The 144,179-nt window shown below is 38.7% G+C and overlaps 3 pseudogenes; 1 reads left to right on the top strand and 2 right to left on the bottom strand.

The window, feature by feature from the left end:
• Positions 1 to 58,912: 58,912 nt before the first annotated feature.
• LOC119524268 lies at positions 58,913 to 59,822 on the top strand (annotated as a pseudogene).
• Positions 59,823 to 75,542: 15,720 nt separating this feature from the next.
• LOC119523995 lies at positions 75,543 to 123,232 on the bottom strand (annotated as a pseudogene).
• An 8,509-nt stretch (positions 123,233 to 131,741) lies between these two features.
• LOC119523994 lies at positions 131,742 to 132,945 on the bottom strand (annotated as a pseudogene).
• Between the last annotated feature and the right edge of the window lie 11,234 nt (positions 132,946 to 144,179).

Genomic DNA, 144,179 nt, shown 5'->3' with positions numbered 1-144,179 from the left:
TCTTTGTTGCTCCAATGTGGCCCTCTCTCTCTAGCTAAGCCAATTTGAAAGGTGAAATTACTGCCCTCACCCCTAAATGGGATCTGACACCCAGGGGTGTAAATCTCCCCGGCAATGCAGGATATGACTCCTAGGGAAGAATCTAGACCTGGCATCATGGGATGGAGAACATCTTCTTGACCAAAAGGGGGATGTGAAAGGAAATGAAAGAAGTTTCAGTGGCTGAGAGATTCCAAAAGGAGCCAAGAGGTCACTCTGGTGGGCACTCTTGTGCACAATATAGATAACCCTTTTTAGGTTCTAATGAATTGGAATAGCTAGCAGGAAATACCTGAAACTATCAAACTACAACCCAGAACCCATGAACCTTGAAGACAATTGTATAAAAATGTAGCTTATGAGGGGTGACAATGTGATTGGGAAAGCCATGTGGATCACATTCCCCTTTGTCCAGTGTATGGATGGATGAATAGAAAAACAGGGGCAAAAAAAAGAAGGAAAAAAACTAAATGGGAGAGGCTAGGCCTCCCTATGGTTGTGCCTAAGAGCCTCCTCCCGAATGCCTCTTTGTTGCTCAGATGTGGCCCTGTCTCTCTAGCTAAGCCAACTTGAAAGGTGAAATCACTGCCCTCCCCCCTACGTGGGATCAGACACCCAGGGGAGTGAATCTCCCTGGCAACGTGGAATATGACTCCCGGGGAGGAATGTAGACCTGGCATCGTGGGACGGAGAACATCTTCTTGACCAAAAGGGGGATGTGAAAGGAAATGAAATAAGCTTCAGTGGCAGAGAGATTCCAAAAGGAGCCGAGAGGTCACTCTGGTGGGCACTCTTATGCACACTTTAGACAACCCTTTTTAGGTTCTAAAGAATTGGGTAGCTGGTGGTGGATACCTGAAACTATCAAACTACAACCCAGAACCCATGAATCTCGAAGACAGTTGTATAAAAATGTAGCTTATGAGGGGTGACAATGGGATTGGGAAAGCCATAAGGACCACACTCCACTTTGTCTAGTTTATGGATGGATGAGTAGAAAAATAGGGGAAGGAAACAAACAGACAAAGGTACCCAGTGTTCTTTTTTACTTCAACTGCTCTTTTTCACTTTAATTATTATTCTTGTTATTTTTGTGTGTGTGCTAATGAAGGTGTCAGGGATTGATTTGGGTGATGAATGTACCACTAAGTAATGGTACTGTAAACAATCGAAAGTACGATTTGTTTTGTATGACTGCATGGTATGTGAATATATCTCAATAAAATGAAGATTTAAAAAAAAAAAAAGAAGGGAAAGTTAAAAAAAAAAAAAGAAGAAGAACAAGGAAAAAAAGATGTAGTGCCCCCTTGAGGAGCCTGTGGAGAATGCAGGGGTATTGGCCTACCCCACCTCGATGGTTGCTAACACGACCACAGACATAGGGGACTGGTGGTTTGATGGGTTGAACCCTCTACCATAGGTTTTACCCTTGGGAAGACGATTGCTGCAAAAGAGAGGCTAGGCCTCCCTATGGTTGTGCCTAAGAGCCTCCTCCAAAATGCCTCTTTGTTGCTCAGATGTGGCCCTCTCTCTCTGGCTAAGCCAACTTGAAAGGTGAAATCACTGCCCTCCCCACTACGTGGGATCAGACACCCAGGGGAGTGAATCTCCCTGGCAACATGGAATATGACTCCCAGAGAGGAATGCAGACCTGGCATCGTGGGACGGAGAACATCTTCTTGACCAAAAGGGGGATGTGAAAGGAAATGAAATAAACTTCAGTAGCAGAGAGATTCCAAAAGGAGCCGAGAGGTCACTCTGGTGCGCACTCTTATGCACACTTTAGACAACACTTTTTAGGTTCTAAAGAATTGGGGTAGCTGGTGGTGGATACCTGTAACTATCAAACTACAACCCAGAACCCATGAATCTCGAAGACATTGTATAAAAATGTAGCTTATGAGGGGTGACAAGGGGATTGGGAAAGCCATAAGGACCACACTCCAGTTTGTCTAGTTTATGGATGGATGAGTAGAAAAATAGGGGAAGGAAACAAACAGACAAAGGTACCCAGTGTTCTTTTTTACTTCGATTGCTCTTTTTCACTCTAATTATTATTCTTGTTATTTTTGTGTGTGTGCTAATGAAGGTGTCAGGGATTGATTTTGGTGATGAATGTGCAACTATGTAATGGTACTGTGAACAATCGAAAGTACGATTTGTTTTGTATGACTGCGTGGTATGTGAATATATCTGAATAAAATGAAGATTAAAAAAAAAACTAAATGAAGAATGGGGGAGCAATTTGGGTGATCTGTTTTTACTCTTATTTTTTTCATTTTTGCTTTCACTTTTTCTGGTACAAGGAAAATGTTAAAAAAATAGATTGAGTTGATGAATGAACAACTGTATGATGGTAATGTGATCAATATATTATATACTTTGGATGATTGTATGATATGTGAATATATCTTAATAAAAAATTTTAAAAAAGAATACAGGAGTGATGTCATCAACATGACAGCATAAATGGCCACTGAAAACTTCTCTCCAGAGATTCAATGAGTAAAGGAAAATTCTGAATTGTTTGAAGCTCTGGAGGAGGATATAGACTGGGAAGGACACTGCAAATATCAATTTGAAGAAAGAGAAGTAATACCAGGTTGGAAGCTTTTGTCCCAGATGAGTCTGTCCTCTCTCCTCTCAGTCACTTGGTCTCAGTATGGGAAAGGCACAGGATCAGCAGATGGGACCTCTCCCACCAGGGTCACAGACTATAAAATCTCTCACAGAAGTGAGATATACTCCCACCATTTGAAGACCTAGGGAACAGGGGAGAACAGTTCAATGCCCAGGTCAGTGAGGAACAAAGAGACTGAGAAAACATGGACAGAGGCTGTGTTTCCAGTCCTGGGTCTGAAAGTCCATTCCCCACCCTTGAGGGAAGCAGTAGCAGGTGGCTGCTTCCTTGCTGAGGGGTGGCTGGAATAGTGGGTCACGTGAGGGAGCCTTCTGTCACAGGCAGAGCCCCACATTGAGCCAGGTTTTGGCTGGCAAAGTGAGGGCATAGGAATTCTGCAGTTCCAGCTCAACTCTGAAGACACAGCCTGTGCTCAGATGCAAAGTAGCCTTTGAGGATGATTAAATTAATGAAAAATACCATCTGCTGGACAGTCAGAAAGATGCAATATGCTCCAGAACATTTCTTAGGACCACAGGAGGTAGCCTACCTGAATCTGCATGGAAACCCGGCCCTGTTTTGGCTGAGAAATGGATGACCCAACTGTTAAGGTAGGGCTCTAAAACAAACCCAGATCTTGCTGGCTGGAACAAAACAGAGCACCACTGGAAGACAGCATATTTGTTTGACCACCCACAGTGAACTTGGTGGGGTGCCCATTTCTACCTTCCATCCCTGTGGCAGGCCATTGTAGTCACCTGATTTTGTGGAGGGGAGGCTGGGGGTCAGAGCCAATCTGACAAATGGCCAGTGAGAAAAACAAAGAACAGATAGAGATCAAAGGCAATCAACAAGAAAACTCTAGGCAAAAGAGAGAAAATGACTTCCAGAATAAACTGTTCAAGAAAATCAGATGCCTATACAGAAAAAATCATGAGTCACACCAGGAAACATGAAGATATGGTCCAGTGAAAGGAACAAACTAACAGATTCACAAGTTGAAACAACTAATTAAAGATATTAAAACAAACTGAGTTGAAAGAAAATGTGACAAAAGAGATGAAGGCTATAAAGAAGACACTGGATGACCACAGGGAAGAATTTGTAAGCTTGAAAAAAACAAATGGCCGAATGTATGGGAATGAAAGATACAATAGAAGAGATTTAAAAAAAATAAGAGACATACAACAGCAGACTTGAAGAGGCAGAAGAAAGGATTAGTGAACTAGAGTGTAAAACACCTTAAATCCTTTGCACAAAAGAAAAGATAGGGAAAAGAATGGAAAAATATGAGCAGGGGCTCAGGCAACTGAATGACAACATGAAGCACACAAATATACATGTTATAGGTGTCCCAGAAGGAGAAGAGAAGGGAAAAGGGGCAGAAAGAATAACATAAGAAGTCAATGAAAATTTCCCAACTCTTAGGAAAGACATAAAATTACAGGTCCAAGAAGTGCAAATCACCTCAAACAGAATTGATCCAAATAGACCTACTCCAAGTCTTACTAATCAGATTGTCAAATGTCAAAGACAAAGACAGAAATCTAAAAGCAGCAAAAGAAAAATGATCAATCCATCACTTACAGGGGAAGCTCAATAAGACTAAGTGTGGATCTCTCAGCAGAAACCATGGAGGCAAGAAGGAAGTGGTGTGATATATTCAAGATATTGAAAGAGAAAAACTGCCAACCAAGAATCCTATATCCAGCAAAACTGTCCTTCAAAAATTAGGGAGAGTTTAAAATATTTACAGGTAAACAGACACTGAGAAAGTTCATGAACAGGAGCCCTACTCTACAGGAAATACTAAAGGGAGTGCTACAGACAGATAGGAAAAGAAAGGAGAGAGAGGTTTGGAGAAGAGTGTAGGAATGAAGATTAGCAGTAAGGGTAACCAAAAAGATCAAAAGAAAGAAAAAGTAGACATGTCATATAAAATACAAAAGGAAAAATTGGCTGAAGAAAGTAATGGCTTTATAGTAATCATATTAAATGTTGATGGATTGAACACCCCAATCAAAAGACACAGATTGGAAGAGTAGATAAAAAACAGGATCCACCTATATGCTATCCACAAGAGACTCACTTAGGATCCAAGGGCAAAAACGGGTTGAAAGTGGAAAGCTGGGAAAAGATATTTCATGCAAATAACAACCAGAAAAGAGTGGAGTTAGCTATATTAATATCAGAAAAATTAGGCTTCAAAGGTAAAACAATTAAAAAAGACAAAGATGGGCAGTATGTATTAATAAAATGGACAATCCATAAAGAAGACATAACAATCATAAATAGCTATGCACTGAGCCAGAATGCCCCAAAATACATGAGGCAAACACTGACAAAACTGAAGGGAGAAGTAGACACTTCTATAATAGTAGTTGGAGAATTCAATACACCACCCTCATTAATGGACAGAACATCTAGATGGAAAATCAGTAAGGAAACAGAGATATTGAATAAAATGGTAAATGAACTAGACTTAACAGATCTTTATAGAACACTACACCCCACAACAGTGAGATACACATTTTTCTCAAGTGCTAATGGATCATTCTTCAGGATACAACACATATTGGGTCACAAAACAAGTCCCAAAAAGTTTAAAAATGTTGATATTATACAAAACACTTTCTCAGATCATAATGGAATGAAGTTCAAAATCAATAACAGGCAGAAGGCTGGAGAATTCATAGAGAGATGGAGGCTAAAAAGCACACTTGTTGAAATTCATTTTATTGAGATATATTCACATACCATGAAGTCATACAAAACAAATTGTACATTTGATTGTTCACAGTACCATTACACAGTTGTACATTCATCACCAAAATCAATCCCTGACACCTTCATTACCACACACACAAAAATAACAAGAATAATAATTAAAGTGAAAAAGACCAATTAAAGTAAAAAAGAACACTGGGTGCCTTTGTATGTTTTTTTGTTTGTTTCCTTCCCCCATTTTTCTACTCATCCATCCATAAACTAGACAAAGGGGAGTGTGGTCCTTATGGTTTGCCAATACCATTGTCACCCCTCATAAGCTACATTTTTATACAATTGTCTTCAAGATTCATGGGTTCTGGGTTGTAGTTTGATAGTTTCAGGTATTTACTGCTAGCTATTCATTAGAACCTAAAAAGGGTTGTCTATATTGTGCATAAGAGTGCCCACCAGAGTGACCTCTCGGCTCCTTTTGGAATCTCTCTGCCACTGAAGGTTATTTCATTTCCTTTCACATCCCCCTTTTGGTCAAGAAGATGTTCTCCATCCCACAATGCTGGGTCTAGATTCCTCCCCGGGAGTCATATTCCACATTGCCAGGGAAATACACTCCCCTGGGTGTCTGATCCCATGTAGAGGGGGCAGTGATTTCACCTTTCAAATTGGTTTAGCTAGAGAGAGAGGGCCACATCTGAGCAACAAAGGGGCATTTGGGAGGAGGCTCTTAGGCACAATCATAGGGAGGTCTAGCCTCTCCTTTGCAGCAACAGTCTTCCCAAGGGCAAGTCCCATGGTAGAGGGCTCAACCCAGCAAACCACCAGTCCCCTATGTCTGCGAGCACATTAGCAAACATCGAGGTGGGGCAGGGCAATACCCCTGCATTCTCCACCAGCTCCTCAAGGGGGCTCTGCCTATTTTTTTTCCTTGTTTTTTTTTTTTTTTAACTTTTTTTTTAAATCAACTGTATAAAAAAATTAAAAAAATTAAAAAAACAAACATACAATAAAAGAACATTTCAAAGTGACCATAACAAGGGAGTAAGAAAAAGACAACTAACCTAAGATAACCACTTTACTTCCAACATGTTCCTACTCTACCCCAAGAAAGTAACTTAATATAGCAACATTTCTGTGAATTTGTTCCTACTATACCTATCAGAAATAAATGTATGAGAGTCATTCCTGGGCTTTCCCAGAGTGTTAAATTTACCCACGATAGCTTACGTGTTCTTACTGGATTATCATTCCCCCTTCCTTAATTGCTCTCTATCACTAGTTCTACGTCCTACATTATAAACCATTTGTTTTACAGTTTTCAAAGTTCACATTACTGGTAACATATAATATTTCTCTTTTTGTGCCTGGCTTATTTCGCTCAGCATTATGTCTTCAGGGTTCATCCATGTTGTCATATGTTTCACGACATCATTCCTTCTTACTGCCACGTAGTATTCTATCGTGTGTATATACCACATTTTATTTATCCACTCATCTGTTGAACGACATTTGGGTTGTTTCCATCTCTTGGCAATTGTGAATAATGCTGCTATGAACATTGGCGAAAAAGCACACTCTTAAATGACCAGTGGGTCAAGGAAGAAATTACAAGAGAAATTAGTAAATATCTTGAGGCAAATGAAAATGAAAACACAGCATATCAAAACTTATGGGATGCAGCAAAGGTGGTGCTGAGAGGGAAATTTATTGCCCTAAATACCTACATTAAAAAAGAAGAAAGAGCAAAAATCAAGTAATCAACTGTTTACTTGGAGGAACTAGAGAAAGAATAGCAAACTAACCCCAAATTAAACAGAAAGAAAGAAATATCAAGGATTAGAGCAGAAGTAAATGAAATAGAGAATATGAAAACAATAGAGACTTGAAAAAACCAGAAGTTGGTTCTTTGAGAAAATCAATAAAATTGATGGACCCTTAGCTGGGCTGACAAAAAAGGAGGGGGGTGGGATGCAAATAAATAAAGTCAGAAATGGGAAAGGGGCATAACTATTGACCCTGCAGAAATAAAGGAGATAATGAGAGGATACTATGAACAACTATATGCTAATAAACTAGACAACTCAGAGGAAATATATAACTTCCTAGAAAAGCATAAACAACCAACAATGACTCAAGAAGAAAGAGATGATCTCAACAAACCAATCACAAATAAAGAGATCAAATCAGTCACAAAAAGCTCCCAAAAAAGAAAATCCCAGGACCAGTTGGCTTCACATGTGAATTCTACCAAGCATTCAAGAAAGAATTAGAACCCATCCTGCTCAAACTCTTCAAAAGAATTGAAAAGGAGGGAAGGCTACCTAACTCATTCTGTGAAGCCAACATCACCCAAATTCCAAAGCCAGAGAAAGATATTACGAGAAAAGAAAATTATAGACCAATACCTTTAATGAATATAAATGCAAAAATTCTCAACAAAATACTCACAAATTGAATCCAGCAGCACCTTAAAAGAATTATGCACCATGACCAAGTGAGATTTACTCCAGGTATGCAGGGCTGGATCAACACAAGAAAATCAATTAATGTAATACATCACATCAATAAATGAAAGTGGAATAACTACATGGTCAACTAAATTGATGCAGAGAAGGCATTTGACAAAATTCAACATCCTTTCTTGATGAGAACACTCAAAAGGATAGAAATAGAAGGAACCTTCCTCAACATGGTAAAGAAAACATATGAAAACCCACATCTAACATCATACTCAATGCAGAAAGACTGAAAGCTTTCCCTCTAAGATCAGGAACAAGACAAGGATGCCCACTGTCTGCAATATTATTCAACATTGTGCTAGAGGTTCTAACTAGAGCAATTATGCAAGAAAAAGAAATAGAAGGCATCCAAATTGGAGAGAAAGAAGTAAAACTTTCATTGTTTGCAGATGACATGATAAAAATCCTGAAAAATCTACAGCAAAGCTACTAGAGCTAATAAATGAATACAACAAAGTAGCAGGGTACAAGATCAACATGCAAAAATTAGTAGTGTTCCTATACACTAGCAATGAGCAACATGAGGAGGAAATCAAGAAAAAAATACCATTTCCCATAGCATTCAAAAGAATCAAATATTTAGGAATAAACTTAACCAAGGCCACAAAAGAACTATACATAGAAAAAACTACAAGAAATTGCTAAAAGAAATCATGAAGGACATAAATAAATGGAAGGACACACCATGTTCATAGATTGGAAGACTAAATATAGTTAAGAAGTCAATTATACCTAAATATTGATTTGTAGATTTAATGCAATACCAATTAAAATTTCAACAACTTACTTTGCAGAAATAGAAAAATCAATAACCAAATTTATTTGGAAGAGAAGGTGCACCAAATAGCCAAAAATACATTGAGAAAGAGGAATGAAGTGGGACGTCTCACACTACCTGACTTTATAGAATATCACAAAGCTTCAGTGAGCCAACAGCATGATACTGGCATAAAGAGAGATATACTGACCAATGGAATCAAATTGAATGTTCAGAAATAGACCCTCACATCTACGGCCAATTGATTTTTGACTAGGCTGCCAAGTCCACTCAACTGGGACAGAACAAGTTCTTCAACAAATGGTCCTGGGAGAACTGAATATCCATATCAAAAAGAATGAAAGTGGACCACTATCTCACACTTTATATAAAAATTTATTCAAAATGGATCAAAGACCTAAATAAAAGAGCCAAGATCATGAAACTCCTAGAAGAAAATGTAGAGGAGCATCTTCAAGATCTTGTGGGTGGTTTCATAGACTTAACACACAAAACACAAGCATGGAAAAAAATAGATAAATGGGACATCCTCAAAATTGAATACTTTAATGCTTTAAAGGACATTCTCAAGAAAGTGAAAAGCAGCCTACTCAATGGGAGAAAATATTTGGAAACCATATATCTGATAAGGGTTTAATATCCAGAATATATAAATAAATCCTCCAACTCAACAATAAAATGCGAACAACCCAATTTAAAATGGGCAAAAGAAAAGGCATTTTTCCAAAGAGGAAACACAAATGCCTAAAAAGCACATAAAAATTCTCAACATCACTATTAGGGGAATGCAATCAAACCCACAATGAGCTACCATTTCACATCTTCTAGAATGGCCACTGTTAAAAAAACCAGAAAACTACAAGTGTTGGAGAGGATGTGGAGAAACAGGAACACTTATTCACTGCTGGTGGGAATGTAGAATGGTGCAGCCACTGGGGAAGACAGTTTGGTGGTTCGCCGGGAAGCTAAGCATAGAATTGCCATATGATCCAGCAATCCCACTACTAGGTTATACTCGGAAGAACTGAAAACAGGGATGCAAACAGACATTTGCACATTGATGTTCATAGTGGTGTTATTCACAATTGCCAAAAGATGGAAACAATCGTGTCCATCAACTGAGGAATGTATAAACAAAATGTGGTTTATACATACAATGCAATATTATTCAGCATTAAAAAGTAAAGAAGTTCTGATTCAGGTGACTACATGGATGAACCTTGAAGATCTCATGCTGACTGAAATAAGCCAGCTGCAAAAGGACAAATATTGCATGTCCCCACTAATATGAACTAATTATAATAAGCTAACTCATGGAGTTAATATCTAGAATATAAGTTACCAGGAGATAGAATGAGGGTAGAAAAGGGGGAGCTAATGCTAAATTTGTGCAAAACTTTTAATAAGGTTGATTCTAAATGTTTGGAAATGGATAGAGGTGATGGTAGAACACTATAGTGCATGTAATTAGTACTGAATTGTGAGTGTGATTGTGGTTGAAAGGGGAAGTTTAGGGTTATGTATGTCAGTAGAAGGAAAGCTAGAAGATGAAACACAGGACTGTGTAACATAGTGAACACTGTTGTGGATGATAACAGTGGTTAATAGTACCAACATTAAGAATGTTCTTCCATCAACTAGAACAAATGTATGTCAGTATTACAAGGTGCTAATAATAGGGTGGTATCTGTGAAAAACATAACTAATGTAAACTATGGGCTATAGTAAATAGCAATATTTTAATATTCTTTCACAATAGTAACAAATGTAGCAGAACCAAGATTGTATCAAAAATAGTGGAGTATAAGGTGTAAGGAGTTTTTCTTTTTGAAGCAATGAAAATGTTCTAAAGTTGATTGGGGTGATGAATACGCAACTCTGTGATTATAATGAGAGTATGGTGTGTGACTGAAACTGCTTTAAAAATGTAGCACATATTAAGAGGAACTTCTAGAATGGTGGATAAAGAACTGAAATTCCACTCCTCCATAAAAGCGATGAGAACACTGGCAAATATTGTCAAAATAAACTGTTTTCAGAACCGTGGAAACTCACCAAAGGTTTGTAATAATCCAGAAGTGTTTTTTCAAGAAAAATGGCTAAATAAGAGCAGCAAGCTTAGTGATGTTTTAATCTGCCCTATTCTCATTCTCCTCTCCTTAGCTTTATGGTAGCCTTGAAATAACAGTCTTACAAGCACAGTATTTCTGACAACCTATCAGCCACTGGAAGAGGGCATAGCAAGTTTGTGTTATAAAAACTCCATCTCTAGAGAATTGTCACTATTGGAGGTGCCTGGCAGCCCTCTGGAAAACACCATTTTCAGGGATTTTCCTGATTTAAACTCTCTCAAAGCTCACTCTGTGTAAACTTCCCTACCCCTTGTCTTAAGGTGCAAGCCAAGAATTTCTATAATGCATAATTGAATAGAAGTGAGGATAGTGTGCATATTTGTCTCATTCTTGATTTTCCAAGGAATGCTTCTACTGTTTCTCCAATAAGAATAATGTAAGCTGTAGTTTTCTGGTAGGAAGAATTTTTTTTTTAAAAAAAAAGGCTTTTAAGCTTTTACTCATGAACTGTGGCCACATTCTATCACAGGGGTTTTCTGCATTGATTAGTATGAGCATACATTCCTTCTTTAATCTGTTCATGTAGTGTGCTGGTTATCAATTTATTGCCTGTCAGCTCCAAATCCAACCTTTTGGCCTAGTGTGTGAAAATGGTTCTGGGTCCTTTAAATATTTTTATCCTATGGCAGTTATCAGTGAAGTTTCCTGTAGAGGGCACCATACCAACATTTCAGGGGAAGTTTTGCTTCCTGGTTCAGGTGTGCTGGCACAGCAGGCTTCTGCAGGATACAGGGTTTTTCCAGCACCAGGCTTTGTCTCCACACACCTCTAGCGTCCAGGGGGCATAAGGTATTCCATGGCCATCAATTTCCCTTTCAATCCCCTTGTACTGTAATATATCAGAGTGTCTCTGGTGAGACACTTCCTGGTCGACAAACTTCCCAGAATCCCCAGCAACTCCCGGAGGCCATATTTCCAGAAAGTTCTATCAGTGTGGTACCACAACAACTTTACTACCATTCTGTGAGTTACTTCTTGGCTCCTCCAACAAGGTCAGAATTTCAACACTGGCTGTGAGAATCACTTTTCCTCCAGTTCTCTTTCTTGTCTCAGGAAGGGGGTCCTTCCATGGGTGTTCTTAGTCCAGAGGGTAGTACTTTTACTTGGGCTGTCTCTCTCAGCATGGCATTAGAGTCTCTTACTTGAGTGCTTCTCTCAGCACTGGGGGAACATTTTCTTGGATGCTCTCTTTCTCTGTTATGTTGAGAGGACTTTCTTTGTGTGCTTTATATCAAACCCTGTCCTTGGATGTGCTACCTCAGTTCTATTTGGGAATTCTCTTTCTTGGATTCTGTATATTGGCCCTGGGATGTAGAGAGTATTTCTTGGGTGATCTATCTCAGCCTTGTGGCATGCTTTTCCTGAGACACAGCACTTCAGTACTGGATAGGGAATTTTCTTGGATACTTTATATCAGCCTTGCAGTGGGTGTCATTTCTTTGGATGCTCAATCTCAGCATTGGGTTGGAGACTGTTCATTAGATTCTGTCTCATTCTCGTGAGGAGGAAATATTCCTTGAGTGCTGAATACCAGCCCTGGGGTATGAACTTTTATTTGCATACTTTATATCAGCACTGTTGTTTTGGTCTCTTCCTCAAAAGCTCCACCTCAGCTGTGGGAATGTGGGGCTTTTACTTGAGTGCTCTACCTCAGCCCTGTGGGGGGAACACTTCTTAGGACTCTCTCTCAGCCATGTTAGGAGAGGCACTTTTCTTGTGTAGTCTATTTCAGCCCTGGGCAAAGGGATTCTTCCTTGTTTGCTACATTTCTATTTCCAAGGGATGGTTTTACATGTGACGCCACAACGAAGTCTCTGTCATATTTTGAATCGCAAATGGACCTCTCCAATAAGATGTGGTCTTCAACATTGCAGGGAGGGGGAGCTGTAGTGGTATTTTTCTTGTATGCTCTGTCCAAACCCTGAGGAGGACATTTCATTAGGTATTCTAACTCAGCTCTGGTGCAGGACTCTTCTTTGGGTGTTACGTCAGCAATGGAGGAGGAATTATTGTTGGGCACTCTTTCTCAGCTATGTAATGGGTGGCAGGGTTCCTTGAGTGTTGTATCTCAGCCCTGGTGGGGACTCTTCCTTGGATGCTCTATCTAGTCCATGAAGGGCGGTTCTTCCTTGGGACTTTAACTCAGCTCTGGGGTGGTGGAGGACTTTGGATATATTCAGAACTGTGTAGAGACTCTTCACTTTGTGTACTCTATCTCAGGCCTGAGGTAGGGATCTTCCTCAGGTGCTCTATTTCTTCACTGGGTTGAGAGGGAATGCTTTCCCTAATATCTGCTATATTAGCACCTGTTGGTGTGAAGAATTCTTCTCGGGGCTCTGTCTCAACCCTGAGGGAGGGAGAATCTTCCTTGTTAACTCTATATCATATTTAATATGACAGATTTCCCACAGTTTCTGCTAGTGTGACATTACAATGCCTTCTCTGCCATGCAGACCCACCCAACAATGTTGGGAATTCAACATTGAGTTTGGTGGTACTCTTCCTCAGATGGTCTATTTCATCCCTGGGATGGGGTTAATTCCCTTGGATGCTTTTCCTCATTCCTTGCAAGGACTCTTTCTTTGGAGATTTAACGTAACCCAGAGGAAGTTGTTCCTCTTGGTACACTATCCCAACCTTTCAAGGGGAGTTTTCTTGAGGTACTCTATCTCAACACTGGAAGGTTGTACTCTTACTAGGGTGCTGTATCTCAGGCCTGTAGGAGAAGCCTATTTGTGGCCTTTAACTGACCCCTGGAAAGAGGCTCTTTCTTGGATGGAGTATATCAGTTATGGAATGTGGTCTCTTCCTTGGTTGCTTTATTTCACCATCTGGGAGTACTCTACTTTGGGGCCTTTATCTCAATCCTGGGGGCAATTTTCCATGACTGCTCTATCTCAGCCATGAAAAAGGATGATTACTTGTGTGTTCTAACATAGCTTTTGGGGTCTCTGGCCTTGGTGTGTGTAGAGCTCTTTTTTTTTTTAAGAAAGGCTTGCTTTATTTAAAGATACAGTATGACACATTTAAACATAACATTTAACCCTGTATCTTAGCTTTGGGATACATCAGTGGTTCCCAAGTGGAGCTCTTTGTTGTATGTTCAATATCAACACTGTGTCTGTGTGTGTGTGTGGGGGGGGGGGTTGTTCTTCCTTGAATACTGTATCTAAGACCTGGGGAGGAGGCATCTTTTCCTTGGATGCTTCAAATCAGCACTGGAGTGGGGAATTATTTCTTTGAGGGGTCTGTCTAAGCCCTGGAGCACAGTTTTTAAGGGCTGTCACTCAGCAATGGAAAAGGAGTACTATTTGTGGGTGCTAACTAACGCTGGGTGAGAGCTCTTCCTTAGAGGGCTCTAGCTGATTGTGTGTGGAGATATTCCCTAGGTGCTTTATCTCAGCCATGAGGTATGGAATTTCTTTGGATGCTCTGTTTCATCCCTGGGATGGCATTGTATCTGCACTCATGCAGATCCTTGGTATTAAGGCACAGAACATGCAACAATATTCTCTGTAACAAAAGTAGACTTCAATGCATTCTACCTCATCCCAATCCTCAATTAACTGTAATTTTCCTTAATCTTTCTGTGGCTTGATTTCCTCATTTGTAACAATGGGGATAATGATCTCACTAACTCACAAGGCTCTGCAAAGGCTTCAATGAGTTAATACATGTAAATCATTTAGAAGACTATCTGGCAGGTAGTAAATGCTCAATGAAAATGTTTTTCTTTGTTAATGGGAAATTTAAAAGGTTCAGGAAAGTTGTTCATCCTGTTCAAGTAATGGTGAAGCATATTCTTGGGTTAACCTTGGATGACAACAGCTTTAAACTAGATTCTATACACTGGAAACTATCTAAAACCAACATTCAAAAGCCACCCACCCACTGTGAACAATTGAATGTATGCTTTATATGACTGCATGGTATGTGAATATATCTCAATAAAGTTGAATTAAAAAAAAAACACCCACCCGTTGTGCATGGTTCTACCATGTTTGGCTTTGGACAACACGTTTTATGCTACCATCCTCCTTGTTTAACCTCGATGGGTTAAAATTCAGTTGCACTTCTGAGAATAGAGTGTTTGCTGGAGAACCGTAAGTCTTTGGAATGTAATTAAAACATATTAACCATGAAAATGAATAATTGTATATGCATATGAAGACTGTTTGCAATTTTGGATGGCTGCATTTTTGTCATTAATGGAAAATATTCATTAATGATTCTCAGGAATGATGATGGATGAAGTAGATGGGTTTGCTGTGGAAACTGAAAACAAAGTGAAACGTCCTGGAGAAGCCAGTAGTCCTACATCATCAAAGAGAAGGCGGAGTTTGGCCCTGCTATTATGAAACAAGAAGGAGGAGAATCCTATCTTCAGGGCCCAGCCGGGTCAAAGGAAAATGGTAGTTTTGTCTTTGAGGGTTGGAGAGATTGAACATGTATGCAAATGGCAGGGAGGGGCTCTAATTAGTTGCACTATTAGGAGTGGCTGCAAGAGTTAGAAGCATAAAACAGGTTGCTGAGACAGTAGGAGAAGACACACTTAACAAGAGGATGGGTTTGCACTCACTCTCTTCCTGTCCTCACCTCTTGTTCATGCTCTAACTGAAGTAAGTCTAGTACCTGCCTCCTCCACTCCACTGAAATGGTCCTTGTCAATGTTACCACAGTCTGCCCCATGTTGCTATTAAATTACAGCAGCATTTGACACAGTTGTTCATTGTCTCCTCCATGGAAACCTTCTTGGGTTCCCATAAGACTGACTCTTCAGGATTTCTTCCCTACTGATGACTCCTATTCATTCTCCTTTTCTGGAGTTTCCTTTTCTTTCCCAACTATAAATACTTGGGGGCCGCAAACACCTTCCTGGTCTTTGTATTCTTTACTACACTATGTCCTTAGATGATCTCATGCAGTCTTGGGGCTTTAATATGATTTATATCTCTAGACTACAACTTGCTCCTGAACTGCAGACTCCAATTCAACTGCTTACCTGGCATCTTCAATCAGTTTTCATTAGACAACACTTAACAAGTTACATGTGTTTAAGTTGAGCTCCTGAACTTATCCTCCCCAAACTTCTCTGTTTACAGCCTTCACCAAGTCAGTTAATCCAGCAGTGTGCTGGTAGCAGTGAAACAACTAGCTGTCTATGGGAATGGGGGTTGAAAGGGTAGAGAAGTCCCAGTTTGTAATATTTGCAGATAGCCTTAGTGTAAATTCTGCCACCAAGGTTAATATTAAGCTTCCAATGTACAGTCACTGAATGCACAGTCAGGAAGAGTTAGGCCATCTACTATTCTGATCTGATGCCTGCTGCCTCTTGCACACACCTGGCATTAACATTTACCTGGTGGTGCAGGCCAAGAAACTTAGATTCACCTATGATTTCCTCTTTATTCTTTTCTCACTTTGATCCATCAGCAAGTGCAGGCAACTTGACATTCGAGATAAATCCTACATCCCGCTGTTTCTCTCTGTCCCTCTAGTCCACACTGCCATGGCTTTCACCAAGCTAATACAGTAGCTCCTCTTCCAATCTACCTGTTTCCTTTTCTTTTCTCCAACTAACGTTTTCTCTGTGTTGCAGTCAAAATGATCATGACAGCAAGAAAATTGTATCATTCCAAGCCTCTCTTGAAGAATCCTTATGAAAACTTCTCAGCATTCAGAACAGAATCCAAACTCCTAACCTTATACAAGCTTTGCATGACCTAGTCCCTGCCATCCTCTCCTAAAACCTCTCCTATCAGTTTCCTGTGTTCTTTCTGTGCTCTCTGTTACTCCTTTGCACCAGGATTGTTACTCTATGTGGCCTGTGAACTTGTCCTTACTACTGCCTGGAACTCACCTTCTAGATCTTCTAATGACCAACTATTTCTCATTCTCCAAAGCTCTGCCTAAAGACAGCTCCTCAGAACGACCTTGACTAAATACCCTGTCCTCTCCCACTCTCTATCGCATCCCCTACTTACTTCTTTCTTAACACAAATTCAAACTGTAATTATTTTGTTTGCATATTCTGTGCTTACTATCTGACTTCCCCAAGAGAATGTAAGTTCCATAAAGGAATGTTTCTTTTATTTTTAAATCATATTTGTTGAGATGTATTTATACACCACACAGTCTGTCCGAAGTGTACAGTCAATGACTTTTAGTATAGTCACAGAATTTTGTACTCAACACCACAATAAATTTTAGAACATTTTCATTATTCCAAGAAAACCCCAATACCCCTTAGTGGTCTCTTCTCAATCCCTCTATCTTTCCCCATCCCTACATAACCACTAACCTATTTCTGCCCGTATAGATTTTTTTTTGCATTTACATTGTACATGAATGGAATCATACAATATGTAATACTTTGTGTCTGGTTTTTTTCTCTTAGCATAATGTTTTTAAAATTATTATTATTATTATTTTAATTAGAGCAGTTGTAGGTTTATAGAAATGTCATGGTTAAAATTACAATTTTCCCAAATACCCCCCTATTGTTGACACTTTACATTAGTGGGGTATGTTTGTACAATTGATGAAAGAATATTAAAATAGTACTTTTAACTGTACTCCATAGTTTACATTAAGTGTATTATTTCCCCACATATCACCTCATTATTACATTTGTACATTTGTTATACATTTGTACATTTGTTATAATTCTTATACTTGTATTGTTAATCCCAGTCCATTGTCCACAACATGGTCACTGTATTATACAGTTCCATGTTGTATCTTCTAACTTTCATTCTAGAAACATACATGACCCAAAATCTTGCCTTTGAACCTCACTCACATATATAATTCAGTGCTGTTATTTGCACTCACAATAATGTGCTACCATTTCCAAACCTTTACAACCAACCTAAATAGAAGTTCTGTACATATTAAGCATCAGCTCCCCATTACCTAACTCAATGCTTCCCCTAGTCACCGATAATCTAGATTTTAATTCTTTGAGTTTGCATATTATAATTAGTTCATATCAGTGAGATCATACAATTAATGTCTTCAAGGACCATCCATTTGTCACATGCATCAGGACTTCATTACATTTTATAGATGAATCATATTCTATTCTAAGTATATACCACATATTTTTTATCCATTCGGTGGTTGATGGACACTTGGCGATGCTTCTGTCTTTTGGCAGTTGTGAATAATGCTGCTATGAATATAGGTGTGAAAATATCTGTTTGAGTCCCTGTTCTCAATTTTTCTGGGCATATACCTAATAGTGGGATTGCCACGTCACATGGTAATTCTATACTTAGCTTCCTGAAGAACTGCCAAACTCTCTTTCATAGCAGCTGCACCATTTTGCATTCCCACCAGCAATGAATGAGTGTTCCTATTTCTCCATATCCTCTCCAACACTTGTAATTTTCTGTTTTTTTTAAAAGTAGTCAATGTAGTGGGTGTGAAATGATATCGCATTGTGGTTTTGATTTGCATTTCCCTAATAGTGATGCTGAGTATCTTTTCATGTGCTTTTTAGTCATATATATATCCTCTGTTGCAGCAATGCCCATTCAAGTCTTTTGCCCATTTTAAAATTGGGTTCTTGGTCTTTTTACTGTTGAGTTGTAGGATTTCTTTATATATTTTGGATATTAAACCTTTATTGGATATATGGTTTCTAAATAATTTTTCCCATTCAGTAGTTTGTCTTCTCACTTTCATGAATAGTCCTTTGATGCATAAAGGTTTTTAATATTAGGAAGATCCCATTAAGGAGGAACCTAAGATGGCGGCTAGGTGAAACAGAGAAAAAAACACCTCCGTGGAAAACACTAGATAAAAACCAGAAAGTTACCCAGAACACCACTTCCAGAGTAGCACCAGTCAGACAAGTTCTGCTAAAGCCACAGGGAATGTGGGTTTGGTGAAACCAGGAGTCTGCATTCTGAAACGAGTGAGTGAGTCAGCTGAATCCCTCGGCCATGCTGCGGTGTGGGGAGACAGTGGGTTGGCATTTTTTTTTTTTTTTAAAAAAAGAAGCCTGGGAACAGCTGCAGATAAGATGGGAGCGGTCTGGACTAACGCCTCAGTGCCTGGGGTGGAGGATACCCCTTCCCACACCCACTGCTGATTGTCCAAGGTCCAGGGAAGCAAAGGGGAGACACACGACTTGCAGCCGTCTCCCCAGCATGCGGGGCTATTCCTGCCCGGGGCCAAGCACACAGCACAGAGGTGAGCCAAGAAACCCAGCCTGACAGGGAGTCTTTCCCGCAGCATCGCTCACACAACACAATATCGGCTGTGGAAAGTGGCCTTGAATACACCCACGGCTGATTCTCCCGGAGCTGGAAGAGCGGAGCTGTGCGGAAAGGGGGAAGTTAGCGCGTCCCATTCAACCATCTTTGAAGCGGGCTGGGAATGCCCCTACACAGCCCCATGGCCCAGGGCTTCCCTGGAGGCTGGGGCTCACTTGTGACATGGCACAGCCCTCCCCCCTTCAGCAGAGGTCCTGGAAAAGCACAGCAGGGAGGGGGGAACCGCTCAGAAATCCCAGGGAACCTATGCCAATACCAAGGACTTTTGTGTCAGCAGCAGAGAACAGCCTTAAATCTCCGGGAACACCTGGGAGATTTGATTCTTAAACCTGCCCTTCCTCCCTAACCACTCAGACACACGCCCCTCATTGAGGGCAGGCAGCACTGACAACACACCCAAATTAAGTGCACCAATTGGACCCCAAAAGAATCAGATCCCCACACACCACAAATTTGGGAAGAACTGACTTGAGGGGAATAAGTGACTCACAGACGCCATCTGCTGGTTAGTTAGAGAAAGTGTATGTCACCAAGCTGCAATTCTAACAAATTAAAGATCAAGTAAGGCAAATGCCAAGAGGCCAAAAACAACAGAAAATCTTAAAGCATATGATAAAACCAGATGACATGAAGAACCCGAACCCAAACACTCAAATCAAAAGATCCGAAGACACACAGTTCCTGGCAGAATTAATCAAAGAACTACAGACAGGCAATGAGAGCATGGCATGGGATATAAAAGACTTGAAGAAGAGCATGGCACAGAATATAAAAGACATAAAGAAGACCCTAGAAGAGCATAAAGAAGATATTGCAAGAGTAAATAAAAACATAGAAGATCTTATGGAAATTAAAGAAACTGTAGGACAAATTAAAAAGACTCTGGATACTCATAATACAAGATTAGAGGAAGTTGAACAACAACTCAGCCTCCTCAAGGAGCACAGAACAGAAAATGAAAGAACAAAAGAAAGAATGGGGAAAAAATTGAAAAAATTGAAATGGATCTCAGGGATATGATAGATAAAATAAAACAGCCAAATTTAAGACTCATTGGTGTCCCGGAAGGGGAAGAGTAGGGTAAAGGTATCGAAAGAGGATTCAAAGAAATTGTTGGGGAAAACTTCCCAAACCTTCTACACAATATAAATACACAAAGCATAAATGCCCAGCAAACTCCAAATAGAATAAATTCAAACAAACCCACTCCAAGACATATTCTGATCAGACTGTCAAATACTGAAGAGAAGGAGCAAGTTCTGAAAGCAGCAAGAGAAAAGCAATTCACCACATACAAAGGAAACAACATAAGACGAAGTAATGACTACTCAGCGGCCACCATGGAGGCAAGAAGGCAGTGGCATGACATATTTAAAATTCTGAGAGAGAAAAATTTCCAACCAAGAATACTTTATTGAGCAAAGCTCTCCTTCAAATTTGAGGGAGAGCTTAAATTTTTCACAGACAAACAAATGCTGAGAGAGTTTACTAATAAAAGACCTGCCCTACTTCAGATACTAAAGCAAGCCCTACTGACAGAAAAACAAAGAAATGAGAGACAGATGAAGAGACTTTTAACAGACATATATAGAATATTACATCCTAGGTCACTGGGACACACGTTCTTCACTAGTGATCACGGATCTTTCTCCAGAATGGACTGTATGTGGGGACATAAAAACAAGCCTCAATAAAATAAAAAATAAAATTGAATTTGTTCAAAGCACATTCTCTGACCACAATGGAATACAAATAGAAGTCAATAACCATCAGAGACTTGGAGAATTCACAAACACCTGAAGGATAAAAATGAGGGGGAGATGAAAACATTTCCAGATAATCAAAAGCTGAGGAATTTCATCACCAGTAGATCAGTCCTAAGCAGGCTGAAAGGAAGGGACACTAAACAATTGACTGAAACCACATGAAGAAATAAAGATTTCCAGTAAAGATCACATTGTAAATATAAAGACCAATACTTCTGTATTGTTGATTTATAACTCCACTATTTACTTCCTACAGGATCTAAAATACATAAACTGTAATGATAAATTGGTGGTTTGGACTCAATGTAAAATATATAATCTTGACAAGAACTACATAAAGGTGGGGGAATGGAGGAGTATAGGAACACAGTTTACATGTCCTATTGAAGTTAAGTTGGTATGAAAGAAAAACAAGATTGTTATAGATTTAAGAGGTTAAATTTAAGCCCCATAGTAAACACAAAGAAAGTATCAGAGAATATGACAAAAGAGATGAAAAGTAGAGTAGGGGTTCCAAGAAGTGGGGGGGAGGGACAATGGGGAATTAAGAACTGAGAGTAGGGGTTTTGTTTGGGGTGAAGGGAAACTTCTAGAAATAGATGGTCAGAAGGTGATAGCATTGCAACATGCTATATGTGATTAATCCCACTAATGGAATGCTAGGGAGGGGTGGAATAGGAAGATTTAGGCTATATATATCTCTCCACAATTGAAAGGGAAAAAAAATAAGACAGTCTAAACAGACAACAATTAAATGCCAAGGATGATCCTGGATGGGACCTGAGGTTGGAGGAGAGGAGGCTCAGAGGGACACAGATGGGACACAAGAAAAAAAAAGGAAATACAGAATGTAAGCTTTATATCAGTGTTGAATTTCTTGAAGGCTATATATATCTTTCCACAGTTGAAAAAAAAATAAGACAGTCTAAATAGATGGCAATTGAATGCCAAGGATGATCCTGGATGGGATCTGAGGATGGAGGAGAGGAGGCTCAAAGGGACACAGATGGGACACAAGGAAAAAAAAGGAAATATAGAATGTAAGCTTTATATCAATGTTGAATTTCTTGAACTTCTTAGCTGCATTTAATGAGATTGCATAAAATAATGTTCTTGTCCATGGGAAAGGTATATATGAATTATATTGTTCGTTCAAAGATATGTGCATCTTGCTCTCATATGTTCAGAGGACAGAGCAATAGATGATGGGTGTTAGGGAGGGAGGGAGGGAAGGAAAGAAAGAGACAGTGGTATGACAGGATCTTAAAGGTGGTTGATCGGGGGAGGGGGGTCGGGGTATGATGGAGTTCTATGTAGGGGTTTGTACTGTTTTTACAACTGTTCCTGTAGGATTGAACTTATTTCAAAATAAAATTTATTATAAAAAAAAGAAGATCCCATTATTTTTTCTTTCATTGCTTGTGCTTTGGATGTAAAGTCTAAGAAACCATTGCCTAACACAACATCCTGAAGATGCTTCCCTACATTTTCTTCTAGGAGTTTTATAATCTTGTCTCTTATATTTAGGTCTTTGACCCCATTTTGATTTAATTTTTGCATATGATGTAAGATAGGAGCTCTCTTTCACTCTTTTAGATAGGGATATCCAGGTCTCCCAGCACCATTTGTTGAAGAGACTATACTTTCCAATAGAATGGACTTGGCAGCCTTTCCAAAAATCAATTGGCCTTAGGTGTGAGGATATATTTCTGAACTCTCAACTTGATTCCATTGGTGGATATACCTATCCTTGTGCCAGTATCATGCTGTTTTGACCACTGCAGCTTTGTAATATGCTTTATTTTATTTTATTTTTTTATTAAATTAAGTTTTATTGAAATACATTCACACACCACACAATCATCCATGGTATACAATCCACTGTCCACAGTATGATAACATAGTTATGCGTTCATCACCACAATCTATCTCTGAACATTTTCCTTACATCAGAAAGAACCAGAACAAGAACAAAAAATAAAAGTGAAAAAAGAACACCCAAATCATCCCCCCATCCCACCCCATTTGTCCCTTAGTTTTTATCCCCATTTTTCTACTCATCCACACACTAGATAAAGGGGGTGTGATCCACAAGGTCTTCACAATCACACTGTCACCCCCTGTAATCTACATTATTATATAATTGTCTTCAGGAGTCCAGACTGCTGGGTTGGAGTTTGGTAGTTTCAGGTATTTACTTCTAGCTATTCCAATACATTAAAACCTAAGAGGTGTTATGTATATAGTGCATAAGATTGTCCACCAGAGTGACCTCTCGACTCCATTTGAAATCTCTCAGCCACTGAAATTATTTCATCTCATTCTGCATCCCCCTTTTGGTCAAAAAGATACTCTCAGTCCCACGACGCCGGGTTCACATTCATCCCCAGGAGTCATATTCTGCATGTAATATGCTTTAAAGATAGGAAGTGTGAATCCTCCAACTTTATTCTTTTTCAAGATGTTTTTGGCTATTTGGGGCCCCTTACCCTTCCAAATAAATTTGATTATTGACTTTCCAGTTCTGCAAAGTGGGCTGTTGGAATTTTTATTGGGATTGCATTGAATCGGTTAATCATTCTGGGTAGAATTGACATCTTAATGATATTTAGTATTCCAATCCATGAACACAGAATGTCCTTCCATCTATTTAGGTCCTCTTTGATTTCTTTCAGCAAAGTTTTGCAGTTTTCTACAAAATTTTTAGTTAACTACATACATTCTTCGTTAAATTTATTCCTAGACATTTGATTATTTTACTTGTTATTGTAAATGGAATTTTTTCTTGATTTCCTTCTCTGAGTGCTCAGTACTACTTTTTAGGAACAATACTGATTTTGCATGTGATTCATATACCCTACCACCTTGTTGAATTCATTTATTAGCCCTAATAACTTTGTTGTCAAATTTTCAAAACTTGCTATGTACAGGATCATGTCATCTGCAAATAGGGGCAGTTTTACTTCTTCCTCTCCAATTTGAATGCCTATTATTTTCTTTTTTGTGCCTAATTGTTCTGGCTAGAACTTCTAGTACAATATTGAATATCAGTGGTGATACTGGGCATCCTTGTCTTGTTCCAGATCTTAGAGAGAAAGTTTTCAGGCTTTCACCACTGAGCATGATGTTAGCTGTGAGTTTTTCATATATGTCTTTTACCATGATGAGGAAATTTCCTTCTATTCCTATTTTTCTAGGTGTTTTTATCAAGAAAGGATGCTGAAATTTGTCAAAAGCCTTTTTTGCATCAATTGAGATGATCATGTGTTTTTTCCCTTCATTCTCTGATGCGATATATATACATTAATTGATTTTCTTATGTTTAACCAGCCTTGCCTACCTGGGATAAACCCACTTGATCATGGTGTGTAATTCTTTTAATGTGCTGTTTTATTTGATTTGCTATTATTTTATGGAGGATTTTTATATATATATTCATACAAGAAATTGGTCTGCAGTTTTCTTTCCTTGTAGTATATCAGGCTTGGTATTAGGGTGATGTTGGCTTCATAGAATGAGTTGAGTAGTGGTCCCTCCTCTTCAATATTTTGGAAGCGTTTCAGGAGGATTGGTATTAATTCTTGGAATGATTGGTAAAATTCACCTGTGAAGTTATCTTGTCTTCGGCCTTTCTTTGTTGGGTTGTTTTTGATGATTGATTCATTCTCTTTGCTTTCAATCGGTTTGTTAAGCTCTTCTATTCTAGAGTCAGTGTAAGTTGTTCGTGTGTTTCTAGGAATTTGTCCATTTCATCTAGTTTATCTTATTTGTTGGTGTACAGTTGTTCATAGTATCCTCTTATGATCCTTTTTATTTCTGTGGGGCCAGTATTAATGTTCCCCCTCTCATCTCTGAAAATTTGCATCTTTTCTCTTTTTTTCTTTGTCAGTCTAGCTGAGGATTTGTCAATTTTATTGACCTTTTCAAGGAACAAAATATTGGTTTTGCCAATTCTCTATTGTTTTTTTAATTCTCAATTTCATTTATTTCTGCTCTAATATTTGTTATTTCTTTCCATCTGCTTGCTTTGCAGTTAGTTTGCTGTTCTATTTGTAGTTCCTCCAAGTGTTCAGTTAGGTTTTTTATTTCAGCTCTTCCTTCTTTTTTTTTTATCTTCATTTTATTGAGATATATTCACATACCACGCAGTCATACAAAACAAATCATACTTTCGATTGTTTACAGTAACATTACATAGTGGTACATTCATCACCCAAATCAATCCCTGACACCTTCATTAGCACACACACAAGAATAACAAGAATAATAATTAGAGTGAAAAAGAGCAATTGAAGTAAAAAAGAACAATGGGTAACTTTGTCTGTTTGTTTCCTTCCCCTATTTTTCTACTCATCCATCCATAAACTAGACAAACTGGAGTGTGGTTCTTATGGCTTTCCCAATCCCCTTGTCACCCCTCATAAGCTACATTTTTATACAACTGTCTTCGAGATTCATGGGTTCTGGGTTGTAGTTTGATAGTTTCAGGTATCCACCACCAGCTACCCCAATTCTTTAGAACCTAAAAAGGGTTGTCTAAAGTGTGCGTAAGAGTGCCCACCAGAGTGACCTCTCGGCTACTTTTGGATTCTCTCTGCCACTGAAGCTTATTTCATTTCCTTTCACCTCCCCCTTTTGGTCAAGAAGATGTTCTCCGTCCCACGATGCCAGGTCTACATTCCTCTCTGGGAGTTGTATTTCACGTTGCCAGGGAGATTCACTCCCCTGGGTGTCTGATCCCACGTAGGGGGGAGGGCAGTGATTTCACCTTTCAAGTTGGCTTAGCTAGAGAGACAGGGCCACATCTGAGCAACAAAGAGGCATTCGGGAGGAGGCTCTTAGGCACAACCATAGGGAGGCCTAGCCTCTCCTTTGCAGCAACCGTCTTCCCAAGGGTAAAACCTGTGGTAGAGGGCTCAACTCATCAAACCACCAGTCCCCTATGTCTGTGGTCATGTTAGCAACCATGGAGATGGGGTAGGCGAATACCCCTGCATTCTCCACAGGCTCCTCAAGGGGGCACTACATCTTTTTTTTTCCTTGTTTCCCTTTTTTTTTTTAACTTTCCCTTCTTTTTTAAATCAACTGTATGAAAAAAAAAGTTAAAAAGAAAACAAACATACAATAAAAGAACATTTCAAAGAGACCATAACAAGGGAGTAAAAAAAAAGACAACTAACCTAAGATAACTGCTTACCTTCCAACATGTTCCTACTTTACCCCAAGAAAGTTACCTAATATAGCAACATTTCTGTGAACTTGCTCCTACTGTATCCATCAGAAATTAACAGACCATAGTCATTCCTGGGCATCCCCAGAACGTTAAATAGCTTATCTGTTCTTCTTGGATTATTGTTCCCCCTTCCTTAATTGCTCTCTATTGCTAGTTCCCCTACATTCTACAATATAAATCATTTGTTTTACATTTTTCAAAGTTCACATTAGTGGTAGCATATAATATTTCTCTTTTTGTGCCTGGCTTATTTCGCTCAGCATTATGTCTTCAAGGTTCATCCATGTTGTCATATGTTTCACGAGATCATTCCTTCTTACTGCCACGTAGTATTTCATCGTGTGTATATACCACATTTTATTTATCCACTCATCTGTTGAAGGACATTTGGGTTGTTTCCATCTCTTGGCAATTGTGAATAATGCTGCTATGAACATTGGCGTGCAGATATCTGTTCGTGTCACTGCTTTCCGATCTTCCGGGTATATACCGAGAAGTGCAATCGCTGGGTCGAATGGTAACTCTATATCTAGTTTTCTAAGGAACTGCCAGACTGACTTCCAGAGTGGCTGAACCATTATACAGTCCCACCAACAGTGAATAAGGGTTCCAATTTCTCCACATCCCCTCTAGCATCTGTAGTTTCCTGTTTGTTTAATGGCAGCCATTCTAACCGCTGTTAGATGGTATCTCATTGTGGTCTTAATTTGCATCTCTCTAATACCTAGTGAAGCTGAACATTTTTTCATGTGTTTCTTGGCCATTTGTATTTCCTCTTCAGAGAACTGTCTTTTCATATCTTTTGCCCACTTTATAATTGGGCCGACTGTACTACTGTCATTGAGTTGTAGGATTTCTTTATATATGCAAGATATCAGTCTTTTGTCAGATACATGGTTTCCAAAAATTTTTTCCCATTGAGTTGGCTGCCTCTTTACCTTTTTGAGAAATTCCTTTGAGGTGCAGAAACTTCTAAGCTTGAGGAGTTCCCATTTATCTATTTTCTCTTTTGTTGCTTGTGCTTTGGGTGTAAAGTCTAGGAAGTGGCCGCCTAATACAAGGTCTTGAAGATGTTTTCCTACATTATCTTCTAGGAGTTTTATGGTACTTTCTTTTATATTGAGATCTTTGGTCCATTTTGAGTTAATTTTTGTGTAGGGGGTGAGGTAGGGGTCCTCTTTCATTCTTTTGGATATGGATATCCAACTCTCCCAGCCCCATTTGTTGAATAGACCATTATGACTCAGTTCAGTGACTTTGGGGGCCTTATCAAAGATCAGTCGGCCATAGATCTGAGGGTCTATCTCCGAATTCTCAGTTCGATTCCATTGATCTATACGTCTATCTTTGTGCCAGTACCATGCTGTTTTGGCAACTGTGGCTTTATAATAAGCTTCAAAGTCAGGGAGTGTAAGTCCTTCCACTCCGTTTTTCTTTTTTAGAGTGTCTTTAGCAATTCGAGGCATCTTCCCTTTCCAAATAAATTTGATAACTAGCTTTTCCAAGTCTGCAAAGTAGGTTGTTGGAATTTTGATTGGGATCGCATTGAATCTGTAGATGAGTTTGGGTAGAATTGACATCTTAATGACATTTAGTCTTCCTATCCATGAACATGGAATATTTTTCCATGTTTTAAGGTCCCCTTCTATTTCTTTTAGTAGAGTTATGTAGTTTTCTTTGTATAGGTCTTTTACATCTTTGGTTAAGTTGATTCCTAGGTACTTGAATTTTTAGTTGCTATTGAAAATGGTATCTTTTTCGTGAGTGTCTCTTCAGTTTGTTCATTTCTAGCATATAGAAACATTACTGACTTATGTGCATTAACCTTGTATCCTGCTACTTTGCTAAATTTGTTTATTAGCTGTAGTAGCTGTATCGTCGATTTCTCAGGGTTTTCTAGATATAAGATCATATCATCTGCAAACAATGACAGTTTTACTTCTTCTTTTCCAATTTGGATGCCTTTTATTTCTTTGTCTTGCCGGATTGCCCTGGCTAGCACTTCCAGCACAATGTTGAATAACAGTGGTGATAGCGGGCATCCTTGTCTTGTTCCTGATCTTAGAGGGAAGGCTTTCAGTCTCTCACCATTGAGTACTATGCTGGCTGTGGGTTTTTCATATATGCTCTTTATCATGTTGAGGAAGTTTCCTTCAATTCCTACCTTTTGAAGTGTTTTTATCAAAAACGGATGTTGGATTTTGTCAAGTGCTTTTTCAGCATGTATTGAGATGATCAATTGATTTTTCCCTTTTGACTTGTTAATGTGTTGTAATACATTGATTGATTTTCTTATGTTGAACCATCCTTGCATGCCTGGAATAAACCCCACTTGGTCATGATGTATGATTTTTTTAATGTGTCTTTGGATTCGATTTGCAAGTATTTTGTTGAGGATTTTTGCATCTATATTCATTAGGGAGATTGGCCGGTAGTTTTCCTTATTTGTAACATCTTTGCCTGGTTTTGCTATTAGATTGATGTTAGCTCATAAAATGAGTTAGGTAGTGTTCCATTTTCTTCAATGTTTTGAAAGAGTTTGAGTAAGATTGGTGTCAGTTCTTTCTGGAAAGTTTGGTAGAATTCCCCGTGAAGCCATGTGGCCCTTGGCATTTATTTGTGGGAAGATTTTTGATGACTGATTGGATCTCTTTGCTTGTGATGGGTTGGTTGAGGTCTTCTATTTCTTCTCTGGTCAGTCTAGGTTGTTCATATGTTTCCAGGAAATTGTCCATTTCCTCTACATTATCCAGTTTGTTGCCATACAGTTGTTCATAGTATCCTCTTATAATTTTTTTAATTTCTTCAGGATCTGCAGTTATGTCACCTTTTTCATTCATTATTTTGTTTATATGTGTCTTCTCTCTTTTTGATTTTGTCAGTCTAGCTAGGGGCTTGTCAATCTTGTTGATCTTCTCAAAGAACCAACTTTTGGTGATATTTATCCTCTCTATTGTTTTTTTGTTCTCTCTGTCATTTATTTCTGCTTTAATCCTTGTTATTTCTTTTCTTCTACTTGGTTTAGGATTGGTTTGCTGTTCATTTTCTAGCTTCTTCAGTTGATCCATTAGTTCTTTGATTTTGGCTCTTTCTTCCTTTTTAATATATGCGTTTAGTGCTATAAATTTCCCCCTTAGCACTGCTTTTGCTGCATCCCATAGGTTTTGGTATGTTGTGTTCTCATTTTCATTCGTCTCTATATATTTAGCAATTTCTCTTGCTATTTCTTCTTTACCCCATTGATTGTTTAGGAGTGTGTTGTTTAACCTCCAGGTATTTGTGAATTTTCTAAGTCTCTGATGGTTATTGACTTCTAATTGTATTCCATTGTGGTCAGAGAATGTGCTTTGAATAATTTCAATCTTTTTAAATTTATTGAGGCTTGTTTTATGTCCCAGCATATGATCTATTCTGGAGAAAGTTCCGTGAGCACTAGAAAAGTATGTGTATCCTGGTGATTTGGGATGTAATGTCCTGTAGATGTCTGTTAAATCTAATTCATTTATCAGATTGTTTAGGTTTTCAATTTCCTTATTGGTCTTCTGTCTGGTTGATCTATCTATAGGAGAGAGTGATGTGTTGAAGTCTCCCACAATTATTGTGGAAACATCAATTGCTTCCTTTAGTTTTGCCAATGTTTCTCTCATGTATTTTGTGGCACCTTGGTTGGGTGCATAGACATTTACGATTGTTATTTCTTCTTGCTGTATTGCCCCTTTTATTAGTATGTAGTGGCCTTCTTTGTCTCTCAAAACATCCCTGCATTTGAAGTCTATTTTATCTGAGATTAATATTGCTACACCTGCTTTCTTTTGGCTGTAGCTTGCATGAATTATTTTTTTTCCATCCGTTCACTTTCAGTTTCTTTGTCTCTCTGTGTCTAAGATGAGTCTCTTGTATGCAACATATTGATGGTTCATTTTTTTGATCCATTCTGCAAATCTATATCTTTTAATTGGGCAGTTTAATCCATTTACATTCAACGTTATAACCGTGAAGACATTTCTTAAATCACCCATCTTATCCTTTGGTTTATGTTTGTCATATTTTTCCCCTCTTTCTATTAATATCCTTTATTGTACCCATATCAAATCTCTTTAGTACTGAACCTTTCTCCAACTCTCTCTGTCCTTTCTTTGTTTCTCTGTCTGTAGGGCTCCCTTGAGTATCTCCAGTAGGGCAGGTCTCTTGTTAGCAAATTCTCTCAGCATTTGTTTGTCTGTGAAAAATTTAAGCTCTCCCTCAAATTTGAAGGAGAGCTTTGCTGGATAATGTATTCTTGGCTGGAAATTTTTCTCACTCAGAGTTTTAAATATATCGTGCCACTGCCTTCTTGCCTCCATGGTGGCTGCTGAGTAGTCACTACTTAGTCTTATGTTATTTCCTTTGTATGTGGTGAATTGCTTTTCTCTTGCTGCTTTCAGAACTTGCTCCTTCTCTTCTGTGTTTGACAGTGTGATCAGTATATGTCTCGGAGTGGGTTTATTTGGATTTATTCTATTTGGGGTTCGCTGAGCATTTATGATTTGTGTATTTATGTTGTTTAGAAGATTTGGGAAGTTTTCCCCAACAATTTCTTTGAATACTCTTCCTATACCTTTACCCTTTTCTTCCCCTTCTGGGACACCAATGAGTCTTATATTTGGACGTTTCATATTATCTATCATATCCCTGAGGTCCATTTCGATTTTTTCAATTTTTTTCCCCATTCTTTCTTTTATGCTTTCATTTTCCATTCTGTCATCTTCGAGGTCACTGATTTGTTGTTCAACTTCCTCTAGTCTTGTACTATGAGTGTCCAGAATCTTTTTAATTTGGTCAACAGTTTCTTTAATTTCCATAAGATCATCCATTTTTTTATTTAGTCTTGCAATGTCTTCTTTATGCTCTTCTAGGGTCTTCTTGATTTCCTTTATCTCCCGTACTATGGTCTAATTGTTCATCTTTAGTTCTTTGAGTAGCTGCTCTAGGTGCTGTGTCTCTTCTGGTCTTTTAATTTGGGTGCTTGGGCTTGGGTTATCCATATCATCTGGTTTTTTCATATGCTTTATAATTTTCTGTTGTTTTTGGCCTCGTAGCATTTGCTGAACTTGATAGGGTTCTTTTAGGATTTGTAGACCAATTGAAGTCCTTATCTCTAATTTATCAGATCTACAGCTTCGTGGAGTACACTTTCTCTAACTAACCAGCAGGTGGCGTCCACGAGCCACCTGTTCTCCACAAGCCAGTTCTCCCCTGCTTAGCCTTTTGGTGAGTGGGGGAGTGAGTCTTGTGGGTTCCAATTGGTGTACCAAGCTTGCGTGTGTAGTTGGTGTTGCCTGCCCTGTATATGGGGCGTGTTTCTGGGCAGTCAGTGGGGGGGTGGCTCTAACAATCAAATCTCCCTGGTGATCCTAGAGTTTTAAAGCTGCTGCAATAGTCTAATCCTTCAGTTCAGTCCCGGCACAGTTTGTCTCTGCCACTGACCCACAAGTCCTTGGTATTGGCGTATGGCTCCTGAGACTTGCAAGTGGGCCCCTCTTCCAGGCTGTGCACCCCGGGTCCTCTGTTGAGGGATGACTGTGCTATGTCACAGGTGAGTGCCATCCCCCCAGGGCAGTTCTGGGCTGCTGGGCTGTGTAGGGAGGCTCCCAGTCTGCTGAAATGATGGCTGAATGGGGCTTTGTTAATTCACACTGCTCCACCTTCCCAGCTCTGGGACAATCAGCTGAGGTTGCAGGGAAGGCTAATGTCCACGCCCGGTTTTGTGGTGTGTGCCTGTTATTTGAAGCACTTCCGTCACACTGGGTTGTCTGTGGCAGCTCTGGGCTATGGGGCTGGCGATGGGCAGGAGTGTTTCCTGTCCACCAGGATGATGGCTGTGAGCAGACACCCCCCTTTTCTTGGGAAGTTGTGGTGTTTAGTGAATTTTCTCAGCCACTGGATTATTGCCTTTTGTCTCAGAACTCTCTTAGTTCTGCTCTTGACTTGACGTGCCCAAATTGCAAGTCTTTGAAGCTTTCTGTATTGGGCTTCTGAGAGTAATTGTTTTAGAAAAAGAAAAAAGGATTGAAAAAAAAAGGGGGGGGGCCTCCTCAGAGATCTAATGGGTTATTGAAATGCTAAGAGACAAAGCAACCAGGGCCAGTAAGGAAAGGTCCACAGGGCAGAGAGATCAGCTTTTCTTTGGGATTTGCCTATGAGCCTCAGGGCCTGAGCTCTGCCCTTCCCCTTTCTATGTTCACCAGAACTCCAAAAATCCTCTGCTTTTATTTTGGAGTTTTTCGTGTTGTTTTTTTTCTATGCCTGTCTCCTCTCTGCTGGGCTGGCAGCTCTCAGATTCTCTGGTGTCTGGTCTCAGTCTATCTATGATTGGAGTTTGGAGCAGTAGAATGAGTTTCCGATAAGGGCTGCCACTGCAGTTCTCCCTTCTCCTTCCTGGAGCTGACAGCCCCTCCTCCCACGGGACTGAGCCTGGCAGGGAGGGGCGCGGGTCCCCTGGCTGCAAAAACTTACAGATTTCGCTGATCTCAGCAGTTCCACGTTTTCATGAGTGTTGTATGAAGTATGCCCAAAGTCAGATTGCTCTGTGGTGTCCAGTCCACGCAGTTCCTGGCTTTCTACCTACTTTCCTGGAGAAGTAACTAAAACCTACAACTCACCAGTCTGCCATCTTGCCCCGCCTCCCCCCTTCCTTCTTTTTTAATGTATGTGTTTAGGGTTATAAATTTCCCTCTCAGAGCTGCCTTTTCTGCATCCCACAAGTTTTGATATGTTGTGTTCTCGTTTTCATTCATTGCAAGATATTTATCTCAAGATATTTACTGATTTCCTTTGCAATTTCCCTTGCAATTTCTTCTGATTTCCTTTGCAATTTCTGTTGCAATTTCTTTTTTTGATCCACTGATTGTTTAAGAGACTATTATTTAACTTCCATATAATTATGGTTCCACATATTTTTGGTTTTTCAGGTCCTCTGCTTACATTCCATCATGGTCAAAGATTTTGCTTTTTATGATTTCAATCTTTCTAAATTTACTAAGATTTGCTTTGTGACCCAACATTTGACCTATCCTAGAGAATGATCCATGTGCACTTGAGAAGAATGTGTATTCTGCTGTTTTGGGGTGCAATGTTCCTATTTCCTTATTGATTTTCTGTCCATATGTTGTGTCTACTTGTGAGAGTGGCATATTGAAGTCTCCAACTATTATTTTAGAGGTATCTATATCTCCCTTCAGTTTTGCCAGTATTGGCATCATGTATTTTGGGGCACAATGGTTAGGTGCATAAATATTTATGATTGTTATTTCTTCTTGGTGGATTGCCCCTTCTATTAAAATATAGTGTCCTTCTTTGTCTCTTACAACAACTTTGGACTTAAAGGCTGTTTTGTCTGATAGTAGTGTAGCTACCCCAGTTCTTTTTTGGTTACTATTTTCATGGAATACCTTTTTCATCCTTTCACTTTCAACCTATTTGTGTCTGTGCCAGTTTGAATGTATTATGTCCCCCAAAACACCATGTCCTTTGATGCAATTTTGTGTGGACAGACGTTACTGGTGTTGATTAGATTGGAATTCTTTGATTGTTTTCATGGAGACATGACTCAATCAACTGTGAAACATTTGATTGGATAATTTCCATGGAGGTGTTACCCCATGCATTTAGGGTGGGTTTTAATTGGATCACTGGAATCGTATAAAGGAATTCAGAGACAGAGGGTCTCCCAGCAACTGAGAGTGACATGTTGGAGAGAAGCTGCAGCCTAGAGAGGAATGTTCTGGGAGAAAGCCATTTTGAAACCAGAACTCCAGAGCAGACACCAGCCATGTGCCTTCCCAGCTAACAGAGGTTTTCAGATGCCATCGGCCATCCTCCAGTGAAGGTACCCTGTGTTGATGCTTTACCTTTGACACTTCATGGCTTTAACACTGTAACTGTGTAACCAAATAAACCCCCTTTATAAAAGCCAAGTCATCTCTGGTATTTTGCATTCCAGCAGCACTAGCAAGCCAGAACAGATTTTGGTATCAGAGAAGTGCGGTGATGCTGAGTTTGCAAATACCAAACATGTTGGAATGGCTTTTTAAATGGATAAGGGGAAGATTCTGGAAGAATTGTGAGGAGCTTGTTAGAAGAAACCTAAACTGCTTTGAAAAGACTGTTGGTAGAAATATGGACTCTAAAGATACTTCTGATGAGGCCTTAAACAGAAATGTTGGAAGTGTCATTGCAAACTGGAAGGAAGGCAATCCTTGTTTTAAAGTGGCAAAGAATTTGGCAAAATTGAGTCCCGGTGTTGGATGGAAGGAAGAACTTGAGAACAACGAGCTGGGATACTTGGCTGATGAGATTTCGAAACTGAAAGTTGAAGATACAGCATGGCTTCTCCTTGCAGCTTATAATAAAATGTGACAGAATAGAGATAAGCTGAGATATGAATTCTTGGGTACAAAGAAACTAGAAACTGATAGTTTGGAAAGTTCTTGGCTTCCAAAAAGTGAGATCCCAGAAGCTATAGCCCAACGTGAGGATTTAACCAAACATGGAATCCGACTGCCATTTCAGTATAAGCCAAGATTGGAGGTGGAGTTATCCAGAAAGGATTAGTGGAAACTTCTGTTGTCTGATGGTTTCTGCTCCTGTGTACTTCATGCCAAGCCAACAAGATTTTTGTGAGATTTACTTAGCCAGAGCCATGGCTGGTCTGGACTGGAGGGGACACAGGAACAAATTGAAGGAAAAATGTCTTCAAAGACAGAACCATGGAGATTGAGGTCTGGAGTCAAGAAGTCTTGGACAGGGAGAACGGAGCAGCCTACACACACGGAAAGGGTGAGTTTGCCCCAGAGATTGAGGGCAGGCATTCTACCTCAATGCTCAGGAAGACTGTTGCCATCCCAGGTCTCAGAGAGGGTGGAGCACATTCCCCAGGGATTAATGAGATCCCAGCCACCACCCCACTGTACAGGAAAGGTAGAGCCTTTGCCCCAGAAAGGCAGAGTCTGGGTGGCACCCCGATGTTTGAGGAGGGTGGAGCCAAAAAGATGGTCTCCCCACTGTGTGGATATGTTGGAGCACTTACCCCACTGTCTGGAGAGAAAAGGGCTGATGCATAGGCCCTTGGAAAGTGTGGGAAAGCCACTCTCTCAAGCCCCAAGGATGCAACATCATTCTGTAAATGACTCTCAGACTTTAAAATCTAATGGGGTTTACCTTGCGAGTTTTAGGAACTGTTTGGATCCCTTATACCCTGTTTTCCTTACTGTTTTTCCTTATGACAATGGGAATGTTTATCCTATGATTGTCCCTCCTTTGTATATTGGAAGCAGATAATTTGTTCCAGGTTTCATGGGTCCAGAACCAGAGGGGAGTTTTGCTTTTGGACAGACTATGACTGTAACTGATTTTAATGGGATCTTGTTACTGAAATGATGAAAGTTTCTGTGATATTTTGATGGGATGAATGTATTTTGTATATGGAAAGATCATGTCATTTTGGGATCCAGGAGGTAGAATGTGCTGGCTTGGATGTATTATGTCCCCCAAAATGCCATGTTCTGTGATGCAATTTTGTGTGGGGAGACATTATTGGTGTTGATTAAATTGGAATTCTTTAAGTGTTTCCATGGAGATGTGACTCAGTCAACTATGAGTGAAACATTTGATTGGATCATTTCCATGGAGGTGTTACCCCACCCATTTAGGGTGGGTGTTAATTGGATCACTGGAGTCATATAAAGGAATTCACAGACAGAGGGACTCCCAGCAACTGAGAGTGACATTTTGGAGAGAAGCTGCACCCTAGAGAGGAGCATTCTGGGAGAAAGCCATTTTGAAACCAGAACCCCAGAGCAGACACCAGCCATGTGCCTTCCCAGCTAACAGAGATCTTTAGATGCTATTGACCATCCTCCAGTGAAGGTACCTTGTTTTGATGCCTTACCTTTGACACTTTATGGCCTTAGGACTGTAGCTTTGTAGCCAAATAAACCTCTTTTATAAAAGCCAATCCATCTCTGATATTTTGCATTCCAGCAGCATCAGCAAACCAGAAAAGTGTCCTTGGGTCTAAGACGCATCTCTTGTAAGAAACCTTTTGTTGGATTGTACTTTTTAAATCCATTCTGCCAATCTATAACTATGTTTGGGGAGTGTAATCCATTAACATTCATGTTTTTATTGTAGAGGCAGTACTTCAGTCATTTTGTCTTTTGTTTTGTTTTGTTTTGTTTTTTAATCTTCATTTCATTGAGATATATTCAAATACCATGCAGTCATACAAAACAAATCGTACTTTCGATTGTTTACAGTACCATTACATAGTGGTACATTCATCACCCAAATCAATCCTTGACACCTTCATTAGCACACACACAAAAATAACAAGAATAATAATTAGAGTGAAAAAGAGCAATTGAAGTAAAAAAGAACACTGAGTATCTTTGTCTGTTTGTTTCCTTCCCCTATTTTTCTACTCATCCATCCATAAACTAGACAAAGTGGAGTGTGGTCCTTATGGCTTTCCCAATCCCATTGTCACCCCTCATAAGCTACATTTTTATACAACTGTCTTCGAGATTCATGGGTTCTGGGTTGTAGTTTGATAGTTTCAGGTATCCACCACCAGCTACCCCAATTCTTTAGAACCTAAAAGGGTTGTCTAAAGTGTGCATAAGAGTGCCCACCAGAGTGACCTCTCGGCTCCTTTTGGAATCTCTCTGCCACTGAAGCTTATTTAATTTCCTTTCACATCCCCCTTTTGGTCAAGAAGATGTTCTCCGTCCCATGATGCCAGGTCTACATTCCTCCCCGGGAGTCGTATTTCACGTTGCCAGGGAGATTCACTCCCCTGGGTGTCTGATCCCACGTAGGGGGGAGGGCAGTGATTTCACCTTTCAAGTTGGCTTAGCTAGAGAGACAGGGCCACATCTGAGCAACAAAGAGGCATTCGGGAGGAGGCTCTTAGGCACAAGCATAGGGAGGCCTAGCCTCTCCTTTGCAGCAACCGTCTTCCCAAGGGTAAAACCTGTGGTAGAGAGCTCAACTCATCAAACCACCAGTCCCCTATGTCTGTGGTCATGTTAGCAACCATGGAGGTGGGGTAGGCGAATACCCCTGCATTCTCCACAGGCTCCTCAAGGGGGCACTACATCTTTTTTTTTCCTTGTTTCCCTTTTTTTTTTTTAACTTTCCCTTCTTTTTTAAATCAACTGTATGAAAAAAAAGTTAAAAAGAAAACAAACATACAATAAAAGAACATTTCAAAGAGACCATAACAAGGGAGTAAAAAAAAAAGACAACTAACCTAAGATAACTGCTTACCTTCCAACATGTTCCTACTTTACCCCAAGAAAGTTACCTAATATAGCAACATTTCTGTGAACTTGCTCCTACTGTATCCATCAGAAATTAACAGACCATAGTCATTCCTGGGCATCCCCAGAACATTAAATAGCTTATCTGTTCTTCTTGGATTATTGTTCCCCCTTCCTTAATTGCTCTCTATTGCTAGTTCCCCTACATTCTACAATATAAATCATTTGTTTTACATTTTTCAAAGTTCACATTAGTGGTAGCATATAATATTTCTCTTTTTGTGCCTGGCTTATTTCGCTCAGCATTATGTCTTCAAGGTTCATCCATGTTGTCATATGTTTCACGAGATCGTTCCTTCTTACTGCCGTGTAGTATTTCATTGTGTGTATATACCACATTTTATTTATCCACTCATCTGTTGAAGGACATTTGGGTTGTTTCCATCTCTTGGCAATTGTGAATAATGCTGCTATGAACATTGGCGTGCAGATATCTGTTCGTGTCACTGCTTTCCAATCTTCCGGGTATATACCGAGAAGTGCAATCGCTGGGTCGAATGGTAACTCTATATCTAGTTTTCTAAGGAACTGCCAGACTGACTTCCAGAGTGGCTGAACCATTATACAGTCCCACCAACAGTGAATAAGGGTTCCAATTTCTCCACATCCCCTCCAGCATCTGTAGTTTCCTTTTTGTTTAATGGCAGTCATTCTAACCGCTGTTAGATGATATCTCATTGTTGTCTTAATTTGCATCTCTTTAATAGCTAGTGAAGCTGAACATTTTTTCATGTGTTACTTGGCCATTTGTATTTCCTCTTCAGAGAACTGTCTTTTCATATCTTTTGCCCACTTTATAATTGGGCCGACTGTACTATTGTCATTGAGTTGTAGGATTTCTTTATATATGCAAGATATCAGTCTTTTGTCAGATACATGGTTTCCAAAAATTTTTTCCCATTGAGTTGGCTGCCTCTTTACCTTTTTGAGAAATTCCTTTGAGGTGCAGAAACTTCTAAGCTTGAGGAGTTCCCATTTATCTGTTTTCTCTTTTGTTGCTTGTGCTTTGGGTGTAAAGTCTAGGAAGTGGCCGCCTAATACAAGGTCTTGAAGATGTTTTCCTACATTATCTTCTAGGAGTTTTATGGTACTTTCTTTTATATTGAGATCTTTGGTCCATTTTGAGTTAATTTTTGTGTAGGGGGTGAGGTAGGGGTCCTCTTTCATTCTTTTGGATATGGATATCCAACTCTCCCAGCCCCATTTGTTGAAAAGACCATTATGACTCAGTTCAGTGACTTTGGGGGCCTTATCAAAGATCAGTCGGCCATAGATCTGAGGGTCTATCTCTGAATTCTCAATTCGATTCCATTGATCTATATGTCTATCTTTGTGCCAGTACCATGCTGTTTTGGCAACTGTGGCTTTATAATAAGCTTCAAAGTCAGGGAGTGTAAGTCCTCCCACTTTGTTTTTTCTTTTTTAGAGTGTCTTTAGCAATTCGAGGCATCTTCCCTTTCCAAATAAATTTGATAACTAGCTTTTCCAAGTCTGCAAAGTAGGTTGTTGGAATTTTGATTGGGATCGCATTGAATCTGTAGATGAGTTTGGGTAGAATTGACATCTTAATGACATTTAGCCTTCCTATCCATGAACATGGAATATTTTTCCATCTTTTAAGGTCCCCTTCTATTTCTTTTAGTAGAGTTATGTAGTTTTCTTTGTATAGGTCTTTTACATCTTTGGTTAAGTTGATTCCTAGGTACTTGATTTTTTTAGTTGCTATTGAAAATGGTATCTTTTTCTTGAGTGTCTCTTCAGTTCGTTCATTTCTAGAATATAGAAACATTACTGACTTATGTGCATTAACCTTGTATCCCGCTACTTTGCTAAATTTGTTTATTAGCTGTAGTAGCTGTATCGTCGATTTCTCAGGGTTTTCTAGATATAAGATCATATCATCTGCAAACAATGACAGTTTTACTTCTTCTTTTCCAATTTGGATGCCTTTTATTTCTTTCTAGCACTTCCAGCACAATGTTGAATAACAGTGGTGACAGCGGGCATCCTTGTCTTTTTCCTGATCTTAGAGGGAAGGCTTTCAGTCTCTCAACATTGAGTACTATGCTGGCTGTGGGTTTTTATTTATGCGCTTTATCATGTGGAGGATGTTTCCTTCAATTCCTACCTTTTGAAGTGTTTTTATCAAAAAGGGATGTTGGATTTTGTCAAATGCTTTTTCAGCATCTATTGAGATGATCAATTGATTTTTCCCTTTTGACTTGTTAATGTGTTGTAATACATTGATTGATTTTCTTATGTTGAACCATCCTTGCATGCCTGGAATGAACCCCACTTCGTCATGGTGTATGATTTTTTTAATGTGTCTTTGGATTCGATTTGCAAGTATTTTGTTGAGGATTTTTGCATCTATATTCATTAGGGAGATTGGCCAGTAGTTTTCCTTTTTTGTAGCATCTTTGCCTGGTTTTGGTATTAGATTGATGTTAGCTTCATAAAATGAGTTAGGTAGTGTTCCATTTCCTTCAATGTTTTGAAAGAGTTTGAGTAAGATTGGTGTCAGTTCTTTCTGGAAAGTTTGGTAGAATTCCCGTGTGAAGCCATCTGGCCCTGGGCATTTATTTGTGGGAAGATTTTTGATGACTGATTGGATCTCTTTGCTTGTGATGGGTTGGTTGAGGTCTTCTATTTCTTCTCTGGTCAGTCTAGGTTGTTCATATGTTTCCAGGAAATTGTCCATTTCCTCTACATTATCCAGTTTGTTGCCATACAGTTGTTCATAGTATCCTCTTATAATTTTTTTTAATTTCTTCAGGATCTGCAGTTATGTCACCTTTTTCATTCATTATTTTGTTTATATGGGTCTTCTCTCTTTTTGATTTTGTCAATCTAGCTAGGGGCTTGTCAATCTTGTTGATCTTCTCAAAGAACCAACTTTTGGTGATATTTATCCTCTCTATTGTTTTTTTGTTCTCTATGTCATTTATTTCTGCTTTAATCCTTGTTATTTCTTTTCTTCTATTTGGTTTAGGATTGGTTTGCTGTTCATTTTCTAGCTTCTTCAGTTGATCCATTAGTTCTTTGATTTTGGCTCTTTCTTCCTTTTTAATATATGCATTTAGTGCTATAAATTTCCCCCTTAGCACTGCTTTTGCTGCATCCCATAGGTTTTGGTATGTTGTGTTCTCATTTTCATTCGTCTCTGTGTATTTAGCAATTTCTCTTGCTATTTCTTCTTTAACCCATTGATTGTTTAGGAGTGTGTTGTTTAACCTCCAGGTATTTGTGAATTTTCTAAGTCTCTGATGGTTATTGACTTCTAATTGTATTCCATTGTGGTCAGAGAATGTGCTTTGAATAATTTCAATCTTTTTAAATTTATTGAGGCTTGTTTTATGTCCCAGCATATGATCTATTCTGGAGAAAGTTCCGTGAGCACTAGAAAAGTATGTGTATCCTGTTGATTTGGGATGTAATGTCCTGTAGATGTCTGTTAAATCTAATTCATTTATCAGATTGTTTAGGTTTTCAATTTCCTTATTGGTCTTCTGTCTGGTTGATCTATCTATAGGAGAGAGTGATGTGTTGAAGTCTCCCACAATTATTGTGGAAACATCAATTGCTTCCTTTAGTTTTGCCAATGTTTCTCTCATGTATTTTGTGGCACCTTTATTGGGTGCATAGACATTTACGATTGTTATTTCTTCGTGCTGAATTGCCCCTTTTATTAGTATGTAGTGGCCTTCTTTGTCTCTCACAACATCCCTGCATTTGAAGTCTATTTTATCTGAGATTAATATTGCTACACCTGCTTTCTTTTGGCTGTAGCTTGCATGAAATATTTTTTCCATCCTTTCACTTTCAGTTTCTTTGTGTCCCTGTGTCTAAGATGAGTCTCTTGTATGCAACATATTGATGGTTCATTTTTTTTGATTCATTCTGCGAATCTATATCTTTTAATTGGGGAGTTTAATCCATTTACATTCAATGTTATAACCGTGAAGGCATTTCTTGAATCAGCCATCTTATCCTTTGGTTTATGTTTGTCATATTTTTCCTCTCTCTCTATTAATATCCTTTATTGTACCCATACCAAATCTCTTTAGTACTGAACCTTTCTCCAAGTCTATCTCTCCTTTCTTTGTTTCTCTGTCTGTAGGGCTCCCTTGAGTATCTGCAGTAGGGCATGTCTCTTGTTAGCAAATTCTCTCAGCATTTGTTTGTCTGTGAAAAATTTAAGCTCTCCCTGAAATTTGAAGGAGAGCTTTGCTGGATAAAGTATTCTTGGCTGGAAATTTTTCTCACTCAGAATTTTAAATATATCTTGCCACTGCCTTCTCGCCTCCATGGTGGCGGCTGAGTAGTCACTACTTAGTCTTATGCTGTTTCCTTTGTATGTGGTGAATTGCTTTTCTCTTGCTGCTTTCAGAACTTGCTGCTTCTCTTCTGTGTTTGACAGTGTGATCAGTATATGTCTCGGAGTGGGTTTATTTGGATTTATTCTATTTGGGGTTCGCTGAGCATTTATGATTTGTGTATTTATGTTGTTTAGAAGATTTGGGAAGTTTTCCCCAACAATTTCTTTGAATACTCTTCCTAGATCTTTACCCTATTCTTCTCCTTCTGGGACACCAATGAGTCTTATATTTGGACGTTTCATATTATTTATCATATCCCTGAGGTCCCTTTTGATTTTTTCAATTTTTTCCCCTTTCTTTCTTTTATGCTTTCATTTTCCATTCTGTCATCTTCGAGGTCACTGATTCGTTGTTCAACTTCCTCTAGTCTTGTACTATGAGTGTCCAGAATCTTTTTAATTTGGTCAACAGTTTCTTTAATTTCCATAAGATCATCTATTTTTTTATTTAGTCTTGCAATGTCTTCTTTATGCTCTTCTAGGGTCTTCTTGATTGCCTTTGTCTCCCGTACTATGGTCTCATTGTTCATCTTTAGTTCTTTGAGTAGCTGCTCTAGGTGCTGTGTCTCTTCTGGTCTTTTGATTTGGGTGCTTGGGCTTGGGTTATCCATATCGTCTGTTTTTTTCATATGCTTTATAATTTTCTGTTGTTTTTGGCCTCGTGGCATTTGCTGAACTTGATAGGGTTCTTTTAGGATTTGTAGACCAACTGAAGTCCTTATCTCTAATTTATCAGATCAACAGCTTCGTGGAGTACACTTTCTCTAACTAACCAGCAGGTGGTTCCACGAGCCACCTGTTCTCCACAAGCCAGTTCTCCCCTGCTTAGCCTTTTTGGTGAGTGGGGGAGTGAGTCTTGTGGGGTCCAATTGGTGTACGAAGCTTGCGTGTGTAGTTGGTGTTGCCTGCCCTGTATATGGGGCGTGTTTCTGGGCAGTCAGGGAGGGGGGGGTGGCTCTAACAATCAAATCTCCCTGGTGATCCCAGAGTTTTAAGGCTGCTGCAATAGTCTAATCCTTCAGTTCAGTCCTGCCACAGTTTGTCTCTGCCACTGACCCACAAGTCCTTGGTATTGGCGTATGGCTCCTGAGACTTGCAAGTGGGCCCCTCTTCCATGCTGTGCACCCCCTGGTCCTCTGTTGAGGGGTGACTGTGCTATGTCACAGGTGAGTGCCGTGCCCCCAGGGCAGTTCTGGGCTGCTGGGCTGTGTAGGGAGGCTCCCAGTCTGCTGAAATGATGGCTGAATGGGGCTTTGTTAATTCACACTGCTCTACCTTCCCAACTCTGGGACAATCAGCTGAGGTTGCAGGGAAGGCTAATGTCCACGCCCAGTTTTGTGGTGTGTGCCTGTTATTTGAAGCACTTCCATTACACTGGGTTGTCTGGGGCAGTTCTGGGCTATGGGGCTGGCGATGGGCAGGAGTGTTTCCTGTGCACCAGGATGATGGCTGTGAGCAGACATCCCCCTTTTCTTGGGAAGTTGTGGTGTTTAGTGAATTTTCTCAGCCACTGGATTATTGCGTTTTGTCTCAGAGCTCTCCTAGTTCTGCTCTTGACTTGACCTGCCCAAATTGCAGGTCTTTGAAGCTTTCTGTATTGGGCTTCTTAGAGTGCTTGTTTTAGAAAAAGAAAAAAGGATTAAAAAAAAAAAACGGGCCCTCCTCAGAGATCTAATGGGTTATTGAAATGCTAAGAGACAAAGAAACCAGGGCCAGTAAGGAAAGGTGCACAGGGCAGAGAGATCAGCTTTTCTTTGGGATTTGCATATGCGCCTCAGGGCCTGAGCTCGGGCCTGAGCTCTGCCCTTCCCCTTTCTATGTTCACCAGAACTCCAAAAATCCTCCGCTTTTATTTTGGAGTTTTTCGTGTTGTTTTTTTTCTATGCCTGTCTCCTCTCTGCTGGGCTGGCTGCTCTCAGATTGTCTGGTGTCTGGTCTCAGTCTATCTATGGTTGGAGTTTGGATCAGTAGTACCAAGTACATCAAGTATACAAGTATCAGTAGTACCTTAAGTATATCAAGCCACTGTGTTCTCACAGCAATGGTTTCTGATGAGTACTTAGCACTTAGTCTTATTGATGATCCCTTGTGGGTGATGAATCATTTTTGTCTTGCTGCTTTCAGAATTCTTTATCTTTGTCATTTGATATTCTGAATAGTACGTGTCTTGGAGTAGGTCTATTAGGATTTATTCTGTTTGGAGTACCTTGAGCTTCTTGGATATGTTTATTCAAGTCTTTCGTAAGAGTTGGGAAATTTTTGGTCATAATTTTCTCAAATATACTTTCTGCCTTTTTTCCCTCCTCTTCTCCTTCTGGGACACATATGTTTGCTCAGTTTGTGCTGTCATTCAATTCCCTGAGACCCTGCTCATTTTTTTTCCATTCTTTTCTCCGTCTATTCCTCTGTCTGTAAGATTTTGGATATTCAGTCTTCTAATTTGCTCATTCTTTCTGCTGCCTGTTCAAATCTGCTGTTGTATGACATCAGTGTATTCTTCATCTCATTTATTGTGCCTTTCATTCCCATAAGTTCTGTTATTTTTCTGTGCATACTTTCAAATTCCTCTTTATGCTTGCTCATTGTCTTCTCAGTATCCTTTAGCCATATTTTCCTTCTTCTGCTTGAGTTGATTTATGAGATTTGTTTGAACATCTTTGATTAGTTGTTCCACATTCTTTGTCTCCTCTGACGTTTTAATTTGTTCCTTTGACTGGACCATGTATTCCTGTTTCTTAGAAATGGCTTGTGATTTGTTGCTGATATCTAGGTATATGATATTCTTGTGTTTATTCTGATGGTCATTTTCTCTCTCTTGCCTAGGATTTTATTGCTGATTGGCTCTGTGTTAAAGCTGTTCTTTGACACTTGGTCCCACTTATTCTAGACCTTTAAGGTAGCCTGTGTTTATTTAGATTTTATTAGCTCTTTTTCACCTGATTCTTGCCCTGGATATGCGGTGCAATTTTTAAGATTGCAATTTTTGTGCCATTGTTTCACATCCAGGAGAAAGCTTCCTTTTTTCTGTTCCTTCTCCAAGAATGTTGATCTGCTCTGTTTGTTTTTGTGCAGACTTCTCCAGAGCTCCTATGATTTGTTAAATTCTCTGTGTCACTCAGTGCCATGTTTTCCATACACTTTTCAGTTCTGGGACCCGTCTTATCTTATAGCAGTTCATTTTCACACCCACCTTTATTTCTGTGAGGATTTTCTTCCTCTGGTTTCTTTCCTATTAAGGGTATCCCACCCTGGGGAGCCAGAAGGGTCAATCCAGAAAGGTGAGTGACTACACAAAAGTCTGTTTTGTTTATGGGCAGTCCAGCCAACTGAAACTGGGTGAGTGAAGGCAACTACTTCTTGCCAGTGTTTCTATCACAGTCTTAACACAAATTCAAACTATAATTATTTTGTTTGCATATTCTATACTTGCTGTCTGACCTCCTCAAGAGAATGAAAGTCCCAAAAGGATAAGGAATGTTTCTTTGTGGCACCTTCAGTGCTGATTCTCATTGTCCAGTGCATTTGAATAAATGAAGTAAAGCTGTCAGACTATGAATAAAAAGAAATCCACTCCTCTGAGGCAGAGAGTAGGTTGAGGAGAATCATCCAGACAGATATGTTTGGCAATGGAGTGAAGATAGAGCTTTTATACATGATATCCACCTTATTTTCACAGAATATTTGAGTAGAGAGTGGGCAGGTTGACACAGACTCAAGTTGTCTGGCTTGAAGCTCAGTAAAACATGGCAATATATATGTGCACCTGTGACGTCCTGACATCATGTGAAACTTGCAGCTTGACAACTTGTAATAGGCAAGAAGAGAATGACAAATCATAAGTACCAGGGATCTGTGAATGTTCATTAGTTGAACTCTTACTTGATTTCTGTATGTATTTATAGTGCCAAGAAGGTAAGAAGGTGATTTTGTGGTTATCTTTCCTGAGCTAAATTTGAAAGATTCTGAGCTCTCTGCCTGTTACACCTTTTATTTTATAAACTAAATAATTTCCTTAAACTGGAAAGCACAAAGATGTACCTATGGAGTGATGTAGTGCACCTATGCCTCAGATAAACCTCTTAATTTGGTTTCCAGATACTATTGACATTCCTGATGTCTGTGATAAAAAACCAGAAAGTGGTCAAACGTCATCTGTTCCACCAGAACTTAAGAATACGGCAGGGGATATTATTCCACCCAAACAGTTGGATTCTCTGTCTGATGACTTAACTGGTATCAAGAAAGAAGTAATGATTCATTATCCTGGCAATGTGGCCCTCATAGAAGGAACCGTTAACAGCAATCTATCTGTGGATGACCCAAAAGTCACAACATTGTCTACCTTGGAAACCATGTCAAGTACATTGCAAATAAGTCCACAGAAAGTCAATGATCAGATCAAATGCCAGTTAATGAAGGAAGTTCGAAAGTTTGGACGAAGTAAGTAGTGATAAGTCTGTCATTTAAACAATGGGAATTGTCATTTAAATGATAAGTATCATTTAAACAGTTGGAAATCCCTTTCATTCTATAATATAGGGTAGATAAAAGCTACTTTTCAAGTGCATCCTTTTGTAGTAATGGTTTTTCACATAATATGAGACAATGATCTTTACTGTGATTAAAAGTACCATTGCTCCTCAGTTCACCTTTTAAATTGTTTTTCCTTAATTTTTTGTTGTTCCTAATGGTATCCTTAGTAGATATATGCAGGTTTCTTAGTTTAAATATTTGAAACAAACTTCATGTAACATTTCAGCCCCAAAAGACTGATTATCAAGGTTGCAAGTGCATAACATTGAGTTCTATTTCCTCTTCATGTTTATTGAAATACTGAATTTAAAAATATATTTTCAGAGTATAAAAGAATCTTCATTTTGCTTGAAGATGTGCAAGGTCCTCCAGAGGTCAAGAAACAATTTGTTGAATTTACTATTTTTTTTTTTTTTTGCTTTCATAAAGGGGGTTTATTTGGTTACACAGTTACAGTTTTAAAGTGTCCATCAACAAAGGGTACCTTCAATGGAGAAAGACATTGGCATCCAGAAAACCTCTGTTAGCTAGGAAGGCACGTGGCTGGCGTCTTCTTGCTCCCAGGTTGCTTTTCAAAATGGCTTTCTCCAAAATGTCTGCATCAGCTTCCAGCAGCTGTCTTCAAAATGTCTGTCTCAGCTACAGCAGTGAGCAACTGAAGTCTGAGCTTATGTAAGGCTCTAGTAGACTAATCAAGGCCCACGCTGAATGATCATGGCCACACCTCCATGGAAACACTGAACCGATAGGTTCCAACCTAATCCACACTAATATGTCTGCCCTACAAGACTGCATTAAAGAACATGGCTTTTCTAGGGTCATAATATATACAAACCAGCTCAGTGTCCTTCTGAGGGTTTCAATCCCTCCTGTCCTTTTCCCTGTTTTCCAGAGTGAGTTCTAAACAACAAATCCCTTCTTACTTATTACTGGATTCCCATAATCAAAGGTTAGGCTCCAAGCTTCTCAGTAAGGCCTATGTACCTTTCCTCTCATGAATCCATCTTCACCTTTGAATTCTATACCCCTTAACTATCATGCCCTATCTGCTAGTCTCTAAATAGGCCTTCCTAGGTTTGACGACTTTAAAAAATCCAGATCCCTTTCCCAAGACTCAAGGCCATCCACTACACCCTAATGCTAGTTTACATGTTAGCCCCCAGGTGCCCCCATGTAGTCCTTGTACATAGCAGTGTCATTAACACACTGCAATGACAGATGACACAGCACCATAAAAATAATCTGTCTGTCCCCCACTGTGATAAGTACTTTTGTATCTATGTATGAGATCTTGAATAACTTGCAAGCTTTGTTTTCCTCATTTCATTTGCTCTACAGGCAGTTGCAGGAGAAAATGCTTTGATTCATCCTACAAAGGACTGGAGGGCTGCCGATGTGACATGGGATGCAAAGACCAAGGCAACCGTTGCTGGGATTTTGAAGACACCTGTGTGGAATCAAGTATGAATCCTGAGAATAGGTTTATTAGGGTGTTGGTTGTGCTATCACAATGCATGTCCAAATGCTCACCCAGACATCTGGTGTTCTGGTTTGCTAAAGCTTCCAGAATGCAAAACACCAGAAATGGATTGGCTTTTAACAGTGGGGGTTTATTTGTTCATGAATTTACAGTTCTAAGGCTATGAAAATGTCACAATTAAGGCATCAATAGGATGACACCTTCTCTGATAAAAGGCCAATGGCATCTGGAGTTCCTCTGTCACATGGGAAGGCACATGGCTGAAGTCTGCTGGGCCTCCCCAGGTTTAGCTTCTGGTTTCTGTGACTTTCTCCAAAATGTCTCTGGGCTTCTGTCTTAGCTTCTCTCTCTCTCAGCTCCTGTGCATCCTTGCTTGTTTCTCCCAGGGCATTTCTCTCTACCCGTCCAGGGGTCCTCTCTTAGCTTCTCCAGGGCAGACTCTGGAGTTCATCTCTTAGCTTCTCTCCTGGTTCTGGTTTCAATGGCTGTCTCCAAAATGTCTCTAGGCATTTTCTCTCTAAGCATCTCTGAGTTTTCTTCAAAAATTCTCTGCCTTTTATCGTCCCATAGAGGGCACCAGTAAACTAATTAAGACCCACCATGAATGGGTGGGGTCACATCTCCATGGAGATAACCTAATCAAAAGGTCCCACCAACAACTGATTGGGTCACATCTCCATGGAAACAACCTAATCAAAAGATTCTACCCACAATAGGTCTGCCACAATAAGAATGGATTAAAACAGCATATACTTTTATGGGTATATAACAGATTCAAACTAGCACACCTGGTATACGGAAACTATTATTATCATTTACCCTTCCAGTGCTAAACACATAGACCACCTTATTTAATAGAGGCTGAGGGATAATAGTTTACAGCACATGGAATGCTATATAATTACATAAGTTCTGGTGCAGTTTTACTATGACTTAAAGTAAACCATCTCATGTAGCTTCATTTGCAGTGGTTCTCAAACTTTAGGGTTGTCTTAGTTTTCCAGACCTGCTGTTAAAAAGACCAAAGGCTAGTTGGCTTCAACAATAGGAATTTAACGTCTCAAGGTTCTGGAGGCCACGAGTCTGGTTGGTTTTCTCAAACCTTGACCCTTACTCATAGTTGATGCTGTCTCCGCAGACATTTATGTCAATACTATTTGTGTTTGAACCATTGTTTCCAGCCCACAGAGCCTTCCAAGCTCACTACAGTCTAAGGTGGACATGGTATTTGCTAGATTGTCTCTTACCATGAGGATGCATTTTATGTCCCCATATTGATTGAAAACTTTTTGTAATCACTACAGTGCCACCCACATCATAGGTGCTTTAGTTATCACTTTGAATAATGAAATGTTTTCTTTTTTTCAGTTTTAAAAGATGGCAATTAATTAAACACCTGGAGAAGTTACTAGAAAAAATAGCTTCTGACCAACTTCTCAACAAGGACACTGGCTCCTAAAATAGTTAACTTTGTTATGACAGTGATCAATGAGAAAAGAGGAAACGTTATCTGTAGTGTAGAATGAATAGTGTATTTCTGAAACTTCTTAGACTGTGGCAGTTGGAGAGTTGCCTTACAGAGGCTACAAAAAAAGATGTGGAGTTTTATAAGCCTTATGAGTGTTTCTCAGTAAAAAGTTACTCTTGCCCTAAGAATTTCCTTTGAAAAGATACTTTGTTGTTTGTTTATTTGTTTGTTTGTTTTCCCAAAAGAGGTGGTAGATTTTACTGACTTACTGGTCTAAATACTATTAAAGTCCTCATTTCTGCACCTGGTCACATGGTAGTAGCTGTATTTTTTTTTTTAATTTGTTTTATAGAGATATATTCACATACCATGCAGTCATACAAAACAAATTGTACATTCGATTGTTCACAGTACCATTACATAGTTGTGCATTCATCACCAAAATCAATCCCTGACACCTTCATTACCACACATACAAAAATAACAAGAATAATAATTAAAGTGAAAAAGAGCAATTGAAGTAAAAAAGAACACTGGGTAACTTTGTCTGTTTGTTTGTTTGTTTCCTTCCCCCATTTTTCTACTCATCCATCCATAAACTAGACAAAGGGTAGTGTGGTTCATACGGCTTTCCCAATCCCATTGTCACCCCTCATAAGCTACATTTTTACACAATTGTCTTCCAGATTCATGGGTTCTGGGTTGTAGTTTGATAGTTTCAGGTATCTACCTACTGCAGCTGTATTTTTAAGTGCTTTATTTCACTACCCATTCCTATTTCCTTTGCCTTCAGCACTTCTGCTGTACATGGTTCTTTGCCTGATGGGATGACTGAAATCTTTCAATCCTGAAGGGTCTAGATCATTAGATATCCTGCTTTATTTGGATGTTTGTAATTTTCCATTGACTTTAATCACAAAACAGGAGTACTACAAAGTACTCTGGACATTCTTGACATAGTCCCACTTTACCTAGCGTATAGCAGCAATCCAATTTCCCTTTGATATTCTGATTCAGTCACTAGCCAGTATAGTTATCTCCTTTTATTTCCTGTTGATTGTGAGGCATGCGGAGCCCAAAGGGCCAGATGGCAGTCTCAAGTTTCAGTTTAATGGAATCATTGTGGTGTCCCCTGAGAAATCCTATCTCCCTTTGGAATTCAGACCTCTAGTCCATCAGAGCCTAAAGTCATGAACACAGGAAAGAAAATTTTTCTTGTGGATCTCTACGAGTAAAATGACTGTAGACACTCCCATTGTCACTGCTTGATTTCTGGAGTTGTGAATCCTGGCTATGGCAGAAACAGTGCTGATAGAGGACATTACCACTTCCTACAGGACATTGACTTAGCCCAGCAGGTTGTTGTCACCTGTTTGGTACCATATCTGAGTCTTCCAAAGACCATTCCAGTGTTCTATTGACGTACTACTTTAGGATGATGGGGAACATAATAAAATGATTGAATTCCATGAGTGTGGGCTCACTGTGATACTTTATTTCCTGTGATGCAAGTTCTTTGTTAAAAATCAATGCTGTCTGGAATACCATGTTGGTGAATAAAGCATTATCTAAGTTCATGAATGTTGGTTTCCTCAAAGGCACCAGGGGTAGGGACTGGACATCCAGAGTAAGCGTGTATTTGAGTAAGAAAAATGCATTTCCCCTTCCATGATGGAAGCTGCCCAATGTAATCACCCTTCCATGTGGTACTACCACTCACTCTGGAGAACAGTACCATATCAGGGGCTCACTGCTTGTCTTGCTGCTGTCAGATTGGGCATTCAGCAGTGACTGCCATGAGACTGACCTTGATTAGCAGAAGTCCATATAGCTGAGCCCCTGACTAACTCCATTCCCTACCTCCATGGCCATGGTGCACCATTACTGTTTTGAATATGGAAGGTCCACTTGAGAAGGTAGCCAGTTGGGCCTAGGTGCTGGGAGTGTCCCACAGCTGAGAAATGCAGGGAGGGAATGGGGACCTCAGTCCTACAACCTTAAGGATCTAGATCTACCAACAATCAGAATAAATTAGGAAGTGGTTTCTTTTTGAGGTTCTCCTGATGAGTAGCCAGCCTGTACCAACAATGGATTTTGGTCTTGTGAGACACTAATCATGAAAATCAGTACAGCCTGCCTGGACTTCTGGCCTACATAACTGTGAGATAATAAATGTGTGTTGTTTTAGGCTGCTAAGTTTGTGATAATTTGTCACATAGCAATAGAAAATTAACACAGGTGGTGCCAGCCTACTGAGGAACTATAAACCATGCCTCAGTTCCTTTTGTTTTTTCAGTCAACTAGTCATAAGGAACTCCCTGTGAGGACATATGAGTGCAGGTTTGGAGAGCTTTCCCTTGTTCTGGTCCCCACTCAAAACTTACGGTTTTCAGGGCACTCGGCAATGGGTCATAGCAGTATAACCACATGAGGTATATGTTAACACTGGAATCTAATGAAGCCTACAGGTATCTGAGTTCCTTTTTTAGTGGTGGTTGTACATTCATTACCACAATCAATTTTTGAACATTTTCATTACTCCAAAAAATAAAAAAATAAAAAATAATAACAAAAGTACAAATAAAAAAGAAAACCCAAAACATCCCATAGAAGAATCCAGACTGAGGCATCAACAAGATGATGCCTTCACTGAAGAATGGCCGATGGGGTCCAGAGCACCTCTGTCAGCTGGGAAAGCAAATGGCTTGCATCTGCTGGTCCTTGCTCCAGGGATGCATTTTCAAATGGCATTCTCCCAAATGACTCTGGGCTTGTAGCTCTTAGCTTCTCCGGAGCAAACTCTTGGCTAGCATCTCCAAATGTCTCCAAGCATCTCAAAGCATTAGCAAGCATCTCTCCTAAAGTCCGTCTGCTCCTTCTGTCTGTAAGCTCTCTCATAGGACTCCATTGATTTAATTAAGACCCACCCCGAATGAGTGGTGTCCATATCTCTGTGGAAATAATGTAATCAAAGGTTCCACCCTTATCAAAAAGATTAATAAATCTGCCCCCCACAAGATTGCATTAAACAATATGGCTTTTTGGGGGAACATAATATATCCAAACCAGCACAAAAAAATATGGAATGAACGTTATTTTAAATTCTCACAACAAGCCCAGGAGTTAAGTGCTGTCATGACTCCCATTTTATAGCAGAGGATACTGAAAAAGATTCAAAGAGATTAAGGAAGTAACCCCAGGCTATATGCAAATAAGCGTATACCTAGAGCAACAACACAAACCAGGTACGTCTTGAATTCAAACTTCTTTTGACTGCTCCAGTGCTGCCTTATCAGACTCCATAGCCTTAGTTTCTCCTTGCCCCACTGTCTCCCATTGGTTCCTATTTGTTACATTACCCTCTTTCCATAATGGATAAACAAAATGTGACGTATACATATGATGGAATATTATTTAGCTGTAAGAAGGAATAACGCCTGAGGACATTATGTTGAGTGAAATAAGCCAGACACAAAGGGACAATTACTGTATGAACTCACTGATATGAATTAATTATAATAAGCAAACTCATAGAGTTAGAATCTAGAATATGAACTACCAGGGGAAAGAATGAGGATAGAGAATGGAGAGCTGGTGCTTACTTTGTACAGAATTTTTAATTAGGTTGATTGTAAATGTTTGGAGATGGATACAAGTGATGGTAGCAAATTATTGTGAGTATAATTAACAGCACTGAATTATGTTTGTGATTGTGGATGGACAGGGAAGTTTAGGGTCATGTATGTCACCAGAAGGAAAGCTAGAGGGTAAAAATGGGACTGTGTAACATAGGGAACTTTGTTGTGGATGATGACTGGGGTTAATAGTACAAATATAAGAATGTTATTTCATGAACTAGAACAAATATTCATTACTATTATAAGTTGTTAACAAAAGGGTGGTATATGAAGAAAATACACCTGATGCAAACTGTGGAGTATAGTTAACCGAAATATTTTAATATTCTTTCATCAGTTGTAATACAGGTATCACACCAATGTTAAATGTCAATATAAGGGGGTATAAGGAGTATGGGGTATGTCGTTTTGAAGTAATGAAAATATTCTAAAGTTGGTTGTTGTGATGAATGCACAATTCTGAACATAATGTGAGACCACAAATTGTACGCTTTGGGTGGATTGTATGGTAAATAAATAAACATCAATAAATCTGATAAAAAACTGAACTTATGGGATGCAATGAAGGCAGTGCTGAGGACTTTTATAGCCCTAAATGCCTACATTAAAAAAGAAGAAAGAGTTAAAAACAAAGACCTAACTGCATACCTGGAGAAACTAGAAAATAGCAGCAAACTGAAAGCAAGCAGAAAGAAAGAAATAACAAAGATTAGAGCAGAAATAAATGATATTGTGAATTAAAAAAAGAATTAACAGAAAACAAAATTTGTTTTTTTTTTGAGATGATAAATAAAATTGACAAACCCTTAGGTAGACTGACAAAGAAAAAACAGAGAGGTGCAAATAAATGAAATCAGAAATGAGTAGGGGACATTACTACTTGTCCCACAGAAATAAAAAAGATTGCAGGACAATACTATGAGCTACTATTTGCCAACAAATTAGAGAACTTAGATGAAATGGACTAATTCCTAGAAACACATGAACAACCTACACTGACTCTAGAAGAAATAGAAGACCTCAACAGACCAATTACAAGTTTAGATTGAATCAGTCATAAAAACCTCCCAACAAAGAAGCAGCCCAGGACCCAATGGCTTCACAAGTGAATTCTACTAATCACTCAAGAATTATTACCAAGCCTACTCAAACTCTTCAAAAAATTGAAGAGGAGGGAACACTATCTAACTCGTTCTATGAGGCCAACATCACCCTGATACCAAAGCCAGATAAAGAAACTAAAAGAAAAGAAAAGTATAGGCTAATTTCTCAAATGAATTTGATGCAAAATTCTTCAACAAAATATTTGTAAATCAAATCCAAGAATATACACCATGATCAAGTGAGTTTTATCCCAGGTATGCAAGGGTGGTTCAATACCAAAAAATCAATTAATGTAATACATCACCTTAAAAAATAGAAGAGGAAAAACCACATGATCTTCTTGACTGGTGCAGAGAAGGTATTTGAGAAAATACAGCATTCATTTTTAATTCAGTTTTATTGAGGTAAATTCACATACCTTACAATCATCCACACTGTACAATCAATTGTTCACAGTACTATCATATAGTTGTGCATTCATCACCAAAATCAATTTTTGAACATTTCATTACTCCAAAAAAGAATAAAAAAGAACACCGAAAACATCCCATACCCTCATCACTCCTATTACTCATTTATTTTTTGTTCCCATTTTTCTACTCATCTGACCATACACTGGATAAAGGGAGTGTGAGTCACAAGGTTTTCACAGTCACACTGTGTAAGCTACATTGTTAGTTATAGAATCATCTTCAAGAATCAAGGCTACTGCACTGCAGTTCAATAGTTTCAGGTATTTCCTTCTAGCTATTCCAATACACTAAAAACCAAAAAGGGATAACTATGTAACACGTAAGAATAACCTCCAGAATGACCTCTCAACTCCATTTGAAATCTCTCAGCCCTGAAACTTTATTTTGTTTCATTTCTCTTCCCCCTTTTGGTCAAGAAGGCTTTCTCAATCCCACAAGTCTGGGTCCAGGTTCATCCCTGGGAGTCATGTCCCACATTGCCAGGGAGATTTACACCCCTGGGAGTCATGTGCCACATAGGAGGAGAGCAGTGAGTTTACCTGCTGATTAGGCCACATCTGAGCAACAAAAGAGGTTCTCTGGGGGGTGACTCTTAGGCACAATTATAAGTAGACTGAGCCTTTCCTTTGCAGTAACAATCTTCATAATGTCAAGCCCCAAGATTGAGGGTTTGGCCTTCTAAATTGTTAATCCTCAATGTTTATTAGAATATCAGTAATAACCCAGATGGGAAAGTTCAACATTTCCACATTTTCCCCCAGTTCCTCAGGGGGGCCCTGCAAATACATTTTTATTCCCTGCCCAAATTACTCTGGGATATATTGAGATTTCACATTAACCTGTACAAACCATCCAGATCTCACTCCCTATTCAAAGTTCCATGTAACTATGGTGTTTGAATAAACTTACTGTACAAGTTAAATTATATAGTGTGTTACAAAAAATATAGATTTTACACCTAATAAACTTCTCTTCCTCTGGTCTCACATAGAGGTTGAGGTTTTCAAACACTGTCAATATCATCCTTTACCCTTTAGTCTGATTTACCTTAGTCCTAACCAAGTCCATTTTGTTCATATTGCTACTTGAAGTCTGATTTCTTTTTCACATCCTTTGACAGTTGTTGTATGGGGTAAGGCTGACATTCATAGCTGGTAACTCTGGCTCTGAGTCACAGGTGTCACACATACACCCAAAGTTCCAGAGACCAACCAGGTTATACATAAGGAACTCAGCATCTCAGAATTTAGAAATAACCATTACAACTCAGGAACAGATGTGGCTGCTGTAAGAGCTTACAATCTAGGGACCTTTACAATAAACCTTACCCTGATAACCTATGCTCTAAGATTCAATTCCCAGAGTTTACACATTATAGTCAGTCCATACTAGTGAGGCATTATAATGTTTGTCTTTTGTTTCTGGCTTATTTCACTCAAAATGCTGTTCTCAAGGTCCATTCACCTAGTTACATGCCTCACAACTTCATTCCTTCTTGTAGCCACACAATATTCTATTGTATCTATACACTACATTTCACCATTCTGTTCATCATTCAATGTACACTTAGGCCACCTCCATCCATTGCAAATTGTGAATACTGCCACCATAAACACCAGTGAGAAAATGTCCATTCATATCCCTGCTCTCAGTTCTTCCAAGTATATACCCAATACAGGGTTGCAGAATCTTATGGCAACCCCATTCTTAGCTTCCTCTGGAACTACCACACTGCCTTCCTGAAGGGCTGCACCATTTTACTTCCCCACCAACAATGAATAGGTACACCTTTCTTGCCACGTTTTCTCCAGCACTTGTATCCCCCTGTTTATTTTTAAACGGTTTTTATTCACACACCATACATTCCTTTCTAAGTGAACAGTCAAAGTAAAACAAACAAATCAAATGCCTAATCACATAGTTATGCCTTCACCACCACTATTTATATGAGGACATTTGGATTTCTTCCACAAAGAAAGATGGAGAGGAGAAAAAAGTAAAAAGAAAAATAAATAAATAAAGAGGTCTGGAGTTAAGAGGTCTCGGGCTGGGAGAGCAGAGTGGCCCACATGCATGGAAAAGATGAGTTTGCCCCGGAGGTCGAGGGTGGGCCTTCCACCTCCATGCTCAGGAAAGGTGTTGCCACATCAGGCCTCAAAGAGGATGGAGCACATTCCCAGGGAACTGGGGAGGGCCTGGACACCACTCCACTGTTCTGAAGGGGTTGAGAATGTGCCCCATAGATGGGAGAGAATCTGGGAGCTGCCCCGATGTTTGAGGTTTGAGGGTGGGGCTGAGATAATTTCCATGGAGGTGTGGCCCCGCCCATTCAGCATGGGCCTTGATTAGTTTACTGGAGCACTGTATAAGCTCAGACAGAAGGAGCAAGCTGCTACAGCCAAGAGGGACACTTTGAAGAATGCACAGGAACTGAGAGAGGAGCTGCAGCTTACAGAGACATTTTGAAGACAGCTGTTGAAAGCAGTCTTCTGCTCCTGAGAAGCTAAGAGAGGACAAATGCCCCAAGAGCAACTGAGAGTGACATTTTGAAGAGGAGATTCTGCCTAGAGAGGAACATCCTGGGAGAAAGCCATTTTGAAACCAGAACTTTGGAGCAGATGCCAGCCACGTGCATTCCCAGCTAACAGAGGTTTTCCAGACACCATTGGCCATCCTCCAGTGAAGGTACCCAATTGCTGATGACTTACCTTGGACACTTTATGGCCTTAAGACTGTAACTTTGCAACCAAATAAACCCCCTTTATAAAAGCCCATCCTTTTCTGGTGTTTTGCATCCTGGCAGCATTAGCAAACTAGAACAGTTTGTAATCCTTTGTTAAATCCTGTTTTGTCTGTTGCTATCCCCACTCTTATTTGATCACTGTCTCAGTCTTCAGGGATATCTGTGCAGTGAGCAGTCTAACTTGTTCATATTACAAAGGGGTGTCAACACTATGGGGAAGGGGCATGCATCTGGTTGATATTCTTGGAGAGGCTATTGCCTCTGGGTTTTTGGACTTACTTGGCATAGGAACACTCAGGATTATTTAAGTTTCTGAAAAGTAAACTTAGTGAATGAAACTTTTATGGCATCCCAGATAGGGACATATGTATTCATTAGCATTTTCAGGACTACTATTTGTTAGGGCTTGGCATACTGTGGGCATTTGGAATATCTACCTGGAGCTTGCATAAGAGTAACCTACAGGATAGCCTCTTGACTCTATTTGAAATCTCTTAGCCACTGAAACCTTATTTTGTTACTTTTCTTTTCCCCCTTTTGGTCAAGAAAGCATTCTCAATCCCTCAATGCCAGGACTAGGCTCATTCCTGGGAGCTGTGTCCCACATTGCCAGGAAGACTCACACCCCTGGGAGTCATGTCCCATGTAGGGGGAAGGGTAATGAATTTATTTGAAGAATTTGGTTTAGAGAGAGAAAGACCACAGCTGAGCAATAAAAGAGGTTCTCTGGAGGTGACTCTTAGGCATAATTACAGGTAATCTTAGCCTCCCATGCAGTTTTGAAACTGTTATTGACTCCAGAAGAGCCATGATCTCTTGACCCAATCTTGTTGGGTGGAAATTTTTGATTGTTTCCACGGAGATGATACCCATTGAACTGTGGGTAAGAACTCTGATTATATTATTTTCATGGAGGTGTTGCCCCACCCACTCAGGGTGGGTCTTTATTAGTTCACTGGACTACTTAAGGAAGCTCAAGAGCCAACACAGATGCTGATGCTTGGAGATGCAGACAGAAAGATGTTAAGAGATGCTAAGCTAAGAAAGGAAGCCCAGAATTTGCCCCAGAGAAACTAAGAAAGGACCCCAGATGTGCAGAGAGAAACGCCCTGGGAGAAAGAAGCAAGGGTGCACAGGAGCTGAGAAAGAGGAGCGAAGAGAAACAGAAGCCCAGACACATTTTGGAGAAAGCCATTTTGAAATACAACCTGGGAGCAAAGGACCAGCAGATGCCAGCCACATATCTTCCCAGCTGACAGAGGTGTTCAGATGCCATTTGCCTTTCTTCAGTGAAGGTATTCTCTTGTAGATACCTTAGTTTGGACACTTTTATGGTGTCAGAATGGTAAATTTGTAAACTCGTAAATGCCCTTTATAAAAGCCAATCCAGGCCAGCCACTTCCCCAAGCTGGGAGCCAGACAGTGGGCACCTCCCTGCCTTCCTCCCTTGCTCCCAAGCCGGCCTGGAGCTGCCTGTCACACTGGTACCAGCCTGGCATTGCAGGCCATGGGGCTCTGCTGGCCCTTCCCCAGGACACCGCGACAGTGCTGGTGGTGGCAGCAACAGCAGCGACAGCAGCAGCAGCAGCGACAGTGGTGGTGGCCAGGCCGAGGCAGCAGTGAGGGCGTGGGGTGCGCAGTCATGGGCCCAGCTGGGCTGCAGGAGAATGTATTTACTGGACAATCAAAGATCTTTTCCTAAAGGAGCCAGAACAAATGCTCTGGAATGCGTGCCCCTCTTCAGGAAGAGAACTCAGTTGCACATCATGAAGTCAAATGCCAGGAGAAACCAATAGCTGGGATCTGCAGGAAGTGAGAAGAGTAAAGAAACCCCGGGAATGCAACACGGAGCACCATGAAGTCCGAGGATCAGAAGATCCAAGACGCCAGGAGAGTCCCCCATGCACTTTCCCAAACCAAAAATCGGAAACAGCGGAACTGTCCAAACTCCCACCTCGTTTTGCAACTGTCACCAAGCAAACTCTGAAAAAGCCCGTCAAGGGCAAACAGGCCCCTTGGAGAAAAGCTCAAGGAAAAACCCAACAGAACTGTAAACTCACAGATTTCTACCCTGTCCGAAGGAGCTCCAGGAAGATCAAAGCTGAGCGGCCGCCTGAAGAAAGGAAAAGAATAGATGAATCGATTGAAAGTGGGAAGGAGGAAGGAATGAAGATTGACCACATTGATGGCAAAGGCAGGAAAGTGATGGCCACCAACCAGTTCTCCCAGGGCGAGTTTGTGGTGGAGTACCACGGGAACCTCATGGAGAGCACCCATACCAAAAAGTGGGAAGCTCTGTAGGTACAAGACCCCTCCACGAGCCGCTACTATTTTCAGTATCTGGGCATCCATTGCGTGGATGCAACTAGAGAGGAAATCGGCTGGGAAGACTGGTCGACTACAGCAAATCTGGGAACTGCTAGACCAAACTGCAGGACATTGGTGGCATGCCTCACCTCATCCTCATCGCATCCCACGACGTTGAGGACAGGGAGGAGCTCCTCTACAACTAAGGGGACCGCAGCAAGGCTTCCATTGAAGCTTATCCGTAGCAGAAGCACTAACGGCCTGGTCCCCTGTACCAAGCCACACCGCCCCCCCCTTTTTTTACACACTTAATCTTAGTGGATTACTTCAGATGTTTTTAAAAAGTATATTAACATGCCTTTTCACTGTAGTATTTAAACATATTTGTTACAGGTTTCCAATGTGGGCTTGAACAGATAGGCTTATATTACCAAAAGTTTTATTTTCTAGTTGCTTTTGTACCTTTTCTGCATACAAGTCAAAAGCTGTGCTTCCGTGCCTGTAAAGACTCAGCACAGGTTTTAGAGGAAAGAATCAGACATGGACTGGGTAGCTGGGCAATTGATTCCCCTGCCTGGAGCTGAAGAGCAAGGGCGTCCTTCCGCATCCCCTCCCAGTGTCTGAGGATGGGGTGTATAAGGAGGATGCGAACCCCACGGCCTGGTCGACATATCTCCAAGCTCTTGTTCTCCTCATGTCTGGGCAGGCACACTTTTAAGTACCTAAATATTTTTAATAAGGTTTTGGGCAGTAAGCTAATATTCCCCTCTGCTTTTCCAAAAGCTTACGGGTCCTGTGGCCCATGACTGAGGGCCAGGCCTATATTTACTCTTCCACATGGCTGCCACTTTTCTTGGCACCTCAGAGCATTAGGGCAGGTAATCAAACTAGATGTGGGTGTGGAAAAGCATTCCTTACCTACCCCCACTGGGGCAGGATTTCCTGAAACTGGGTTAATTCTCTATGGAAATGTGAACACTGAACTTATTTTTAAAAAATAATAAAAATTAAAAAACAAAAAATATGAAATAAGAAAAAAAGAATAAAACCACAGGAAACAACTTACATGTCCATAGGTCTTGATGCAAGTGAAGTTGCTGTACTTTTTATTTTCCACCCATTTTCTTTCGTAGAAGATATTTGAGAAGGTACTCTATTCTAATCAAAAATAAAGTTTTGTAGCAGGACCAGAAATTACTTACCTGATACCTCCAACCTGATTTTGCTGGGTTGAAAGTTGGAAACATGCTGTCAAGGCCTTCTGTTTGTCAGACTCCCTCATGTCCTTCCAGCAAACTGAAGCATGAGCCTCCAAACCCTGAAGTGCGGGACCCTTTCCCCAGCTGCCACCAGAACCAGCCTCAGAAAGGTACTCAGGGCAGTGGACAGGGCCTGGTGTTAGGAATCAAGTATAAGGCTAAAAAGTTTCCACCCTGACTGTGCTGGCAGGAGGAGTAGGTGTCTTCCTCCTCTCTGCCCAAGGGGAGCTGATCCTCACTCCTTGTTCATCTTTAGTCCAGGAAACCAGGCTCTGGAACAGTCACCTGTGATCTCCCACCCCATGGTCCTAGGTAAATGTCAATGGAGATGGGTATGAGAGACTGTCCACATACTTTTTTTCTTTTTTCTTTTTTTTTAAATTCAGTTTTATTGAAATATGTTCACATACCGTACAATCATCCATGGTATACAATCAACTGTCCACAGTATGATAACATAGTTATGCATTTGTCACCACACTCTATCTATGAACATTTTCCTTACATCAGAAAGAACCAGAACAAGAATAAAAAATAAAGGTGGAAAAGGACACCCAAATCATCCCCCATCCCACCCCATTTGTCCTTTAGTTTTTATCCCCATTTTTCTACTCATCCATACACTAGATAAAGGGGGTGTGATCCACAAGGTCTTCACAACCATACTGTCACCCCTTGTAATCTACAGTATTATATAATTGTCTTCAGGAGTCCAGACTGCTGGGTTGGAGTTTGGTAGTTTCAGGTATTTACTTTTAGCTATTCCAATACATTAAAGCCTAAGAGGTGTTATCTATATAGTGCATAAGAATGTCCACCAGAGTGACCTCTCGACTCCATTTGGAATCTCTCAGCCACTGAAACCATTTCGTCTCATTTTGCATCCCCCTTTTGGTCAAGAAGATACTCTCAGTCCCACGATGCCAGGTCCAGATTCATCCGCAGGAGTCATATCCTGCGTTGCCTGGGAGATTTACACCCCTGGGAGTCGGGTCCCACGTAGTGGGAAGGGCAGTGAGTTCACCTGCCGACGTGGCTCAGTTAGAGAGAGAAAGAGGGCCACATCTGAGTAACAAAGAGGCACTTGGGGAGACTCAGGCACAATTATATGCAAGTTTAGCCTTCCCTTTGTAATAACAAGCTTCATAAGGGCAAGTCCCACGACAGAAGGCTCAGCACATCAAACCGCCAGTCCCAATGTTTGTGCCACCATCAACAACAGGTGAGGAAGTCCAACACCTCTGCATCTTCCCCCAGCTCCTCGGGTACGTGTGGGGGGGGGGACTGTAAATATATTCTTTATTCTCTGCCAAAATTATTTTGGGATGTGTCACTATTTCACTCTAACCTGTACTAACCTACCATATCTCACTTCCTATTCAAAGTTCCATGTAATTGTGGTGTTTGAACAAACTGACTGCAGAGTTATACTGTTTAGAAAATATAGATCCTGCACCAAATAGACATCTCTTCCCTTGCTTGTGAGACCGAGGGAAGAGATGTCTATTTGGTGCAGGACATCCTGTTTTTTAATTATTAGCTTTATCAAAAAATAAAAAAGTATGGGGTTCCTAAGTTCACATAGCATATATTCTGACCAAGATAAACAATCATCACTCTCAATTTTAAGCAATTATCATAACCCAAAATACACCAAAGCTTTTACCAGCTACTAATTATTTATCCCTAGTATTAGTGTGGTACTAGTAAGGTATTCCTATTAAATATAGTTCATTGTATGCAATAGGTATTTTTTTCCAATATACCAGTCTGTTGTTAACTCTTTGTGCCAGGGTCATACCTTGGAAGTACATCATGCAAGCACTTATATTTATAGTGCAAATCTGTGGGATACACACCTTTAAACAGTCCCTTTCAATCATGTTCACCACCAATGCAGCACTGATGCTTATAATCCCATTAATAAGCTAACATCATGCCTTTCCATTCCCATACATTTAAGTTCAACATCATTAACATGTCGGTACATATTAAGTTATCATTCCCCCTTCACTAGATTCTGTCTACCTCTAGGTCCCCTATATTCTACAATATAAAACAAATATTTTACATTTTTCACAGAGTTCATAGTAGTGGTAACATACAATATCTCTCCTTTTGTGTCTGACTTATTTCACTCAGTATTATGTCCTCAAGGTTCATCCATGTTGTAATGTTTCAGGACCTCATTCCTTCTTACTGCCACGTATATTCCATGGTATATATAGACCACGTTTTGTTTATCCACTCATCTATTTAAGGACAAATGGATTATTTCCATCTTTTGGCAATTGAGAATAATGCCACTATGAACATTGGTGTACAAATGTCTGTTCATGTCACTGCTTTCAGATCTTCTGAGTATATATCAAGTAGTGGAATTGCTGGGTTATAGGGTAACTCAATATTTAGTTTTCTGAGGAAATGCCAAACTGTCTTCCAAAGTGAGTGTACCACTATACATTCCCACCAGCAGTGGATAAGAGTTCCAATTTCTCCATATCCTCTCCAGCATTTGTAGTTTCCTGTTTGTTTAATGACAGCCGTTCTTATTGGTGTGACATGATATCTCATTGTGGTTTTGGTTTGCGTTTCCCTAACAGCTAATGAAGATGAACATGTATTCATGTGTTTTTTAGCCATTTGTATTTTCACTTTGGAGAAATGTCTTTTCATTTCTTTTTCCCATTTTATAATTGGGCTGTTTGTACAATTGTCATTGAGTTGTAGGATTTCTTTGCATATTCAAGATATCAGTCTCTCTCTTATCAGATATATGGTTTCCAAATATTTTCTCCCATTGAGTTGGCTGCCTCTTCACCTTTTTGACAATGTCCTTTGAGGAACAGAAGCTTTTGATTTTGAGGAGTTCCCATTTACCTATTTTCTCTTTCATTGTTTGTGCTTTGGGTGTAAGGTCTAAGAACCTACCCCCATCACCAGATCTTGAAGATGTTTTCCTATATTGTCTTCTAGGTTTTTTATGGTTCTGTCTCTTATATTGAGGTTTCTGATCCACTTTGAGTTAATGTTTTTATTGGGTATGAGGAAAGGGTCCCATTCTTTTGAATATGGATATCCAGTTCTCCCAGCCCCATTTGTGAAGAGACTGTTCTGTTCCAGTTTAATGGACATGGGGGCCTTATCAAAATCAGTCAACCATAAATTTGGGGGGTCTATTTCCAAACTCTTGATTCAATTCCATTGATCAATATGTCTATCTGTGCTAGTACCATGCTCTTTTAACCACTGTGGCTTTATAGAAGGCTTTAAAGTCAGGAAGTATAAGTCATCCCACTGAGTTCTTTTTTAGAATGTTTTTGGCAATTTGAGGCCCTTTTCCCCTTCCAAATAAGTTTGATAACTAGCTTTACCAAGTCTGAAAATTAGGTTGTCAGAATTTTGATTGGAATTGCATTGAATATGTAGATCAGTTTGGGCAGAATTGGCATCTTAATGATGTTTAGCTTTCCTATCCACAAACATGGAATGTCTTTCCATTTTGAAAACTTCAAGTTTTATAATTTTCTGTGTAGAAGTCTTTTATTTCTTTGGTTAAGTTTATTCCTAGGTACATGTTTTTTTAATTGATCTTGTTAATGGAATTTTTTCTTGATTGCCTCTGCAGTAGGTCATTACTAGTGTATATGAACATTACTGACGTTCATGCATTAATCTTGTATCCCGCCACATTGCTGAATTTGTTTATTAGCTCAAGTGGCTGTGTCATTGATTCCTCAGTATTTTCCAAGTGTAAGATCCTATCATTTGCAAATAATGCCAGTTTTACTACTTCCTTTCCAATTTGGATACTTTAATTTTTTAGTCTTGCTGAATTGCTCTGGCTAGAACTTATAGCAAAATATTGAATAGTAGAGGTGACAGTGGGCATCCTTGTCCCATTCTTGATCTTAGGGAGAAGGCTTTCAGTCTCTCACTGTTGAGTACTTTGCTGGCTGTGGGTTTTTCATATATGTCCTTTATCTTATTGAGGAAGTGTCCTTCAATTCCTACTTTTGAATTTTTTCATCAAAAAAGAATGCTGAATTTTGTCAAATGCTTTTTCAGCCTCTATCAGGATGATCATTTGATTTTTCCCTTTTCATTTGTTAATGTGTTGTATTACATTCATTGATTTTTTTATGTTGAACCACCCTTGCATACATGGAATGAACCCCACTTGGTCATGGTGTATAATTCTTTTAATGTGCCTTTAGATTCAATTTGAAATTCTTTTGTTGAGAATTTTTGCATCTATATTCATTAGGAAGATTGGCCTGTAGTTATCCTTTCTTGTAGTATCTTTATCTGGTTTTGGTATTAGAGTGATGTTAGCTTCATAAAATGAATTAGGTAGGGTTCCTTTTTCTTCAATATTTTGAGAGTTTGATCAGGAATGGTGTCAGTTCTTTTTGGAAAGTTTGATAAAATTCCCTGTGGAGGCATCTGGCCTGTGCTTTTATTTGTAGGAAGATTTTTGATGACTGATTGGATCTCTTTACTTGTAATTGGTTTGTTGAGATCTTCTGTTTCTTATCAGGTTAGTCTAGGTTGTCCATGTGTTTACAGGAAATTGTCCATTTCCGCTAAGTTGTCTAGTTTGTTGGTTTACAGTTGTTCATAGCATCCTTCTATGCTTTTATAAAATTTGTTCAGGATGAACAGTAATGAGACAACTCTCATTTCTGATTTTGTTTATTTGGGTCTTCTCTCTTTTTGACTTTGTCAGTCTAGGTAAGGGTTCATCAACCTTGTTATCTTCTCAAAGAACCAAATTTTGGTTTTATTCTATTGTTTTGTTTTTTTTTTATTTTTGCTCTCTAGATCATTTCTTTCTGCTTTAATCTTTGATATTTCTTTTCTTCTACTTTCTTTATGATTAGTTTGCTGATCATTCTCTAGCTTCCTCAGTTGTTCAGTTGGTCTTTGGGTTAGCACTTTCTTCCTTTTTGATGTATGCATTTAGAGCTATAAATTTCCCTCACAGCACAACCTTCACTGCATCCCATAGGTTTTAACATGTTCTGTTCTCATTTTCAGTTGTCTCTAATATTAACCAATTTGTCTTGCAATTTCTTCTTTGACCCACTGATTGTTTAGGAATGTGTTGTTTACCCTCCATATATTTTTGAGAGTTCTGGTTCTTTGGTGGTTATTGGTTTCTAATTGCATTCCATTATGGTCAGAGAATGTGCTTTGTATAATTTCAGTCTTTTTAAATTTATTGAAACTTGTTTTGTGCCCCAGCATGTGAGCCATCCTGAAGAATGTTCCATGGGCACTAGAGAAGAATGTGTATCTTGGTAATTTGGCATGTAATGACCTATACATGTCTGTTAAGTCTAATTCATTTATGACATTGTTTAGGTTCTCAATTTTCTTATTGGTCCTCTGTCTAGTTCTATCTACAGAATAGGGTGGTATATTGAAGTCTCCCACTAATTATTGTAGAAACATCTATTTCTCCCTTAAGTTTAGCCAATGTTTTTTCTTACGTTCTTTGGAGCTCCTTGAGTGGGTGCATAAACATTTATGATTGTTGTTTCTTCTTGGTGAATTGTCCCTGGTATTAATATATAGTGTACTTCTTTGTCCCTTATGACATCTTTGCATTTAGTCTATTTTGTGTGATATTAGTATAGCTACACTGCTTTCTTTTGACTGTAGCTTGTGTGGAATACTTTTTCCATCCTTTCACTTTCAATTTCCTTGTGTCCCTGGGTCTAAGATGAGTGTCTTGCAAACAGCATATTGATGGGTCATACATTTTCATCCATTCTGCAGTTTGTATCTTTTAATTGGGGTGATTAACCCATTCACATGCAAAGTTACTATTGTGGAGGAATTTCTTGAACCAGCCATCTTATCCTTTGGTTTTTAGTTGTCAGATCTATTTTCCCCCTCCTCCTTTTTTTTTCCTTTAAGTTACCCTTACTAATGCTCTTCAATTCTGTGCCCTTCTCCAGACCTCTCTCTCTCCTTTCTTCTTTCTCAGCCAGAACAAATGCCTTTATTTCTCACAGGGCAGGTCTCTTGTTAAAAAATTCTCTCAGCATTTATTTGTCTGTGAAAATTTTAAACTCTCCCTCAATTTTGAAGGAGACCTTTGCTGGATAAAGAATTCTTGGCTGGCAATTTTTCTCTTTTAGCATCTTAAATATGTCATATCACTGCCTTCTTGCCTCCATGGTGCCTGCTGAGTAGTCAATACTTAGTCTTGTGTTGTTTCCCTTGTATGTGGTGAATTGCTTCTCTCTTGCTGCTTTCAGGACTTTCTCCTTCCCTTCATCATTTGACAATCTGATTAGTATATGTCTCAGAGTGGGTCTATTTGGATTTTATTCTATTTGGAGTTTGTTGGGCTTCCTTCATTTGCATATTTATGTTGTATAGAAAGGTTGGGAAGTTTTCCGCAATAATGCCCTCAAATACTCTTCCTAGTCCTTTACTCTTCTCCTTCTGGGACACCAATGAGTCTTATATTTGTATGCCTCATGTTGTCCATCATTTCTCTGAGATCCGTTTCAAATTTTTCAGCTTTTTTCACCATTTGTTCTTTTGTACATTTGCATTCAATTGCCCCGTCTTCCACTTCATTTATTCTTTCTTCTGCCTCTTCAAATCTGCTGTTGTATCTTTAGTATATTTTTAGTTTGATTGACAGTATCTTTTATTTCCATAAGATCTGCTATTTTTAATTTACTCTTTCAAATTCTTCTTAATACTCTCCTAGAGTCTTTTTTTAAGTATTTATTTATTTTATTATTGGAGTAGTTGTGGGTTTACAGAACAATCATGTCAGCTCAGGCTAGTTTATTAATTAAAAGGGAGCATCCATCCCTTTTCTAGTATTTGAATGTCTCTATTTCCCACTCAGGACACTGCATTTCCCTGTTATCTGGGTGGCTAGAAAACCAAATTATGTGCCTGATGGTTTTCTGGAAAGGCAGGTGGTTGGAGAGTGTGGAGGAACATTTCATGCCAGCCTTTCCCAACCAAAAACAAGCACAGCCTTTCTCCCTGCTCACCACGTTTCTGTCTCCCAGGTGCATTGTCTGCCTCTCCACAGTGCTGGGCTCACTTCCAGAATTGCTTTTCTGAACTGATTTTCCTCTGCTCTTTGCTGACCATGACCTACCTTCCTGGTCCACACCACCCCACCCCTGAGACTCTTTAGATTTTTTTTTAATTTTTATTGGGATTATTCAGATTCCATACAGTCATCCAAAGATCCAGAGAGTACAATCAGTTGCCCCCAGCATCCTCACACAGCTGTGCATCCATAGCCACACTTAATTTTTCTTCAATTTTCAGAAACTTTTCATTACTCCAGACAAGAAATAAAGTGAAAGATGTAAAAAGAAAAAAAAAAGAAAGGAAATTTGAATCCTCCCATGTCCCTAACCAATCCCCCTCAATTGTTGACTTGCAGTGTTGGTATAGTACATTTGTTACTGTTTATGAAAGAATGTTGAAATACCACTTACTGTAGTATATAGTTTGCAATAGGTATATATTTCTTCCCTATATGCCCCTCTATTATTAACTTCTAGTTGTATTGTCATACATTTGTTCTGGTTCATGGAAGAGTTTTCTAATATTTGTACAGTTAATCATGGACATTGCCCACCATAGGATTCAGTTTTATACATTCCCATCTCTTGACCTCCAGCTTTCCTTCTGGTGACATATATGACTCTGAGCTTCCCCTTTCCACCTCATTCACACACCATTCAGCACTGTTATTTTCACATCTTGCTACTGACACCTCTGTTCATTTCCAAACATTTAAGTTGATCCTAGTTGAGCATTCTGCTCATACTAAGCAACTGCTCCCCATTCTTAAGCCTCGTCCTGTATCTTGGTACCTTATATTTCATGTCTATGAGTTTACATATTATAATTATTTCTTATCAGTGAGACCCTGCAATATTTGTCCTTATGTGTCTGGCTTATTTCACTCAGTATATTGCCCTTGAGGTTTTGTCATCAACCCATTTTTTTTAAGATGGTTTTGTTCACACACCATACATTCCATCCTAAGTAAACAATCGATGGTTCTCTGCATGGTCACATATTTATGTGTTCACCACCTTCACCACTATCTATATAAGGGCATCTACATTTCTTCCACAAGGCAGGAGGGAGAGTCAAAGAAGTTAGAGAGGCAAAAGAAAAAGGAAAAAAAAAAAAACGACAGTTAGAAAGTAGCAAAAGGAAAAGTAACTTTAAATCAAAGTAGAGTAAAGAGTCAGACAACATCACCAATGTCAAGTGTCTAACATGCCTCCCCTATCCCCCCCTCTTATCTGCATTTACCTTGGTATATCTCCTTTGTTACATTAAAGGAAGCATAATACAATGATTCTGTTAGTTACAGTCTCTAGTTTATGTTGATTTCATCCCTCCCCCAATACCTCCCCATTTTTAACACCTTGCAAGGTTGACATTTGCTTGTTCTCCCTGGTAAAAGAACATATTTGTACATTTTATCACAATTGTTGAACACTCTAGATTTCACCAAGTTATACAGTCCCAGTCTTTATCTTTCCTCCTTTCTTGTGGTGTCTCACATGCTCCCACCTTCCTCTCTCAACCGTATTCATTGTTACCTTTGTTCAGTGTACTTACATTGTTGTGCTACCATCTCCCAAAATTGTGTTCCAAACCACGCACTCCTGTTTTCTATCACCCTGTAGTGCTCCCTTTAGTATTTCCTGTAGGGCAGGTGTCTTGTTCACAAAGTCTCTCATTGTCTGTTTGTCAGAGAATATTTTGAGCTCTAGCTCATATTTGAAGGACAGCTTTGCTGGATATAGGATTCCTGGTTGGCAGTTTTTCTCTTTCAGTATCTTAAATATATCACAACACTTCCTTCTTGTCTCCATGGTTTCTCCTGAGAAATCGGCACATAGTCTTATTAAGCTTCCTTTGTTTGTGATGTATCGCTTTTCTCTTGCTGCTTTCAGGATTCTCTCTTTGTCTTTGACATTTGATAATCTGATTATTAAGTGTCTTGACGTAGGCCTATTCAGATCTATTCTGTTTGGAGTATACTTCTTGGATCTGTAATTTTATGTCTTTCATAAGAGATGGGAAATTTTCATTGATTATTTCCTCTATTATTGCTTCTGCCCCTTTTCCCTTCTCTTCTCCTTCTGGGACACCAATGACATACATTTCTGTACTTCTTTTTGTCTTTAAGTTCCCGGAGACGTTGCTCATATTTTTCATTCTTTTCTCCATCTGCTCCTTTGCGTGTAGGCTTTCAGGTGTTTTCTTCTCCAGTTCCTGAGTGTTTTCTTCTGCCTCTTGAGATCTGCTGTTGTATGTTTCCAATGTGTCTTTCATCTCTTGTTTCGTGCCTTTCATTTCCATAGATTCTACTAGTTGTTTTTCTGAACTTTCGATTTCTGCCTTATGTATGCCCAGTGTTTTCTTTACAGCCTCTCTTTTGTGAAATATTCTCTAAACTCTTTGAATTGATTTAGCATTAGTTGTTTAAATTCCTGTATCTCAGTTGAAGTGTACATTTGTTCCTCTGACTGGGCCATAACTTTGTTTTTCTTAGTGTAGGTTGTAGTTTTCTGTTGTCTAGGCATCTGACTTCCTAGGCCACCCCAATCAGGTTTTCCCAGACAAGAGCAGGCTCAGGTCACAGAAGGAGGAAATATTCAGTATCCAGTTTCCCTGATGGTTTTTCTTAGAGGATTGACACACCTGTGCTTTTCTGCCTGGCAGGTGCACCTGTCAGCCTGTCACCGCCTGTGTAAGAGGGTGTGGCCTGTGGCTCTCCTCCCCAGGCTTTGGGGTCTGGTTCTCGTAAGGCGGGCAGTAGAGCTGGGCCCCTCTCTTTCCTCTTGGGAAGCTATGCCCCCTCCAGAGAGGTCATCTGCAATAAGTTCTTTGTTTCTCTGACTCTGCTGATCAAAGTGTTTTGATTTTAAAATGGCCGAAGCTGTCTTTACTGCAAAGCGCTGTGGGCTGAAAATGGCTGAGGTTTTCTCCACAGAGAGAGAAAGGGACAGAAAAGCTCCCAAGTTCACCTGTCAGCAGGAGATAGCACCCGATCCTCTGGGCTTCCTGTCCTGAGACAGATATGTCCCCCGACTCTCCCAAGTTCAGTTGTCGGCAAAATCCTCTGTCTGCTTGTTGAGGATTCACTGTCTGTATTGAGAAGTTAACATTAAAACCCCAGTTGGAGCTGGGCTGAGGTACACTAGCTTGTTTGGAAAGTGCCGCTATCTAGCACCACAAGGCTTCTGTGAGGGAGGGGCTCTTGGCTCTCAGCTCTCAGCGTGGGTCCGCAGTTTTTACCTACAGATTTTATGCCGTGATCTCGGGCATTCCTTCCAATTCAGGTTGGTGGATGATGAGTGGTCAGTCACGTTTGTCTCCCCACAGTTATTCCCAGTTATTTACTAGTTTTTTTGTCATTTATGGATTGTTCCGGGGGACTAACAGTCTTCCACTCCCCTCTAGGCTGCTATCTTAGCTCCTCCTCCTAGAGTCTTCTTGATGTCCTTTATGTTTTTAGTCAACCCACTGAAGTTGTTTTGGAGATTTGTGTGTACTTCTCTGATTAATTTCTCCAAGTTCTGTTTCTCCTCTGGCTTTTTAATTTCATCATTTGGTTTGTCCATATCTTGTTGGGTATTCATGTGCTTTGTGATTTTCCTGTTGACTTTGGGGCAATTGCGTATCTTGATAAGGTTATTTTAGGAAATGCAGGATCATTTAAACATTTATTTAGAATTTGGCAGAACCACAGCTTGCTGGAGTGTACTTTCCTGTGTTCCCAGCAGATGGCACTTTTGAGTCACCTCTTACCCTTAATCCAGGTTTTCCCTAAATGCAGCTGTTCTCTGGGCAGGGTCCAAACCACGTGGAAATCCAATCAGCTCAGCCATTCTCCCTGTGCACTGGGAACTGCCAGCCCTGAGGGTGGTGGATGAGCCCTGTGCAATTTGGCAGGGAATCTGCTAAATGACACAGTGGGTCTGGTGATTCCTGGGCCTCCAAGTGGATCACTCTCAGGCTGTGGGGCTGCGTATCTCACCCTCCAGCTCAAATTTGCCCCAAACCCTGCCTGCAAGCCATGGGGGCAGAGGAGGGGCTCTTGGTGCTTCTGTATGGCACCTTCGCTTATTCCCACCTCTCAGCCATGCACACTGTGGGCTTCCATGGTGGAAGAGTAAATGCACCAGGTTTTCTGAGTGCAGTCAACACAGGTCTGCTGTTTCCTGAGTTCCCTCAAGGGAGTTCCCAGCCCTGGGGCTCAGGATTATCTTCTCAGCTAATTGCTGAGATTGGTGCGTGGGAGTGGAAAGCTGCTCCTTCCCCTGCTTGGGGGCCAGCTCATAACAGGCAGCCCCAGTAGGTGGCCCCAGTTGAATAAACTCACTCTGTCCTTCCAGATGTAACTTTTTTCGTTTTTTCATCCAAGACCCCACTAACTTGCAGAGGTCCTTCTCTGGCTGCTCATACCCTGGAACTTCTGTCCTGGGCATTTTCTGCCTTTTCTCTAGCTTTTTTTACAGAGAAGTTTGTTCTGCCTCTCTTATTCTGACATCTTCCCAGAAGTCTTCACTAATGAAGGATTTTAAGAAAGAATTTTGCATGATGTGACTCATACTTTAGATGGATCACTCTGTACTTTGTGGGATGATGGTTTTGAAGCTAGAAGTCCAAAATTGTGGCATCAGCAAGGCAAAGCTTTCTCCCCAAAGTCTGAAATATTCTGGTGCCAGCTGCGAGCCCCTGCAATTGATTTTTGCATGAATTTATCAGCTCTTTTTTGTGAATTCCTTAGTATTTTTATATATAAGATCATGTCACCTGTAAATAGAGATAGTATTTGTTCTTTCTCTCAAAGTTGGATGCTTTTAAATTATTTTTCTTACTTAGTTGCTCTGATTATAATATCTGGTACAATGTTGAATAGAAATGGTGAAAACTGGCATCCTTGCCTTTTTCCTGAACTTAGAGGGAGCTCTTTCAGTCATTTGCAACTGTGTATAATTTTAGCTATGCATTTTTCATAGATGCCTTCTAACAAGTTGAGGAAGTTCCCTTCTATTACTAGTGTGTTGAGTGTTTCTATCATTAATGACTTGGTCAAATGCTTTTACTGCATGAGTTTTTTTTCCTTTGTTTATTAAGGTGGTATATTACATTGATTTTCATGAGCTGATCCACACTTACATATTAGTGGTAAATTCCAATTGGTCCTGGTGTATAATCCTTTTCAAATATTGCTAGATTGGGTTTGCTAGTATTTTGGTGAGGGTTTTTGCATCTATATTTACAAGGGATATTGGTCTATAATTGTTTCTTGTAGCTTCTTTGTCTGACTTTGATATCAGGGTAATGCTGGCTTCCTAAAGTGAGTTAGGAATTATTCCCTCTTCTAATTTTTGAAAGTTTGATGACTGGTGTTAATTCTTCTTTAAATGTCTGGTAATATTCATCAGTAAATCCTTCTTGCCTGGCCTTTTATGTGTTTGGAAGTTATTAATTTCTGACCAAATCTCTTTATGTATATGTCTATTCAGATTGTCTACTTCTTCTTCAGTCAGGTCCAAAAGTTTGTGTGTTGCTAGGAATTTGTCCATTTCATTTATGTTTTCTAATATGTTAATGTACAATTTTTCATCACATTTTCTTATAATCCCTTTAGTACCATAAGATTGGTAGAAATGTACTCATTTTCATTTCTGATTTTAGTAATTTGAGTCTTCTCTCTTTTTTCCTAGTCAGTCCAACTAAAGATTCACCCATTTTGTTAATCTTTTCACAAAACAAACTGTTGATTTTGCTGAATTTCTCTATTATTTTTCTATTCTCTATTTAGTTTACAACCACTCTAAAATATAGTAATTCCTTCATTTCTCTAGCTTTGTTTAGTTTGCTCTTGTTTTTCTAGTTTCTTAAGGTGTGAAGGCAGGTTATTGATTTGAGATCTTTCTTCTTTGTTAATGTAGGCATTTACAGCTATAAATTTCCTTCTGATCACTGTTTTCACTACATCCCATAAGTTGTGATAGACTGTTTTCATTCACATTCATCTTTAAGTATTTTCTTATTTCCCAGTTTCTATCAATTTCTTTTTTTCCTATGAATGGGCCAAACTTTCTTGTTTCATTGCATACATTGTATTCTTTTTCTTGCAAACTTTTTGAATAATATTTTCAATATTATAATGTAACTCTGGAAATCCTATTCTCCTCCCCCAGGATTTACTGTTGCTTGCTGTGCTGGTAGTTTGTTTAGTGACTTTTCTAAACTATTTTTGAAGAAACCATGTTTTTGTATTGTGTGCTATCTGAACTCTGTTCTTTTACCTTGGTGGTAAGCTGGTAGTTTAACAGAAATCTCCTTAAATGCCTGGTGCAAAAAAAAATTACTCTCACAGTCTTTACAATTATGTGTCAGCTTTCACTTCCAGCTTGTGCTGGGACTGAAGATCAGTCAGAGGTGAAAGCTTGTGATCTTCTGTGATCTTTTCTTTGTGTGAGTCTTTCCCAGGCATCTGTGTGGCTTTCTAGATTTCCCAGTACACATAGGAGCTTTTCAAAGCCCTTATTCCTCAAAGTATCTCACTTCCCAGCTTTTCCTTCTAGATTTTTGGCATGTCTATTTTTTGGCCCATTGTTTTGTTTTAGCTGCAGCAGTTTGTTCCCTTACCTTTCAATGTTTTTGAAGAACATCTTACACATAACTGCTTCTCCACTCTGAGAGACTTCCCAGAGAGGTGAAGCAAAGGCAAGCCCCTCAAATCAAACAAACACAATTTCTTGGGGGGAAAGTTCTGTTCTGCTTCCTCATGAGCCAGGCACACAGTTTAGGAATGCAGGCTGCCAACTTCCAGACTGCTGCCATTCCAGGGATGGGGTTGGGGAAAGGATAAGTTAAAAAGCCATAAGACTTTCCTGCTATGTTTCAGTGGTCTTTCTCCTGATTCAGTATTTATTTAGTTTCTGTAAACCTTTGACTATTTTCCAGAGTTCAGATAAAGTTGCTTCTGACAGTTTTTGCCATTTTTATTCAGTGTTTCTGGGGAAAGATGGGTCCCCAGGGTTAGCTACTGTACCATTTTCACTGATCACTCTGTTTTGTGAATGATGTTTTGAAGTTCAAATCCTCAAGTTCATATCTTAATTTTTAAAAGAAACACATACACTATTTTTCCTAGAAGGAATAACCAATCATGAGAAAGACATAACTAGAAATTTCTCCAGAATTGATAAACTTGTGAAAATCAATAAAATAATTTATTTTATATATGCAAGTCAAAATCTTGTTTTTACACTTAAATTTTTGCAAATTAATAAAAACATATCCATATTGCTCCAATATAAACCTTTGTATAAACATTAAAGGAAAAATACACATTAGTTTGTTTTGCTTTTAGTGCTTCCAAAGAATAGAATGTGCAAGTCCACCTGAAGACTTTCTGCCCGCATCATATGCAATAAAAAAAAACAAAAGTCAGGGGTTAGGGCAGCCTCAGGTGCAGTTTGTAATGTCTCTAGAAAATATAGAAGCAAGTTGGAGGTAGATTGTTTGGTGACTGCACCTGCCTCCTCCCACAGAGAAATAAATTACAGGGATGCCTTTATAGTTCAATAAAGCCCGAATAGCAGCTTCCTTACTCATTGATTCAAACTATGCTGAATCTTGCATGGTTTAAAAGGCACAACTAGAAATTGTTGAAAACTTTTATTCAGCACAGAGAAGATAACCAGTTGGATTCCGTACACCTTATCTTTCTAAAGGATATACTAAGGGCACTAAGTAGTGCTCCACCTGCAGATGGCCCCTAATCACTCTGGAAATGCCAAGAATGGCAAAGTTCAGATGAGTGAACCTTTATCACTTGTGGTAGGGGTAGCAATTTTTATTGAATTTAGCCTGCTGAGTTAATAATTTAGCCTCCTCATGTGGGAAAACAAACAAAAAAAACAACAAACTATGCTTTCAAAGGAAATTCTTAGGGCAAAAGCCCAGCTTTTACTGACAGAGAATCATAAAATTAAAGAGGCTTCACAGCTTTTTCTTAGCCTCTGGAAAGCATTCCCCTCGACTGTCACATTCCAGGAAGTTTCAGCAATATCTACGCTGTTCTGTTTCACAGCACAGAAAACTTGTCCTTGGTTCTCATTGGTCTTTGCGATAACGTGATGATCTGTTGTTGATGTGATTAACTTTGTTGAGAAGATGGTGGGAATTTATTTTTTCTAGTATCTTCTCAAGGTACTGAATTAAAACTCGTCTTTTAAACCTGAAAATAAAGAAACATTTCATTAATCAAAAGATATCCAAATAATTTCTTCAACATGATAAAGGACATATATAAAAAACACATAGCTAACATTATAGCCAGTGGTAAAAGACTGCAAACCTTCCCCCTGATGTCAGGAACAAGACAAGGATTCCTGATTTTCACCACTGAAAGATCTACACAGAGAAATTAGGTAAGGAAAAAAAATAAAAGGAAGCCAAATTGGAAAGGAAGAAATAAAACTATATTTGCAGATGACATGATCCTTTATGTAGAAAGTCCCAAAGAATCCACAAGAAAACTACTAGAGCTAATAAATGAATTCAGCAAGGTGGTGGGCTACAAGATTAACACCCCCAAGTCAGTTTCAGTTGTGTTTCTATATACCAGCAAAGAACATTCCAAAATGGATATTAAAAAATTGCATTTCCAATAGCATCTGAAAGAACAAACTACTTAGTAGTAAATTTAACCAAGAAGGTAAAGGACTTGGACACTAAAAACTATGAAACACTGCTGAAAGAAATTAAAGAAGAACTAAATAAGTGGCAAGACATCCTGTGTTCATGGATAGGAAGACAATATTGTTAAGATGTCAGTACTGCCCAAGCAATGTACAGATTCGACACAATTCTTATCAAACTCCCAGACTTTTTTGCATAAATGCAAAAGCTGATCCTCAGATTCATATGGAATTGCAAGAGGCTTCAAATAGCCAAATCAATATTGCAAAAGAACAAAGTTGGAGGTCTCACACTTCCTGATTCCAAAACTTAATACAAAGCCACAGTAATCAAAACAGTGTGGTATTGGCATAAAGATAGCCATATTGACTAATGGAATACAATTGAGAGCTCAGAGATAAGCCCTCACATCTATGGCCAATTGATTTTTGATAAGGGTGCCCGTGCCAGTTTGGATGTATTACATCCCCCAAAACACCATTATCTTTGATGCAATCTTGTGGGGCCAGTCGTATTAATTAGGTTGGAGTCCTTTGATTAGGTTGTTTCCATGGAGATGTGACCAACCCAACTGTAGGTGAAAACTCTGATTAGATAATTTCCATGGAGATGTGGCCCCACCCATTCATCTTGGGCCTTGATTAGTTCACTGGAGCCCTATAAAAGCTCAGACAGAGGGAGCTCACAGCAGCTGCAGCTGAGAGACATTTTGAAGATGGCCATTGCAAGCAGACTTTTGCTGACATTTTGGAGAATGCCATTTTGAAGCACAACCTAGGCACAAGCAAATGCCACCCACGTGCCTTCCCAGCTAACAGAGGTTTCCCAGAAGCCATTGGCCATCCTCCAGTGAAGGTACCCTATTTTGATGCCTTACCTTGGACACTTTATGGCCTTAAGACTGTAACTGTGTAACCAAATAAACCCCCTTCATAAAAGCCAATCCATCTCTGGTGTTTTGCAAACTGGCAGCATTAGCAAACCAAAATAGTGCCAAATACATTAATTGGGGAAAGAACAGTCTTTTCAACAAATGGGCTGGGAATACTGGATATCCACTTACAAAACAGTGAAATTTGACCCTATTTCACACTATATAAAAAATTAACTACATGTACCAAGGAACTAAACATTAACTAAACCCATAAAATCCTCAGAAGAAAACATGGGGGGGGAACCTTCATAGCTGTGGATTTGATAGTGATTGTTTAAATATGACAACAAAAGCACAAGAAACAAAAGAAAAAACAGATAAAATGGACTTCATCAAAATTAAAAACTTCTGTATATCAAAGGACATTATCAAGAAAGTGAAAAGATAACCTATACAATGGGAGAAAGTAATTGCTAACCATATATCTGATAAGGGTGTAATATCCAGAGCATATAAAGGACTGCTACAACCAACTCAAAAACAAGAAGACAACTAGCTCAATTTAAAAATGGGCAAAGGACTTGAATAGACATTTTCTGAAGAAGCTATACAATGGCCAATAAGCACATGAAAAGACACTCAATATCACTGGTCTTCAGGGAAGTGCAAATTAAAACTACAGTGGGATACCCCTTTATACCCATTAGGATTGCTATTATTAAAAATTATAATAATAATAAGTATTGGCAAACGATGAGGAGAAATTGCAACCCTAATATATTGTTGCTGGGGTTTAAATGGTGCTGCCACTGTGGAAATGAGTTTGGCAGCTCCTCAGAAAGTTAAGTATAGAATTATCACATGACCTGGCAATCCAACGTCTAGGTATATACCTAATAGAATTGAAACAGGGATTCAAACAGATATTTGCATGCCCATGTTCATAGCGACATTATTAACAATTGCCAAAAGATTGAAGCAACCCAAGTGTCCATCAACAGATGATTGGATAAACAAAACATGGTATATACATACAATGGAATATTATTCAGCCATAAAAAGGAATGGAGTTCTGATGCATGCCACAATATGGATGAAATTTGAAGACTTCATGTTGAGTGAAATAAGCCAGACACAAAAAATCAAACATTGCATAATCTTGCTCATATGACAAAATACCTAGAATAAGCAAATTCATAGAGACCAATAGTAGATTACAGGTTACCAGGGGATGGGGGGAGGTGAGAGGAAGGAGGACCCATTGTCGAACAGGTGCAAAGGTTCTGTTTGAGGTGATGAAAAATTTTGGTAATGGATATTGGTGATGGTCATACAATATTGTGAATGCAGTTAATACCACTGAATTACATACTGAAAAGTGGTTAAAATGATAAATTTTGAGTTGTATACATATTACTAAAATTAAAAGATTTAAAAAAATTGAATTAAAAAGGCTTGTAAAGAGGAGCTAGAAAGAGGAGATAGAAAGAGGAGCTTAAAATCTACACGGATTATCAAATACATCCTCATGGAAAGATATGGTTTAGCAAATACCAAAAGTGTCAATTATGGGCCTAATCCCCCCTCAGACAACAATAGCCTGGAAGTCCCTATGGACTTAGATGAATGAGTTAGACTCATAAAATATCAATCTAAATGCCTGTGGAGCCAGCATTAACTATGAGTGAAAGCCAGTCTTTGAGAAAAGCAAGGCAGTGCCTGTTCCTGCCACTTTTCTGGAAGGGGTCTCTTGCATAAGAAAAAAATATGATGAGTTCCTCTTTACACTCACCTTGCTGCTTCCTTGATGGTAAATTCAACAAATTGTTTCTTGACCTCCAGAGATCCTTGTACTTCTTCAAGCAAAATGAAAATTATTTCCTATTCTGAAGATATTAAAAAAATTGTCAATGTTTCTAAAAATATGAACAGAAAATACTCCTCAGCCTTTGGGCATCATCAGTAATCATTCACCATGGGCTAGAAAGTTAAATATAGTTTGTATTTTAAACCTTAGATCTAGATATCTGCACACACCTACTACAAAAACTCTTGTGAACACTGAGTATAGTAGGCTGAATAATAGCTCCCTAAATTTGTCCATGTCCTAATCCATGGAACACATTAATATGTTACCTTGTATGGCAAAAGGCCATTTGCAGATGTAACTAACTTAATGAGATGGGGAGATTACCCAGAGTTCTCCCCGTGGGCCAAATGTAATCACATATGCCTTATAAGAGGAGGCAGTCAAGTTAGGAAAACAGAGAAAATACAAGGATTGGGACAAAGGTCCAAGAGGAGAGAAATTGCTATCCTGCTGTCTGGAAGATGAAAGAAGGGGCTTTGGACCAAGGAATTCATGCATCCACTAGAAGCTAAAAAAGTAAAGGAAATGGATTGTTCACCCAGAGTCCACAGAAGGAATGCTGCCTTGCTAACACCTTGATTTTACCCCAGTAAAAATGATTTCAGAATTCTGAATTCAAGAACTGTAAGACAATAAATTTGTCATGTTTCAAGCCATGAAGTTTGTGGTAATTTGGAACAGTAGCAACAGGAAACTAATACGACAAATAAAAAAGCCAAAAAAAAAAAAAGTGTATTGATCCTTTTATGTCAAAATAAAGAGAAAACACTTTAAAGTGGAAAACTCAATTCTGAAAAAAAAATGTACCTGAAGAGAAGCTTAAATCTAGTCTAAATCATAGAATGAGAGTAACCTCCCATTGTGTTTACTGATCAATGTTCTTTCACTACTTACTTCGTCCAAACTTTCAAACTTCCTTCATTAACTGATGCTTTATATCAGCATTGATCCCCTGTGCCATAGCAGGAGTTATTTGTGTTGTATTCAGTGCAGTTCCCAAAGAAGACATGGGTGTGACCTTTTGGTCATCTACAGAGAGATTGCAGTTTATGGTTCCACTTGCAAGAGCATTACTATAAGGTTTGTGAATCAGTCCATCTTTCCTGAGACAAGTTACATCATTAGACAGAGAATCCAATTTGTTGGCTGAAATACCATCTCCAGCCACATGCACAAGCTCTGGGGGAACAGACTTTGACAAGAAGGTGGTATTTGACCATTTTCCATCTTTTCCTCATGGCATTCATGAATGACAGTAGCATCTGGAGACAAATAAGAGGTTGAGCTTGAGGTAGGTACATTTCATCATCCACATATACACCCCTGTCCTTTTCAGTTTCTAAGTAATTATTTATTTTATAAAGCAGAAGGACGTATCAGGTAGGAATCTCAAACCCCTCATATTGAGCTCAGGAAAGACAGCACAATAAAACCACTGTCTCTTCTTTTTGGAACTACAAATACATACAGAAACCAAGTAAGAGAGTACAATTAAACATGCACAGATCCCTGGCACTCATGATTTCGCTTTGTCTTGTTGCCCTTCACAGGTTGCAAAAGCTGCAAGTTTCACTTGATGTCATGATTTCTGAAATTTGCATATAAATTTCCCTGCTTTACTGAGTAGGAAGCCAGATAATGTGGGGCACCCCCCCCCCACCTCAACCTCCCTCTTTTCTACCTCCAAAGTTCTTAGAAAACAGAGGTGGCCATTAGGTTTGAATGCTCCATCGGCAATCCATCACCAAACATCCCTGACTGGATCATGCTCCTCATCCTTCTCTCTGTCTCAGAGGAGTGGGTTTCTTTTACTCCAAGCCTGACACTTCTACTTCATTTATTCAGCCTCCTCTGTGCCAGGCACTGTGCCACTATATAGGGAGCAGCAGTGAACAAAACAAAAAGAAACAATTCCTAACCTTATGGAACTTACATTTTCTTAGGGAAGTGAGACATTAAGTACACCATATGCAAACAAAATTATTACGGTTTGAATTTGTGTTAGGAAAGAAGCAAGTAGGGATGTAATCGAGAGTAAGAGAGGACAGGGAGGTTAAGCAGGGCCTTTCTGAGGAGCTGTCCTTTGAGCAGAGCCTTAAAAGATGAGGAAGAGCTGGTCATTAGAAGATCCAGAGGATGAGTTCTGGGAAGTGGTAAGGGCAAGTGCACAGGCCATGAGAAGGAATGAGGCTGGTACAAGAGTAAGAGAGAGCAGAGAGAGCAAGGAGGAGACTAATTAGAGAGGTTTTAGGAAGAGGATGGCAGGTGCCAGTTCAAGCAGAGCCTTGTAGACAACAGCAAAAAGTTCAGATTCTTTTCTGAGTGTGTGGGAAGGTTGATGAAGGATTTTTCAAGAGAGGCATGGCATGATACAAATTTCTTGTCATCATGATCACTCTGGCCACAGGGCAGAAAGTAGGTTATATGGGGACAAGAAAGGGATGCAGGTAGATCAGAAGAGAGAGTATTGTAGAAGCTTTGTGAGAGATCATGGTAGCATAGACTGCTAAAGGATGGAGGGAAATGGTGGTATTCAGGATTTATATTGGATGTCAAGGTGCATGGAATTTTTAAGGGATTTAAAGTGAAAGAAGAATGAAGCTAAATCATAGCAACACTAAAGTTTTTCACTGCACCACTGGGTAGATGATAGTGCCAGGGGTGTGCAGGAGCTGGCAGACAATGGCTTGTGAAAGCAGTTTGTGCCCAGCAATTCCTGAGGATACATTCAGGGGCTTTACATTGGCAACATGAAATAAGCCATGTTGGGAATATTTACACTGCGGACATCATCAAACACTACAAATCAGGGTGTCTCTACCCTCCCACTCCCCCTCACCTGTGTATAGCTGGTTTTTAAAGCTTTACCAGCATACTGCTAGTTGGTGACATTAACTGAGATGGAGAAGTTTCAAAATAGAGCTGGTCTGGAAAGGGGGAAGCATAAGAGTTCAGTTTAAAAACATGGGATCTGTTGAGTTTTGGATGCCCATTAGACACTTAAGTGGAGATGCCATGTATGCAGTTGAATTTGAGCAAGTTGTAGTCTAAAAGTATAACTGAGGGTGTTGCAATGTAAATCATACTTAAAGCCCCAGGACCACATGGGATCTTCTAGAGAAGATCGAGCTTTGGGGCCCTACAATATTTAGGGGTAGGGTAGAAGAAGAGAAACCAGCAAAGGAGAATGAAAAAAGGAGAAAGAAGGGAAGACAGAAAGTAAAGTTGGGTGTAGGGAAACCCAAGGTTTCCAAGGGGGAGATAGCGAACACTTGTGTCAATGCTGCTGAGAAATAATGGCAACAAGCAATAGACACTGGTAAACCTGATGAGAACAGACTCAGTGGAGAGGAAGGGGCAGAGCCAGATTTGACTGGATTGAGGACAGGCAGAGCAAGTGCCAACCCATCCTCTTGTTGAGCCCATCCTCTCCTACTGCTCAGCAACCAACTTTCTCCTTCTCACTCTTGCAGCCACTCCAAATGGTTGAACCTCCTTTTGCCTTGCCCTGGCAAAGCAAACATGCTCACATCTCTCCATCCCATGTTAATTACTATTTAAGTAAGGATCTTATTTCTTCTCATATAGATTGAACTCCTCAAAACAGGGTGTCTGCTCGCTATAGGGCTTATTGTACCTACCATGTAGATGATTTAATAATGGCTTACTTAATGAATAAAAACTGAACACAAAAGAAACAAACACAAGGAAAATAAGATTGTTTAGTGTCTTAGGTTTTAGGAGCCATAATGAAATCACAACCACTACTCTATACCTGTATGTACTAGGGTGGGTTTTATGAGGTTTGGATAAGATGGGGACCACAAGGCTGAGGGTGGTCCCTTTCTGCCCACATGGTTAGTTACAGTAGGTGGTGTTTGTGGTTTCCTCAACAGCAGGGACATACTCCGCCTTCTCTTAGATGTCACAGGACTGTTGGGTTCTCCGGGACGTTTTACTTTGCTTTGAGGCCCTGCCACAAACTCATCTGCTTCATCGATCATCATTCCCTAAAAAACATCGATGAACATATTCCATTGAAGACAAAAATCTAGCCAACACAAAATTGCAAACATTCTTCATATGCTTATACACCTACTGGATTAAATCATTAATATAAGCTTTAATCATGGGCCAAAGAGTTACTATTCCCCAGCACATACTCTGTTCTTAAGAAATACAAATAAGTTTTAGTCCAGTCTAAGTGAAACAAGGTCAAGGGTGAAATATAAGCTGTCATCCAAAGCCAATGAACAGCTTTCATGAACCAAAATGGGACAAACCCACGGTTGCCTATTTGAAGAATTACAAATCATTTCACCCTTGTTGGGGGAAACAATTCCTTTTTTGTCCTTTAAACTGATCATTAACAAATATCCGTGGTCAGTATACAGATAGTGGATAAGGTGGAAATTTAATTCCTTCAACTCCTAACTCCATAGAGATCTAAGTATGTCCACCTTGTGATGGGTGGGGGGCTTTTCACTGTTGGGAATAGATAAAAGATGAGAGCCAGAGGTATAGAAGGTAGGATTAAAGCTGCATTCATCCAAAGATAATCCAAGTATATGACCTCCATTATTTGAAAAATTTGTGATAAATGACTTATTCATACTATTTCCATTTCCCATAGAACAAAAATGCAGAAAGGGGGAAAACATTTTCATTGAGCATTTACTACCTAACAGGTAGTGTTCTAAATGCCTTACAGGTATTAACTCACTTAATATTCCAAAAGCTCTATGAATTAGGTGCAATTATTATCTCCATTGTTATAACTAAGGAAATCAAGGCACAGAAAAATTAAGAAAACCTCCAATTAACTGAGAATTGAGTGTAAGGTGGAATAGCTTTAAGTCTAGTTTTGTTACAGATGAAATTACTGCATGTTATATACTTTAATATCAGTGGTCTATTCCATCAGTGCAGGTCTAATCAAATTTGTTTTCATGCATTAATGGTCAAATCAGAATGTCATACACACAAACACTCCACAAGAATATCCCTAGTAGGACAATCCAATTGTGCAATATCCCCCAATACTTCATATTTCAAGAGGAACACTTAGTCATTGTCTAGATGGGGCACTAATGATCTATATAACAGAAATGGAGGAAGTAGATCGTGATCTCAATATTAAAGGAGTCAGTGTGAGGAGGGCAGTGGGAAAGAAAACAGACTCTGAAGCTAGAAAGATGTGTGTTCAAAACCTAGCTCTTTCTCTTACCAGCTGTGTCACTCAGAGCAAGCCATTTGACCACTGTGACCCTTGATTTCTTTTTATTAAAGAGGGGAGAGTAATAATCAGCCTTCCAAAATGGTTACAAGCATTAAATGCAGTAAGTTACAACACTAGCTCCTAGTAAGTATCCAATAAACGGCAGCTATTATTCCTGTTCAATCAACACTCTTGCATCAGGAGGCTCCTGCTTTCCATGAGGACCCTGATGTCATATTGTGTCTTTTCAATAACCAGAAGGAGAACCTCTGATTTTTATTCTTCTTTCTACGAAGAACAGAATTAGAGTGCAAGAATATCACAACTTAGGCAGAAGCAGAAATAGTTATCCTACCTTCTTATCTTGCTTAAATAGACTGCCAAAAGTGTGGAGTCTTTTAGGTTGGTCTGGATCAATCTCTTGGAGTGGAGAAGCCAATGTCTTTAGATATTCTTGATAGTTGCCCATTTGTGCAACTGGAATATTATGAAGGGAATCTGCCAAATCACCAGAAAAGAAATTGACAATAAACAACTGAAGTGTATGATCCTTTGGGAGGACATGGTCATAGTCTACTACTTCTGTACCAAATACAGCCCAGAATCTCATATCTAGCATCATCCTTTTGTAGGATATAGAATTATCTCCCTTTATTTCAGTCACTACTAATTCTATCAATACTCCATTTCAGTCATTACTAAGTCCACCATTATTCATGCCAACAGGCTCAAATCATCAGACCTAGATAAAACCCTTTACACTTCAAACCAGTTTTGAGAATGAGCTGACCTCTCTTATACCACCACTCCAACACACAAAAAAAGCACTCATACTTATTCTCATTTGGAAGTACCTAGATTCTATAGCAGTCTTTTATCATCCAGGGAACCTTGGGTAGTGGGCCTTAACCTCTGAGAATTTGATTAAATCTACAGACTTTCTTCCTAGAAAAGTCCCCTTATACCCAAATCTGGTGTATAATTTCAGGGAGGTGGTCAGGTTAAGATTTGTTCATTTTAGTGGACAGATGACCCCACTTAAAATTAACATAATGGAGTAATGAGGAACTGTAAACAGTTACCAATTATCCTGGACACTACCAGGTTCATTACTTTCATGGAAATGAAGAATTCTCTGTTGAACTCATCACCATAACGGTATGATCTACTTTTAGGGTATGCAGACTCCAGAATCTGAAAGACCTACGTTCTGCCTCTATCTTTCTGACTAAACTGGGGCAAACTACTTAAATGTTCACACTCAATTTCCATGTCCCTAAAATGGGGATAAAACAGTATCTATCTCATGAGGAATTTTGAGGATTACAAGAACAAAAGCACAAGAAAAATAAACTTGTACCTGAGCAGAAATATGGAGTCAGTGAAAATTCAGTGAAACTCTAAACATTAAAGCATTGCAAAATAACCTAAACTTTATGCAATAAAGACCCTTGTGTAAGTTAGACTTGACATTTTCACAGTCAATGAAAAGTACTTCATTGTTCATTTACCTTCATCTTGTCCAACAATAAACTTGTGTGTTCTCAGCAGATTGGATCTCATTCTGGTTAACTGGTCTAAAAGACGACTATGTGGAATATCATAAGCTTTTCCATACGTCTGAGGTTTCAAATCCTGTTTGAAATGAAGCAAGTAATTGTTTCCCTGAGGCAATAAGTTACCCCTGAGGCATTTAATAGAAAGTTAATATTCAACCTTCTTCAAATCTTAGTGAAGATATCTACATTCAATACAACTAACTATATTACAATTTTTCTAGTGGAGAATTTCTTTTCACTGACTTTGTTCTGAGTTCTAATAGACCCTCAAAGTATTAAAGACATTGGGAATATACTTTAATGTATGTCATTTAAAACACAAAATCCTGTTATATACTTGCAGCAGCATTAACTGCTGCTCAGATTCTAGATATTTTCCTGTAGTAGCCTTGGAGGTATGCCACTGGGATCTCCCTTCAGGAAAGAAATGGCTACTCTACTGGGAAGAGTAGGATTGGCTGTAGCCTCTTGCTTCAGTGTGTTTGAATCTGCTGAAGCATTTGAGCCAAGACCTTTTTCTTCCAAGGTTGTCCCTAGACATTGGCCAAGAATGGTGAGAGTGTTAGTGCCTGGATAGTTCTGCCCAATGTGGACCTTCTCTATAGGAAATATTGGTGCCAGATTCCCCGTTGGGCTGGCCATGAATTTCTCCAACTTCATGGCTGCCTAAGTCCCTTCAAACCCAATCCTCCTTACTTTCCCCCTCCTCTCACAGGTACAAGGTCAGCATTGTGGTCTGAAGGCTCTCCCTGCTTAATCCTGCTTCCTCTCCCCTTTATATTTCATGGATGTCACCCTTAATAACTATCATATGCTTTTAATTCTGTTTTGGCATCTGCTGGCAGAGGGACTCAACCTACACAATTCCTAAACTGGTCCTATTAATAATTAGTAAGTCAAAAATAGGATTATAATTATTTCAAAACTAAAGTAATATGAAAGACATAAATGTATCAGCAAAGTTCAAACAAATGCAACTATTTCTATCACAATTTACCTTGTTTAAGAGCCCTTCTTGGAAGCCAGCAAATTCTTTGGTATTCAAATCTGCCAGTCTTGGTGCAGTTTCTCCTGTAATTTCTTTCAATAGTTTTCTAAAATTTTTACTGTGAGCAAAGAAAACTCCACCTCCAGAATGATTTTTCACTTTGATTCCAGTTTCCTGGGGAGGTTTCTTCCCCACTGATGCTAGTATTTGTTCTGACTCTAGTTTGGTCTAAAATGAAAATACATACCATGTTATGAAAAGACTTATATTATCATTGTCTTTTTTTTACTATGTAAGAAGGATTATACTTTAAGAACCCAACAGAACAAAATTTCAATTGCAAATCAAAGAAAAATGGATAATTAAACTTTTTCCTGTGCTTTTCTGTACTACTACAGCAAACAGAGGGGGAAGGGAATGGAAAGACAAATAACTTTAATACTTTTTTCCTCTTGTCTAGTGTCAAAATTATAATTGAATTATGGACAGAATGAAAACCAGGGATAAGAATTTCATTCACAGACATTTAAAAGCACATTTTGCTATTGTAAGTCTAAGTCAGCATATTCATCTTGGACCCAGACAAAAGGTTTATGACTCTGTATTTATAAACATAAACTAGGGTTGAAATTCAGGTTGCACAGATTGGCATTCTATCTTAAAAAATTAAGCTGTGTATTTTTAATATTGGACCATCCAAAAAAAAGTCTCAGAATGTAATGCTTCATTTAATAGCTATTGACAAGGAAATACTTTTTAATGTATAGTCAGTAAGTTTCTTACTAACTTACCAAAAAAGTCCTGAATAGATGTTATTATACCATATGGGTAAATATTGCTTGAGGCAGTGTTGTACCAATATATTGCATATTGGTTATATTATCTGTTTTGCATACATCTGAGATAATTCAAGGAACACGGATGACATAAAGCTGTTATTAATTAGCAATATCTTTTTTCCACTAAAAGATGGAATGCCACCAATGTTCAGTAAGCCCAAAATAATTATGGATTTCTTATGGTTTGGTTGGAGATATTTATTATTTTTCTCCAATTACTGGAATTAGTATATGTTTGTTATCTTTCAAAAATGATTAAGTCATGAAATAGCCTTGGAAGCTCATTTATAAAAGTATACAAGCAAAGTGTTCCAGAAGGTCCCAGATCTTATTAGTTTCAACTCTGTTCACTATCCTTCCTTCTTGCCATCCTTCTTGCTGACACTGCCTTAAAGGTCCAAGGTAATCATCAAAAAAAAATCAATAGATCAATAGATAAATAAATAACCGAAACAAAACATCATCATCAACAACAAAAGCTCTATTAACAGAGAGGAAAAGGGGTTAAGGGGACACTTGCTAAATCTGGGTTGGTTTTACATTCTGTTGCATTTATGAGCACACTAGACTGGTAGGAGCTGGCAAACTCCACGTGGTACTTAAATTTTTCCAGTTCCTAGCAAGGTGTGTCAGCATCCTAACTGTGGAGCTTTTTCGGTTCTTTAGTGAAATTGGACATGTTGCTTAATATTCTTTTTTCTAAAGGCCAAGTTTCCAAACATATCCACCTTGAAGAATTATAGTCACTGATAGTGCTACTACTGTTCCCTACCTGGGAAGAAATTTGTGCAGAAGACAAAAGTAAAACTGCAGTATCAATTGTCATATAACATAACACATATGTATGGTAGTAAGGTTTAACTTGGTAGTTCTCAAACATTTCCATCCTGCAAGTATGGACTAAATAGAGGTGAGAAGTATGATAAGGAGGGGTGAGTGGAGGATGAGGTACTAATAGAAAGGGGCAGGTAAGGGACAAGGTGAATAATGGTAAATGAGGTGGAGGGGTATAAAGGAACAGATGGAGGGCAAGAAGAGAGGAGATTGAACTCCACTCTTAAGGTCCCCTTGGGGCCTATCACCCTCCAGTTTGAGGAACACTGGTCTCGTCTTCCCCCCCATCCTGCTAGCATGTGAGTATAAGGCCTTCATGTGCCTGAAAACTAATTCCAGGTAATTCATTTAATCACAGCATGCCTCAGTGTGCTGATCTAAAAAAGAGGGGTGTTCTAGCCCAGAGTGATTTGAGGTGAAACTAGATTGAGGATAGACAAAATGTGACCCATGAGATAATTCTGTTAAGCCTCTGCCCCTCTTAGGCCACAAATTATCAACCAGCTTGTGGGTGGGACAAACTGGCAAGCAAAAGGAGAAATGGCACAGCATCAAATGATACTGACAGACCCTTAACTGCAGTTTAATGGTGAAGCTAGAAGCCATAAGAATCACATTATTACTAATCCATGAAGTGTAGAAATATATACACATTTAATTTTAAAAATTACAATTACACTAAAGAATAAGGAAATGCACTTCTGAGGGCAAAGGATTTTTGTTTGTTTTTACCAATACTACCTGTTGGCTGAGTTTTTTAAGGTAAGAGATAACACTGTAACTAAGTCCACAATCTAAATTATCTGATATCAGATTTGGAGCTCCCATCATCCTTAGTGCTTTCTTTAATGGCTATAAGGAAACAAAATACACAACAGTAAGAATAGAATAAATCTTAAAATACTCAAAGTTCAGTTACAAGGGGCAAAGGGACATGATTCATTTCTTAGAAGTCAAGGTGCTGCACATAAAACCAAATACGGAACATTAAAAAGTGGCAATGAAAATAGCAGAGAAGTAAAGAGCAGAAAGTAAAAAAAAAATCAGAAGAGAGTGGGATAAGAAGAGCAAGTAACAGCAAATTCAAACAAGTAAATTTCTTTCAGTCATAAGTCCCAAATCCTAAAATTATTTCACACTGCATTTTATTGTACACCCCATTACTATCAGGGTAAATATTAACACATCCCAATTTCTCCTCCCAATGACAACAATGGTACCATTTAAGACCAACTTTCCAACTCTAGAAACTTGACTTAAGGTTTACCAAGTTAACCTCTGAAATGATTTTGATACTCGATTTCGGTTATTTACCAGTTCAAAATCATCATGAATACTTTTCTCAAATTGTGAAAACCAAAGTGAGGCCAAATTGTGAAATCCCCAAATTATTCTTTTGGGATCTCTCTTCAGCTCCCCCCACCTCTTGCCATGCTTAGGAAACATTTATCTGGCAATAAGCAGATATGACTGCAGATTTTTTTTCCAGAAGGAAAACTCACATAGAGAATTTCTAGAGTTAAAAAAGGAAGTTGATTGTAATACATAAATCCAGACTTATTTATTCTATGTTCCAAATTACAATCTCATAAGGTTAGTTTTAATAAGAGAAACATAGGTGTGTTTTATAAAAATAACCACAGCAGTTAAAGGAAATAAACTCAACAGTTCCCCTTTTGTGCCGCCATGGCATCTCCAAACTCTTAAACAGGGTTTGAGAAGACAGTGACAACACAAATACTGCATTCGAAAATAAAAAGACAACTATCTTATTTCAGGGATAAAGCTTTTGATTCATTGACATTTCTTATGGCAAGAATTATCATTTATATGGTTAGCAAAGATATACATATAAATACATACTAATAAGAAGTATGGAGGCAGAGTTTTTAAGTAGCTGTCAAAAGCTTGTCACCACTTCAGATTTGGCTTAAGCTTGTGAACTTTAAACAAGTCATCTGTAATAGAAAAGCAAATAAAATATTCCATCATTCCAGTCCTGAATTCCCAAAGGTAAATCAAGCAATCCCCATGTATTATATCATTTACTAGAAATCTCAAATGTCAGTTACATAGATGAACCTTTAATTGGAGTTTATATGATTGCCTTTTTTGATGGTTGTGGGGTTTCTCAAAATTATATATAGAATTTTCTAGAAAACAAAATAAATTTTCATGCTGCATATTCCCCTTCTATCTATGAAACTACATATAAGATAATGTTATAGCACTGATTGTGATTCATTAAAATATTTTTTCTAATCTGTCACATGTTGTTAACTCTATTTAATAACTTTCACCTGTAGTGAAATCCATGGTCGCTGGTTGAAGGAGTAACACCTATATTCTTTAAACATAGAGTGCTGTATACTTTTTGCTAAAAGGTTGAGTTAAGAGACTTTACAAACACATAAGAACAAAAGCCAGCATCTAATTTCTAGGCAATGATGATGAGCTAAATTTTCTTTTGGGTTTTCCTTAATCTGCACATACTATATTTAGCAATATTTCACCCTCACTTAATATCTTTGATTTTAGTGGTCAACTTTTGGTCTCAAATACTAGTTAATAACTGGGTGATGGCACCACTTATAGCAAGTAGTGGTGGTAGGTTGAAGTTTAAAATTCTATACAACTAACGATTCTTGAATAGCATGTGCATTAATACAACTAAAGATATTTATCTGAAATAAATTGACATTCCATATCTTTTCACACTCAAATATAGTTATTTGGATAAGCTAAATATACTATATATGCTATATGAAAATTTCCAAAACATCTCATTTTTTCTTCCCTGGGTAAAAAAAAAAAAACTTCTTTCTAATATAATAATTCAAAATTGGTATCCCCAGACATCAACATGAACTTGCCACACTTACTACAAATACCAAAGATATTACATATCCACTCCGTATTTTGTTTCTTCTGGTTTTATTGGTTCTTATCCAAAAAGCAAATGCTTTGTATGGAGAGACAAAACCATCCCTTTGCCACACGCATAATTTCTCTACAAATAGAACTATCCTTGGAAATTCTTAATTACTTTAGTTAAGAAAAGTGACTACATATATTCTTCTTTTTACTGCTATAATAAATGATTCACTCCTGCTGAAACTAATTTAAGTTTACAAAGTTACAAAGTCATAAAATTTAGGGTTTTTTTGTTGTTGTTCTTTTGGTACAGGATGGAAAGAGCAAAGAAAATAAAAGATCTGAAGGGATGCCTGGCTCACTGCAGCAAGGAAGTCCTCTAAAGGCCATTCATATCTTGACAGAAAGGAGAGAGAGACCATGGAAATACTCTGTTGTACTGCTTTCTTATGTGGAGTCTGTTGGAATTAGGCAGATTTGGAGAATTACTGACAGATTTAAAATCCACAACATTAGAGAGAATTTTAGATACAAATAAACAAGATAATCAGAATTAAAAAGAATAATACTCAATATTTCTAAAAAATCCAAGTGGGTGATTCCATTGAGGAGCACTTTTAGCCTATTTCTTGACAAATTTTTTAATGGAGGATGGAGGGGAGAAAGAAAATCTTTCACAGCTTAAATTAGGAGTAGAGAGCTCTTAAGGTGGGCACTGCTTTAGCCACTATCTTTGTAGCTCAGAAAATGATTTTGATACAGATGGAGTCTCTAGGACAGTGCAGTAAAGATGGCAAACAATGGGCTAATCAACATTTGAAAGATAAGGAGATGAGAGTATAGAAGAGAGTAAAGTTATACTGTCACAACACTTCAAAACCTACTGACATTTTCTCTCCCAGGTCCTTTCTCCCCATTTTCCTCTTCAAAGAGGGGGAAGACCTGAGTTTGAATCCAAGGTCAGCCACATCCTTAGCAGAGTGAGTTTGGAGAGACCACTTCATTGTTTTGAGCTTCCATTTCTATAAAATGGGTGTATTGATAATTGCCTTATCACACAGGATTTTCCTAAGGAACTAGATTATTGAAGTGAAAACACGTATAAATAACACTGTATAAAATGAAAAGCATTTTATGTAAAATATAAAGCATCTGACAGGGAGGGATTGGCATGCATGCATCAAATTGTCTTCCTGTTCTCTATCCCCACATCTCTCCCTTTTTTCTTCCTGACCATAAATGGCTTTAATATGGAGGGGAATTTTATTTTTTGCACAATTCCCTGTTTCTTAATTTTAAAAACAGGTGAGTTGAATGTGGTATATTTCTTTAAGAAAAGAATAAAAAGCAAAGTTGCTGTAAATACCCCAATTTCTGAAGTTGTTGGCCCTCAATAGAAAAAATAATTTCTAATTGAGAGGTAACCTCTTTGCCAACTGCAACTACCCAGTGGCCACCCTACTGACATGATTCGTCTGGTAGCTCATTGATTCAATTGAACTTCATTTATCTATCACCATGAAGTGAGACGTTTCACATTTTCCAGGTAAGTTTTGGTGCTTAAATAATTATACCTTTGTTAAGATTACTTCTGATGGAGATCTTGCATTAATTAATAAAGAGAAAACTGGAGTAGCCATTGTGGACAATTATTGTAGTATGATTGTAGCCAAGAAAATTTCAAAAAAGAAAAATAAGTGGGAGAAACCAGTCTACCATATTTCAAGGCTTTTTATATGGCTGCAGTAATCACAACTTACAGTATCAGTGGAGGGACAGACACATAGATCAATGGAACAGAATAGAGAACCCAGATATGGCCCAACATAAATACAGCCAAATGATTTTTGGCAAAAGTGCAAAAGCAATTCAGCAGAGGAAAGATAGCCTTTTAAACAAATGGTGCTGGAGCAACTGGATATCCATAGACAAAAAAAAATGAACCTCAACCTAAGTCACACATCTTATACAGAAATTAACTCACAATGGATCACAGACACAAAACTATAAACCTTTTAGGAAAAAAAAAAAACAGGAGAAAACTTTCAGGATCTAGGGCCAGGTAAAGTGTTCTTAGACTTGACACCAAAAGCATGAATCATAAAAAGAAAAACTGATGAATTGGACTTCACCAAAATTAAAAACTTTTGCTCTGAGAAAGACCGCATGAAGGGCACAAAAAGAGATGCTACAGAGTTGTAGAAAATATTTGCAAGCCACATATCTGACAAAAGCCTAATGTCTAGAACATATAAAGAATTTTTAAATAGTTATAAAATCCAACAATCCAATAAGAACATGAGCAAAAGACATGAACAGACATTTCACTGAAGAGGATATACAGATGGCAAAAGACTAAATCAAAAGGTACTCAATACCATTAGCCATTAGGGAAATGCAAATAAAAACCTCAACACTTATCACAACATACCTATGAGAATGGCTGAAAAGAAATAGTGACAATTCTAACTGCTGGTGAGGATGCAGAGAAACTGTATAAACTCACAGGCTGTCAGTGGGAATGTAAATTGGTACAGCCATTCTGGAAAACACTTCAGCAGTTTCTTAAATAACTAAGCATGCAATTTTCCTCCTTGGTATTTATCCCAGAGATATGAACTCTTATGTACAAGCAAAAACCTGTACATAAATGTTTATAGCAGCTTTATCCACAACAGCCCCAAAGTGAAAACAATACAGATGTCTTTCAACAGGTGAATGGTTCAACAAACTGTGGTATATCCATACCATGGAATACTACTCAGCAAAAAAGGGGAATAGATTTTTGATACATGCAACAACCTGGATGAGTCTCCAGAGAATTATGCTGATTGAAAAAAGTCAATCTCAAAAGGTTACATATTGAAAATTTCAGTTATATAACACTCTTGAAGTCATAAAACTATATAAATGTAGAACAGATTAGTGGGTGTGAACAGCTGAGGGGGTGGAGACAGGAGGGAAGTGGGTATGGCTTTAAAAGGGCAACATAAGGAATTCTTGTGGCGACGGAAATGTTCTGTATCTTGACTATATCAATGACAACATCATGGATGTGATATTGTACTATAGTTTGCAAACCACCCATTGGGGGAAATTGAGAAAAGGGTACAAAAAATCTTTTTCTATTATTTCCTACAGCTGCATGTGAATCTACAATTATCTCAAAATAAAAAGTTTACTTAACAATATAAAAATACTATAAACAAAATCTGAGTGAAGATTATCTAGTCCAATCCCTTTTTTTCATAGCTGTGGAAACTGAGGTCATAAAGGCACATCTAAGAAAGGGGGGTTAAATAAATTAAAAAAAAATAAAGATATTTTTTCTGCTAGTAGTCTTATTAATCTCAAAGACATAACCTATATTTTATATCAGTGAGAACCAACCCTCAGAGGATATTTTTAGGTAGGACTAACAAATAAAGAAGATAGGTTTTTCAAAACAATCACATTAACATTTATGATGACCCACTCTTAACATATAACATTTTAAAGTACTGCTTTTTCAGTACACTCAATATATGTAGTGTTTATAGCACAGAAAAGCTCATGCTTTTAGTGGCCACATGAAAACTCAGTAAAGGTTTGATCCCTTTTACAAAATTAAGAAATCCCACGAAATCAAAATGTTCACAACTTTACCACTAGAAGAATACCATATGGTATTATATTACTCTAAAAGAATGTGGCTCTTCAAATGAGAAAACAAATGCCAGATACTTTTTTTGTACTGAGTAACAGTTTCTGGAATTGTTCTTTTAGAATTTTGCCATGGAAACCAGATTCTACAACTAGAATCATTGGGAATTTACTCTTGTACCTATTTCCTTAACTTGCTCCCCTGACTAAAACAGATGCCTCAAGAGCATTTAATATTCCTCTGTGGAGAAAATCATGCAGATCAATATCACCACAGAAGCCCTCTATTTTGAAGAAAATCATCAGATTCTTGGAGAGTTAACCTTAATCCATGTTGTTTTTGTTTGTTTGTTTGTTTTTTGCCAAATCTAGTCTACAAAAAAAACCACGTGGACTTACAACTGGGGGCAGGGGACACTGGAGCTTGCAACCTAAAGAACAGCATAAGAATCATGCACCAGAGGTTGTGTCTCTTCTTTTGCTGGATTAAAAAATAATAACAAAAAAGAAAACAAACAAAATGGAAAATACTATGCAAATTCCATCCTTCCAAATCAGTTTTTAGACTTTTATATATCCTGATATCAACTGTTTTTTACTACATTTAAATTGCTTAATGTGTGATCTAATTTGCATTTAAAAAATTTTAAAGATGATTCGATGACACTTATTTTACTTACCTAAAAGAGGGAGCAAAACTGGGTAGTTGTAAGGCATCACAAAGAGGTTTACACAAGTTAAAGTCATACTGGCTTTTAAATAACCAAATGGATATCCAAGTTCATTGTATTTTCCACTGCTAGTAACAAATACCTGAAATGAACATGAAGTAATGTACAGTTATGACAAGGATTTTATGTTAAACCAAACACACAAAAACCATCCATAGCAACATGTGGGGCACAATTTAATGATAATTTTAAAATAAGATTAGTGCTTTTAGCTTTTGGTTATGTCAAAATATATCACAGTAAATAGGAATGTTCAGACTGTGATTTTTTCATGAATTATACTGAGACAAAACCATTTTATGCAATAACCATCCAGAGCCCACAGGCTATATCAACAATACAAATACTTACTTGATTAGCACAATGGAAAATAAGGCTGAAGTACTGCTAAGTGATACCAGCAATTAAAGCAAATTAATTCCCCAAAAGAACAAGTGTCAACCAGAGTGGAGACTTTTAGGAAAATGGAACATGATCCCATATCTAAAACATGCAATTACAAAAACAAAACCCATTTAAATGTTTATGCAAACAGTCCTCATGTGTACTACTACTATGTCTTGCTTATCTCTTTCAGCTATACCTACTTTTTTGTTGCCCCATTCCCCTATCCATTTATTCATTTTTCATTCAATAAATATTTACTGAATAGCCTATCATAAGCCAGGCACTGGTGCTAATAATTTTGAGCAAGGAAATGCTTTGGTTCAATCTGGAAGGCACTTTCTCTTCCAAATTATCATGGTAGACCAAACACTTAATAAAGATTAAAACATTCATCCTTATGCTATGAAACTATCATCATATTCTTTATTGATATTCCTGATTTGATATACTTTATATCGTCAGCCCCCATTCATCTGATAAGCTGCATTGGAGTCCTCTAACTTTCTGTATTTTCTCTGTGTTCAAACTCCTTGGTCCAAATCAGGATATCAGTACATAATTTTCAGGGACCTAGACCATTGCCTTTTCCAAATTCCTTTGGCACGATTGTTTAAGACAAAAGTTGAATCCTGATATTTAACAGAATCTATTTAACTTGCTAGTCCTTGGTATCAGCAAGATCACTTATTAGTTCATTAAAATCTTGCTATATTTAGTTAAGCAAGAACTTAAGAATACATTTTTCCTATGTAATTTATGACTCCATAGAACAATGAGTTGTTTGAAAACACGATTCTACTGGATTTCATGCCTTGATCTGAACCTAAACAGAAATGAAGACAACTGTAATATAATATGCTGTATTTCCCCCTATTTCCTAAGTGTGCTAGGAGAATAAATCATCATAAAGAATAGTTTCCTTCCCTCCTTCCTCCCTTCCTTCCTTCCTTTCTTCCTTCCTCCCTTCCTCCCTTCCTCTCCTCCTTCCTCCCTCCTTTCCTTCCCAGTCAGTTCCACCTGTTTTTTAACTTACATAAAGTGGAATCATACCATATGTGATTTTTTATGTCTTGCTTCTTTTGCTCAATTTTATGTTTACGTGATTCTTCTTTTTCTAGCACTTTTACACACTTGCTTTAAGGCTGTTCCTTTTTGTTTTGGTTTTATCATCTTGGGAGAGTTTAAGTAGCTTAAAGACAACTAGCAGCAAAAATCACACATTTAGGATGAAACAGATGGCAATCTGAAAGTGTTCCTTGCATAAATAGAACCTAACAATTGCTGATTGCTATCTGACCCTATAGTTTAGAAATAAAACAAATATCTTTACATTGTAGGTCTTCCTCATTATATCTAAATAAAAAGGCTGTGACTGCCATGTCCAGATTTTTAGAAATGAAAATCCATAGGTGAATCTAGTAACCAATCAGCAAGCCCTTCTGGCTGAAGTATAATGGAGAGAACAGGCATATGGATTTCAATTAATTTGTCTCATCCAAGGAAAATCCACACTACATACAGCAGCATGGTTTGTATTACAGGCACAAGTTTTATAGTATTACATTAATCAGAAATTAGTTTCAGGTCTTTTGATTCTCTGCCAAAAATACCCTGTACATCTCATCTGTCAAGTTTAAACTAAGGGCTGAGAACATTGCTTTGACTGCAGAAAACATACCCGAATAGGATTACATCCTTTAGTTAGGAGTTCTTGGATCCATGAATAGGCTGCAGGGGGAGGGGTCCTCCAAATTCTTGAATACGTACGTTTCATCAGATTCTACTGCCTTAAATTGCAATGTCCAGTACACGAATGATTCTTATCAGTCTGAAATTATTTGCTTGACCCTGTTGCCTATTTGATGGCATTTGTGAGAAATATTACTAACAGACTCAGCCTAATTATTCCCAAATTAACCTTTGAAACTACTTGATACAATTCCCAGATCCCAGAGTGGTTACAGACATGTGACTAACGTAAGGATAAGTACCTGCCAGCAGGTATGAGGAGACATTCGTTCCAAAATGTACTGAGTTAAGGGAGAAGGTTCAAGTTCATATTTGTCAAAGGGAAGTTTGTCTATTACCATTGGCTCACAATCTACACAGGAGAATCTCACAACAGGATGGGATGTTCGTGGAGGCTAAAAAAGGAAAATATAGTCAATTATTAAGTGAGCTTACATTTTTGTCAATTCTGCTACCCCTTTTATGTCTTCTTAAAATCATCACTGAGATACAAACTAGTGTTTCAAGAAAGAGGGTTACTAGATCTCTAGGCATCACTAATAGTTTCCATGGGGAGAGGGGAGACTCATATTCTTCATCTCTACCAACTACATTGACATTGGGAAGAGGAAATGTAAATTACAACAGTCATAACTAAAACTTAAGTAAAGTAAAAAAGCTGCTTTGAATATGTATAAGAATTCATTACAATCCATAGAATGAACCCTGTATTTCAGATCCACTCTGCAACCTCCAAGCATTGCCTGCACTTCATTCCTTTGTACCATGAAGTTACAGATAGTGCTGGGAAAGAAGAAATCCATGAAACTTTCCAATGAGTTAATGACAGAGGTATAGCCACTAACAAGCAAGATGAAAAATAAAGTCATGGAAAAGGCAAGATAGAAATCGATAATGAGTAGAGGCGGGGCAAGATGGCAGACTGGTGAGCTGTATGTTTTAGTTACTCCTCCAGGAAAGTAGGTAAAAAGCCAGGAACTGCGTGGACTGGACACCACAGAGCAATCTGTCTTTGGGCATACTTCATACAACACTCATGAAAACGTGGAACTGCTGAGATCAGCGAAATCTGTAAGTTTTTGCGGCCAGGGGACCCGCGCCCCTCCCTGCCAGGCTCAGTCCCGGGGGAGGAGGGGCTGTCAGCTCCAGGAAGGAGAAGGGAGAATTGCAGTGGCTGCTCTTATCGGAAACTCATTCTACTGATTCAAACTCCAACCACAGATAGACTGAGGCCAGACACCAGAGACTCTGAGAGCAGCCAGCCCAGCAGAGAGGAGACAGGCATAGAAAAAAACAACACGAAAAACTCCAAAATAAAAGCAGAGGATTTTTGGAGTTCTGGTGAACACAGAAAGGGGAAGGGCGGAGATCAGGCCTTGAGGCGCATATGCAAATCCCGAAGCAAGGCTGATCTCTCTGCCCTGGGCACTTTTCCTTAATGGCCCTGGTTGCTTTGTCTATTAGCATTTCAATAACCCATTAGATCTCTGAGGAGGGCCGTTTTTTTTTTTTTTTTTTTTTTTAAATCCTTTTTGCTTTTTCTAAAACAATTACTCTAAGAAGCTCAATACAGAAAGCTTCAAAGAATTGAAATTTGGGCACCTCAAGTCAAGAGCAGAACTAAGAGAGCTCTGAGACAAAAGGCAATAATCCACTGGCTGAGAAAATTCACTAAACAACACAACTTCCCAAGAAAAGGGGGGTGTCCGCTCACAGCCACCATCCTGGTGGACAGGAAACACTCCTGCCCATCGCCAGCCCCATAGCCCAGAGCTGCCCCAGACAACCCAGTGTGACGGAAGTGCTTCAAATAACAGGCACACACCACAAAACTGGGCGTGGACATTAGCCTTCCCTGCAACCTCAGCTGAATGTCCCAGAGCTGGGAAGGGGGAGCAGTGTGAATTAACAGAGCCCCATTCAGCCATCATTTGAGCAGACTGGGAGCCTCCCAACACAGCCCAGCAGCCCAGAACTGCCCTGGGGGGACGGCACTCACCTGTGACATAGCACAGTCATCCCTCAACAGAGGACCTGGGGTGCACAGCCTGGAAGAGGGGCCCACTTGCAAGTCTCAGGAGCCATACGCCAATACCAAAGACTTGTGGGTCAGTGGCAGAGACAAACTGTGGCAGGACTGAACTGAAGGATTAGACTATTACAGTAGCTTTAAAACTCTAGGATCATCAGGGAGATTTGATTGTTAGGGCCACCCCCCCTCCCCGACTGCCCAGAAACACGCCCCACATACAGGGCAGGCAACACCAACTACACACGCAAGCTTGGGACACCAATTGGGCCCCACAAGACTCACTCCCCCACTCACCAAAAAGGCTAAGCAGGGGAGATCTGGCTTGTGGAGAACAGGTGGCTCGTGGACGCCACCTGCTGGTTAGTTAGAGAAAGTGTACTCCACGAAGCTGTAGATCTGATAAATTAGAGATAAGGAATTCAACTGGTCTACAAACCCTAAAAGAACCCTATCAAGGTCACCAAATGCCACGAGGCCAAAAACAACAGAAAATTATAAAGCATATGAAAAAACCAGACGATATGGATAACCCAAGCCCAAGCACCCAAATCAAAAGACCAGAAGAGACACACCTAGAGCAGCTACTCAAAGAACTAAAGATGAACAATGAGACCCTAGTACGGGATATGAAGGAAATCAAGAAGACCCTAGAAGAGCATAAAGAAGACATTGCAAGACTAAATAAAAAAATGGATGATCTTATGGAAATTAAAGAAACTGTTGACCAAATTAAAAAGATTCTGGACACTCATAGTACAAGACTAGAGGAAGTTGAACAACGAATCAGTGACCTGGAAGATGACAGAATGGAAAATGAAAGCATAAAAGAAAGAATGGGGAAAAAAATTGAAAAACTCGAAATGGACCTCAGGGATATGATAGATAATATGAAACGTCCGAATATAAGACTCATTGGTGTCCCAGAAGGGGAAGAAAAGGGTAAAGGTCTAGGAAGAGTATTCAAAGAAATTGTTGGGGAAAACTTCCCAAATCTTCTAAACAACATAAATACACAAATCATAAATGCTCAGCGAACTCCAAATAGAATAAATCCAAATAAACCCACTCCGAGACATATACTGATCACACTGTCAAACATAGAAGAGAAGGAGCAAGTTCTGAAAGCAGCAAGAGAAAAGCAATTCACCACATACAAAGGAAACAGCATAAGACTAAGTAGTGACTACTCAGCAGCCACCATGGAGGCGAGAAGGCAGTGGCACGATATATTTAAAATTCTGAGTGAGAGGAATTTACAGCCAAGAATACTTTATCCAGCAAAGCTCTCCTTCAAATTTGAGGGAGAGCTTAAATTTTTCACAGACAAAGAAATGCTGAGAGAATTTACTAACAAGAGACCTGCCCTACTGGAGATACTAAAGGGAGCCCTACAGACAGAGAAACAAAGACAGGACAGAGAGACTTGGAGAAAGGTTCAGTACTAAAGAGATTCGGTATGGGTACAATAAAGGATATTAATAGAGAGAGGGAAAAATATGGCAAACATAATCCAAAGGATAAGATGGCCGATTCAAGAAATGCCTTCACGGTTTTAACGTTGAATGTAAATGGATTAAACTCCCCAATTAAAAGATATAAATTCGCAGAATGGATCAAAAAAAATGAACCATCAATATGTTGCATACAAGAGACTCATCTTAGACACAGGGACACAAAGAAACTGAAAGTGAAAGGATGGAAAAAAATATTTCATGCAAGCTACAGCCAAAAGAAAGCAGGTGTAGCAATATTAATCTCAGATAAAATAGACTTCAAATGCAGGGATGTTTTGAGAGACAAAGAAGGCCACTACATACTAATAAAAGGGGCAATTCAGCAAGAAGAAATAACAATCGTAAATGTCTATGCACCCAATCAAGGTGCCACAAAATACATGAGAGAAACATTGGCAAAACTAAAGGAAGCAATTGATGTTTCCACAATAATTGTGGGAGACTTCAACACATCACTCTCTCCTATAGATAGATCAACCAGACAGAAGACCAATAAGGAAATTGAAAACCTAAACAATCTGATAAATGAATTAGATTTAACAGACATCTACAGGACATTACATCCCAAATCAACAGGATACACATACTTTTCTAGTGCTCACGGAACTTTCTCCAGAATAGATCATATGCTGGGACATAAAACAAGCCTCAATAAATTTAAAAAGATTGAAATTATTCAAAGCACATTCTCTGACCACAATGGAATACAATTAGAAGTCAATAACCATCAGAGACTTAGAAAATTCACAAATACCTGGAGGTTAAACAACACACTCCTAAACAATCAGTGGGTTAAAGAAGAAATAGCAAGAGAAATTGCTAAATATATAGAGACGAATGAAAATGAGAACACAACATACCAAAACCTATGGGATGCAGCAAAAGCAGTGCTAAGGGGGAAATTTATAGCACTAAACGCATATATTAAAAAGGATAGAAAGAGCCAAAATCAAAGAACTAATGGATCAACTGAAGAAGCTAGAAAATGAACAGCAAACCAATCCTAAACCAAGTACAAGAAAAGAAATAACAAGGATTAAAGCAGAAATAAATGACATAGAGAACAAAAAAACAATAGAAAGGATAAATATCACCAAAAGTTGGTTCTTTGAGAAGATCAACAAGATTGACAAGCCCCTAGCTAGACTGACAAAATCAAAAAGAGAGAAGACCCATATAAACAAAATAATGAATGAAAAAGGTGACATAACTGCAGATCCTGAAGAAATTAAAAAATTATAACAGGATATTATGAACAACTGTATGGCAACAAACTGGATAATGTAGAAGAAATGGACAATTTCCTGGAAACATATGAACAACCTAGACTGACCAGAGAAGAAATAGAAGACCTCAACCAACCCATCACAAGCAAAGAGATCCAATCAGTCATCAAAAATCTTCCCACAAATAAATGCCCAGGGCCAGATGGCTTCACAGGGGAATTCTACCAAACTTTCCAGAAAGAACTGACACCAATCTTACTCAAACTCTTTCAAAACATTGAAGAAAATGGAACACTACCTAACTCATTTTATGAAGCTAACATCAATCTAATACCAAAACCAGGCAAAGATGCTACAAAAAAGGAAAACTACCGGCCAATCTCCCTAATGAATATAGATGCAAAAATCCTCAACAAAATACTTGCAAATCGAATCCAAAGACACATTAAAAAAATCATACACCATGACCAAGTGGGGTTCATTCCAGGCATGCAAGGATGGTTCAACATAAGAAAAACAATCAATGTATTACAACACATTAAAAACTCGAAAGGGAAAAATCAATTGATCATCTCAATAGATGCTGAAAAAGCATTTGACAAAATCCAACATCCGTTTTTGATAAAAACACTTCAAAAGGTAGGAATTGAAGGAAACTTCCTCAACATGATAAAGAGCATATATGAAAAACCCACAGCCAGCATAGTACTCAATGGTGAGAGACTGAAAGCCTTCCCTCTAAGATCAGGAACAAGACAAGGATGCCCGCTGTCACCACTGTTATTCAACATTGTGCTGGAAGTGCTAGCCAGGGCAATCCGGCAAGACAAAGAAATAAAAGGCATCCAAATTGGAAAAGAAGAAGTAAAACTGTCATTGTTTGCAGATGATATGATCTTATATCTAGAAAACCCTGAGAAATCAACGATACACCTACTAGAGCTAATAAACAAATTTAGCAAAGTAGCGGGATACAAGATTAATGCACATAAGTCAGTAATGTTTCTATATGCTAGAAATGAACAAACTGAAGAGACACTCAAGAAAAAGATACCATTTTCAATAGCAACTAAAAAAATCAAGTACCTAGGAATCAACTTAACCAAAGATGTAAAAGACCTATACAAAGAAAACTACATAACTCTACTAAAAGAAATAGAAGGGGACCTTAAAAGATGGAAAAATATTCCATGTTCATGGATAGGAAGGCTAAATGTCATTAAGATGTCAATTCTACCCAAACTCATCTACAGATTCAATGCAATCCCAATCAAAATTCCAACAACCTACTTTGCAGACTTGGAAAAGCTAGTTATCAAATTTATTTGGAAAGGGAAGATGCCTCGAATTGCTAAAGACACTCTAAAAAAGAAAAACGAAGTGGGAGGACTTACACTCCCTGACTTTGAAGCTTATTATAAAGCCACAGTTGCCAAAACAGCATGGTACTGGCACAAAGATAGACATATAGATCAATGGAATCGAATTGAGAATTCAGAGATAGACCCTCAGATCTATGGCCGACTGATCTTTGATAAGGCCCCCAAAGTCACCGAACTGAGCCATAATGGTCTTTTCAACAAATGGGGCTGGGAGAGTTGGATATCCATATCCAAAAGAATGAAAGAGGACCCCTACCTCACCCCCTACACAAAAATTAACTCAAAATGGACCAAAGATCTCAATATAAAAGAAAGTACCATAAAACTCCTAGAAGATAATGTAGGAAAACATCTTCAAGACCTTGTATTAGGAGGCCACTTCCTAGACTTTACACCCAAAGCACAAGCAACAAAAGAGAAAATAGATAAATGGGAACTCCTCAAGCTTAGAAGTTTCTTCACCTCAAAGGAATTTCTCAAAAAGGTAAAGAGGCAGCCAACTCAATGGGAAAAAATTTTTGGAAACCATGTATCTGACAAAAGACTGATATCTTGCATATACAAAGAAATCCTACAACTCAATGCCAATAGTACAGACAGCCCAATTATAAAATGGGCAAAAGTTATGAAAAGACAGTTCTCTGAAGAGGAAATACAAATGGCCAAGAAACACATGAAAAAATGTTCAGCTTCACTAGCTATTAGAGAGATGCAAATTAAGACCACAATGAGATACCATCTAACACCGGTTAGAATGGCTGCCATTAAACAAACAGGAAACTACAAATGCTGGAGGGGATGTGGAGAAATTGGAACTCTTATTCATTGTTGGTGGGACTGTATAATGGTTCAGCCACTCTGGAAGTCAGTCTGGCAGTTCCTTAGAAAACTAGAGATAGAGCTACCATTCGATCCAGCGATTGCACTTCTCGGTATATACCCGGAAGATCGGAAAGCAGTGACACGAACAGATATCTGCACGCCAATGTTCATAGCAGCATTATTCACAATTGCCAAGAGATGGAAACAACCCAAATGTCCTTCAACAGATGAGTGGATAAATAAAATGTGGTATATACACACGATGGAATACTACGCGGCAGTAAGAAGGAACGATCTGGTGAAACATATGACAACATGGATGAACCTTGAAGACATAATGCTGAGCGAAATAAGCCAGGCACAAAAAGAGAAATATTATATGCTACCACTAATGTGAACTTTGAAAAATGTAAAACAAATGGTTTATAATGTAGAATGTAGGGGAACTAGCAGTAGAGAGCAATTAAGGAAGGGGGAACAATAATCCAAGAAGAACAGATAAGCTATTTAACATTCTGGGGATGCCCAGAAATGACTATGGTCTGTTAATTTCTGATGGATGTAGTAGGAACAAGTTCACTGAAATGTTGCTATAGTATGTAACTTTCTTGGGATAAAGTAGGAACATGTTGGAAGTTAAGCAGTTATCTTAGGTTAGTTGTCTTTTTCTTCCTCCCTTGCTATGGTCTCTTTGAAATGTTCTTGTATTGTATGTTTGTTTTCTTTTTAACTTTTTTTTCATACAGTTGATTTGAAAAAAGAAGGGAAAGTCAAAAAAAAAAAAAAGAAAAAAGACAAACAAGGAAAAAAAAAAAAAAAAGATGTAGTGCCCCCTTGAGGAGCCTGTGGAGAATGCAGGGGTATTCGCCTACCCCACCTCCATGGTTGCTAACATGACCACAGACATAGGGGACTGGTGGTTTGATGGGTTGAGCCCTGTACCATAAGTTTTACCCTTGGGAAGACGGTTGCTGCAAAGGAGAGGCTAGGCCTCCCTGTATTTGTGCCTAAGAGTCTCCTCCTGAATGCCTCTTTGTTGCTCAGATGTGGCCCTCTCTCTCTGGCTAAGCCAACTTGAAAGGTGAAATCACTGCCCTCCCCCCTACGTGGGATCAGACACCCAGGGAAGTGAATCTCCCTGGCAACGTGGAATATGACTCCCGGGGAGGAATGTAGACCCGGCATCGTGGGATGGAGAACATCTTCTTGACCAAAAGGGGGATGTGAAAGGAAATGAAATAAGCTTCAGTGGCAGAGAGATTCCAAAACGAGCCGAGAGATCACTCTGGTGGGCACTCTTACGCACACTTTAGACAACCTTTTTTAGGTTCTAAAGAATTGGGGTAGCTGGTGGTGGATACCTGAAACTATTAAACTACAACCCAGAACCCATGAATCTCGAAGACAGTTGTATAAAAATGTAGCTTATGAGGGGTGACAGTGGGATTGGGAATGCCATAAGGACCAAACTCCACTTTGTCTAGTTTATGGATCGATGTGTAGAAAAGTAGGGGAAGCAAACAAACAGACAAAGGTACCTAGTGTTCTTTTTTACTTCAATTGCTTTTTTTCACTCTAATTATTATTCTTGTTATTTTTGTGTGTGTGCTAATGAAGGTGTCAGGGATTGATTTAGGTGATGAATGTACAACTATGTAATGGTACTGTAAACAATCGAAAGTACAATTTGTTTTGTATGACTGCGTGGTATGTGAATATATCTCAATAAAATGATGATAAAAAAAAAAAAAAAAGAAATCGATAATGAGTCAGTCACAACTCTGGGGCCCAGCTGACTTTTATAGCACCTCTTACATCCACATGCTTACCTTGAATAGCTAGAACTGGGGATGCTTTTTGGCTGGGCTGCAAAGACCTGTGTGCCTGGGGTACCGGATCAGACTAACAGAGAAGCCATTTTATTAAAAGGTTTAGTTTGTGTGAATGGAGGCCACCAGACAGGGAAGGCTGACAGCAAAGTCAATATGGAGAGATAGGGAGATAGAATAAGCCATGGGGATAGGGAGGAAGTGGTTCAGCCTATGCTTGCTGAGAGATCTGTAAGGCTAATATGAATATGATAAAAAAAAGTCTCTATTTCCTTCATAAAAGGGAAAAGCATGTTCATTTGCCTTTACAATTTAAAAATTTACAAGATGTTTTGGGGAACAAGAAAAATGGCCTCAAATATGCTTTTAAAAATTTTTTATTGTAGCAATATGTGTACAACTCAAAATTTCCCATTTCAACCACTTTCAAGTGCACAATTCAGTAGTATAAATTATGTTCACATTCTTAGCTGCGCTTAAAGGGAATGCATAAAAGAATGTTCTTGTTCATGGGAAGTGTGTACGTGAACTATAGTGTATGTTCAAGGATGTGTGCAGCTTGCTCTCATATGTTCAGAAGACAGAGCAATAGATGATGGATGATAGTTAGGGAGGGAGGGAGGGAAGGAAAGAAATGGCGGTGTGACAGCATGTTAAAGTTGGTGGATTGGGGTCTCGGGGGAGGGGGGTCAGAGTATGCCGGAGTTCTGTGTATGGGGTTTGTACTGTTTTTGCAACTGTTCCTGTAAGATTGAATTTATTTCAAAATAAAATTTAAAAAAAAATTATGTTTACAATACTGCGGTACCATCAACATTGTCTATTATTCCAACCTTTTTATCATCTCAATTATAATCTCTGCACCCATTTAGCAATAACCGTTCCTGCCTCAGCCCCTGGAAACCTATAGTCTACTATCTGTCTCTATGAAATTAGCTTCTTCTAGGTATTTCATATAAGCAAGATAATATACTATTTATCTTTTTGTATCTCGTTTATTTCACTCAATATGATGTCTTCAATGTTCAACCGTTTTGTAGTAGGCATCAGAACTTCGTTCCGTTTTATGGATGAATAATATTCCATTGTGTGTATATACCATTTTGTTTATCCTTTCATCTATTGATGGAACTTGGCTTCCTTCTACCATTTGGCTATTGGAATAATGCTGCTATGTTTTTTTCCTTCATTTTATTCATGCGATATACTACATTGATTTTCTTATGTTAAACTGCCCTTGAATTCCTGGGATAAATCCCACTTGGTCATGATGTATAATTCTTCTAATATAGTGTTGGATTTTATTGCTAGTACTTGAGAATTCTTGCATACATATTCAAGAGGGAAATTGGTCTGTAGTTTTCTTTTCTTGTGATGTCTTTATCTAGTTTGGTGTTAGGGTTATGTTGTCCTCATAGAATGAGTTAGGAAGAGTTCACCTCTCTTCAATTTTTTTGGAAAATTTTGAGCTGGATTAGTGTTTTCTTCTTAGAATGTTTGGCAGAATTCACCAGTGAAGCCATCTGGCCCTGAACTTTTCTTTGTTGGGTTTTTTTCTAATTACTAATTCAATCTTTTATTATAGGGCTGTTGAGATCTATTTCTATTTGGTTCAGTTTAGTTAAGATGTGTTTCTAGATATTTATCCATTTCCTCTAGATTATCAAATTTGTTGGCATACACTTGATCATTACATTCTCTTATGATGCTTTTAATTTCTGCAAGATCAGTGGTAGTGTCTCCACACACACACTTTCATTTTGGATTTTAGTTATTTGAGTCTTCTTTCTTTTTTTTTTTTATCATCATTTTATTGAGATATATTCACATACCACGCAGTCATACAAAACAAATCGTACTTTCGATTGTTTACAGTACCATTACATAGTTGTACATTCATCACCTAAATCAATCCCTGACACCTTCATTAGCACACACACAAAAATAACAAGAATAATAATTAGAGTGAAAAAGAGCAATTGAAGTAAAAAAGAACACTGGGTACCTTTGTCTGTTTGTTTCCTTCCCCTACTTTTCTACTCATCCATCCATAAACTAGACAAAGTGGAGTGTGGTCCTTATGGCTTTCCCAATCCCCTTGTCACCCCTCATAAGCTACATTTTTATACAACTGTCTTTCAGATTCATGGGTTCTGGGTTGTAGTTTGATAGTTTCAGGTATCCACCACCAACTACCCCAATTCTTTAGAACCTAAAAAGGGTTGTCTAAAGTGTGTGTAAGAGTGCCCACCAGAGTGACCTCTCGGCTCCTTTTGGAATCTCTCTGCCACTGAAGCTTATTTCATTTCCTTTCACATCCCCCTTTTGGTCAAGAAGATGTTCTCCGTCCCACGATGCCAGGTCTACATTCCTCCCCGGGAGTCGTATTCCACGTTGCCAGGGAGATTCAATCCCCTGGGTGTCTGATCCCACGTAGGGGGGAGGGCAGTGATTTCACCTTTCAAGTTGGCTTAGCTAGAGAGACAGGGCCACATCTGAGCAACAAACAGGCATTCGGGAGGAGGCTCTTAGGCACAACCATAGGGAGGCCTAGCCTCTCCTTTGCAGCAACCGTCTTCCCAAGGGTAAAACCTGTGGTAGAGGGCCCAACCCATCAAACCACCAGTCCCCTATGTCTGTGGTCATGTTAGCAACCATGGAGGTGGGGTAGGCGAATACCCCTGCATTCTCCACAGGCTCCTCAAGGGGGCACTACATCTTTTTTTTTTCCTTGTTTTTCTTTCTTTCTCTTTTTTTTAACTTTCCCTTCTTTTTTAAATCAACTGTATGAAAAAAAAAGTTAAAAAGAAAACAAACATACAATAAAAGAACATTTCAAAGAGAACATAACAAGGGAGTAAAAAAAAAGACAACTAACCTAAGATAACTGCTTAACTTCCAACATGTTCCTACTTTACCCCAAGAAAGTTACATAATATAGCAACATTTCTGTGAACTTGTTCCTATTATATCCATCAGAAATTAACAGACCATAGTCATTCCTGGGCATCCCCAGAACGTTAAATAGCTTATCTGTTCTTCTTGGATTATTGTTCCCCCTTCCTTAATTGCTCTCTACTGCTAGTTCCCCTACATTCTACATTATAAACCATTTGTTTTACATTTTTCAAAGTTCACATTAGTGGTAGCATATAATATTTCTCTTTTTGTGCCTGGCTTATTTCGCTCAGCATTATGTCTTCAAGGTTCATCCATGTTGTCATATGTTTCACAAGATCGTTCCTTCTTACTGCCGTGTAGTATTCCATTGTGTGTATATACCACATTTTATTTATCCATTCATCTGTTGAAGGAAATTTGGGTTGTTTCCATCTCTTGGCGATTGTGAATAGTGCTGCTATGAACATTGGCATGCAGATATCTGTTCGTGTCACTGCTTTCCGATCTTCCGGGTATATACCGAGAAGTGCAATCACTGGATCGAATGGTAACTCTATATCTAGTTTTCTAAGGAACTGCCAGACTGACTTCCAGAGTGGCTGAACCATTATACAGTCCCACCAACAATGAATAAGAGTTCCAATTTCTCCACATCCCCTCCAGCATCTGTAGTTTCCTGTTTGTTTAATGGCAGCCATTCTAACCGATGTTAGATGGTATCTCATTGTGGTTTTAATTTGCATCTCTCTAATAGATAATGAAGCTGAACATTTTTTCATGTGTTTCTTGGCCATTTGTATTTCCTCTTCAGAGAACTGTCTTTTCATATCTTTTGCCCATTTTATAATTGGGCTGTCTGTACTATTGTCATTGAGTTGTAGGATTTCTTTGTATATGCAAGATATCAGTCTTTTGTCAGATACATGGTTTCCAAAAATTTTTTCCCATTGAGTTGGCTGCCTCTTTACCTTTTTGAGAAATTCCTTTGAGGTGCAGAAACTTCTAAGCTTGAGGAGTTCCCATTTATCTATTTTCTCTTTTGTTGCTTGTGCTTTGGGTATAAAGTCTAGGAAATGGCCGCCTAATACAAGGTCTTGAAGATATTTTCCTACATTATCTTCTAGGAGTTTTATGGTACTTTCTTTTATATTGAGATCTTTGGTCCATTTTGAGTTAATTTTTGTGTAGGGGGTGAGGTAGGGGTCCTCTTTCATTCTTTTGGATATGGATATCCAACTCTCCCAGCCCCATTTGTTGAAAAGACCATTATGGCTCAGTTCAGTGACTTTGGGGGCCTTATCAAAGATCAGTCGGCCATAGATCTGAGGGTCTATCTCTGAATTCTCAATTCAATTCCATTGATCTATATGTCTAAATTTGTGCCAGTACCATGCTGTTTTGGCAACTGTGGCTTTATAATAAGCTTCAAAGTCAGAGAGTGTAAGTCCTCCCACTTCGTTTTTCTTTTTTAGAGTGTCTTTAGCAATTCGAGGCATCTTCCCTTTCCAAATAAATTTGATAACTAGCTTTTCCAAGTCTGCAAAGTAGGTTGTTGGAATTTTGATTGGGATTGCATTGAATCTGTAGATGAGTTTGGGTAGAATTGACATCTTAATGACATTTAGCCTTCCTATCCATGAACATGGAATATTTTTCCATCTTTTGAGGTCCCTTTCTATTTATTTTAGTAGAGTTATGTAGTTTTCTTTACATAGGTCTTTTACATCTTTGGTGAAGTTTATTCCTAGGTACTTGATTTTTTTAGTTGCTATTGAAATTGTATCCTTTTCTTGAGTGTCTCTTCAGTTTGTTCATTTCTAGCGTATAGAAACATTACTGACTTATGTGCACTAATCTTGTATCCCACTACTTTGCTAAATTTGTTTATTAGCTCTAGCAGCTGTATCGTCGATTTCTCAGGGTTTTCTAGATATAAGATCATATCATCTGCAAACAATGACAGTTTTACTTCTTCTTTTCCAATTTGGATGCCTTTTATTTCTTTGTCTTGCCGGATTGCCCTGGCTAGCACTTCCAGCACAATGTTGAATAACAGTGGTGACAGCGGGCATCCTTGTCTTGTTCCTGATCTTAGGGGGAAGGCTTTCAGTCTCTCACCATTGAGTACTATGCTGGCTGTGGGTTTTTCATATATGCTCTTTATCAGGTTGAGGAAGTTTCCTTCAATTCCTATCTTTTGAAGTGTTTTTATCAAAAACGAATGTTGGATTTTGTCAAATGCTTTTTCAGCATCTATTGAGATGATCAATTGATTTTTCCCTTTCGAGTTTTTAATGTGTTGTAATACATTGATTGTTTTTCTTGTGTTGAACCATTCTTGCATGCCTGGAATGAACCCCACTTGGTCATGGTGTATGATTTTTTTAATGTGTCTTTGGATTCGATTTGCAAGTATTTTGTTGAGGATTTTTGCATCTATATTCATTAGGGAGATTGGCCGGTAGTTTTCCTTTTTTGTAGCATCTTTGCCTGGTTTTGGTATTAGATTGATGTTAGCTTCATAAAATGAGTTAGGTAGTGTTCCATTTTCTTCAATGTTTTGAAAGAGTTTGAGTAAGATTGGTGTCAGTTCTTTCTGGAAAGTTTGGTAGAATTCCCCTGTGAAGCCATCTGGCCCTGGGCATTTATTTGTGGGAAGATTTTTGATGACAGATTGGATCTCTTTGCTTGTGATGGGTTGGTTGAGGTCTTCTATTTCTTCTCTGGTCAGTTTAGGTTGTTCATATGTTTCCAGGAAATTGTCCATTACTTCTACATTGTCTAGTTTGTTGCCATACAGTTGTTCATAGTATCCTCTTATAATTTTTTTAATTTCTTCAGGATCTGCAGTTATGTCACCTTTTTCATTCATTATTTTGTTTATATGTGTCTTGTCTCTTTTTGATTTTGTCAGTCTAGCTAGGGGCTTGTCAATCTTGTTGATCTTCTCAAAGAACCAACTTTTGGTGATATTTATCCTCTCTATTGTTTTTTTGTTCTCTCTGTCATTTATTTCTGCTTTAATCCTTGTTATTTCTTTTCTTCTACTTGGTTTAGGATTGGTTTGCTGTTCATTTTCTAGCTTCTTCAGTTGATCCATTAGTTCTTTGATTTTGGCTCTTTCTTCCTTTTTAATATATGCGTTTAGTGCTATAAATTTCCCCCTTAGCACTGCTTTTGCTGCATCCCATAGGTTTTGGTATGTTGTGTTCTCATTTTCATTCGTCTCTATATATTTAGCAATTTCTCTTGCTATTTCTTCTTTAACCCACTGATTGTTTAGGAGTGTGTTGTTTAACCTCCAGGTATTTGTGAATTTTCTAAGTCTCTGATGGTTATTGACTTCTAATTGTATTCCATTGTGGTCAGAGAATGTGCTTTGAATAATTTCAATCTTTTTAAATTTATTGAGGCTTGTTTTATGTCCCAGCATATGATCTATTCTGGAGAAAGTTCCGTGAGCACTAGAAAAGTATGTGTATCCTGGTGATTTGGGATGTAATGTCTTGTATATGTCTGTTAAATCTAATTCATTTATCAGATTGTTTAGGTTTTCAATTTCCTTATTGGTCTTCTGTCTGGTTGATCTATCTATAGGAGAGAGTGATGTGTTGAAGTCTCCCACAATTATTGTGGAAACATCAATTGCTTCCTTTAGTTTTGCCAATGTTTCTCTCATGTATATTGTGGCACCTTGATTGGGTGCATAGACATTTACGATTGTTATTTCTTCTTGCTGAATTGCCCCTTTTATTAGTATGTAGTGGCCTTCTTTGTCTCTCAAAACATCCCTGCATTTGAAGTCTATTTTATCTGAGATTAATATTGCTACACCTGCTTTCTTTTGGCTGTAGCTTGCATGAAATATTTTTTCCATCCTTTCACTTTCAGTTTCTTTGTGTCCCTGTGTCTAAGATGAGTCTCTTGTATGCAACATATTGATGGTTCATTTTTTTTGATCCATTCTGTGAATCTATATCTTTTAATTGAGGAGTTTAATCCATTTACATTCAACGTTATAACCGTGAAGGCATTTCTTGAATCGGCCATCTTATCCTTTGGTTTATGTTTGCCATATTTTTCCCTCTCTCTATTAATATCCTTTATTGTACCCATACCGAATCTCTTTAGTACTGAACCTTTCTCCAAGTCTCTCTGTCCTGTCTTTGTTTCTCTGTCTGTAGGGCTCCCTTGAGTATCTCCAGTACGGCAGGTCTCTTGTTAGCAAATTCTCTCAGCATTTGTTTGTCTGTGAAAAATTTAAACTCTCCCTCAAATTTGAAGGAGAGCTTTGCTGGATAAAGTATTCTTGGCTGGAAATTTTTCTCACTCAGAATTTTAAATATATCGTGCCACTGCCTTCTTGCCTCCATTGTGGCTGCTGAGTAGTCACTACTTAGTCTTATGCTGTTTCCTTTGTATGTGGTGAACTGCTTTTCTCTTGCTGCTTTCAGAACTTGCTCCTTCTCTTCTGTGTTTGACAGTGTGATCAGTGTATGTCTCGGAGTGGGTTTATTTGGATTTATTCTATTTGGAGTTCGCTGAGCATTTATGATTTGTGTATTTATGTTGTTTAGAAGATTTGGGAAGTTTTCCCCAACAATTTCTTTGAATACTCTTCCTAGACCTTTACCCTTTTCTTCCCCTTCTGGGACACCAATGAGTCTTATATTTGGACGTTTCATATTATTTATCATATCCCTGAGGTCCATTTTGATTTTTTCAATTTTTTCCCCATTCTTTCTTTTATGCTTTCATTTTCCATTCTGTCATCTTCCAGGTCACTGATTCGTTGTTCAACTTCCTCTAGTCTTGTACTATGAGTGTCCAGAATCTTTTTAATTTGGTCAACAGTTTCTTTAATTTCCATAAGATCATCCATTTTTTTATTTAGTCTTGCAATGTCTTCTTTATGCTCTTCTAGAGTCTTCTTAATTTCCTTTATATCCCGTACTATGGTCTCATTGTTCATCTTTAGTTCTTTGAGTAGCTGCTCTAGGTGCTGTGTCTCTTCTGGTCTTTTGATTTGGGTGCTTGGGCTTGGGTTATCCATGTCGTCTGGTTTTTTCATATGCTTTATAATTTTCTGTTGTTTTTGGCCTCGTGGCGTTTGCTGAACTTGATAGAGTTCTTTTAGGGTTTGTAGACCTATTGAAGTCTTTATCTCTAATTTATCAGATCTACAGCTTCGTGGAGTACACTTTCTCTAACTAACCAGCAGGTGGCGTCCACGAGCCACCTGTCCTCCACAAGCCAGTTCTCCCCTGCTTAGCCTTTTTGGTGAGTGGGGGAGTGAGTCTTGTGGGGTCCAATTGGTGTACCAAGCTTGCGTGTGTAGTTGGTGTTGCCTGCCCTGTATGTGGGGCGTGTTTCTGGGCAGTCGGGGAGGGGGGGTGGCCCTAACTATCGAATCTCCCTGGTGATCCTAGAGTTTTAAAGCTGCTGCAATAGTCTAGTCCTTCAGTTCAGTCCTGCCACAGTTTGTCTCTACCACTGACCCACAAGTCCTTGGTATTGGCGTATGGCTCCTGAGACTTGCAAGTGGGCCCCTCTTCCAGGCCGTGCACCCCGGGTCCTCTGTTGAGGGATGACTGTGCTATGTCACAGGTGAGTGCCGTCCCCCCAGGGCAGTTCTGGGCTGCTGGGCTGTGTAGGGAGGCTCCCAGTCTGCTGAAATGATGGCTGAATGGGGCTTTGTTAATTCACACTGCTCTACCTTCCCAACTCTTGGACAATCAGCTGAGGTTGCAGGGAAGGCTAATGTCCACGCCCAGTTTTGTGGTGTGTGCCTGTTATTTGAAGCACTTCCGTCACACTGGGTTGTCTGGGGCAGCTCTGGGCTATGGGGCTGGCGATGGGCAGCAGTGTTTCCTGTCCACCAGGATGGTGGCTGTGAGCGGACACCCCCCTTTTCTTGGGAAGTTGTGGTGTTTAGTGAATTTTCTCAGCCACTGGATTATTGCCTTTTGTGTCAGAGCTCTCTTAGTTCTGCTCTTGACTTGACGTGCCCAAATTGAAAGTCTTTGAAGCTTTCTGTATTGAGCTTATTAGAGTAATTGTTTTAGAAAAAGAAAAAAGGATTAAAAAAAAAAAAGGTCCTCCTCACAGATCTAATGGGTTATTGAAATGCTAATAGACAAAGCAACCAGGGTCATTAAGGAAAGGTCCACAAGGCAGAGAGATCAGCTTTTCTTCGGGATTTGCATATGCGCCTCAAGGCCTGAGCTCCGCCCTTCCCCTTTCTGTGTTCACCAGAACTCCAAAAATCCTCTGCTTTTATTTTGTAGTTTTTCGTGTTGTTTTTTTTTTTTTCTATGCCTGTCTCCTCTCTGCTGGGCTGGCTGCTCTCAGATTCTCTGGTGTCTGGTCTCAGTCTATCTATGGTTGGAGTTTGGATCAGTAGAATGAGTTTCCGAGAATGGCTGCCACTGCAGTTCTCCCTTCTCCTACCCGGAGCTGACAGCCCCTCCTCCCCCGGGACTGAGCCTGGCAGGGAGGGGCGCGGGTCCCCTGGCCGCAAAAACTTACAGATTTCGCTGATCTCAGCCGTTCGACATTTTCATGAGTGTTGTATGAAGTATGCCCAAAGTCAGATTGCTCTGTGGTGTCCAGTCCATGCAGTTCCTGGCTTTCTACCTACTTTCCTGGAGGAGTAAACAGCTGTAGGTATGCACGAGTCAAATTCTGTAGAGCAGTCATCAAACTGTCAACTCCAAGGAAGATGTCCGATGAACTCCTCAGGAATCGAACCAGCAACTTCGATGAACTCCTCAGGAAATGCTTCATTGGGCAGCCGAAGAAGAAGTCCTTTATTTGATTTTAATATTTTAAAATGTATTGAAGTATGTTTTGTGACCTAATAGATGGTCTATCCTGGAGAATGACCCATGATCACTAGAGAAGAATGTGTATTCCATTGCTGTTGGGAAAAGTGTCTATATATGTCTCTTAGGCCTAGTTGGCCTAGGGTATTGTTCAAGTCTTTCATTTCTTTACTAATCTATCCATTATTGAAGGTGGTGTGTTGAAACCTCCTACTATTAATATAGAATCATCTATTTATCCCTTCAAATCTGTCAATATTTGCTTCATATATTTTGGGGTTCTGCCATTAGGTGCATATATATTCAGAGCTCTTATATCTTCTTGTTGAATTGACCCCTTTATCATGACAGTCTTTTTTAATTCAGTTTTATTGAGATATATTCACATACCATACAGTCATCCATGGTGTACAATCATCTGTTCACAGTACCATCATAGATTTGTGCATTCATCACCCCAACCTATTTTTGAACATTTTCCTTATACCAGAAAGAATCAGAATAAGAATAAAAAATGAAAATAAAAAAGAACACCCAAATCATCCCCCATCCCACCTTATTTTTCATTTAGTTTTTGTCCCCATCTATCTACTCATCCATCCATACACTGAATAAAGGGAGTGCGATCCCCAAGGTTTTCACAGTCACACTGTCACCCCTTGTAATCTACATTGTTATACAATCATCTTCAAGAGTCAAGGCTACTGGGTTGGAGTTTGGTAGTTTTGGGTATTTACTTCTAGCTATTCCAATACATTAAAACCTAGAAAGTGTTATTTATATAGTGTGTAAGAATGTCCACAAGAGTGACCTCTCAACTCCATTTGACATCTCTCAGCCACTGAAGCTTTATTTTGTTTCATTTTGCATCCCCCTTTTGGTCAAGAAGATGTTTTCAATCCCATGATGCCGGGTCCAGATTCATCCCCAGGAGTCATATCCTGCGTTGTTAGGGAGATTTACACTCCTTGGAGTCAGGTCCCACGTAGGGGGGCGGGCTGTCAGATCACCTGCCGAGGTGGCTTAGTTAAAGAGAGAGGGCCACATCTGAGCAAAAAAGAGGCACTCACGGGGAGATTCTTAGGCACAATTATAAGCAGTTTAGCCTCTCCTTTGCAGCAACAAGCTTCATAAGCCCCAAGACAGAGGGCTCAGTTCATCAAGCCGTCAGTCCCCAATGTTTGTGAGAACATCAGCAACAATCCAGGTGAGGAAGTCCAACACCTTCACATCCTCCCCCAGCTCCTCAGGGGGACCCCGAATATATACTTTTATTTTCTGCCCAAATTACTTTGGGATGTGTTGCTGTTTCACTCTAACCTGTACAGACCTGCCATATCTCACTTCCTATTCAAAGTTCCGTGTAATTGTGGTGTTTGAACAAACTGACTGTAGAAGTTATATTGTTTAGAAAATATAGATCCTACACAAAATAAACATTTCTTCCCTTGGTCTTACATGGAAATTGAAGTTTTAACACAGTCAGTTTCAACCTTTACCCTTTGGCCCGATTTGCCCTAATCTTAACCAGATCTGCTTCATTCATATCTCTAATTGAAGTCTGGGCTCTTTTTCAGTTTTTTTTTTTTTAACAGTATCATAACAGTTTTGACTTAAAGTCTATTTTATCTGATATTAGCTTAGCTGCCCCAAATCTCTTTTTGTTACTATTTGCTTGGTTTATGTTTTATTTCCATGCTTTCTCTTTCAGCTAACTTGTGTCTTTGACTCTCAGGTGACTGTCTTATAACCAGCATGCTTTTTATTCATTCTGCCAATATCAGCCTTTTCACTGGGCATTTTATCCATGTATGTTTAAAATAACTACTGTTAATTCAGGACTTTATTCTGCCATTTGGCTATTTGGACTTTCTTTTCTTTACTAGAGAAGTTGTGGGTTTATAGAACAATGATGCCTAAAATACAGCCTACCCATACACCACCCTATTATTAACACCTTGCATTGGTGTGGAACATTTGTTACAATTGATGATAGCACATTTTTATAATTGTACTATTAGCTATAGCCCATGATTTAACTTAGGGTTCACTTTTTGTGCAGTGTAGATCCATGGATTTAAAAAAAATTATGGTCACCATATGCACAGTCTATCATTTCCCCTTTAAATCTCATTCAGATATATATATATATTTCAGTGCTGTTAATTATGTTCACAGCATTGTGCTACCATCATATCTGATCTAATTCATATCTTGTTTTGTCCCTCAATTCATCCATTAAGGCCTACTTTCGTATTTATTTGATTTTTTGTGGTGTACCCTTTTGCATCCCTTCTAATTTCTTTCTTTATACATTTTTCAGATATTTTCTTTGTGGTTACCATGGGACTTAAATTTTTTTATTCTTTTTTTAAATTAAATTTTATTGAGATATATTCACATACCAGTCAGCAAAGTGTACAGTTTGTGCATTCATCATCACAATTGATTTTTGAACATTTTCATTACCATACAAAAAAGAATGAGAATAAAAATGAAGACCCAAAACATCCCATCTCCTCCATCCCTCCCTATTATTCATTTCCTTTTTGTCCCCATTTTTCTACTCATTTGTCCATATGCTGGATAAAGGGAGTGTGAGCCTTAAGGATTTCATAATCACACAGTCACACAGTGTAAGTTATATAGTTGTACAATCATCTTCAAGAACCAAGGCTACTGGGTTGCAGTTCAGCAGTTTCAGGTATTTCCTTCTAGTTATTCCAATACGCCAAAAACTAAAATAGGATATCTGTATAGTGCATAAGAATGCCCTCCAGAGTGAACTCTCGACTTCATTTGAAATCTCTCAGTCACTGAAACTTAATTTTGTCTCATTTCTCTTCCCCCTTTTGGTCAAGAATTCTTTCCCAATCCCATGGTGGCAGGTCCAGGCTCATTCCTGGGAGTCATGTCCCACATTGCCAGGGAGATTTACACCCCTGAGAGTCATGTCCCACATAAGAGGGTGGGCAGTGAGTTTACCTGCAGAGTTGGCTTAGAGAGAGAGGCCACATCTGAGCAACAAAAGAGGTTCTCTGGGGGTGACTCTTAGGCACAATTATAAGTAGGCTTAGCCTTTCCTTTGCAGTAACAAGCTTCATGAGGGCAAGCCCATGGGGCTTAAATTTGACATCCTAAATCTATAGCAATCATCTTTGATTTGATACCAGCTTAACTTCAAGAGCATACACATACACTGCTCAGATACCCCTCCATCCCCCCATCTTTTTGTTATATTTGTAAAAAAAAAATCTTTATACATTGTATATCCGAAGCCATAGACTTATCATTACTTTTCATACATTTGCGCTTAAGACCTGTAAGAAGTAAAAAGTGGAATTACATTATAAAAAACCATACAATACAATTGTACAAGCATTTATAATTACCAATATGGTTATCTTTACTGGAGTTCTTTATTTCTTTATGCTGCTGTGAACCACTGTCTAGTGTCCTTTCCTTTTAGTCTGAAGAACTCCCTTTAGCATTGCTTGTAGGGCAGGTCTAATGGTGATAGACTTCCTCAAGTTTTGCTTATTTGGGAATGTCTTGATGTCTCCCTCATTTTTGAAAGCCAGTCTCACTGTATATAAAACTCTTGGTTGGCAATTGTTTTCTTTCAGCACTTTAAATAATTCATTCCACTGCCTTCTTGTCTTATGGTTCCTGAGGAGAAATTGGAACTTAATCATATTGGGACTGCCTTGCACATAACATGTTGCTTTTCTCTTGTGGCTTTTAGCACTCTCTCTTTGTTCTTGGCACTCAACAGTTTAACTGCTATGTGTCTAGGCGTGTTTCTCTTCAAGTTTATCCTCTTTGGTGTTTGTTGAGCATCTTAAATTTGCATATTCATATCTTTTGTTAAATTTGAGATGTTTTCTGCCATTATTTCTTCAAATATTCCTTCTGCCCATTTATTTTTCTTCTTATTCTGGGATTCCCATAATGCATAGATTGGTATGCTTTATGCTTGATTGTGTCCCATAGATCTCTTAAGGTATGTGTCTTTTTCAAAATTCTTTTTTATTTCTGCTCCTCAGCCTGAATCATTCCAGCTTTCTTATCTTCAAGTTCATTGATTTTTTCTTTTACCTGCTCCAATCTGCCTTTGAAACCCTCTAGGGAATTTTTCATTTCAGATATTGTGCTCTTCAACATTGCTATTTTTGTTTGCTTCATTTTTAAAATTTCTTTCTCTTTATGAGATTCTCATATTGTTCATTCATTTTTTCCTAACATCATTTAGGTCTTTCTCCATGTTTTCCTTTATCTCCTTGATTATATTGAGGATCATTCCTTAAAAGTATTTGGCTGGTATGTACAAAGTATGGTTTTCTTTGTTGGTGGTTTCTGGAATTTTTTTACTGATCTTTGGATGGACTATCATTCCTGTTTCTTTATTTGTCTTGTCTTTTGTTGCACACTGTACATTTTAATATTTTAAGGTGTTGATTCTGGTATATATTCCCTGGGCTCTCTATTCTTCAAGTTTATACCCAGCTAGTGATATGACAGAGATTTTCTTGTATGCCAGGAGCTAACAAATACAAAAAAAAAAATCCAATACAGAGAAACACTTCTCACAGGTTCTGCAAATTAGCTCTGCATTGGCCAGTGCTGTCCTTCAGAGTTTGGCCCTCCTATCAAGAAGATCAGCCCAAGGCAAATGTAAGTGCAGGCCCTCTCTGTCTTTTCTGAGCCTACTTCTTGTCCTGGACTCGTGCTACTCTTGGCCTTAGGTATTCCCTTTTTCTGGTCTTCAAATTCCTCCTCTACACTCTATGAAATAGACTTTCTTCCTCTTCTTAGTGCTCTATTATGTGACTTAAATAAGATAATCCTTTGCCCCAGGATGTTTTGACTTATTGTTTCTTAGGCTGTTTTAGCTCTCTGAAAGCTGCTTCTGCCTACAAGGCAATTCCTAGGAGGGCAGGCCAGAGAAGAGTTTCCTGGTTCAGTCTTTCAGTGTGCCACTGGTAGACTGGCACTGACATATTGGTATTGCAGTATGTGTATAAGGGTTATTCTACTCCCTCAGAACAGGACCAGGTATTCACAAAGAGAGTGCAGGGTGGCTGCACACCATGCCAGAGAAGGTGTGGTGGAGGGGCCAGCAAGGGTGCCATGAGCTTCTCCTACCATTTATTAAAGCTGAGTTTTCTTGGTTTGGCACTCACCCAGTTACTGCAACCCTTGAACTGTTTTCTGGAGTTCTGAGGAAGATGCCTCTCACAGTTTTTGCTAGCTGTTCAAAGATTCTGTGGGAGAACAGCAGCCTGGAATGCCAATACTTCATTTCTTGAGCAGTAAGTACGTGTAAGGCACTGTGCTTGGCACTTTACACACCTTATGTCAGGGCAACAGTCCTGAGAGGTAGATCCTGTTATTATTCCCCCAGTTTTACCAGGTGAGGGATCTGAGTTTCTATGCCAAGAGTTCAAGGTTCCTCAGCTGGTCAGCTGCTGATCCTGGAGCCCACGCTCTACTTCCCCACTTTGCAGGAACAATACTAGAGTGAGAGGGTGTGTGCTGAGTGCCAGAGAGCCCAGACATGCAAAAGCAGAAGCCAGGCTTGGAATCATGCATAGCAACAAGGTACAGTGGATCCAGAATAGAGGGAAGAGCTTCACTGGTTCAGCAAGCCCCTGATAACACCACAAGCTTGGAGACTGACCTTCTTCATACCTCAAAAGACTGGTCTTGTGTGCCAGTTTGGATATATTATGCCCCCCAGAAAAAGACATGTTCTTTAATGCAATCTTGTGGGGGCAGGTATATTTAGTCTTGATTAGGTTGGAACCTTTGGGTTAGGTTGTTTCCATGGAGATGTGACCCACTCAGCTGTAGGTGATAACTCTGATTATATTATTTCCATGGAGGTGTGCTCCACCCATTCAGCATGGGCCTTGATGAGTTTACAGGAGCCCTATAAGAGTTCAGAAAGAAGGAGCTCAGTGCTGCAGCTGAGAGACATTTTGGAGACGTCCACTGAAAGCACACCTTTGCTGATGCTGATGCTTAGACATGCTTGAAGATACAGACAGAAGGATTTTAGCTAAGAGGTAAAGCCCAGAATTTGCCCTGGGATATTCTAAGACAGGACCCTCAGGTGCTTGGAGAGAAATGTCCTGGGATAAAGAACCAAGAATGCACAGGAGCTGAGAGAGGAGCTGGAACACAACCTGGAATGAGCAGACACCAGCCACATGCCTTCCCAGTTAAAAGAGGTTTTCCGGACACCAACAGCCTTTCTTCAGTGAAGGTATTCTCCTGTTGATGCATTAATTTGGACATTTTCATGGCCTTTGGACTGTAACTTTGTAACCTAATAAAACCCCTTTATAAAAGCTAATCTGTTTCTGGTATTTTGCATAATGGCAGCATTAGCAAACTGGAACACCTTGGATAACCCATCCTGTGGGATGGTGTAGGATCTGGGTTTGTTATGATCTGCCTACTGACACCTGCTGATTTACCTGTGCTCCTTGAGCTTTCTCTCTGAAACCTGATGGGAGAAGAGCTAGTAAGAGGGGTAGTGACGCCACCATGCCCGGAGAATTGAGGTGAGTGCCCCAGGAGGCACTTAGATCCTTCTGTCCTGGGCCCAGGCACAGCAATTTAGATGGGCATATATAGACTTGGTCACTCTGGGAGGGAGCACAAGCTAACAATAGAAACAGTGATGAAACTTGGTACAGAGCATCCCCAGACAAACCCCCTAGTGGGTTTTGCCACTTGGGTAACTTCCTATAATCAGTCAGAATGTAGGAGTCTTTGTACCAAAACCCTGGAATCTTGGTATTTCCCCTTCATACTTTCTGTGGTTTCCCCCAAGCCCCTCCTCTTCTTGCAGCCACCACCCCATGTTCCCTGTGGTATGAAACAGTTCACTATTCACAACACAACAGCTTCATTACTTTCTCCATGGAGCTCTGGGGATGCACATCATATACAGAGAGGGATTCTAAGCAAAGTGATGGGGAAGGTAGTGCCAGCCACAAGCCACCCTCAGATTCTCCTGAAGGCTAAATTCCTCTATCTCTTTCCTCCACCACACACCACATGCACCAGGCCATCAAACACTGTTCTTTGGATATTACTCAAATTCTTCTGCTCACCACTTTCCCTTGGTTTAGACCCTTTGCATCTTATTTAGCTCTAAGTATTGACATATGTTTAGTTTCCCTTTTAATTTCTGAGGAGGATTAGTGTTACAAAAAATTCTTAAACAGCTTTTACACCAAGCCATTTACACTAATAAAGAAAAGAAATATTTCTATATTGCTAAAGCATAGCATTCTTCCAGCTTCACCTTAAGGCTATTTTCTTTAAAATGACAATATTAAAAAAAGCCATGTTAAAACATGTCCTTTAAGATATAACAACACTGCAACCATGTTTTCCCTTAGGTGTAGCAAGAACCTCAACAGATAGTTTATTTATCATAAACCACTTAATTTGTCTCAAATATATTGCTTGTTTTTCCATTTTTCCCTCCTATAAAATGAAGATGGAAGAGCTCTTGGCAGCAGAGCTGGCTGGACTTGCATGGCCACCTAAGAAGTCACTTACCTGGTATTCAATTCACCGGTATTTGTTTAGTCCTGCTCTGCTTGACACTTTGCTAAGTGCATGTGGTACAAAGATGAACAGGACATGGTTCCTGAGTTTGTTAGCTTCTACTCCACTGAAGCCAGCCAGAAGATAAATTGATACTTTTAATACAATGTAATAAATGCTAAGATAGAGAGTTGCACAAGTTTGAATGAGAGTACAGAAGAGTAGGATTTAGCCAGCCAGTTATGAAGAAAGGTCTCCTGGAGGAGATGATATCTGAACTTGACCCTGAAGAGATAAAAAAGAGTTAGAGAAAAAGAGAGGAAGATGTATTCCATGAGAAAGGATTAGTATGAACCGTGGTCTGAGGCTTTGAAACAGCTTAAAGCATATGATGGAACCTACTGGTACCTTGTCAAGGTCCCCTTTATCTGGCCAGTTCACCCAGCCCACAGCTGTTGAAAATGTGGGCTGCTAAAGGCTGCTGCCCTTCTCCAGAAAACTGCCCTCAGGAATAGGAGCTTCCTTGGCCAGCCCTGTGGCACCATGCCTTATGGGCCCCTTCCCACCCCTAGCTTGCAGCCTACGACTAGCTAACACAGCCTGCTTGCTTCAAGATGGGCCAAACTTTGTAGTGTCATTTGTGCTTCACAGTTTTAGGGATCAGGCTGATGCTGGACTCCAAATGAGAACACATGTTTGCTTAGCTCTGTCCCCTGCCCCATCCTGCTTCCCTCACTCCCTTTCCCTATGAGAGCCATCCCTGTGTAAATTTTAAGGACTTGAATCCCTACCTCAAGCTCTGCTTCCAGGGAACTGGATCTACGATAGTATGTTCAACGAACTTCTAAAACTTTCCTTTAGGAAAAATTGGAAGATTAAACTCAAGAATTAGGCAAGAGTAAGATCACAGAGAACTTTGTAAGCCATATAAAAGACCTTTGAGCAATACTAAAGCACCCATCCTGAAATAATGTTCCCCATCTATAGTGATGTAGCCTCCCCACCTTGAGGGATTTAATTAATTTGGGTTAAGGCATTGGAGCTACTGGGGCCCTTATCTAAATGCTGATCTCCCTGAAAAATGATGATCCTCTGAGCTAGTAACAGTCTAATTCACATTAAGGTATTACATAGTATGACAGATCATTTTTCCCAATGATATGCCACAAGTGTTAATCCCACCCCAGATGCCCTTCTTATAATATGATTGACATTCCTCCTTGAATCTGGGAAACATGGGGCTTGTGATGCACAGAGGAAGCAATACTGTGCAGTGTCCAAGGCAGGGCCATAAAAGGCATACGACTTCCACCTAGATTGTTCTCTCTGTCTCTCAGCATGCTCACTCTTGGAACCCAGCACCATGTTGTGAGAAAGCCCAGGCCACATGGAGAGGCCATGTGTGGTGTTCTGGCTGACAGTCCGAGTTAGCACCAACCACACCAGCGTCAATCATCAAACATGTGAGTCAAAGAGGCTTCAGATGATTCCAGATTTCAGCTTTCTATTCTTCCTGCCAAAGGCACAGACATCATGGAACAGAAACAAGTCTTCCCTTAGAAACAGTAAAGATAATAAAATGCATTGTGGTTTCAAGTTTTGGGTTAATTTATTTTGGAGCAATAAATAAACAATACATTTGGCTAGGCTCTGAATTCCTCCCTAAAAGTCAGCTCCTCTGGCTTCCCTATTTAGGTTAATGGTATTTCCAAAGTTCTTTCAGTTACTGAGCTATTTTTATCTCTCCCTGTTTCTCTACTTATATATAATTTGGTTGTCAGGTCCTACAGAGTCTCCTTTCTACAGTGTCACTGCCATCTATCCTTTTCCATCATACCTATGTCCTAGGTCAAGCCCATTGTCTCTCTCCAGATTAAACTAAAACCCAACTCGAATCATCTTCATGTCCTTGCTGTAAAATCTTCAGCTTTCACACACACAATAAAAACAACTTCCAGGTGGCAAAGTCAATTAGTGTATGGGTGTGTACATGTGTATTTACAGAAATAATGTTTTGTTTTCTCATTGTAACAAAGTTAGACTTGTTGCAATACAGTTGTGTACAAAAAAGTGAATGTCTCCGTCACCAGATAAAATCACTGTAAATAATTGGTATGTTACATTCCAGACATTTTTCTAGATATGTGTGTGTGTGTGTGTGTGTTTTCCAGGTATGTGTGTGTGTTTATATTTATTTACATATATATTTATCACAAACACACACACAGAGCTACATATTATGTACACATATAAAATAGAGGCATTTAAGAAACATTTCTAATAAAAAGAAGATCAAGCACACATATTGTTCTGCAACTTCTTTTTCTCACCCAACATTGGATTGTGAATATCTTTTCATGGCAGCACATGCTGATATACTTCATTCACTTAAAAAGTTGCATGGTATTGCACCATAATTTATATAGCCACTTCCCTATTTGAGAACATTTACTTCTTTCTACTTTTGCTGTTAAACAGTGCTGCAATGAGCATTATTATGCATATGCATATGCCTATGCACTTATACCATTTCTATAGGTTAGATTGCTAGAAAGGTAACTGCTGGATCATAGGGTGTGCTGATTTTAAATATTAGTAGGGAATGCATAATCGTCCTTCTAATGTGCTTGCACCAATTTTACCCTCATAAGAGTATGAGAGTGCCCAAACAGGTTACCATTAATCTTTTTTTTAATTTTTGCAAAGTGAATAGACAAAAATGCTACTGAATTGTTGTTTTAATTTGTATTTAATTAGTGTTACTGAGCAGATTTTTGTAAGTTTATGGGGAGCCACTTTTATTTCTCCTCCTGTGAATTGACTCATATCCTTTGTCCATTTTCCTATTGAATTTTGGCTTTTTTTAATACTTCCTATGAGCTTTTCACACAGTTCAGTATCAACTTTGCCATGTGTTGTAACTATTTAATCCAATCTGTTAATACATTTTAACTTTGTGTCAGTTAAATGTTTTAATTAATTATGCTGTCAAATTTGATTGACACATTTTTTATGGTTTCTGGGTTACTTGTCATGGGTTTAGAAGCTCTCTCTAACCCACGGTTATAAAAATGTTCCTGTATATTTTCTCCTAATATGTTCATGGTTTTATTTTTCCAAAAGAAAAAAAAGCCGTAGCAACAAAATGGAATGCAGCTTAAATCTCTGAAAAGGGCATTAATTAAGTAAATTATGGCATATACATACAATGAAATACCATACAGTCATTAATATAGATAAGACAGTTCTTTCAAGCATTGACATGAACAGATGCTTACCATATTAAGTGAAAAAGATGGAAGGTATTGTATGGTTCCATTTTTGTATATATGAATAAAATGTCTGGAAGTATAGATGCCACAATGCCAACAGAAGTTATTTCTGGAAAGTAGGTGAGTCTATGGATAACTTTAATTTTTTCCTTATAGTTTGAATTTTTTAAAAATACTGTCAGAAAGGATAGAGATTTTCCATTTGGAAAAATATTGCGTAAATGTTGTAAAAGTTAGAATGTGTAAGAAAACAATAAAAGGGAAAAGAAACAAGATGGAGGATACAATGAGAAAGAAGTTAGAATTCTACAGTTGACACAAATTCACATCTGTTAACAGTGGGAACAGATTGCACAGACATAATTAGACTTAACATCAAATGGACTTTACAAATACACAGACCATTTTCCCATTGTTTAACATAGATCAAATAGAAGAACACTTAATTGCTCTTTGGCAAATATATGCTGTAAATTAAAATTCTGATTAAATTAGCTCTGTTCTATTAAGCTACCCAAACAATGAGATATTTCAGAAAATAACATAATTTTTTTTAAATAAGAGAAAAACTTTCAGTGCCTCATCATCACCTAAGCCTGTTTCCCAAACTTGCTTGAACATGAGACTCACTACAGGTATTGTTAAAAGTACAGATTCTTGGGTACCACCCCAGACCTGAATCTGATTATAACCCAGAATCTAAATCCCAGGGGAGGGATCTGGGCCTCTATATTTTTAACAAATGCTCCAGGTGATTCTTCTAATCAGACATGATTAGAAAACACCAACCTCCAGAAATAAATACAAACCCTTTACCTGGTCACTTGAACATGTCAACATTTGCAATTTTGTTGTGATGTATAATGTTGTATTGTTTCAGTGGTTGGGACATATTGGATATCATCTAGACAGTCCTTTTTTATATATAGATGTAGTTCACATACCATAAAATTTGGCTTTTTTAAATGTTTCATTCAGTGGCTTTTAGTATATTCACAAGCATATGCAGCTATGATCTCTATCTAGTTCCAGAGCATTTTTTATCAACCCCAAAAGAAACCTCTTACTCATTAGCAGTCAGTCCCCATTCCCCAGTTTCTGGCACCTACTAATCTGCTTTCTGTCTCTGTGGATTTGCCTGCTCTGGACATTTCATATGAATGGAGTCATACAATATATGGCCTTTGATGTCTGGCTTCTTTTACTCAGCACAGTGTTTTTAAGGTTCATTCATGTTGTAGTACGTATCACTACTTCATTTCTTTTTAATGAATGAATAGTAGTTCATTGTATAGATATCCTGAATTTTGTTTACACATTCTTCAGTTAATGGACATTGTGGTTGTTTTCACTCTGACTATTATGGATAATGCCACCATGAACATTTATGTCTGGGAAACTTAAATTACCAAATATCTAGATATTACCTAAGACCAATGGAATTAAAACATCTGGAGGGTGAGGATAGGAGGTGCTAGACATTCCTCTTTTTTGGGGGGGGGGGTCTCTGGTAAATTGATTCAAACATGTGAGGAATGAATAACACCAATTTCATACAACTTCATTCAGAAAAAAGGAACATTTCTTAAACTCATTTATGAGGTTAGAATAAACTTGACATTTAAACCTGATTAAGGTCAACACAGGAAATAAACAATTATTGGCAAATATCGCTCATGGATATAGATGAAAAAAAAATCCTAAACAAAATATCAGCAAATTCAATCCACTAAAGTATATATAAAGATAATAAATTACAACCAATAAGGTTTATTCCAGGAATGCAAAATTAGTTTAAGATTTAGAAATCAATCAGTGTAATTCACCACATTTACAAATTAAAGAGCAAAACCACATGCTTACCTCAATAGATAAAAAAACTGATAAAATTCAATACAGGCATACCTCACTTTATTGCACTTTGCAGATATTGCGCTTTTTACAAATTGAAGTTTTGTGGCAACCCTGCATCAAAAAAGTCTATCAGCACCACATTTTCCAACAACATGCTCATTTTATGTGCCTGTCACATTTTAATTAAGGTATTGTACACTGTTTTTTAAGACATAATGCTATTTCATACTTAATAGAGTATGGTGTAAACATAATTTTTATATGCAATGGGAAACCAAAAACTTTGTGTGATTTCCTATGCTGCGATATTTACTTTATTGCAAACTGAACCTGCAACATCTCTGAGGTATGCCTGTACTTATTCATGATATAAACTCTTGGCAAGCTAGATATAGAAGGAAATCTCCTTGATTAGAAAAAAAAGGTATCTACAAAAATCTATAGCTAACATCACACTTAAATGGTGAAATATTAGACACCTTTCTCCTGTGTTCAGGAAAAATACAAGGATATCACTTTTATTTAAAATTGTACTGGAGATCCTAGCCAGTGCAATAAGGCAAGAAAAATAGATAAACATGTAAAAATTAGAAGGGAAGAAGTAAAGCTTCTTCAGTCACAGATGACATGATTTTCTACTTAAAAATCTAAAAGAACCTACACATTATTAGAAAGAACAAATGAATTAACTATGCTAGTGGACACAACATCAATATTTTAAAAATTCTATTTCTGTACACTAGCAATGTATAAAATACAAATTCAAAAAAATACTTACAGTAGCACAAAAAAATCAAATACATAGGAATATACCTAATGAAAGATGGCAAAGCTTTACACTGAAATCTATAAATCATTTTTTTTTGTTTTTTCATGAGTTATCTATTTATTTATATATATTTCATTAATCACTGCTATGCACATACATGTTAACAGTATATAATAGTTAAGCACATCATCTTGTATTGTATACCTTTCAGTTGACATTCAATGTGATTTTCTGAATCAACCCAATAATTATAATTTCATTTAGTGTTGAATAAAATACAGAATCTGGAAGACATAATAGAAATATTAGCAGCAGCTTTTACTTCACATGCATTTGTATATACTAATCTATTTGGGGAAAAGTACAATATTCTTTCCTATTAGTTGTTACAAAATTCTGCATTCAACACTGCCAAATCATCTCACAATCCCAAATTTTTATCTTAATTATTTTTCAGTAATATATGATGAGGCCATATTCTGAATTTGTGATTGAATTGTGCAATAAAGAATTCTTCTTAGGGGTTTATTTCCAGGCTGGTAATTCTGATGTGAACAATAACTGAATATTTTTTCACTTGATTTTTGCATTGGCATTTTTTCAGTATGAGAAACTTCATGCTGTTTGTTCCAGTTTGCTAATTCTGCTGCTATGCAAAATACCAGAAATGGATTGGCTTTTATAAAGGGGGTTTATTTGGTTACAAAGTTACAGTCTTAAGGCCATAAAGTATCCAAGATAAGGCATCAGTAGGGTACCTTCACTGAAGGATGGCCAATGGCATCCAGAAAACCTCTACTGGCTGGGAAGGCACATGGCTGGTGTCTGCTTACTCCCAGGTTGCGTTTCAAAATGGCATTCTCTAAAATATCAGCTTTCATCGGCCATCTTCAAAATGTCTCTCAGCTGTAGCTAACATTTGGGCCTGTGTGGCTCTTTTTAAAGTACTCCAGTAACCAATCAAGATCCATGCTGAATGGGTGGGGCCACACCTCTATGGAAATAATCTAAAGATATTACCCACAGTTGGGTTGGTCACATCTCCATGGAAACAACCCAATCCAAAGTTCCAACCTTATCAACACTAATATGTCTGCCCTCACAAGATTGCATTAAAGAATATGGCTTTTTCTGGGAAACATAATATTGACAAACTGGCACACTGCTGAAGGAATTTGAAACCACTAAAGATTTTCTTCATTCATTACACTGAGATTTAATAAAGGATTTTTGATGTTCATTTCATTAAATACTTTCTCTAATTATCTTCTCCAGTATTATTTGCTGGTCCCTTAGAGTCTCTTCCTCCTAATAAGGATTTTCCTGTCTTACTTCCAGATTTTGGAGTTATTACTGTGCTACATTTTTCTTGTCTGCACCTAGGCTGAGGTTCAGCTGGAATGAACTACGCACATAGGGTTCCTCATGTTGTTTAAGGATAAATTACAAAAAAAGGTATTATATTACTGATTACTTTGATAAGGAATTAAACTCCTGTGTGTGTTCTCTCATTTGTTTGAACATTAGAGCTGTGGCTGAAGACTCTTCTGTATTCATTACATTCATAGTGTGGTTTCTCTCATTTCCTCAAAGGGTAGCATATCAACTGAAGCCTGTCCCACACTGACAGCATTCTTATGGTTTCTCAACAGTGTGAATTTTCTCATGTTTCTTAAGAGTAGAAGATCCACTGAAGGCTTTCCCACAAAGATGGCAAACATATGGTTTCTCTCCAGTGTGAATTCTCTCATGTTGTCTAAAGTTAAAACTTTTATTGAAGGCTTTCCCACATATATAACATTTGTATGGTTTCTCTCCATGGTGATTTTTTCTCATGATGTCTAAGGGTAGAACTGTGACTGAAGGCTTTTCCACATAAATGGCATTCATATGGTTTCTCTCCTCTGTGAATTCTCTCATGTTGTATTAATTTGGAAAACTGATTGAAGGCTTTCCCACATATTTGACACCCACATTGTTGTCCTCTAATGTGACATATCTCATGTCTTCTAAAGTTAAAACTTTTTCTGAATGCTTTCCCACATAAATGACATTGATAAGGTTTCTCTCCAGTGTGTATTTTCTCATGTTGCCTAAGGGTAGACAGTTGACTGAAGGCTTTCCCACATAGATGACATTCATATGGTTTCTCCCCAGTGTGAGTTTTCTCATGTTGTCTAAGGGAAGAATTTTGATTGAAGGCTTTTCCACATACAAGACATCCATACGGTTTCTCTCCAGTGTGAATTCTCTCATGTTGTCTGAGGTTGGAAGATGTACTGAAGGCTTCTCCACATACTTGGCAACCACACCTTTTCCCTACAGTGTATGTTTTCTCATGTTGTCCAAGACCAGAACTTTTTCTGAAGGCTCCCCCACATATATTACAATCATGTGATTTGCTTCTAGCATGAATTTGTTCACCTTGATTAAAGCATGGCTGGTCACTGAGGACTTCTTGGAATTGTTTGCTGTTACAGGATTTCTTTCCAACTTGAGTTGACACATATTGAATCAATGTGGAGTTGTAAATGAATTCTTCTGAATTATTACATTCAATGTGATCCTCTTGAGTGTGAAATCTCTGCATTGACAAGTTGGCGGATGTGTCATTCCTGCAGATATGCTGCACGGATATCATTTGTTTTCTAAGGTCACATTCCCTGCCCATGGACACCAAATGATTGATAGTCTCCAGCATCACATCTATGAAAAGCTTTCTCTGGAATGTGTCCATCAGGGCCCACTCTTCCTGGGTGAAGTCTATAGCTATGTCTTTGAAGGTCACTGATTCCAGGGGATGCATTGTCAATAGTTTGGCTGTTGAGTTTCTTTCTGTGGTTTTTCACTCTCATACAGGACAATCACAAGCAGGCAATGCAGATCACAGAAGAATAATCTCTGCCAATCACTCAAACATAATTCTGTAAGCACTTCATACTTTTCTCAGGATTCTCCATCAGGATTGCCATCCTTTATTATCTCCTTCTGATCATATCCAACACATCTGTGTTGGCCTCTGGCTCTCACATCATCCAAGGATCTTCATCCAGGTATACTTAATCTAAATAAGAACCCACTGTTATCACATCATGATTGTCTGTTGAAAGGTCTTCAAATTTAGACAATTTATATTCAGGAATGTGTAATTAATGTGAGGAAACCATCATCACCTATTCTTTAGTGAACAAATGATATTTCAAGCTGGATTGTGCTTCCCAAACATTTCTTCCTCAATCACCCATGGCTCCTCTTCCTGCTCCAACTTGAAGATCACATCTGGTTTGGTGACTTGACAGCCCACTGTGACTAGGTTGCTGTAGTTCTCCAGCATCACATCCCGATACAAGTTCCTCTGAGCAGGTTTCATTTGCTGCCACTCCTCCTGGGTGAGGTCCACAGCCACATCCTTAAATGCCACTGTTCCAAGAGATCTGGTCATATCCTCTTCTTCCTTGGAAAGAGCAGAGTCCTAAGAATGCCAAGCCTAAGAAACCGCCTCGAAGCCACCGGTCCACCACCAAACAACATTTCCCAGGAAGCCCTAGACATTCCTTTTTAATAGAAAGTTCACCAGGTTATTCTAATGCACAACCACAGTTGAGAATCATTGTGCTAGATATCCCTAAAAGAGTTTTAAAGTGTGGTCCCTGAACCAGAAGCATGGCTAGGACTTGTTAGAAATGCAAATTCTCAGACCTCATCGCACATGTACCCAATCAGAGCATTTTGAGGAGGAGTTCACCAATCTGTATTTTAACAGGCCCTCCAGATGATTCTGATGCACACTCAAGTTTGAGAACCACTCATATAGAGTTTATGCATCACATTATGATCTGAAAATTCCCTAATTCTGAATTTCAAAACACTTTGGGGGGCTTCCAGTTACAGAAAGATGGAGTACATGTGCTATCCCCTATTCCTTCCACTAAATACCATGGACATTATTTATAAAACAAACACAAGATTATGCAGTTCCCTCAGTGTTCTTTTTTGACCCATATATCCCAGACTGGGTGCTGGAGAAGCTGGCAATGCAGAAATACCAAAAGGCACAGACAAACCCAAGGAAACCCTGCTTTCTCTAGCCAAAGGAAAAGGAAAGGAGCAACCTAGCAAGACAGAAAACTTTTAGACAATAACTGCTCTACTCCAGCTAAACAACATGAAAAATTGTGACTCTACCTGCACCCATGCCAGCAGAGCCCTACTGGGGACTTCAGTCTTCCATCCTCGGTAAGCACCCCCACTAGGGTGATGTCATTGGGAAGGCCCAGTGGGAAACCTGGATTTCTACTCCACCTGACAATAGGCAGTGTGTTCCCCTTCCTTGACAGAGTGATGTCAGAGGAAACTAGCCAAAGCACAAGGTTTAAATAAGAGCCAGAGTCTTGATATATAAAACAAAAATATCCAGATTTTAGTTGAAAATCATTTGTTATACCTTGTTATAGCAAGAACCAGGAAGTTCTCCAACTGAATGAAAAAAGACAATCAACAGATGCCAACACCAAGATGACAGAGATGTTAGAGTTATCTACCAAAGATTTTAAAGCAGCTAACATAAAAATTCTTTAAGGAACAGTTAATGTGTTCCAAAGTTAAATGTGTTTCAACACATTTGAAACAAATAAAATAGAAAATCCCATGAAAGAAATGGAAGATTTAAAGGATTAGCAAATAGAAATATTTGAAGTACAAAGAACAAAATTAAAACTGCAATGAGTGGTCTAACAAGAGAATGGAAACGATACAAGAAAGAGACATTGAAGGTGAAGGCAGAATAATAAAAAATAGCCAATTGAATAATGGAAAAAAACATAGACTGAAAAAAATGAACAGAGCCTCAGAAACCTGTAGGACTATAGCAAATGTTCTAACATTCATGTCAACAGCGTCCCAGATGGAGAGGGTAGGGCTGAAAAAGTATTCAAAGAAATAATGGCTGAAATTTCCCAACCCCAAATAAAATCAACCCAAAGAAATCTAGGCCAAAATACTTCACAGTCAAACTTCTGAAAACTAAAGATAAAAAGAAAATGTTGATATCAGGGAGAGAAATGACACATTACTGATAGGGGAAAACAATTTAAATAGCAGAGAATTTCTTATCAGACACAATGGGAGACAGAAGGGAGTGGCACAACATTTTTTAAGTGCTGAAAGGAAATAATTATCAATCCAGAATTCAATATCCAGTGAAAATACCCTCCAAGAATGAAGTTGAAATCAAGACCTTCTCAGATAAAGATAAACTAAGAGAATATGTTACCAGAATACCTACCCTAAAAGAATGGTTACAGGAATTTCTCTAAATAGAGAGGAAACAATTCAAGAATTATGGAAGAAAAAAATAACCAAATGAACAAGAAAGTAAGAGTAAAGACCATAAATATTCATCTCCTGTGAGTTTTCTAAATTATGTTTGATTGTTGAAGCAAAAATTATATCACTGTCTAACTGGTTGTCAATATATGCAGAGGAAATGTTTAAGTTATAGTATAAACGGGGGAGGGAAAAGTGATATAAAAGGAGGCAAGGTTTTTACCATTCACTCAAACTGGCAAAATGCCAACACCTATAGGTTGAGATAAGTTCATGTATATATAATACTATATCTAGAGCAGCCAAAAAAATACTATACAAAGGGACCCACTCAGACAATATAGATAAATTATAATATTGTTTCATCAATTATAGCAAAGTACCACACTAATACAAATTATTAGTAATAGGGAAAACTGAGTGTGTGTGGGGGATATATGGGAATTCTATATTTTGTGCATTTTTTGGTAAATACTTCTCTAATAAAAATAAAAAAACACTATAGATAAAGCAAAATAGAATTCTAAAAAATGCTTAAGTAACTCACAGAGAAGTAGGAAAATAATACAGAGAAAATTAGTAGGGACAGAGAGAAAAGTCAGTCCACCAAGAGTCCTAAATGTGCATGCACCAAAAAGCAGAGTTTCAAAATCTGTGGAGCAAAAACTGATAGAATTAAAAGGAGAAAGAGATTGTGGAAAGATGGCAGAGTAGGGAGCACCAGGAGAGAGTCCTTCCACTAAAACAACTATTAAACAGGCAGAAACTATCTGAAATAACTCCTTTGAAACTCTGGAGGCCAGACAAACACTGTACAGCATCAAGGGAAGAGCACAATGAAGAAACTGATAAATTATGGTAAAGAACTCTAAATTGATCTCTCCTCATGGCAGCTACTGGCACCCATCCCTTACTCTCATTGAAGGCCACCTTGGAGTCCAGCCCTGGTTTAGCTGCTGGTGACAGAAAAAGATGTAAAAATCCTCTTCCTCAAAGAGTGGGCATGGCTGATTACTGATCACTTTTGATTAGCCAGGCTCTGAGGGGAGCTATTGTTTCAACTTGCCACCAGACAAAGTTAGAGGCAGTCATTGTTTCAACCCTCCCTGGACAAGATGTTGGCAATGGAGATTTAAAGATGCAGCATTTCCTAAGGACTGCTGGGAAAGGCTGAATTTGCTGGGCAGGCAAGGAAATCTCAGCTTTGCAGAGCTGTCAGAGAAGCTCTTGGTGCTCTTCTTGTTCCTATCCCCAGGGCACTTTGGAGCCAGTCTGTGTCCTCTTCATGGGTCTTGGGCCCTGTTTTGGCTGGGAAAGGCTGACCTGGGAGAGTTCTCTCCAGTGTGCCCCCTGCCCAGAATTTGTTCTTCAGGCAAAAACAGCTTGAGACAAGGAAAGGAGTGTAAAAAACTATAGAGGCAGACAATCTGGGACAAAGACCTTCCTGCTTTTAACACCTGAGAGAGGGAAATCTGTCTCCAGGAGGGACAGCCAAACTCCTGTAAATAGAGGAACTCCAAAACAACTAACAAGTAAAAGCCCAGGATAAAACAGAAGCCCAGAAAGACAGGGAAAACCCTGCACACTGCTTTTGCCTTGGGCAGACATTCCTCACAGGACGGGCTGAAGCTCAAGAAAATCTGCCTTATCACCAGCTGGTTACAAAACCAAGAAACAGACATCCTAGGTTGTCAAGAGTTAACATTTTAAAAGATTAAAATGTAGTGTATAATGAAAGATTACAAGACAAACAAAGAAACAGGAAATGATGGTCCATCCAAGGGAAGAGGATAAAAATACAGGAAACACCAATGAAGAAAATGAGAATGCAGACATAGCAAACAAAGCCTTGAAAAAAAATGATATTAAAAATGCTCAAGGGAAGATGACAGATTAGGAGAGGGAGAGCAAAATTATTCTCCATGGAAAAGACTAGATAAAGGGCAGAAAGCACTTGAGAACAGCATTTCCAGGGGGCCACTGGCCAAACAAGGACCTCTACACCACATAGTGGGGACTTGGATGGAAAGACAGAGACTGCACTTGAAAGGATGGGGTGGGTTTGTTCAGTCAGGACTGCCTCCGGGGAAGGAGCAGCTTTTCACACTTCATTCACCCATTTCAGCAGCTGGCTGGGGAGCTAATGCTTCACATGAGAGAACTTGGGATTGGGCAGTTTAGTGGGGACTGCACTCACTCTTCCTCCTTGGAAGCCCATGGTGTGCACAGTTGAGAGGCAAGGGTAGAACACTGAAGCACCTGCAGCCCTTTTCAAACCCCAGGGATTCACAGGTGCATGGTGGAAAGGGACTGCAGTGCATTTGATCTGGAGGGTGAGATGCACAGCCCCACAGACCCAGGGTTGTCCACTTATAGCTGTGGGAACCACTGGACTCACTGTGCCCTGGAGTGGTCTCCCAGCCAAACCGCACAGGGCCCACCCCCACCCATTGGGCTGACAGTCCCCAGTGTACACGGAGAACTGGTGTACTGACTGGATTTCCACCCAGTTGGACCCTGACTAGTGCACAGATGAAGTTGGGGAGAGCTGGCTTGAGAGCAAGAGGTGGCTCAAGGGTGCCATCTGCTGGAAGGACAGGGAGAGATGTCATTGGTTTGTCTTTACACCTCAAACCTATGATCTCCATTAGAAAAGGCCTGAGCCTAATCAGTTCATGATTTAATTGGTTTGGGCTTCATTAAGCAACCTCCCACTCAATTAAGAGTGTAAGGACGGACCATAGTTTACACGTAAAGAGTATTTAATACAAGAATCCACCTTTAACACATTTTTACTAAAAGGAGCACTTAAAGTAAAAGGAAAAAGTGTACAATGTAAAAGTTAATTGATACATTACCAAGCCTGGGAGCCCCCGCTCCTCCAGATGTAGCTAGACATGAGATCAGAGAGCTTGATCTTATCTCAGTTACAGAGAATTTATAGCACTTTTGATTTATATTCATATTCTATCATACTCTATTTTGCATTAAATGATGCCTTATGAACATGAATGTCTTACAAAGCAAAGCATCTTAAGCCATGAGTGATTCAAGATCAAAGGAAGGTATCCACATTATCAGAAATTTAGCCTTAAATGTCTGTAAAACTCTACTGATAATATTTTCACTAATTAAGCTGTGATTTCTGTAAGAGCAATGTAACATACTTTTAATTTTATAAAGGTTAGAAAACAGATTACTGTTATTTGTCTCTAACTTTTTTTTTTATCATCATTTTATTGAGATATATTCACATACCACGCAGTCATACAAAACAAATTGTACTTTCGATTGTTTACAGTACCATTACATAGTTGTACATTCATCACCTAAATCAATCCCTGACACCTTCATTAGCACACACACAAAAATAACAAGAATAATTGTCTCTAACTTTTAATATCATTTTTTTCACTTTATACTATTGATTAGTTTAGCCATTACATCATATTGATAAACATACCTTGATTAGGACTGCACTCAACCTTGCTACATTATTTACAACTTCTCTATGATTAAAGTAACAGCTCCAGCCCATCCTGTTTTCACAGAGGACTAGTTGATTACATGTTATCTATATCTAAGAAGGTTGAGAGTGACTTTCTGCTTTCTTGAAAATATTCATGGTTCTTTTAACTGTTTAGCTTCTCCTTCAGTATAATTTTCTAATACAGGACTTGAAGGTTATGAATCATCTGTCCCAGTTATTATAGTAAGGCCTTTCCACTTTTTGTTATTTGGAAATTGTACTTGACTGTTTTTAGGTAAAATTTCTGTTAAATATACTTCTATATCAGAAGGAACAACTGTTTTCTCACTATTAGAACAGAAAATATGAGAGCAGAATAGAGAGAAGGAGTCAGCATCCTCATTATTAGATTCCTCAGTAGAGATATTATCCTGTGACAAAGTATACTCCACCAAGCTGTAGCTCTGCCAAATTACAGATAAATGTGCAAGTAATACTACATATCCCAAATTAACCTTATCAAGGTAAGCAAATGCCCAAAGGCCAACAACAGAAAATCATAAAACACATGAAAAAAACAGAAGATATGGACAAGCCAAATGACCACATTAAAAATCTGGAGATGACACACAAACTAGAGGAATTAATCAAAGAAGTACACACAAATCTCCAAAACAACTACAATGAGTTGGCTAAAGCCATAAAGGACATCAGGAAGACTCTAGAAGAGCATAAAGAAGAATTAGAAAGAGTAAATTTAAAAATAGCAGATCTTATGGAAAGAAAAGATACTGTTGATCAAATTAAAAATATACTGGAGAAACACAACAGCAGATCTGAAAAAGCAGAACAAAGAATACTTGAACTAGAGGACAGTACAATTGAACGTGAATGCACAAAAGAACAAATGGTGAAAAAAAATTGAAAAATTTGAAATGGATCTCAGGAAAATGATGGACAACATTAAACAAACAAGTATAAGATTCATTGGTCTACAAGAAGGCAAGAGAAGAGTAAAGGGCTAGGAAAAGTATTTGAAGACATAGTTCCCACCTTTCTAAATGACATAAATATGCAAATCAAAGATGCCCAACAAACTCCAAATAGAATAAATCCAAATCTACCCACTCCAAGACATATACTAACCAGATTGTCAAATGCTGAAGAGAAGGACAAACTCTTGAAAGCTGCAAGAGACAAATGATTCACCACATACAAGGTGTGCTAGTTTGGATATATTATGTCCCACCAAAAGCCATATTCTTTGATTCAATTTTGTGGGAGCAGACTATTCGTGTTTATTAGATTGGAATCCTTTAATTGTTTCCATGGAGATGTGACTCCATCAACTGTGAGTGAAACACTTGATTGGATAATTTCCATGGGGGTGTAACCCCACCCATTCAGGGTGGGTCTTTATTGGATCACTGGAGTTCAGAGACAGATGGACCAGAGAGCAACTGAGAGTGACATTTGGAAGAGGAGCTGCAGCTAAGAGAGGACAAAACACCACAAGAGCAACATTTTGGAGAATGCCATTTTGAAATGCAATCTGGGAGCAAGCAGATGCCAGCCACATGCCTTCTGAGCTGACAGACGTTTTTATTCAGTGAAGGTACCCTATTTATTCCTTAACTTGGGCACTTTATGGACTTAAGACTGTAATTGTATAACCAAATAAACCCTCTTTGTAAAAGCCAATCCCTTTCTGGTATTTTGCATAACAGCAGAATTAGCAAACCGGAACACAGGGGAAACCAAATAAGACTAAGTAGTGATTATTCAGTGGGCACCATGGAGGCAAGAAAGCAGTGGTATGACAAATTTAAGATACTGAAAGAGAAAAACTGCCAACCAAGAATTAGTTATCCAGCAAAGATCTCCTTCAGTATTGAGGGAGAGTTTAAAATTTTCACTGACAAACAAATGCTGACAGAATTTCTTAACAAGAGACCTGCCTTTAAAGAAATATTAAAGGGAATTTAACTAGCTGAGAAAAAAAGAAAGGGGTGAAAGGTCTGGAGAAGGGCACAGAACTGAAGAGTATTAGTAAGGGTAAGTTAAAGGAAAAAAAGGAGGAGGGTAACAGAGCTGACAAATACAAATCAAAGGATAAAATCATTAAGTCAAGAACTGCCTTCACAGTAATAACATTGAATGTGAATGGATTAAGCTCCCCAATTAAAAGATACAGGTTGGCAGAATGGATTAAAAAGTATGAACCACAAATATGCTGTCTACAAGACACCCATCTTAGACCCAGCAAGACAAAGAGATTGAAAATGAAAGGATTGAAAAAATATCCCATGCAAGCTACAGCCAAAAGAAAGCAGGGTTAGCAATACTAATATCAGATGCAAAGATGGCATAAGAGACAAACAAGGACACTATATATTAATAAAAGGGACAATTCACCAAGAAGAAATAAAAATCATAAATATTTATGTACCCAATCAAGGTGCTCCAAAGTACATGAGACAAACATTGGCAAAACTGAAGGAAGCAATAGATGTTTCTACATTAAAAATTGGAGACTTCAATATACTGTCTTCTATAAATAGAACAATCCAAAAAAGAACCAATAAAGAAACTGAGAACCTAAACAATGTGATAAATGGATTAGACTTAATAGATATATATATAGATCATTACATCCCAAATTACCAGGATATATATTCTTCTCTAGTACTCATGGAACATTCTCCAGAATAGATCATATGCTGGGACACAAAAATGCCTCAGTAAATTTAAGAAGATTGAAATTACTCAAAGCACATTGTCTGAGCACAATGGTATACAACTAGAAGTCAATAACCATCAAAGAACCAGAACATTCAAAAATATGTGAAGGTTAAACTACACACTCCTAAACAATAAGTGGGTCAAAGAAGAAATTGCAAGAGAATTTGGCAAATATCTAGAAATGAATGAAAATGAGAACACAGCATATCAAAACCTATGAGATGCAGTGAAGGTGGTATTGAGGGGAAAATTTATAGCTCTAAGTGCATATATTAAAAAGAACAAAAAAAAGAACAACAACAACAAAAAAAACAACAAAAAAAATAAAAATAAAAAAATAAAAAAAATAAAAAAAAATAAAAAGAACAAAGAAACTAAAATCAAAGACTTAACTGAACAACTGAGGAAGCTAGAGAATGAGCAACAAACTAACCCTAAAGCAAGTAGAGGAAAAGAAATAGCAAGGATTAAAGCAGAAATAAATGACATGGAAAACAAAAAACATTAGAATAAATAAAACCAAAAGTTGGCCATTGAGAAGATCAAAAAGATTGAAAAACCCTTAACTAGATGACAAAATAAAAATAAGAGAAGACCCAAATAAACAAAATCAGAAATGAGAAGGGTCTGTTACTATGGATCCTGAAGAAATTTAAAAAATTGTAAGAGGGCATTATGAACAACTGTATGCCAATAAACTAGGCAATTTAGAGGAAATTGATAATTTCCTGGAAGCACATGGACAGCCTAGCAGACCCAAGAAGAAATAGAAGACCTCAACAAACCAACCACAAGAAAAGAGATCCAATCAGTTATCAAAAAGCTTCCTGCAGATAAAAGCCCAGGCTGCACCAGATGGCCTCACAGGGGAATTTTACTAAACTTTCCAAAAAGAACCGACACCATTCCCATTCAGACTCTCAAAAAACTGAAGAAAAAGGGACACTACCTCATTTTATGAAGCTCACATCACTCTAATACCAAAACCTGATAAACATACTACAAGAAAGGTAAACTACAGGCCAATCTCCCTAATGGATATAGATGCAATATCCTCAACAAAATACTTGTAAAACAAATCCAAAGACACATTAAAAGAATCATACATCATAACCTAGTGGAGTTCACTACAGGCACGCAAGGGTGGTTCAACAGAAGAAAATCAATGTAATACAACACAGTCGAAAATCAAAAGGGAAAAATCAAATGATCATCTCAATAGATGCTGAAAAAGCATGTGACAAAATTCAGCATCTTTTTGACAAAATCCCTTCAAAAAGTAGGAATTGAAGGAAACTCCTCTATATGATAAAGGGCATATATGAAAAACCCACAGCCAGCATAGTACTTTATGGGGAGAGACTGAAAGCCTTCCCTCTAAGATCAGGAATGAGATGAGGATGCCCACTGTCATCACTATTATTCAATATTGTGCTAGAAGTTCTAGCCAGAGAAATTTGGCAAGACAAAGAAATAAAAGCATCCAAATTGGAAAGGAAGAAGCAAAATTGTCATTATTCACAGATGATTTGATTATGTGGAAAATCCCACGAAATCAACAACACAGATACTTCAGCTAATAAACAAATTTGGTGAAGTGGCAGGATACAAGATCAATGCGCATAAATCAATAATGTTCCTATACACTAGAAATGACCTAAATGAAGGGACACTCAAGAAAAACTTTCCATTCACAGAAGCAACTAAAAAAATCAAGTACCTAGGAATAAACTTATTCAAGGATGTAAAAGACTTCTATACAGAAAACTACATGACTTTACTAAAAGAAACCAAAGGGGACCTAAAGAGGTAGAAAGGTATTCTGTGTTCACATATAGGATGGCTAAACATGGTTAATATGTCAGTTCTACCCAAACTGATTTACAGATTCAATGCAATTCCAATCAAAATTCCAATAACCTATTTTGTAGACTTGGAAAAGCTAGTTATCAAATTTGTTTGAAAGGGAAAGGGGTCTCAAAATGCTAAAAATATTCAAAGAAAGAAGAACATAATAAAGCCACAGTAGTCACAACAGCATGGTACTGGCTCTAATATAGACATACTGACCAATGGAATGGAATTGAGAGTTTGGAATAGGACTCTCAGAGCTATGGTTGACTGACATTTGATGAGGCCCCCAAATCCACTGAACTGGGACAGAACAGTCTCTTCAACAAATGGGGCTGGGAGAACTGGATATCCATACCGAAAAGAATGAAAGAGGATCCCTACCCTACACCCTATACAAAAATTAACTCAACATGGATCAAAGTTCTCAATATAAGAGACAGTACCATAAAATTCCTAGAAGATAATGTAGGGAAACATCTTCAAGATCTAGTAATAGGAGGTAGCCTCTTAGACCTTACACAAAAGCACAAGCAAAAAAAGAAAAATAGCAGATATATGGGAACTCCTCAAAATCAAAAGCTTCTGTACCTCAAAGGAATTTGTCAAAAAGTTGAAGAGGCAGCCAACTCAATGGGAGAAAATATTTGGAA

Source organism: Choloepus didactylus, chromosome Y (genome assembly GCF_015220235.1).
Source record: "Choloepus didactylus isolate mChoDid1 chromosome Y, mChoDid1.pri, whole genome shotgun sequence".
Lineage (NCBI taxonomy): Eukaryota > Metazoa > Chordata > Mammalia > Pilosa > Megalonychidae > Choloepus > Choloepus didactylus.
Note: the sequence above shows the minus strand (reverse complement) of the source record. Positions and strands in the feature narration are given on the sequence as shown.